This window comes from Equus przewalskii, chromosome 14 (assembly GCF_037783145.1).
Source record: "Equus przewalskii isolate Varuska chromosome 14, EquPr2, whole genome shotgun sequence".
Classification (NCBI taxonomy): domain Eukaryota; kingdom Metazoa; phylum Chordata; class Mammalia; order Perissodactyla; family Equidae; genus Equus; species Equus przewalskii.
Genome location: NC_091844.1, coordinates 7,083,477 through 7,210,282, shown reverse-complemented (window position 1 = coordinate 7,210,282; position 126,806 = coordinate 7,083,477). Strand labels below are relative to the sequence as shown.

The 126,806-nt window shown below is 41.0% G+C and overlaps 1 protein-coding gene across 1 annotated transcript; it reads left to right on the top strand.

Moving 5' to 3' along the window:
- The first annotated feature begins 30,029 nt into the window (after positions 1–30,029).
- On the top strand, positions 30,030–86,236 carry SLC9A4 (solute carrier family 9 member A4). Its single transcript, XM_070573385.1, has 12 exons — positions 30,030–30,880; positions 34,451–34,914; positions 55,122–55,381; positions 56,573–56,790; positions 59,670–59,872; positions 60,454–60,540; positions 65,070–65,140; positions 68,573–68,734; positions 74,578–74,674; positions 79,396–79,527; positions 80,288–80,375; positions 84,508–86,236. The coding sequence occupies exons 1-12, from the start codon at positions 30,625–30,627 to the stop codon at positions 84,861–84,863; spliced, it is 2,394 nt and encodes a 797-aa protein (XP_070429486.1). The 5' UTR covers positions 30,030–30,624; the 3' UTR covers positions 84,864–86,236.
- Positions 86,237–126,806: the final 40,570 nt, after the last annotated feature.

Sequence of the window (126,806 nt, the reverse complement as noted above, 5' to 3'; positions counted from 1 at the left end):
TAACTGATCTATGCAGAGGTCCAGGGTTTTGTTCTTAGCTTAACAAAAACTCAAACTGAGTCTCAGGTTGTACATACACAAAAAAAGCAACTATCTAGGTCTAACATTTACAGAATACCCTCTTTCCAGGTTCAGAGGTACACTGAAGATGACAAATTAGCATTTAGGACAAAGGTTTATTTACATTTCTTGTATGTAAATCAATCAAAACAGTGGACAACCAAAATGAATTTTCTGTGTATGTACGAGACTGATGGTAATTGAACGATTGAACTCGGTGGAATACAATGAGAGAAGAGGATTATTTTCCCACCACACTTTCTAAAGCAGGTGGCTATATGTTCTGCTTCCTGGTTTATACCTGTTGTCCAAGTATAATTTCTCACTCTGAGAATGTGTCCTGGTTTGGATGATGGTAGGATAGAGAACGCCTTACTGACCCTGGATGATATCTCAGGTAGATTTCACAGCTTTCCTGGTCTCTTCTGAGATTTTTTTTTTTTCCTGTGAGGAAGATTGTTGCTGAGCTAACATCTGTTGCCAATCTTCCTATTTTTGCTTGAGGAAGATTATCGCTGAGCTAACATCTGTGCCAACCTTCCTCTGTTTTATGTGGGATGCTGCCACAGCGTGGCTTGAGGAGCAGTGCTAGGTCCCACACCTGGGATCCGGACCTGCAAACCCCGGGCCACTGAAGCAGAGCATGTGAACTTTACCACTATGCCACCAGGCTGGCCCCTCTTCTGAGTTTTAAATCCCTATAATTTACTCCCTATTATTATTTCCGGATTGCAGTTCCAGGTGAGATGGAATAAGCACATGCCAGCCTATCTCTCCCACTCATTGCAGCTATAAAACCTGAATAAAATGCATTGAAAATCAGTTTGAGGATTTCTGGAAAGTAAATCAAAGCAGGAAGACTGAAGAAAACAAGAATTCAAAGTTCCATGATTTTATTTTCTTCCAATATCCCTTGGCTTAGACTCAGCGCAGTTTGAAACCAAGATGTGGACATTAGCGATGACAGAAAGAGTTCCATAAGAAGCCCTCTTGTTCTGCCTTGAAGACTGGAAAAGGAGTTTCTAATACTTCTGTATTTTTTCCTTTCCATGTTCTTTTACTTCCCAGTCCCTATGCAATCCTCTAATGGCGTCAGAGGCACCAACAAAAGTAGAGGCAACAGGGACACTCAAGAGCCTATATCTCAGCAGAAGGGCAATTGTCCACTTTGATACAAGGAGCTGTGGTCCCAAGAGGGTGTGGCAAACCTCTGTTGCTTTTTGTGGTCTCTCCGTCCTCTTACTCTTGGGTGGTGGAAATGGCAGTAGTTGGAGGAAGAGCACTGCAGAGGCGGGCATATAAAGTGCCAACGCTCTGGCCAGGGAACTGCAAAGAGGAGGCTAAGAGGCCTATAGAACCAGAAAGTACCATGGAGATTGCAGACAGAGAGGAGCTCAGGAGAGTGAACCCATAAAGTCACTTACAAACTCCTGGGCTCATCCCCAAGCTGCACATGCATGAATGTGACCCTAAAGAATGCCGTAACCTTTGAGAATGGAACTATAGGGTAGATCCTTTCCTGAGTTCCAGACGGGCCACTGAAAGGTGTCTGTGAGATCCAGAGTTACATAACATAATATTTTGAGTGTTCAGGATACAATCCATTGAAAGCAAAAAAGTATAATATTTTCTGATAGAATTTTCAAAGTAGGTGGATGTCGTACATAAGTCAATTACAACATACAGAAGGGAGGGTGGGGGAACTTTATTGTGGTAAGGTATCTACATACTCTTGAAGTGGTAAAATATGGATTCTAAGTAGAAAGTGAAAACATAAGTATATTTTAATCCTTTGGGCAACCACTAAACAAACAAATGAAAAGCAAATATTTTTAAAACATGAAAGATAAAATGGAATAATAAAAATGTTTAAATAACCCAAAAGAAGAAAGAAAAAGGAAAACAGAGGAACAAAAACCTGAGGAAATAAACAGAAATCAAATAATAAAATGGTAGACATGACTCCAAACATATCAATAATTATAGTAAGTGTAAAATGTGTAAACATAGTAGTTAAAAGACCAAGATTATCAGAACACATTTTAAAAAAATGACCCAACTATATTACTTTTACAATAAACACATTTTAAATATAATTATTTAAGTAGGTAGAAAATAAAGGTTAGATATAAATATACCACGTGAACTTTGTAATTAGAGGAAAGTTGGAGTGTCTTTTTAACATCAGCTTAAGTAGACTTCAGAACAAAGAAAATTACCAGGGATAAAGGTGATATCACATAATGACAAAGGATAAATTTGCCAAGAAATATAACAGTCTTAAATGTGTATGCACCTAACAACAGAACTTCAAAATACAAGAGGCAAAAACTGACAAAACTAAGAGAAGAAATAGACAAATCCACACCCATAGTTGGAGACTTTAAGGTTCTCTCAGGTATCGACAAAACTACTCAACAGAAATTCAACAAGGGTATACAAGGACTGAGTAATAACACTTAGCTGATATTTTCTGGATCTATTTGAGAATTACAGCAGAACACCCAACAACAGCAGAATACACATTCTTTTGATCTCACATAGAACATTTTCCAAGACAGACCATATTCTAGGTCATAAAACAAACATTAACAAAAACAAAAGAATTATATAAGGTATGTTCTCTATTTGTAATGAATTCAGACTAGAAATTAGTAAGAGAAAGATGAGAGGAAAAATCTCAAAACACTTGGAAATTAAACAGCACATTTCTGAATAATCCCCGAGTAAAAGAGGACATCTCAGTGCACATTAAATAATATTTCCAACTGAATGACAATAAAAATGCAACATATCAAAGTTTTCAGGATGAGTCTAAAGCTGTGCTCAGGGGGAAATTTATAGTGTTAAATGCTTATATCAGAAAAGAAAAATATCTCAAATTAATAATCTAAACTTCCACTTTAGCAAGCAGAAGACAGGAAATAATAATGATAAGAGCACACACTGATTATATTGAATACAGGAAAACAATACAGAAAATTAACCACACTAAAAGCTGGTTCTTTGAAAAGATCAATCAAATTAATAAACCGCATGCAAGACTCACCAAGAAGAAAAGAGAAAAGACACAAATTACCAATATCAGGAGTGAAATAAATGATAGCAGTACAGACGCTACACATCTTAAAAGGATAGTAAGGGAATACTATGGATAACCATGTGGACACATATTTGGCAACCTAAACGAAATGGACAAATTCTCAAAAAAACACATAAGCTATAAAGACACCCCAAGGTGAAAGATATAACCTGAATTTCACATAACTATTCAATAAATTGAATTCGTAGTTTAAAATTTCCAAAAAAGAAATTTCCAGACCCAGATGTTTTCACTGCTTAATTCCACCAAACATTTAAAGAAAAAAAATACAAATTGTACACAATTTCTTCCAGAAAATAGAAGATGAGGGAACATTTCTAGTTATTTTTTGTGACCATAATTTTCCTAATACCAAAACCAAAGTGTTAGAAAGAAAACCAATATTCTTCATGAACATTGACACAAAAATATTCAAGAAAATATTAGCAAATTGAATTCAGCAATATATAAACATAACAATACACCATAACCAAGTGGAGTTTACCCTAGGTCTGCGAGGCTGGTTTAATGTTCAAAAATCTTTCAATGTAATCCTCCATATTAACATCCTAAGAAAAACCTCAACGTCCTATCTGCTGATTCCAAAAAGCATCTGACAAAATTCACCATCCATTCATCATAAAAACTTTCAACAAACTAGGAATAGAAGAGGACCTTTTCACCATGATAAAGAGCTCTACCAGAAACCACAGCTAAAATCATACTTGATGGGGGGAGACTGTGTGCTGTCCCCATAAGATTGGGCACAAAGCGAGGATGTTTACTCTCACAATCCTGTTCAAGCTGATGCCGAAAGTCGTCACCAGTGCAATACTGCAGGAAAAGACATAAAATGCAAGCAGTTTGGAAGGGAAGAAATACAACTGTCCTTATTCCTGACACATGATTTTCTATGTAGGAAATCCAAGAAAGCTACAGAAAACAAATTCCTAGGACTAATAAGAGAGTTTAGTAAGATCGCAAGATACAAGACTAGCATGCAAAAATCAAATATATTTCTATCTCTAGCAATAAACAATTGAAAACCAAAAATTGAACAGCGTTACCATTTACATAGTTCCCCCAGAAAAGAATTGCTTAGGCATAAATCAACAGAACATGTGGATGTTCTGTACGCTGAAAACTACAAAATACTTATGAAAGAAATCAGAGAACAATTAAATAGAGAGGCATAGCATGTTCATTGACATAAAGATTCAATATATTCTCAAATAAACACTTCTCTTCAAATTAATTTAGAAGTTTAACATGATTTCAAACAATATCCAAGCAGAACTTTTTGTAGATACAGGCAAACTGATTCTAAATTTATATAAAGAGGCAAATGACCTAGAATAACCAAAACAATTTGAAAAAGAAAATAAAGTTGGTGGAGTTACATTATTCAATTTTATGAATCAGTATAAAACTACAGCATTCAAGACAGTGTGCTATTGGCAAAGTGATAGATTAATGGAAAAGAGTCAAGATTGCAAAAGTACACCCACTCAAATATGGCCTGTTGATTCTTGATAAAGTTTCGAAGGTAATTCAGTGAAGAAAGGATAGAATTTGAAACAAATGGTATCAGATAATTGGACAAATGTGCAATAAGATGAACTTCAGGCCTTTTACAAACATTAACTCAAAATGGACCATAGATCTAAATGTAAAACCTAAACCTATGAAACTTTTAGAAGAAAATATGACCTGAGATTAGGTAAAGAGTTCTCAGATATGACATCAAAAGCATGATCTCTAAGAAAAAGACTGATAAATCAGATTTCAACAAAATTAAAAACTTTTGTTCTGAGAAAAATACTATTAAAAGAATGAGAAAACAAGCTTTAAACTGGTAGAAAACATCTGAAAATCACATATCTAACAAATGACTTGTATCTAGAATATATAAAGATCGCTCTAAATTCAATAACAAAAAGCAAACTACCCAATTCACAACGGAGCGAGAAACTTGAGTAGACAATTCACTGAAAAGGATATACAGATGGCAAGTAAACATATGAAAAGATGTTTAATGTCATTATCTGTTAGGAAAATGCAAATTAAAATGACACACTAAAATGGCCAAAAAAAAAAAAAAGAAAGGAAATCTGACAATACCAAATGCAGGTGATATGTGGAGCAGCTGGAGCTCTCATGTACTCCTGGAGGGAATGCAAAATGGTACAGCCACCCTACAAAACAGTTTAACGCGTTCCTATAAAGTGAAATATCTACTTACTATAAATCCCAGAAATTCCATGCTGAGATATCTGCTCCTGAGAGATAAAATCTCATGTTTACACACAAAAACCCCACACATGAATGTTTATAGCGGCTCTGTCCATAATCATCGATATCTGAAAACTCGATGACCTTCAACTAGTATGTATCAGTTTGTGTCCAATCAGGAGACCAGTAATTTTAAAATGGAAATGTTAATATATAGAATTATTTGGCTATAAGAGAGTGACTATAAAGATGTAAATAGAACTCCAGAATATCTTAGGGTTGAAAAAGAGTGGGAAGACCAACTTGGAGGGGGTCCCCTCCCCAAGCCTGGGGCTCACCCATTGTTAGAGAAGATCTGGTGCCGCCCACTGAACCGCAAAGTCCTCCTGGTTGCCTGGGCCAGAGCTCGTGCACAGGTGCTGGAGAGCAGCCGGCAGACCGCAGGACGTGACAAATCACGGCTGGCGGATGGACTTGGAGCACCAATCAGGGCATGGCTGTGGGCGTGAGATCTGGAGTGCGCGGTGTCCACATTGTGGGAGCTTCGGGGGACAAAGCTTTGGTATGCAGGTGAGCTGCAGCTGATGTGAGGGTACACAGGGGCATGTGGAGTGCCACCATAGGCACGAGGCTTGGAATACACAGTGTCCATGTCAGGAGGTTGCGGGAGGGTGGTCCCCTGGCTCAGGCCAGGACTGAGAAGTCGCTGAGGGACGGCTTCCTCTGGGTGCACGGCTTGAACAGGGCACAAACAGATGTCTCACACACACACATGTGCTGCTGACTGACGGTGCAACACAAGCAAGAAAAACACAAAACAGCAGCTGGAACCAGGAAGGCTCTCCTGCAACGCCCCTCCAACTCCTTAAACTGACGGAGCCCAACGCTGTGCTCACTGTGAGGGATAAACGCTTCAGAACTCCAGTCCACTCTGCGGAGCAGATCCTGAGGGGTGCATTTGGGGCTGAGACGTAATGAAGCGATAACTGGCACAGGCCAAATAAATCAATAAACAGTTGTATATGCAAAAAATTAAATACTTCTCAACCATAAAAATGAATTCGCTACTGAGACACACAGCTTGGATAAATCTCAAAGCATTATGTTGAGTGAAATAACTAATCTCAAAAGGTTACATTTTTCCATTTGTATGACATTTTCAAAAGAGCAAATCTGTGGCAGGGGAGAGATCTGTGGTGTCCAGGGGTTGGGGTGGAGGAGGGTGTGACAAAGGGACACCCAAAGGGAGAGCACGAGAAAGTAACTGGATTGTCTTGGTGATTATGTGAACCTATATATGTGTTAAAATTCATACAGTGGTAAACCAGAAAGACCAATTTTATACATGAATTTTAAAATAAGGTTTTCAAAAGTCTAGTCCAATCTAATATCAAAACTTGAATCTCGAATCCAGTTCAGGCTTCCCCCCTTACCCTGGCTCAGGCCCCGCCTGTGATGGTGTAGACCAGCGATGGGACGGGGAGTGTGGGCTGCGTCTCTCTCCTTGTTCGCTTCCTCCTGTCTGCTTCCGCCTTTTCTTCATTGGCTTTAGAGGGAGGAGGGCCTGAGGAGGAGGAAAATCCTTCTAACTCAGATGGTGCTCTTTGAAATTCTCTCTTTGGGGTGGAATGCCCTTTTTTCTACCTGAAGCCAAACGGCTGCCTCCTTCTGCCTGAGGCATTCTGGTGGGTGGCCTGGACCACCTCCTCTCCCCTCGCCCCACCAGAACCTCCACTGTTCATGGTGTGCCTGATGCAGGCGACACCTTCTCTGGATCCCCTGCGTCTCCTGCCCCATGCAGTGAAGCCCCTGATGGGCAATTCTCTCAGTGTGATTCACCCGGCTCGCGGGGAAACAGATGGCCACTTTCCCCACCATCGCGACCATTGTTTCTCCTCTCTCCTTGCTTTCCCATTGCAGTCGTTCCAGCTGATCTCCCACTGTCAACGATATTCTGCTGAGGGTCAGGCACCAGTCTGATCTTTGAATCCCAAAGGAAGTATGTCAAAAATGTCAAACTCTCCCCCCAACTTTTTTACTCTTCTATATCCCAACCCCATGGATGCTGTGGGAAAGATAAATCTTCAGCTCTGTAAATGTTCAGCCAGGGGGTGAAGTGTCACTCTTCTAGCTGGCAGACAAGCCCCCTCTCTACGAGCTCTTCTCTTGGAGCTCTCTCACTGGTGATGGGGCTCAAACGCCTCTCACGCAGGTGGCTAGGGCTTGTGCTGTGGCACTTTGGCTGTCCTTGGCAGGTCCTGCAGGGGTTTTGTCTAACACCTCTGTTTGGAGTGAGAAGACACTTGTCACTCACAGTCCTTAAATTTATGACCTCTGCCAAGATTCAGAGTCAACTGGAAGAGCTCCATTTAACGTCTCGTACCCACCCCCTTAAGTTTTTGTGCCCTCTTAAAAGCAAACTACGTAAAAGCAAGTTTCTGACCAGAATTTTGCATATTTAAATACCACATAGTGGCTAATCTTACCTTTCTAATCTGCTCATTTCATGTCTAGGAGTTTTTCCCAATCCTCTACAACTCTAAGTGGATTATTGAAAGGTTGAACTTACTGGGATATTCGCAGGAAATGGCTTCATTTTTCTCCACTATTAACTCATCACATTCTCTAGGGTCTCCTTCACTTCCCCTGCTCAGATCCCACAGGAAGATGTTTACAAATCTCTACTCAACTCTGTGTGGAGGATCATTTACACAAGTGTGCCTGAGTCTAATTAGAGCTAACTGCAGAGCTATAGTAGAGACGATGCCATGTGTTCACCAAGATCATTTCATCTTTCTGAACACACAGGATGGCCACTTTTCCCAGCCTCCTTTGTAATTCGTTGGGGACATGTGGCAATGTTTTTCTAGAAGATGAGTGGCCGTGATATGTGATTTCTAGACTGAAGCAATTAAGTGCAGATATAACATTTCCACACTCTCTCCCCCTGCCGTTATGACCTTGGAGGCCACATGCTTGAGGTGGCATTGACATATCATGAAGAAGGGCTTCCCAACCCACACCGAAGTGTAACGTGAATGAGAAATAAACTTGCTATGTTGAGCCACTGAAATTCCAGGATTATTTGTTACCACAGCAGAGTCTAAACTCTCCTGACTAGTATAAGACAGAAGACTTTTCTGTTCTCCTTACCATCTCACAGTACTCTCCTTAGGGTTTTGTTATCTGAATCTGTCATGTTTTCAGAGTTAAAGGAAATTATGTTGAAACAGTTCTCCTTTGGTGGGCAGAGTCCTGATTTCCCTCCATTTTCTTCCGTCTTGTTTTCCCTCAAAGCTTTCTCCCCTTTACCTTCTTATTCTGGACTAGGTGCCTGTGACAGAGTAGTTCAGTCAATAATTGTTGAAGTGAACTGAGCTCTGGGGCTCTACTTTATGAACTGCCACGTAAGTGAAGATCCTGATGAAGAAAACATCCAACTTACCCCTAGACTTGCACACAAGGTATTTACAACTTATTCCAACAGGAGCTCTTCCCAACACTTTTCCAAGTCTTTCTTTTTATCTCTTCTTAAAATTAACTAAATATCTCTTTTCTTTTGTTAGGTAAGTAGAATATAGACATTTCTCAAAGGGAGTAGAATACACTAGAATCACCTCATTTAACGTATTTCTCTGTAAAATGGGATCCAGTATGAGTGTGTTAATGTGGGTACTCCATTGCAAGCAGGCTTAATTCGTGTGAAAAGATCACATACATCCATTTCACATCCCCAGTCTCCCTTTCCCACTACACGTATGCACGCGCACACACACACACACACACACACGGGCATGCACATGGACACTGAACTCAATGAAATGGAGTTGGCTGCCCCAGAAGAAGCACATGCATCATATCTTGTGGCCAATTTCCGTAGATGCTTAGCTTTCTATTGATCACAGAAGTCGGTTGCTTTCTCTGCACAAGATTCCTGTCAGAGTTGACAAAATAGCCCCATTCTTGGTACTCCACTAGTGTTGATCCTCCAAGTTTATATCACTGTTCCACATAAAATTGCACTAACAATCCATGACTCTGTTTAAGGAATTTACAAGCCTTGTGTGTTCTTAGTTCTTGAGCCAAATGCAACATTGGTTAGGACACACCCCTGAGTGGGGAGAAGGCAGAGACAATGTCTGGGCCTCTGAATTTCACCTCTGCCCCTGCTTTCTTGTGTCTCAGAAGCCCTTTTTTTCTCACAGAGAACATTCTGACTCTGATTAAAATCTCTCTTACCTGAGTGGTTCTAATAATGACTTTGGGCTAAGAATCAAGTGCACAGACTCATTTCCCTGAAATAAGACATGATGCCAAATGGATTAAAGACTTGAACGTAAGACCTGAAACCATACAACTCCTAGAAGAAAACACAGAGGGTAAGCTCCTTGACATCCGTCATGGCGATGATTTTTTGGATTTGACACCAAAGAGAAAAGGCAACAAAAGCAAAAATAAACAAGCGGGACCAGATCAAACTAAAAGCTTCTGCACAACAAAAGAAACCATCAACAAAATGAAAAGGCAGCTTATGAAATGGGAGAAAATATTTGCAAATCATATATCTGCTAGGGGGTTAATATCCAAAATATATAAAGAATTCATACAATTAAATAACAACAACAACAACAAAAACCCATATGATGAAAAAATGGGCAGAGGATCTGAATAGACATTTTTCCACAGAAGACAGACAGATGGCCAACAGATATATGACAAGGTGGTCAGCTAATCATCAGGGAAATGCAAATCAAAACCACAATAAGATAGCTCCTCACACCTGTTAGAATGGCTATTGTCAAAAAGGTAAGAAATAACAAGTGTTGGCAGGGACGTAGAGCAAAGAGAAACCTTGGGCACTGTTGGTGGGAATGTAAATTAATGCATCACTATGTAAAACAGTGTGGAGGTTCTTCAAAAAATTAAAGATAAATCTACCATAGGATCCAGCAAGTCTGCTTCTGGGTATTTATCTGAAGGAAATGAAAACACTAACTCAAAAAGATACCTGCACTCCCGTGTTTGTTGCAGCATTATTTACAATAGCCAAGACATGGAAAGATCCTAAGTGCACATCAATGGATGAATGGATAGATGTGGTGGTATATATACATGCCTATATGTATATATGTATATATACACACACACAGTGGAATATCATTCAACCATAAAAAGAAAGAAATCTTGCCATTTGCGACAACATGGACGGATCTTGAGGGCACTATGCTAAGTGAAATGTCAGACAGAGAAAGATAATACTGTATGATCTCACTTATATGTGGAATCTAAAATAAAAACAACAGAAAAAACCATGAACTCCTAGATACAGAGAACAGATTGGTGGTTGCCAGAGGTGGGTGGAGGGGAGCGGGAGAAATTGGTGAAGAGGGTTGAAAGGTACAAACTTCCAGTTATAAAAATAAATAATTCCTGTGGATGTAATGTACAGTATGGTGACTATAATTAATAACACTGTATTGTATATTAGAAAGTTGCTAAGAGAGTAAATCTGAAAAATTCTCACTACAAGAAAATAATTGTAACTCTGTGTGGTGATGGATGCTAACTAGACTTATGATAATCATTTCACAATATATACAAATATTGATACCTGAAAATAATATGATTTTATACATCAATTATATCTCAATAAAACAAAAATAAATTTAAAAAAAGAAAAAAAGAGACGTAATCCCATCCTGTTGCTTCGATTATCAAAAAGCTACCTCACCGTAAGAGGCTCTCTCTTATACTTGAGCTGAGCATTTGATAAATACCACAGAAACATATCCTGCCTTCTAACTCACAAGACCTTGTTATCCTCCCACTTCCAGCCTCGCAAATTTCTGGAACCACACATGTGCTACCCTGGGCTTCCAGGTCCGTTGTTTACATTGTTTTTTCTCTTCTGGAATCTGCTCTCATCTCTCTGTCATGGCGGAGAAGAAGTCAACTCCTCGACAAAGGAAGCATTGCCTCCTGGGCTGTGGAATTTCAGGCCAGCAGGCCATGATGTAGCGGGCCCAGCATGGCATCAGCCCACACTGAAGAGGTGGGATTTTTATCCGGGCCCCACTCTCTGAAGCCCCGGGAGTGGAACACCAGCTGTGGAGGTCTGGAAACGACTCTCCTTCGAGGCATCCTGGCAGATGGGGTAGCTGCAGGAATGCTTGCGGCCTCTGCTTCAACTGCCACGGGGCTCTCCCATCCTGCTAAAGCATTCTGGGGTGAGGGGTCAGTTTAGAGATTTATTGCAGGAAGACCTTTGGAGAATCTGTCCAGTGCTTCATCAAAAATCCTCCTTTTGCTAAAGGCTGACAGTCTTGACTATTATATTATGAAGGCACAAAAGTCTGTCTGGTAACAAAGCAACAGATCTCAAACATCAAGAGCCCCCTGAGAAAGCCTCCTAGAACAGGGATATTGACAAATCAACTCCTCTGTATGAATAGAGTACCTAAGAAAACTCGGGCTCTGCCATTTGAGATGACAAAAAACAAGTTCTTCTACTGGTAACAACTGGCTTCATCACAGGAAGTCAAGAGCTAGGCAATGGCAAAACTCTCCCTAAGATTTCTGCCATATACTGAATTGTGCCCCCTCAAAATTTGTATATTGAAGCTCTTCCCTCCAATGTGACTATATCTGGAGACAGGGTCTTTAGGAGGTAATTAAGGTAAATGAAGTCACGAGGTGGGGCGGTGATCTGATAGCATGAGTGTCCTTATAAGAAGAGACACTAGAGGTCTCACTCTTTCTCATGTGTGTGCACAGAAGAAAGGCCATATGAGGACACAGTGACAGGCAGAAGAGAGCTCTCCCCAGAAACTTACTCAGCCGGCACCTTGATCTTGGACTTCCCAGCCTCCAGGAATGTGAAAAAATAAATTTCTGTTGTTTAAGTCACCTGTTCTATGGTATTTCGTTATGGCAGCCCAAGCTGACTACCAGAGTTTCCAAACTCACCCGTGCATCAGGTGTTGGGGACACGGTGAAGCAGGCAGACGACTTGAAGGGGAGTGAATTTATCTGTATTGAGTTACAGAAAATGGGAGTTGGCAGTGGTTTACTGGGAGGCAGGTGGGTTCCTTGAGAAGAAATTGTGGGAAAGTTCTCAATTCTGCCTTCTCCACACCCTTCTGTGTCCTTGAAGCCCGATTAGAGGAGAAGGTTGGAAATCTCCTCTGGCCCCCGATATCTCCCCACATCCCACTAGCCTGTGTCTGTTGCTTCTATCTAACCAAACTGCCCAAATATCTACCAGCGATTCTTCTGGGCTAACAGAAGCAGGCTTTTCCCAATGGCAGCACATGTTATCCCCCTACCGTAGTGAGAATCAGTGTTCCTCGAAATCCAATGTTAAAATCACCCTAATGACATAGGAATTTTGTAGAGGAAAGAAAGAAAAAGAGGAGTAATTTCAGAAAGAGGACAGGGAAAACAAACCCACTAGGCCTTCCTAGAACAGGGGATGGCGGTGGGTGGGAGGAGGGGGTGACAGTTCCTGGAATGGAGGGAAAGAGGAGGGAAGCTACAGTTGCTGGCTCTACCATGTTCATCTGGGTTCAGGTAGCCTTGTGACTCCTTTTCTGAACAGTGTTGACTGGCTAATGTGGGTAGGTAGAGTAAGTGATCCATTTTATTTTTACCACCTCACTCTCTTACTTCAACTGGTTAGTTCACTGAGTTAGGGTACATTGTGGACAAGGCATTGCGTAGGCATTATGGTGACTACAAAGGGATTCTGCCTATATAGAGATTATAATCTCTTTGAGATAAAATGAATATCACACTCATCTAGCATCTACTACGTTCTAAGCATTTTCCTCTCTGTTACATGTTATGTCATTTAATCTTCAAACTATCTTTAGGCATCATCATCATTATCATTATCACAGATAAGGCAGCTGAGGCTTGGAGGTGTTTAAGACATGCCCAAGGTCACACAGCTTCAAGTTTCCCCCTCCACAAAATCCCTGTCCCCCTAGGGAAGCTGTCACATCAGAACTGTAAGACCATGATGTTAACCATGCCCCGGTGTGAAGACCTGTTCCATTCCACAGCTCGCAGACATGCGTACCACACGCACCCACTCCACCAGGTGCCTATCCTCTTCTCTTCGTATCAGGGAATCTCCCAGAGTTGATCACACCCTTTAGCAGCCCCTTCTGTTTCTCTCTGAGCGGCAGAAGGTTGACTTTGGGGAGCGAGCACAGAGCTCAATTTTTCTGTCCTGAAAGCAGGGTCAAAGCTCTTGACTTCACTCCAGCCCGGGATGCAGGCTTTCAATTTAGGCGTATGATGTGCCAGCACTCCATCCAAGGCCATTCAGCTTAATTGCTAGCTATGGGCTTGGAAAGCAAAGCATGTTTCTGGACAGCACTGACCAGTTCTCTATCACTGTTTTCTTCTTCTTCCTAAAAAAAGAATAGAAATTTGAGCCCCAACAAAGTAACAAGAACTCAGGAGCAAGCAACAGATTCTTCAGTGCCAGAAATGCTGCACAAATACTTTCTGGTAAAGTCGATTACTTCTACACGCTGCAGGAAGGAAGAAAAGATGTGCTGATCATTTCGTTTAAAACTGTTCTTGGAGAGAGATGACCTTCTAACTCATCAGGCACAGAATATGCTGTCAGTTTTGCTTTTGTTTCTTTTGGAGCTTCTCTAGAACAAAAATTACCTTTGGGAAAACTGAGAGTTAAAAAGGGAAGAAAACCAAACCCTCAAAACTCTGCCTCCAGCTGTGCAAGGCTGAAGCCCTGGGTGATGGGAGATCCGCCTGCTGGGTGTACCACCCCTAGTCAGTCTCCTGAGGGTAGACTGGATATGGTCACTTAAATTATAAGGGACCCGCAGGGGAGATGGCTTCAGGTCATTCTTTCCCCACCACTGGACTCTGAGGAGACAGGTTTCCAAGAGCAGATGACAAGGATCTCAGGGATTCCTGGGACCTGGCACCAAAAGGGGTCAGAGCAGGCCAGGTTTCTACTGCCAATACAATTATCTGGATAATTAGACCAAAAGCTTCAGATAATTCTGTAGCTTGCCGCTGACCTAAAGTTCCAGAATAATTCTTTTAATTCTCTGCTTTCCAAGTGAAAGCTGTTTTTTGTACCCTTCACCTTTCCAATCTCTTTTCCTAGGTACAACTATAGACAGGGCAGTGTCCAGCACCCTGTGGTGCCCTGAGGCCTCGTCAATCAATCTTTCCCAAAGAATTAAGTTAACCAGTGACTACCATTTGGGTCTTTTTACAATGTACACTCATCAGGAAGTATTTATTTCAACTGTGAGGATCTAACTAAAAGGCTCCTTCTTATCAGTTGCCCTGACCTCCCTGAATGTCTGCATAGTCTTGGTTCCAATCAGGGAAAACTGCACAACACAAAACCTGTTCTTGGCACGTCACATGCTCTTCCCAAGACAACATCTTTTCCTTCCCGTTATCCCCAGGGCATATGACAGCAAAGTCTTCATGTTTGTTGAATGAAGAAAGATTTTCCTCCTCACCATTCCATCTTCTCCCTCTTTTCTTAAACAAACTCTTACTCAGTGCTTCATATGTGCCAGGCATTGTTCTAAGCATTTTATGAATATTAACTCTTTTAGTACTCAGAACACTTTCATGTTTATTATTTTCTTTACATGACAGGTGAGGAAACCAAGGCACAGGAAGGTTAGGTAACTTTTCAAAGCTCACACAGCCAGTAAGCAGTTGAGCTGGGATCTCAGGTCATCTGACTCTAGACCCTATGTTCTTCACCACCCCATGGGATAGCTTCACTAAGAAGCATTCACAAGACACAGCTTTTCCAGCAAGGCTTCTGAGCATCGTCTGCCTTAATTTTGATCCTTAGAAGGAAATGAGTTTGCTGTGAAACTTTAGAGGAAGAATTTAATTTTTCCTTATTGAGAAAATCAGATTGTGGGACAACTGTGGCTGGTGGGAAAAACTTTTCATTTCAACATGGATTTCAACATCTATCAATCTAGTGCAGCCCCTTTGCGCCAGGCACTGTGCTGGGCAATGCCAACTCAAAGGTGAGCATGGCAGCCCCTGCTTGATGAGCTCACTGTCTGGTGGGAGGAGACGGGTTAAGTCCCAAGAGAAATGCTCTTCCAGAGTGGAAGGAGGTGAGATGCTTTTGCCCTGAGTCTAAAGGTCCAGAATGTATTAATCAGATTAAGGGCAGTGACGGGTGATAGAATTGGGCTATTCTAGTTAAAGGGAGCTGCATTTCTAATTATGCAGGTTTGAAAAGAGAGGGTAAGGCTTCTCCCAGGAACTGTAAGTAGTTTTGGACAGGTGGAGCTGAAGATGTAATCAGGGTTAGATCCTGCAGGCCACTTAGATCATGCCGAGGAACGAACTGATCAGAGAGGCACTTTTCTCCCAGACCCAGTTTATGTGCCATCCCATCTTCCTTCCCCCAGGAGTTGTTTGGCTGTATCTGCATGGGCCTCCATCACTCGCTCTGGTTGCCATAACCTTGCTTGTTCGACTGATCCCACATCAAATTGTTCTTCCTGGGAAGACGCCCCTGAGCCAGTGCATGAGTAGCTGTTAGAACACTAGCTTCTCACCCAGTAGATGGATGGTAGTCTTGGAAAGTTGATCGCTTAGTGCTTCTCCGTGTGCTTTGAGGGCGGCTTTCATAACCAGTGATGAGCAGCTGCCTGTTGTTTTATGCAAGGACCTGTAGCTCATGCTCCAGTTTAGGCCCTATGGGGGGCTTCCAGATTGAAGCTGTTCGTTTCCCCACCTCTGGCATGTGAGAGTGATGGTAGACTAAGACATTGGGCAGCTTCTCTGCTGTCTTCTGCTCCAGAGTATCAGTGGCTCCTGCAGGCTCAAGCCTTCGGTGGTCTCAGCTTGGCTGGACCCAAGGAGGCTATGGCTCCTCCTCCTACTTCCAGGCCAATATGAGAATGTGCAGTACAAGCTGTGTAATATAATCTGGCTTCGCTGCAAGTACTCTGTAAACACATCCAGAAGGATAAAGAGTTAATGCCCTATGGGACAAATATGGACTAATAGGAGATAGGAGATAGAAAGGACGCTCCAGACAAATTCTTTCTCTTTTTCCCCATCTCCCATACACTTTTCTAGAGCGTGGTGATTCCACATTGCCTTCTGGAAGACATCCCATGTGACCAAGGAATGAATCGTGTTTGTGAGGCTATGGCTGCTGAGTAATAACAAATGCATCTCCTACCTGTCTCACTTCCTAGTTTTCTGAACAGCTTTATTTACATATAATTCGTATACTAAATGCACCCATTTAAAGTGTACAATTCAATGGATTTTAGTATACTTACAGAGTTGTGGAACTATCACCACGAATTTAGAATGTTACATCAGTCCAAAAAAACCTCATAACCATGAATGGCGACTCTCCATTCTCCCTGCCCCCATTTCCTTCTCACCCCAGCCCTGAGCAACAACTAATCTGCTTTCTCTCTACAGATCTGCCTATCTCAGACATGTCATATAAACAGAGTCTTATGATACGTGGTCTTTTGTGACTGGCTTCTTTCACTTATCCTTTTTTCAAGGCCATCCATGTTGTAGCATATAGCAGCACTTCATTCCATTGTATAAATACTCCACATCTTATTTATCCATTTAATAACTGATGCATTTGAGTTGTTTTCACTTTTTAGCTATTGTGAATGATGCTGCTAAATATATCCACGTATAAGTTTTTGAGTGGATATATGTTTTCATTTCTCTTGGGTATATATCTATGAGTGAAATCGTTGGATCATATGGTAAATCTATGTTCAATATTTGGAGAAACAGCCAAACTTCATCATTTTAGATTTCCAGTAGCATGTTACATTCCCACCACCACATTCTTGCCAGCATTGGCAGTATTGGTTATTACCTGTCTTTTTTTTAGCCATTCTAACATTCTAGTGAGTGTGAAGTATATCATTGTGGTTGTGATTTGTATCATTCTTATGACTAATGATGTTGAGACTCTTTTCATGTGCTTATTGGCCATTTGTATATCTTTTTTGGAGAAATGTCTTTTCAGATTCTTTGCCCATTTTTTAATTGTGTTATTTATCTGTTTATTATTGAGCTGTAATTATTGAGCTGTAAGCGTTCTTTATATATACAGGGTAAAAGTCCCTTATCTGCGTGTGGTTTGCAAGTGTTTTTTCCCATTCTATGAGTTGTCTTTTTCACTTGCTTGATAGTACAGTTTGGAGTACCAAGTTTTTTATTTTGATGAAGTCCAGTTATCTATTTTTTTCTTTTGTTGGTTGTGGGTTTTGGTGTATACATAAGAAAGTTTTGCCTAACCCAAGATTATCAAAATTTACTCCTTTTTTTTCTATGAATTTTAAGGTTTAGCTCTTACATTTAGTCCATGATTCAGTTTGAATTAATTTTTGTGTATGGTATAAGGGAGGAGTACATCTTTGCTCTTTTGCATGTGGGCATTCAGATTTTCCAGCACCGTTTGTTGAAAAATTTGCTTACCCATTTAATTAATTTTCTTGGAACATTTGTCAGAAATCAATTGACAATAAACGTAAAGCTTTATTTTTGCTTCTCAGTTCTGTTCTATTTATCTATATGTCCATTCTGATGCCAGTACCACCATATTTTGATTACTGTAGCTTTGTAGTAAGTTTTGAAATTGAGAAGTGTGAGTCTTCCAACTTCGTTCTTCTTGTTTCAAGATTTTTCTTTGTCTCTTCTGAGCATATAGCATATGAATTTCAGGACCAGCTTGTCAATTTCTAAAAAGAAGAAAGAAACACTGAGGATTTCGGTAGGGATTGTGTTGGATCTATAGGTAATTGAGGGCATATTGCCATCTTAACAATATTTAGTCTTTTGATCCATTAGCAGGATATCTTTCCATTTATTTAGATCTTCTTTAACTGCTTTCAACATTTTGTTTTTCAGAATACAAATTTTACAGTTCTTCTGTTAAATTTATTCCTAAGAAGTTTATTTTTTGATACTATTGTAAACGGCATTGTTTTCTTAATTTCATTTTGTTTTGTTCATTGTTACTGAAATATACAATTTGTGCTCATATGTTGATGTCATATCCTGCAGATTTGCTGAACTTGTTTATTAGATCTAATAGTATTTTAGTCCATTTTTAAGGATTTTCTATGTAAAAAATTATGTCATACGTAAATGGAGATAGTTTTGCTTTTCCCCTTCCAATCTGGATGTCTTTTGTTTCTTTTTCTTGCCCATTGTTCTGGCTAGAACCTCTAGTGGAATGTTGAATAGAAGTGGCGAGAGTGGACATACTTGTCTTGCTCCTGATCTTATGGGGAACCCATTTAGTCTTCATTCACCATTGTGTATGATGTTGGCTGTGGATTTTTTATAGATGCCCTTTATCGTGTTGAGGAAGCTCCCCTACATTCCTAGTCTGCTAAGCGTTCTTAAAATGGAGGGGTGGGGGCCAGTCTGGTGGCCTGGTGGTTAAGTTTTCACACTCCGCTTTGGCAACCTGGGGTTTGTAGGTTCAGATCCTGGGCACGGACCTATGCACTGCTCATTAAGCCATGCTGTAGCAGCATCCCACATACAAAATAGAGGAATATTGGCACAGATGTTAGCTCAGGGCCAATCTTCCATACAAAAAAATAAAAAGCAGTATTAGATTTTTTCAAATGCCTTTTCTCAGTCTATTGAAAATGGTCATGTGGTTTTGTCCCTTATTCTATTGATATGATATATTAAATGACATTTGGATATTAAATCAACCTTGCATTCTTGGAATAAATCCCACTTTGTATACATAAGTTTGTAATATACCCTTTATGAATTGTCCCTTTTATTTATTTATTTATTTACTTATTTACTTATATTTTGAGGAAGTTTGGCCCTGAGTTAACATCCTCAGCCAGTCCTCCTCTTTTTGCTGAGGAAGGTTGGCCCTGAGCTAACATCTGTGCCCATCTTCCTCTATTTTATATGTGGCATGCCTCCACAGCATGGCTTGATAAGTGGTGGGTAGGTTCGTGCCCGGGATCTGAACTGGTGAATCCCGGGCCCCCGAAGTGTAGTGCAAGAACCTAACCGCTACGCCGCTAGGATGGACCCCTTGTCCCTTTTAATTTTATAAAATGTCCCTCTTTATCTCTAGTAACATTTTTTATCTTAATATCTATTTTCCCTATTATTTGTATACCCGCTCCAGCTCTCTTACCATACTGCTCATGTGGTATATCTTTTTCCATCCTTCTACTTTCAATCTACTTGTATCTTTGAATCTAAAAGTTCGTCTTCTGTAGACAGAATATAGTCTCTTATTTGTTGTTGTTAAAAACTGGACATTTTAAGTGAAATCGTGTAGCAATTGTTGACACTGATTCTCCTGCTTCCCCTATCTCCAGTTCTTATTGTTGTTTGTTTATTAGTTTAGCAACTTGGCTGGGCTAGTTCAGTGAAATCCCTTTCCCTATGGAGACTTTAATATTAACACTCAGCCAGAATAGCCTTGGGCATGCTCACCATCCTCCTGACCTCTTCCTCTCTCACCCCGGATGACAACGGTTTTAAAGGCTCTCTGACTCTCACTGATCTCCCTCTTAGGCTTCTAGCTGGTCTGTGGTCTCTATTGCTATCACACCCAGCTGTTAACCTTCAATAACTGCTAGCTGAATGATCCATTGTTTTCAACATGCTGTGGGTCATAAATTGCTCCACAGTCTGATCCAATTAAAGTCAGGCCCTTTTGCAGTGGCAATCTTTAAGGCCAGTCTTTGATACTTGTCTGACCCCATGATGGCTCTTCTTAGCTCTTTCTTTCCCTAAGTCTTCTGTTAAATTTTTAACTGGTCTCCCTTTCAAGAGTTGATATCAGGGAGCCACCAGCTCTTCTTACTTGCTCGCCACCTAAATCTCCATTGTTTCTGATAGTGCCCTTAGGCTTGAACTTCCCTACATTCTGTTCTAAATAAAGTCAGCTCCCTTAGAGATACCTATGGTGTTCTCGGTTCTATGGGCTGCCTCCCTGCTTTAACAGAACCTTTATCCCACTACTCTGGAAAGGGATACAGGGACATCAGTCTACTTCTCTTCAATCAATAGAATAAAGGACAAAACCACATGACCATTTCGGTAGACTGAGAAGCATTTGAGAAAATCTAACACCCTTTCATTTTGGAATGACACCCCTGCTTTGTGAATGGGGTACTGGACAGGGGCAGTAGCTCCTAGTCTTCTTGGCTTGTCTCCCCTGATATGGAAACTCAGCCCTATGAGTAAGCTGGGATGAGAGTGGTTGGAGCCCAGTGTTCTTGGCCTGCCATATTTGGGGTAGAACTTCAGGCCTATGAGTGGGTCTTTATAGAAGAAGGGATCTCTCAGTCACACTTGCCTGCAATAGAGCTTGTGCAACACCTTGCTGGGGCTGGAGGGTAGGGGTATTGATGACAAAAACTGACAGCCTGACTTTTCTCAGTAGAAACTGCTGACCTAGACTGAGAGATGGAGTAAGAAGGGCCCCCATCCTCTTGGCTGTGCCCACCCAGAGTAGAGTTTTCCTCACTCTACTGGGAAGTCAGTGGAGGAAACATGTCCTGTTATAGACTCTTACAGGTTTTACCAGTGTGTAGAAGATTGTCTTCAATTGCTTTAGGCTCTTAGGACAATTTCCAGAATGGCCATTTTTATTTTTAATAATTGTTACCAGCTGTGGTTGTTTCATTAGCGAGAGGGTCTGTAGAGCTCCTCGTGCTGTCATTCTGGAAGTGTTTCTCCCTCACTTCCCTTTTTCTCTCATTCTTGCTGCCTTTGGTTTGCATCACTCATGTAAGTTTTGTCTCATATTATTTTCTAGAGAAGCTGGATTAAGAAAGCCTTTTAGAAAGAACATTCTGGCAGCTGTGTGAAAGTACCATTGCATTCGTAGAAGTGATGCCGAGAATTGACAGGGTTGACAGCAAAACCTTACCCTGGAAGACAAGTCGGTAGGCTGTTTCAGAATTCAAGTTTTTCTCCTACTACCCTCCTTATATTGGCATCACTTCTCTGACAGCACTTGTGCTATCAGAATGCACTACCAGCTATCAGTTGATTGCAAGGGTAAACGTGTTATAATATATTCACAAAGATTTGGAATTTTAGAGCATGAAAGGGATACCTGGTATGGACGGCATCTTCATTTTATAGATTAAAAAATCAAGTCTTAAATGGGTAAAGTGACTTTCCCAAAGCCAATCAGATAATCAATGCCTGAGAACAGAGATTTTCTGATTATTAGTTTTGGTCTTTCTGTAGAGCACAATGGGACTCTCTCTCTGCTGTTTCTTTTTAGAGGAAAAGTAAATAGAGAACTAAAATATCTGTTACAAAGAAGTTTTCCATTACGAGACTACTCATGTAATCTCTTCTGAAAAAAAAATTGACCCAATATGATGACCTCTTTGTGGTCCACCTGTAGTCTCATTTTAGTGATGGGATCTGATCTATTTTACAGTCAAACTATGAAGGAAAGAGAAAAAAAATCCATATGTGAGTTTTTAATTCTATTTTCTTACTAAAAAGTAGCTTCTAGATGGTAGCCTTTCTCAATATTTCCAACCTCAATTTCCCAATGATCTCTGCTAAGTGTCGGGTAAGGGGAGGGTAGGCATCATCTACACTCACTAATATGAACTAAGAGAAAAAACACGAATCATCCTGCAGTTTGATATGGAAGATGTGTTGAGATAGTCTATGAATTATGAGTAATAATTCTCATTTTCTACTGAGCACTGTCATTGCAAAAAAAGTTTTTACCCTCCCATAGAGTAGGAAATGTGATTAAAAATAATAACAACTAAAATTTATTGAGTGCAAATTATATGCCAGATACCTTACTTTCTTTACCTAATTTAATGCTCTTGGCCACTGGATGAGGTAGATATTGTTACCCTCCTCTTTTTCAGATAAGAACACTTCGAAAGATTAGTAATTTGGTTAAGGTCACCTGGCCAGAAGTAGAAGTAGATCCATGGAATCCGTTTCAAAATTCTTCCATGAACTCTGTGATACTGCTCCTTTGAACAAGTAAATCATAAAAACAAAATTCTTTAAAATAAAAAATTTGGATGGGCCACGGAATTTTTGAAAACTGCATCTTTAGATGTATTTCATGGAACTTGTTCTGCTCCTAGTTTTGTTTTCTGTGTCAAATTTTTGGAAAGCTGGAACTTCATTCTTTCTTTGAATCCCTGCTCGTAGGGCCCAGTAATGTGCTGTGCTGCTTCCTCCTCCTTTTTCTTCTTCCTCATTTGTAGAGACCGTGTGACACAATTTGCCAGGACGCTCCAGGTTTACACCTATGGTCTGGTATAATTATTCTTGTTTGTTTGATTAAATTTTTATTGAGGTAACATTGTTTTATAACATTATATAAATTTCAGGTGTACGTCATTATATTTTGACTTCTGTGTAGACCACACTGTGTTCACCCCACAAAGTCTAGTTGCCATCCATCACTGTACAAATGTTCCCTTTTACCCCTTTGACTCTCCCTCCTTTCCCTCTGGAAATCACCAATCTATTTTCTGTGTTTATGTGTTTGCTTGTTGCTATCGTTTTATCTTCCACATATAAGTGAAATCATATGGTATTTGGCTTTCTCCATCTGACTAATTTCACTTAGCATAATGCTCTCGGAGTCCATCTTTGTTGTTGCAAATGGCAAGATTTCATCTTTTTTATGGCTGAGTAGTGTTCCCTTGTGTGTGTGTATATATATATGTATATCTTCGTTATCCATTCATCTGTTGATGGGCACTTAAGTTGTTTTCAAGTCTTGGCTAGTGTGAAAAATGCTGCAATAAACATAGGGGTGCATATATCTTTTTGAATTAGTGTTTTCCTGTTCTTTGGATAAATACCCAGAAGTGGAATAGCTAGACCATATGGTAGTTCTATTCTTAATTTTTTGAGGAATCTCAATACTGTTTTCCATAGTGGCTGCACCAGTTTGCATTCCTATGGGCAGTGTTTGAGAGTTCTCTCCTCTCCATATGTTCTCCAACACTTGTTATTTCTTGTCTTTTTAACAATAGCGATTCTGACGAGTGTGAGGTGATATCTCAAAGTAGTTTTTATTTGCATTTCTCTAATAATTAGTGATGTTGAACATTTTTTCATGTTCCCGTTGGCCATCTGTATATCTTTTTTGGAAAAATATCTATCCAGATCCTCTGCCTATTTTTCAATCAGGTTGTGTTTTTTGTTGTTGTTGAGTTGTATGATTTCTTTATGTATTTTGAATATTAACCACTTTTTGGGTATATGATTTGCAAATATCTTCTCCCAGTAGGTAGGTTGTCTTTTGGTTTTGTTGATGGTTTCCTTTGCTGTGCGGAAGCTTTTTAGTTTGATGCAGTCCCATTTGTTTGTTTTTTCCTTTCTTTCCCTTGCCTGAGAAGACACGATATTCAAAAAAGATACTGCTAAAGCCAATGTCAAAGAGCATACTGCCTATATTTTCTTCTAGGAGTTTTACGGTTTTCGGTCTTACATTCAAGTCTTTAATCCATTTTGAGTTAATTTTTGTGTATGGTGTAAAATAACGTCTACTTTCATTCTTTTGCATGTTGCTGTCCAGTTTTCCCAACACAATGTATTGAAGAGAATTTCATTTCTCCATTGTATGTTCTTGGCTCCTTTGTTGAATATTAGCTATCCATAGACATCTGGGTTTATTTCTGGGCTCTTGATTCTTTTCCATTGATCTGTGTATCTGTTTTTGTGCCAATACCATGCTGTTTTGCTTACTATAGTTTTGTAGCATATTTTGAAATCAGAGAGTGTAATAACTCCAACTTTGTTCTTTTTTCTCAGCATTGCTTTGGCTTTTCGGGGTCTTTGTTATTCCATATTAATTTCTGGGATTCTTTCTTCTATTTCTGTGAAAAATGTCACTGGGACTTTGATAAGGATTGCATTGAGTCTGTAGATTCCTTTGGGAAGTATGGACATTTTAACTATGTTAATTCTTCTAATCCATGAGCATGGAATATCTTTTTATTTCTTTGTGTCTTCTTCAACTTCTTTCAGCAATGTTTTATAGTTTTCAGTGTACAGGTCCTTCACCCCGTTTGTTAAATTTGTCCCTAGGTATTTTATTCTTTTTGTTATGTTTGTAAATGGCATTGTACTCTTGTTTTTTCTTTCATTTTTTTTCATTTTTAGTGTGTAGAAACACCGCTGATTTTTGTACATTGATTTGGTACCCTGCAACTTCACTTATTGATTATTTCCAATAGTTTTTTGGTGGATTCGTTAGGGTTTTCTATATATAAAATCATATCATTTGCAAATAGTGACAATTTTACTTCTTCCTTTCCAATTTGGATCCCTTTTATTTCTTTTTCTTGACTAATAGCTCTGGCTAGGACTTCCAATACTATGTTAAATGGGAGTGGTAGAAGTGGGCATCTTTATTTTATTTCTGTTCTTAGAGTGATAGCTTTCAGCTTTTCACTGTTGATTATGATGTTAGCTGTAGGTTTTCATATATGGCCTTTAATATGTTGCTGTATTTTCCTTCTACAGTCATTTTATTCAGAGATTTTATCATAAATTGATGCTGTATCTTGTCAAATGCTTTCTCTGCATGTATTGAGATGATCATGTGATTTTTATTCTTCATTTTGTTAATGTGGTATATCATGTTGATTGATTTGCAGATATTGAACCATCCTTGCATCCCTGGAATAAATCCCACTTGATCATGGAATACTATCCTTTTAATGTATTGCTGTATTTGATTTGCTAACATTTTGTTGAGGATTTTTCCGTTTATGTTCTTCAGTGACAGTGGCCTATGATTTTCCTTTTTTGTCTTGTCCTTGTCTGGTTTTGGTATCAGAGTAATGTTGGCCTTGCAGAATGTGTTAGGAAGTGTCCCTTCCTCTTCAATTTTTTGGGAAAGTTTGGGGATAGGTATTAAATCTTCTTTGAATGTTTGGTAGAGTTCATTGAGGAAGTGATCTGGTCCTGCACTCTTGTTTTTTGGGAGGTTTTTGATTAGTGTTTCAATCTCCTCACTAGTGATCAGTATATTCAGATTCTCTATTTCTTATTGATTCAGTTTTGGAAGGTTGTAAAATGCTGACTTTATTTCTTCTAGATTATCAAATTTGTTGGCATATAGCTTTTCATAGTAGTCTCTTGTAATCCTTTGTATTTCTTAGGTGTCCGTTTTAATTTCTCCCTTTCATTTTTGATTTTATTTATTTGAGCCTTCTCTCTTTTTCTTAGTGAGTCTAGCTAAAGGTTTGTCAACTTTGTTTATATTTTCGAAGAACCAGCCCTTAGTTTTGCTGATCTTTTCTACCGTCTTTTTAGTCTCTATTTCATTTATTTTTGTTCTAATTTTTATTATATCTTTTCTTCTACTGATTTTCGGATTTGCTCTTTTTTTTCTAGTTTCTTTAGGTGTAACGTTAGATTGTTTCTTTAAGATTTTTCTTGTTTTTTGAGGTAGGCTTGTATTTCTATAAAACTTGCCTCTTAGTACCACTTTTGCTGTATCCCATAGATTTGGGTATGTGGTATTTTCATTTTGAGTTGTCTCCAGGTATTTTTTTATTTTACCTTTGATTTTACCTTTTATTTCTTCATTGACTCAATAATTGTTCAGCAGCATTTTGCTTAATCTTCACATATTTGTGACTTTTCCAGTTTTATTCTTTTTTTTTAGTGAGGAAGATTTGCCCCAAACTAACATCTGTTGCCAGTCTTCCTCTCTTTTTTTTCTTGAGCAATATTAGCCCTGGGCTAACATCCATGCCAGTCTTCCTCTATTTTGTATGTGTGATGCCCCCACAACATGGCTGATGAATGGAGTATGTCCATGATTGTGATCTGAACCTGTGAATCTGGGCCACCAAAGTGGAGTGCGTGGAACTTTAACCACTCAGCCAAAGGGCCAGCCCCTCCAGTTTTATTCTTGTAGTTGATATCTAGTTTCATACTGTTGTGGTCAGAAAAGATGTTTGCTATTATTTCAATATTTTTGAATTTATTGAGACTTGTTTTGTGACCTAATATGTGATATAACCTGGAGAATGTTGTATGTGCATTCAAAAAGTATGTGTATTCTGCAGCTTTTGGGTGGAATGTTCTGTATATATCTGTTAAATCCATCTAATGTCTAATGTATCATTTAAGGCCAATGATTTCTTATCGATCTTCTATCTGGATGATCTATCCATTGATGTAAGTGGAATGTTAAAGTCCCCTATTATTATTGTGTTATTGTCAATTTCTCCTTTTCTGTCTGTTCATATTTATTTTATGTATTTAGATGCTCTTATGTTGGGTGCATAGTTATTTACAAGTGTTATATCCTTTTTTAGCTTTTCCCATTTATCATGATGCAATGCCCTTCTTTGTCTTTTGTTTCAGTTTTTGTTTTAAAGTCCATTTTGTCTGATATAAGTATTGCTACCTCAGCTTTCTTGTCATTTTCATTTGCATGGAATATATTTTCCATCCTTTGACTTTCAGTTTGTGAACGTCTTTAGGTATGAAGTGTTTCTCCTCTAGGCAGCATATACATGGTATATGGGTCCTATTTTTTTAATCCATTTAGCCACCCTATGTCTTTTGATTAACTATTTAGTCCATTTACATTTAAAGTAACTATCAAAAAGTATACACTTATTGCCATTTGTTACCTTTTTTCTGGATATTTTTGTAGTTCTCTGTCCCTTTCTTTTTCTCTGGCTCTCTTGCCTTGTGATTTGATGGCTTTCTTTAATGTTACGTTTGGGTTCCTTTCTCTTTACTTTTTGCGTATTTATTATAGGTTTTTGGTTTGTTATTATATATGAAGTTCATGTATAATAACCTATGTAAATAGCAGTCTGTATTAAGTTGATGGTCTCTTAAGTTCAACCTCTTCCTAAAAGCCTTACACTTTTACTTTCCCCCACCATGTTTTAGGTTTTTGATATCATATTTTACCTCTTTTATTTTTGTGTATCCCTTAACTTCTTATCGTAGATATAGGTGATTTCAGTACTTTTGTCTTTTGACCTTCATACTAACTTTATAGGTGGTTGATCCACAACCTTTACTGTATATTTGCCTTTACCAGTGATAGTTTTTCTTTGATAATTTTCTTATTCCTGTTTGTGGCCTTTTCTTTTCCTCTTAAATAAGACCCTTTAACATTTCTTGTAAGACCAATTTAATGGTGATGAACTCTTATAGTTTTTGCTTGTCTGGAAGACTCTTTACCTCTCCTTCCATTCTGAATGATAACCTTGACAGGTAGAGTATTCTTGGCTGTATTTTTTTTCCCTTCAGTACTTTGAATATATTGTGGCACTTCCTTCTTGCTTGTAAGGTTTATGCTGAGAAGTCAGTTGATAGGCTCATGGAGTTTCCTTTGTATGTTGCTTTTCTCTTGTACCTTTTAGGATTCTCTCCTTGTCTTTAATTCTTGACACTAATTATAATGAGTCCTGGTGTGGACCTCTTTGGGTTTGTCTTGTTTGGTGCTCTCTGTGAGTCCTGTACCTAGATTTCTGTTTCCTTCCCCAAGTTAGGGAAGTTTTCAGCTATTATTTCCTCAAATAAGTTCTCTGCCTCTTTATCTCTCTCCTCTCCTTCTCTGACACCTATAATGTGAATGTTAGCATATGTGATGTTGTCCCAGAGATCCCCTAGAGTCCTCGTTCTTTTTAATTCTTTTCTCTTTTTTCTGTTCAGCTTGAGTGATTTTGCCCAGATTGCTTATCCATTCTTCTCTGTCACCTACTCTGCTGTATATTCCCTCTACTGAATTTTTCATTCCCATTATTGTATTTTTCAGCTATGATTTTTTTTTTATATTTTCTAATTCTTTGTTGAAGTTCTCATTGTGTTATCTATTCTTCTCCCCAGTTCAGTGAGCATCCTAATGGCCATTAGTTTATACTCTTTATCAGGTATATTGTTTATCTCTGTTTCATTTAGTACTTTTTCTGAGGATTTGTCCTGTTCTTTTATTTGGAACATATTCCTTTGTGTCCTCATTTTGCCTACTTCTCTGTGCTTATTTTTATGTATTAGGTAGATCAGCTATGTTTCCTGATCTTGGAAATGTGGCTTTATCTAGGAGATGTCCTATGAGGACCAGCAGTGTGCTCCCTCTTGTCACCCATGTCAAATGCTCCAGGGGTGTCCCTTGTGTGGGCTGCAAGTACCTTTCTATTGTGGCAGGGTACTATTGCTTCAGGCATGCAGGTAGGCGTGGCTGGCCACTAGGCCAGCTAGTCATGGGACCCAGCCACATGTGGCTGCTACAGGCACATTATTGGGTGGGGCAAGACCCTGGCAGAGCTGGCTGCAAAATCTGGTAGTGCACAACTACTGCAGTTTTTCTGGTAAGTGAGTCAGGCCCCCATTGTGGCTGGTTGGTAGGCCTGGGGGTGCACAACTGCTGCAGGCCCCCCGTGTGGCTGGCTACATGGCCCTACAGTACTTGGCTGCCTTGGATGCATTGGTGGGCAGGGCAGGCTTCTGCTGAGGCTAGCTACAGGCACACAGCTGTGGCAAGCTTGCTTTGGGGTGGGGCAGGCCTCTGGTGTAGACTGGCTATGTGGTCCTGCAGTGCTCAGCTGCCTCACTTTTACTGATGGGTGGGGCAGGCCCCAAGCACAGCAGTGCAGCAGTGTGCAACCATTTCAGGCATCAATGGGCAGGGGAGATCCTGTGTAGCTGTTTGTGAGCCTAGTGGTACAAGTTTCCTGCAGGCTTCCTGGTGGCTGGGGCTGGTCCTTGGGGCAGGCTGGCTGTACGCAATTGCCTTGGGTGCTCTAGTAGGTGCAGCAGACCTGTGTGCTAACAGGCTAGAAGAAGAATTCTAATGACACCTGCCAGGGTCTGTGGCAGCACAGCTCAATTAGGTCACAAGAATGGCTGCTGCCAGAGTCCCAGTCTGTCGCTGATGGGCCCAGCTGCCTCTTGCCTCTCTGGAATGAGCTCTGAGCTTAGCAAGTCTCTTTTACCAATGGACTATGCACTTTTCTATCTCATGTTTTTGTGCTGGTTTTCAGGTTGAGTGAGTCTGTGATGGGCCCTTTAAGAGAAGGTTTTCCTTTTCCTAAAGTTGTATAGTTTTCCTGGGCATATTCCCTGTTGGTTTTGAAAGTCAAGTATTTTGGAATCTTGTCGTTCTTGCGCTGAATCCAAGGGCTGGGTGCCTAGTGTGGGGCTCAAATCTCCTGCTTCTCTGGGAAAAGCTCTGTTCCTTTGACGTTGCTCCCAACTGTGAAGCGTCATGGCTAGGGTGTGGTGTTTTCCTCAGTAGGGCTGCATCTCAGCCTCTTCCACCCCTCTCTGTGTTGTCCTTGTTGTGGAGGTTCTTTTTATCCAGTTTCCAGCTTTCTCAGAGGAATTTGTTCCACAGGTATCGATATAGGTTTTTCGTATCTCGGGGAGGAGATGAATTCAGGATCCTCCTGCTGAGGCTCTTCCTACTGCTGCCATCTTCCAAACTCTGGCATAGTTATTAATAGCTCGTCTTTACTCAGAAGTGCCCTGATTGGGTTGATAATTAAGTAGTCACTTTAATTGTTCATCATTAAACGTGCCAAGGTGTTGTGTTGCAGCTGCCCACTAGGTGTCAGAAGTGGAACCTCCGGAGAACACTCAGGGAAAGCATTTCATCACAAAAGCCAAATCAGAGGAAATAATTAAGTGTAGCTCAAGAGCTACCTGCAGCCTTGACCATTCCAAACAAGCGAGCGAGCACAGGGAGGAGAGGAGGAGCAGGTGCGGGACAAGTAGCTCCTTCCCAGGATCCAGTAGAGAGGGAAGGATTCCCTTCCTGGTTAGAAGGACTCCACTGATATCTGGAAGGAGCACCGTGGAGTCCTTTTCAATTGTCACTCACGAGATGAAACCAGTGTGCAGCGAAGCGAAGAAACGGCTTTGAATGAAGAGAGATTTTCCCCTTCATAAACTGCTCATCACATCATGAGTGGATGATGGTCACACAGGTAGATCCCCGGGCTTTGACGAGTCTATTCAATGATTGATTGTATTTGAGCCAGAGGCTGAGCTGCCTGAACACAAATCCTCTAATTATGATTTGAAAGCATCTATACTCGGAACTCAGTGGCACACTTGGACTCTTCTTGGAAGGACCCACGGACTGTACGTATGCTACCTTTGACCCAGGTGGACGCCGCCGCTCTCTAGAAACCCTGCTCACTTCAGATGTGTGGCGTACAGTGGCACACAGGGTAGGACGAGCCCACAGCATGGGTTTTCAGGTGTTTGTGGCTTTCGGTCCTTGGAATTTGTTGCTATTGCTGGTAGCCCTGGAGTGTTCTGAAGCATCTTCTGATCTGAACGAATCCACAAATTCCACCACCCGGCATGAACCTAATGTTCAGTTTGCTGCTGCCAGCTCAGAGCCGGATGAGAACATACCTGTTTTTGTACTGGATTATGACTATGTGCAAATTCCTTATGAGGTCACCCTCTGGATACTTCTAGCATCTCTTGCAAAAATAGGTAAGTCCCCAAACACCTGGTTGTGGGAGTAGTTTCCCACATGAGACAGTGTACGTGAAAATGCCTTATGAACAGTGAGCTAAGAGGATTTTAACTGTTACCGCTATTATATCAAAAATTCTTTTCCCTTGAGTCAAGGGAAAGTCATAACTGCTTTTTAGAAAGCCATTTAGTGCTTCAGGGTTGTGCTTTGAAATTTAAGAGCATGCTTCCGGGTCCTGAGTTGTTTTGATTTCTTCTCATTTCAGGGTGGCAACCATGTGACATTATTTGGCATGGAAAGATCTCAAGTTCTATGCTTTAAAAATAGAGAGTAAGACAGGTAGACCTCAGAATGAGGCCCACTGGAGATTTCAGGACCTATATAATGATTCTTCTGTGGTATATTCTTCCTTAATTCTTGGCCATGTAACCATGGGCTTCATCAATGATTCCCATTGTTTATTCTTTAAAAGTGGTGTGCGCTCCCTGCAAATTGACAGAAAGCGAGGACCAAGACAACCACAGATGACTCTTATATCACTCTGTGATGGGATCTGGGGGCATATGAGTTGATATCTGTCAGTAAAATACTGGTTTACACCTGATCCAAATGGACCCAGTGGAGCACCTCTGGTTTCCTTTGTGAAATAAAGTAAATTCAAGTTAATGGTTTAAGTTCTAAGCAGAGTTCTTTGGCCCAAAAACCAAAGTGATGGTTTACACTCTGTGACCATTTAATCCTTAACTCCACTCCCTTGCCTCCTTAAAACCAGCTTATACCAAAGTGGAAAACTGATATGATTATCTTGATCATTAAGCATAACATCTCCTTTACCTCAGTAATGAGCTTTGTTAATTAAGTAGATAAATTGCCTTATTGAGATAGACTCTGTGAAACATTTTGATGCTTATTTACATTTTTCCTCTAGAACTGGTGTGAATATGGGTTGAGCCATGAGATCTGGCGGTTAACTCCTCGGCATCAGGACTGTGGACTCTGTCTATTCATCTAACTCCCTTCCCATGGATGTTGGGGTTACTGCTGTGTTCATTAGGTGCTCCTTCGTAACTGCTGTTCATTTTGAGCTAGTAAAGTGTGAAGATTGAATGGAAATTGTTACTTTGAAGAACGCTTGTGTGATTTGTCAAATGATTAAATTGCACAAAGCATCTCACATTATTTCTAAAAAGTGCTCAAGTACAAATGGCTTTCTAAAGAGAGAATATTCTCAGTCCAGAGCTAGGGGTCTAACACCTTTCATGCAACCACATGGACTCTGAGAATGTGCCTGTTGAAGGGCATGGAGCCTCTTCGTGCTACCGCTGGGTGGCACAACCTGGCTTAAGGCAGGTGCATGTTGGATCCACTTCAGGAAACTCTAGTCCTGGAAGCAGGACCAAACTGGGGAGACACAGGGCCTGAGAAAATTACAAATTAGAAAGTTCAGTGTGGTTAAGATAGCACTAACTGAAGAGGAAGAAGAAGAAGGAAGGAGGAGGGGGAAGAGGAGAAAGGTGTTGTTAGGAGATGGAAAGAGCAGGACTCTAGAAGGAGACCTTAAACCAGTCTTGAGGCCAGTGGGCTAGGTGTGTGGTTTGGAATAATGTCCCTTGGTACTAATGATGCTCCGTTGTATTCACCTGCCTGCTGATGTGAATGGAGAAGTTCAAAGCTGTGACCAGGAAAACTGACCTGTTATTTGGATGGCTGAATCTAAAAATTCCTAAGGAGACATTCAATGGCTCTCCATGGCCTGTGGGAGAAAGCCTATATTCCTTAGCCCTGAATGCAAGACCCCCTGTTATTTGGCTCAAAATCACCTTCCAACTCTTCTTCCAATACTCTTCCCAATTGAAAACTTGCTCCAGGCAGGTGGACCTCCTCAGTGATTGTCAAATATCTGTCTGGGCCATCCTCTCTCTCTTCTTTTTCTCTTAGAGTTCTCCCCACCTAAAATGTCTTCCATTGTGTCATCCAACTATGTCAGTCCTACTCATTCTCCAACAACCTGTTCAACTTCTGTTTCCCATGTAAAAACTTCTCTCATGAACATTTAACCATTCACTCACTCATTTATTAACTTACATATTCTTTCAGCAAATAGACCAGCTATTAGGATAAGACACCTTGCTAAGTGCTTTGGAGATTTAAAGATGTATATCATTCCGCCCATGTTTGAGGGGTTTAGAGATTAGTATGGGAGATAAGTCATGCACAAAAACATGGTAGAAAGGGATCATTGTTGTTAGACAATTACAGATAAAATGTTATAACAATTCGGAGAAAGACATATTATTTCCTTGGGAAGTGGTTGCGAAAAATCTTAACCTCAAAGATTGAGCTGGGCCAAATTAGGTTGAAGGAAAGGATAATCTAGGCAGCAATAATAGTATATGAAGACATAAAAAAGGGACCTGCAGAATGAAAAAGCTGTGGTTGACTGTAATGTGTGATTGCGGGATGTATAAAGATAGTGCAGGGTGTATGAAATATTGACTAGGAGAGAGCCCCAGGGTGACCCTCTGTGCTCTGATTTCTTATAGTATTTGTTGGTGTGTTCAATATGCACTATTACATAATTATACATTATATTGTTTTTGTCTTCTAACTTGTTACTGTTTTATTTCTAAGATTTTATCAGCAGTTGAAATTGTGGAAAATGTTTGGTCCTCCACCTCACAATACTTCCAGTGGGTGGTCTTGGCACAGGGATACTTGACAAGTACCCTCAGTGTAGGATCTTTGAGATGCTCTGTGAGCCTTCAGAGTCTTAGGTGGGGAATGAGACAAGCAGATGCATGCGGTGTAGAAAAGTCATCTGGCAGCAGGATGTGGAAAGGACTGCGGGACTGAGGGTGAGGTAGGAGATCAGGAAGACAGTGCAGTAATTAGGATGGGAAATGCGGAGACCCTAAATAAAGGCAATGGCTGTAGAAATGGAGAGGAGGGGATGGCCTTTAGGGGCAGCTAATGAGAGACATAAGTGATGAAACAGGAAGCTGATTGCAAGAAGGGGTGAAAGTGATGGAGTAGGGGGTTCATGAGAATGCATCTTGATTTCCCTCTCAAGAGCCTAACTAGATGGCAATGTTGTTGGCTAAATAAGGGAAATGAAATAAAGGGCTCTTAATTCTTCTCTATTTGTTTGGTGGAGAGGAAAATGAGATAAGGTAAGTTTGGAACAAGCTGAGCTTTAAGTGACCGTGATCTACTGTGTGAGCTTTAAAGGTGGGTTTTGCTTGAGTCAGAAGAGTTCCACCCTCTTCTCTCTTCTTCCGTCACGTGCCTCTCGGATCCCTGAAAGATGAGAAAGCAGGAAGGAGGATGCGGGAGGGGACAGCTGGCTGAGAACCATTCTGTAACCTGCACTGGACCTGGCATGTTAAACACTTTATCTTGTTTCAGGCCCCCACAGCACCCCCAGTTTCTGCTGCAGATGGGTCCTGAGGCTCAGAGATGCCAGCCAGCTTGCCCAAGGTCCCATCCACTTAGCTTTGAAAGATCTCGTGTACACCCATCTCCTGGTGTCTTAGTGGACAGCTGTTTTATCTGTGAACATCTAAATGTGGATCTCTGCTTTTTCCCAGGCTTCCATCTTTACCGCAGACTGCCAGGCCTCATGCCAGAAAGCTGCCTCCTCATCATCGTTGGAGCTCTGGTGGGTGCCATCATCTTTGGCACCGATCACAAATCACCTCCAGTCATGGATTCAAGCATCTACTTCTTATATCTCCTTCCACCCATCGTCCTGGAGAGTGGTTACTTTATGCCCACTCGGCCCTTCTTTGAGAATATCGGCTCCATCCTGTGGTGGGCAGGCCTGGGGGCCCTGATCAACGCCTTCGGCATTGGCCTCTCCCTCTACCTCATCTGCCAGATCAAGGCCTTTGGCCTCAGCGATGTCAACCTGCTTCAGAACCTGCTGTTTGGCAGCCTGATCTCAGCCGTGGACCCAGTGGCTGTGCTGGCTGTGTTCGAGGAGGCGCGTGTGAATGAACCGCTCTACATGATGATCTTCGGGGAGGCCCTTCTCAATGATGGCATTAGCGTGGTGAGATGTCAATGACACGTCCCCAGGGGGATGAGGGATCTGGGGTGTGGCTGGGGATAGGAGTCTGTCCTCAGCGCCAATGGAGAAGGCTGAGCAGGACTGGACCTAGCAGAACAGAGCTCGGCTTTGGTCACTGTCATGCAGTCCAAGTTCTGGTGACTTCCCTTAGGACCCGCATCGTGTGCATAATTGCTCACTAACACTGCTTGTCGTTCACTAGCCAACTAGCTTTAGAGGAGAAAAAGAAGAGAGAACGTATAATTCTTTAGTTAAAATTCAGTTTTTCAGTTAACAAGCAGAAGCTGTTGCTAAAGGGTCTTCTGTGTGTTCACACTAGGACAAGCAGTACTTATGTTTTTATTTCTCTCATTCACTGGACCTCACTCTCATTCCCTTTATATGCTTTTTGCCCCCCCCCCCAAAAATGATGCATTAGACAATGAAGTTAAATAAAAGATAAGGGTAGGAAGAGAGGTGACAGGATTTGCAAAATGTGTTATCCTGGGTATCAGTCTCAACTGCGTGGCTCACACAGGAAATGTGAAAGAGGCATTCTTGCTTAGGAATCCTTCTGGAGAGAAGCCAAGGAGGGGTAACGAGCTAGATCAACACGTAGCATTAAAGGCCCCGGAATGTCTTTGGCTGAGTGTGCTGGAATATTCCCAAGTAGTCATCTCATTGCTCAGTTTCATTGCATTACCACAAACATTCACCAGGTGTTAGTCCATGAGACTTTTAGATATACTTTGACATACTTTTCTTATTTTAAAATTGATATCACATCACATAAGTAATACTAGAATGCGTTTTCAGTGTCAAAGACTCAAACAGTACAAAATTATACAGCATAAAAATGCAAAGCCTCTGCCTGTCCCGCCCTCACTCTGCAGGAGGCACCCCTTTAATCCGTTCGGGGTTCTCCCTCCTCGTGTGTTTTACATGCATGGACTTATATATGAGCATAGATGTGGATGTGTAGTACATCACATCAGTTGGATGGGATTATATTACATGCATCGCTTAGATGGAACGAGTCTTGGAATTCTTTCTAGACCTTTTCAATTGTTGTGTAGTATTTCACACATTACATTTACAGTGATTTATTTCACCATTTCTTTATGGATGGATATTCAGGTTATTGTCAATTTTTCCCTCTTAAAAACAATGTCATAGTGGAAATTCTTGTTTCTGCATGCATCTCTTTTTGGATTTGTGAATATTTTTATAGGATATATTCATGGAAATGAAATTTCCAGGTTAAAAAGTAGGTACATTTAAAAAGTTGAGGGGCCAGCCCAAAGGCGTAGTGGTTAAGTTCATGAGCTCCACTTCGGTGACCTGGGGTTCTCGGGTTTGGATCTCGGGCGTGGACTTACACACCACTCATCAAGCCATGCTGTGGCGGTGTTCTTCATAGAAAACAGAGGAAGATTGGCACAGATGTTAACTCAGGGCTAATTTCCGCAAGCACAAAGAGGAAACTTGGCAACAAATGTTAGCTCAGGGCCAATCTTCCTCACCAAAAAATAAACAAATAAATAAAAGTAAAAATTTGAAAGCTGCTTCTGTTTTAATCACCTCCTTTTCATCCAATTGGTGAAGGATGGATCCCACCATAGGATTACGGACTGACACCTGACATTAGACAGATGCTATCAATAACAGTTTATTAATCACATACACTCACAGCCTGGGAGAGGAGGACACCCTAGCCATGCAAGCCACATGGGGGCTGCCTTCAGGAACAGAGTGAACAACCAGGGGTGTGGGAGGCAGGCTTTGAAGTATCAAGAGGACGGGGTGCCTCCTGGTTCCCATAGGATTATGTAATTGGCTTGTTTGACTAATTCCAGGGGCTGGCTGGGGACTGACACACAAGACTCAGGAAACTGTGCCTGCTCCCATGGATAAGGAGGATTATTTGGCTAGGGGACTTGATCCGTGGAGTCAGACTGAGGAGGGGAACTTGCAGTTTAGGCCGTTCAAGACCCTCCCAGTTTTACCAAATGTTAAGGTAGAACATAATATTGGACCTTAATTTTAGTCCTTATACGACAGCTGCCAAGATTTTCCAGAAAGTCTTTATGGGCTTGCATTTCCATAGACAATGTATTGAGTGCATTTTTCCTTGTATTGTCAACAAGGGACATTATTTTCTTAATATTTTCCAATCTAATGAGCAAAAAAGGATTATTCTTTTTTTTTTAATTTGCATGATGATAGTAAGCATCTTTCCAATGATTCTGGATCATCAGTGTTTCTCATGCTGTAAATTGAAAGTTCATATCCTTTAAGGGTTGCTAGATTTAAAAAAAGTACAGGATACCCAGGTAATTTCAATTTCATATAAACAATGAATAATTTTATTATAAAAGTACGTCCCAATTATTATACACAAATATTTTGTCTTTGGGACCACATGTTGTTTTATTTTTAATTGATTTATAGAAACTCAATAAATTATCTAAACTTTTGAATATTACGTAAAAACCAAATATTTCCTTCCATCCTGTCACTTAAATCTTTTTAGATTCTAGTGTCTTTTATCCTATACAAGTTTTAAACTTTTATGACATCGACCCTACTAGCATACTCTTTTATTGCCTCTGGATTTCATATTTTGTTTTCGGAGATTGTGCCCAAGCAAAGAACGTGCAAACATTATGTTTTTTATTTTTCCCCCTTTTACAGTTAATTATTTAATTCGTCTGGCACATAAATATTTTATCATGAGGACTTTACACAAAACTAGATAATACAGAGGGAAAAAGACTCTTGAAAAGTGAGCTAAGACATCCGGGGTGTGTTCACCAAGTGAACGAGGCCCCTACGTAAAGTCAGAAGTCAATCTCTTTACCCCTAATGAGAATGTCTAACTGATGAGCAAGATACTAGAGTCATCAGGCCTGCACCTACTTTCTTTCTGGACAAGCTTCACAAAAAGCCAAGTTGTCAGGAAGTTGCCAGGGGAGCCTGGACTCCAGACTGCCATGGGGTCAGACATTTAATTTCTCAGAGTGTGGCCCTCAAGCTCGTGCTTCAGAATTACCCTGATGGGCTTGATGAGTATTCAGATGTCCAGACCCCATCCCAGACCCACGGACCCCGACTCGCTGAATTGGAGCCTGGGAATCTGTATTTTACAAGCCTCTCAGATGATTGCTGATGTTTGAGGACTACTGGTTTATTGCCTTTAGGTTGAGAGAAGCCGATGTACCTTGGTCTAAATGATGATATGTCTAGAACAAGGAACGCACACCTCTCCTCAGACTAGGTTAGATTAGGTCCAAGGGGATTAGATCAGGAAGCAAAACTTACGGTTTTGTTACAATGGAGTAAGTGTCCTTGGCTGGACACCTATTCCATCTCCGAAGGCAGTGCCTCTGAGCCATGATGCGTTCATTTCACAGTTCCTCTCCCCGACGTACTCTTATTTCACTTCCATCCGAGTTCTTTGGGTTTGTTTGCTTATTGTCCTCCCCACTGTTGGCAATGCCGTTGAGAGTGCTTATCTGTGATAACGTCAGGGCCACCTCCTGGCAGCCCATTCTGCGGTAATTATTCATCCTTTCTCTCACAAGTTATTAGAGAAGTCTAGAAGTGACTTTCTAAATACCAACTCTTTAGTTTTCACAGGACACATCCTTTCTTCATTGGGAACTCTATAATACAATCCGCAAAAGTTCTTTCCAAGAAATAGTCTTTTTCAATTACCAACGAAAGCATTGACTCTGTTGCCTCTTTGATGCTGCCCCTGAACTTGAGACTCTGATCTCACCCTGAATTTTGCCTAGATTTTACATCTAAAGCCAAACAAAGCTGGGTTTCTGGTTGGGGTTTCTTTGCTAGCAACATTTGTTTGACTTTCCCAAAGTTTAATTGCTTCCACTTGGACATTTTTTAAAATGATAATTTCACAATAAAATTACAATATTCAAGTGTCCAGAGTATCTGCTGAGGAAACTGCCGTGACCTCCAGTGGGCGAAGTTGCTGTTGCGTTGGCTCCAAGGGGGTTGCCCACACGTCACTCCCGGGTCACTGTGTGGTCACCCACAGCACAGTGAGTATTAAGTGTGTGCTGGGGCACTTCTGCGTCCCTATGTGAAACCGGAGAAGCTCCAGGGCCGGAATTAGAAAGAAGTTTGCAAGCAACTGGTATTTAATGCAGTCCAGTTGTATTTTGAGCCAAAGGCCTTGAACTCACCCTTTCATTGAGGAGGGAGCCTTCTCAAGGGCAGCAGTCACAAGCAGGCTCTTTCAGCAGAGAGTCTGAGTCATCTAGAAAGTGATCTGTGGTTAGTGGCTTACACATGACAACTCTACAGATCTTTAACCACCAAAGAGCTGCCTTCTCGCTGAAGAGAGGAGCTGCTCCAGAACTGTTGTAGGATCAATGAACCCCATCCTCCAGGTCTCTTGAGCCACTGATTTCTCCCTCTTGCTGACTATTTTAGGATATGACTCTTATCACCAGAACATACCCTTAAGGGTAGGCACAGGGAGCAGAGAGAAAAACCCAAGTAGCTTGATAGCTAGTATCCCCCGCTGAATCTCATGACCAAAATCACAGCAAGAAGAAAGGCGCTGCTACTATATCCAGGCGCTGTACTGGCTCACTTTTACATTTATTATTTTATTAAATCTTTAGATTTTACTGTGAGGCATGAATTAATACCCACGTTTCACAGATGAGGAAAATAAGGCAAAGGAAGTTAAAATAAACTGAGTGAGGACATACTGCCTGGCCAGTGACAGACTGGACATGGGTGTTCAGGTCTGTCTCATTCCAATCTCTTTCCTTTTCTTCCCACCTTTTGAATTTTCCACTCATGGAGCTGGGAGGGACAGGAGAGAGCCCATGTGTCACCAATAAGGAGACTGGGCTCACGTCTAGTTAGTAGTGAAGCCAGTGCTCTTGCTCCAAATCAGAATTGGCTTGATTCGCTTAGTCCGATGTGTGGCTCCAGGAAAGAATCTGATTGTCTTTGTGCCTCATTCCTGTCAAATTGGGATGACGATATTGCTTAGCTCCTAGAGTTGCTGGAAAATTCATATTAAGCTCTTAGTACAGTGAGTGCCCAGCATATAGTGAGCACTCAATGAACGCTGGCTGTTATCTTTCTATTGCACCAACTTATGAACATGGCACGGTGGTTGGCTGGCTCTTGGGAGGCAGTTGGTTTTAAATGTGGCACTGCCTCATTTATTGTCAGCAGTTTGTCCTTCCATTATATTCTTCCTTGGTTTTCCTGGATCAGCTTGTTGAATGAGCAACCGGGTGATGCCACCATGGTTTCTATCACCTCCCAACTCTCCCCATCACCCTCCTCCTCCCACTCATCTGAGAAGTTGGAAAGGCCAGGACCGCCCAGGGCTGAGATGTGAATGCAGGCAGTCTGGCTCCAGAGCATCTCTGTTTCTAACTGCTGCCCCGTGCTGTCTCTTCACAACCTCTCCCTCTCGCCCTCCCACTTTCTTTTCCTCTGGTTCTCTCCTTCCCTGAGTGATCTCTTCATTTGGCATCTTGCTGACACTGTAGTCCACTCTCCAGGAATACTAGAATGAGAGTGGTAGAGAGGGGCAAACTAAAATTTCTGAGCACAGACCTCGGGCCAATCACATTGAAGGGTGCTTTATATAATTTTCCTTATTTGAGCCTCATAACAGCCTAATGTGGTGGGGACTGTTGTCCCCATTTTGTGAGAGCACAGTATGTAGTGGTTAAAAGCAGCGACTCCCCCCTCACCAGATCAAGAGGTCTGGGGTCACATCTCTGTACTGGCCGTTCTTGGTCCTTGGAGCCTCTCAAGTGAGTTACCAGGTCTCTGTGTGCTTAAGTTTCCTCATTGTTATTTTTATTATAAAGACACAGACTGTCAGAGAAGTAATTTATTTATTAAATATAATTTCTTCTATGTGGCTCAATATCCAAAAGACATCGTGGAAAGTGGCCCTGCCACTGCTTTTCCCAGCCAGCGGTCAATAGCAACAGTTTCTTAGCAGAGACCTTTCATTCAATTTCCCCCTCTCTTTATTACGCATTCTTGTTGCTGGCATTAGATCCTAAATTTCCTGATGCCTTATGCCAGAATTCCTTTGCCCTCTTCTCATCTCATCTTTTCATCCTTTTATCAGCCTAACTTTGCTAATTAGTTGCCTGTTGATCCTCGTGATTTCTCTCCTAGCAGCTCTGCCATCATCACGGGACCCATCATGAACGTTACAGGAGGTGCCGGTAAATGACTGTAATGCAGGAATGAGTGGCGCGCAGAGAGTGAATAAATGGATGAGGGAGGGAGTGATGGGGACCGTGAGAGGCTGTGCAGAGGCTGTGTTTGCCCTAGGGCTGACCTGCAGCTCCAGATACTCTCTGGTGACCACAGCCCTCCTCCCTAGAATGACACTCCATTTGAATTTAGATTTGTCAGGGAAGCTGGGAGCAAACCGAGGTGTTCTTCCTCCAACAAACTGCCACCACTGACTTCAGAATTGCTCCCTGAGCTGCAGTGCTAGAATGGGATGAAATCACCAGCAGGCATCGGGGCAGAGAAGGGTCCCAGTGTCCTTCCTTCCCACACCTTCACAGAGCCCCTGTCCACCCTGGTGCTGTCCTGGGCCCTGGGCACGTGCAGATGAACTGTGTGCCTCAAGCCCATCAGGCGATCACTCAGTGGCAGAGGGGCAGTCACAGACCCCGCTGGTTGTGAGGATGAGGTGGCGAGCTCAAACCAAGCAAGCGCCGTAGGGAGCAGCTTGCCAGAGGAAGCTGCATTTGATCTGGAAAAGATTAAAGAAAACCTTTCATTTGGCGGTGAATTTTTCTTCATGATTCTCTCTGGTTTATATTTTCTTGCCTTAAAGGAGTCCTAGCTCCAGCAACGTCCCATTCAAGAGGCCGTAACATGTGGCCAAGAGCGTGGACAGCAAGGCCATATGCCTTAGTTCAAGTCCTGGCTTCACTACTTGCAGACTGTGGGACTTTGTGGGAGTTAGTTAACTCCTCTGGGCCTCAGTTTCTTTTCTGTAAAATGGAGACCAGGTTGTGTGAGGGTGAAAGTGAGTTGATACACCTGAGCATTTAAAACGGTGCCTGGCTCCAAGTGAGTACAGAGTGTTTGATGTTTGCAATATTATGATTTACAATAAGAAATATATATTTGGTCTTCATCCCCATTCAGGGCATAGAGTTCATAAAACCCTTAGAATGTCCTAAGTGACGAGAGTGATAAAAGTGTCCTCTGCTATGTTAATGAGGTGACTTTTGGAAAGCCCCTAGGTTACCTAAGGGGGGCTGGCTGCAGTGGAGCCAACCATGAGATCAGAGGGTTGGAACTTTCAGTCCCCCCAAGACCTCTTGGGAGGAGAGAGGGGCTGGAGGTTGAGTTTAATCAAGAATGGCCCGTAACTTAATCAATCACGCCTGTGTAATGAAGCTTTTGTAAAAGCACAAAATGCCTGGCTTTGGAGAGCTTCCATGTCGGTGAACAGGTGAAGATGCAGGTAGAATGGCGCCTGGAGACGGCGTGGAAGCTTGCCTATGCATCTCTTCCATCTGACTGTTCCTGAGTTATGTTTTTTTATAGTAAACCAGTAATCTAGTAAATAAATCTTTCTCTGAGTTCTGTGAGCTGCTCTAGCAAATTAATTGAACCCAAGGAAGGGGTCATTGGAACCTCTGTTCTGTAGCCAGTTGATCAGAAGCACAGGTGACAACCTGGACTTATGATTGGCCTCTGAAGTGGCGGGGAGTTTGTAGGATTGAGCCTTTAGCCTGTGGGATGTGACACTGTCTCCAGGTAGATGGTGCCAGAATTGAGTTAATTGCTTGGTGGTGTGGGAAACAAAACACACATGTGGGAATGGGTGTTGGAATCAAAGTGTTATTAATAGAACTTTACCTACACGGGCGCTTCTGAGCCACAGCTCTCTCCTCACATCCTAAGTGGTGATGCATGGTAGTGTTGTCCATCTGTCTGGACTTTGCAGTCTCATCTTTTCCTAGGGAAGGGCTGTGCACAAACTTGAACAGACTCTTTAGTGGGGAGTAGTAGACAACTTTTTCTTGTCCTCTTTGTATCTCTGTTTCCTTTTATTTTATTCAGTTTCCTAGTTTCCTCCTAGGATAGGAGGAGAGAGGCCCCAGATACCTTTACAAGTAGACACTTTTCTCTGGCCAAGAATATATGGAGCTCAGTGTGGAACAACTTACATGTCGTGTGGTCTTGAGCAGTGACTCAATCCTTTTATGCCTCCATTTCCTCAGGAGTAAAATGAGAATGATTAATCTGACCTCAGCGGGTAGTTTTGAGGAGTATGTCCAATAAGACACATGGCTGCCTGGCACCTAGGGGGTGATGAGCAAACGTCCCCCTGCCTTCCCATATTCAAGAGGAGGTTCCACACAAGACAGGCCACCTGGTTGATGTCTCTCGGCATAGAAATGGGGAAAAGGCCTAAACCTCTCAGACAGGACCATGCAACATTCATTGGTTGGCTTCAGGTGCCTGGGGAGTGAACTTCACCCTCCTGCAGGGGCTCAGAAAGTACACCTGAGCTGTGAGAGGTCTCCCTCGGGGCTGCTTCTGACCCCCGTCGGGGAGGGCAGGTGGCCGGGGCCCACCCAGCACAGGACCCAGGCATTTCCTTCAGACACGCACTCTCCTCACAATATTAGAGGTTTGCCTGGTGAGCTTCTCTTCAGCCCACAGATGCTATTGGCAGTGAGATAGGGTGCTGGCTGTGGGGGCCTATTCTGTGTGTGTGCGTGTGTTTGTGTGCATGTGTGTGAGGTAACACACACAAATAGATTGGGACCACACTTGGACCAGGTTGGGGAAGCGGGAGGAGATGGGAGAAATGAGGAGCAGAGGGCACTCTGTCTGGGTCCCAGCAAACAAGGACGTTGGAGGGCTCAGGGTTCACCAACACAGAGGGGCAAATCTGATTCCTAAACTTCCCCAACTGAACGACACCTTTAACTCCTGTGTGTCTGGGGTCTATGCTGCAGACTCTCTTAACCAGCAGCTTGACATACGTGCTCCTTAGGCGCGTGCTACTAATTCAGAGACATGCTGAAACAATGCAGGGTCAGAGAGGAACCCTTCAACCATTATTTCATTGGAATTCCTCAAATTTTATTCACAAACACTTGTTTGGTTCATTTTCTTCTGGTTAAAGAAACAGAATGATTGAAGTTTGAATTGTACAAATTGCGTTTCAACCCGCCTACGCCATGAGCCCCTTATGGGGGGTTGGAACTCGCTCCAGTTCACAAGGGCAGGAAAAAAGAGTAAAGTCTCCCTGGGCATCAAGTTGTCCTTCCTCCGTCAGGAGGTGAGGTTGAGAAGCTATGGAAATGAATTTGGAAGAGAAACACTTAGGGAGAAAAGCAAACTCTTTAAATCTTTAGGAGATCATCAGAATGAGCACAGAAAAGCATGTGGAAGCGGTTCTTTCAAGGTCATAACAACCACGCCCTGTGCACCAGCTGTGCTGAGCCGGGCATGCAGAAGCAAGCAAGCATTGTCCCTGCCTTTGAGGAGCCGCAGCCATGAACACTTGACTTATTTCTTTCCATTTGTAAATTATTGTTACCCCAAACCACAGACCTACCTATTCTTCTGTATTTTCTTATGGTCCTTTCAAGCCATAGAAATTTCCTAGGAGATTACATAATACGTTATGTAGAAATCTACATTATCTAGAAATCACTGACTTGGGAGAAAAGCCTAGAACTCCAGACACAGCCAAGAGAGTCTCCTGGTTCAGTGGTTTTCAACAGATGCCCCACCCCCAACCATACGTCTGTGTGCATTGTCAAGAGTGTGTTGGGTTGTGGTGTGGAAAAAATATGCTCAGTATCATGTGAAAAGTCCCATGAGCTGGCTGTTTGGAAGGAGGCTGTAGACAATGATTATGTAAAATGAACGGTATCCAGCAGAGCCTGTTGCGCAGGCCCACGCAGTAACTTTACATCCAGGTGATAGGTCAGAGAGGAACCGCTGATTCAGGCTCCAGGCTGTGGTGATCCACACTTCACTCCTGACCGCCCAGGGTCGGCTTTGGTCATCAGTGAGCGTTAGACGAACAGCATGGGAGAAAACTGAGAGATCCTGAAATCCAGCTTCTTTATTTTACAAATAAAGCTCAGTCCTGTTTGATTGAGCCAGAGTTCCCCTGAGTCTGAATAATTCATTTATCCATCCTTCATTCGTTCATTCATTCACAGCAGTTACTTGCTGTCAGAAACTGCTCTTTCCTCTGTGCCAGAGTGACCTTCTCAGAAGCAGCAAATCACTGGGCCGGGCTTCAGTGAACTTAATTCTACTGGTCACAACGATGTGTGGTTTTAGAGTTCAAAAAGTTTTGAGGTTAAACAGCCTTCAAATTACTTTTCCTGTCATAGAGATGTAGTAACACTAGATAGTGAAAAATAGTCCTCTGGGCATTTGCTCCAGGTTGGTGTGGGAAGTGAGAGAAGGGAGAGCTTGCTGGGCTGGGCCAGTTTCTTGGAAGATATCTTGGGTGAGGAACAGGTATTGGTGAGGTGGGTGGTTACTATTAGCTTAGTTTCGAACTGCTGAGTTTGAGATACCTACAGGCTGTTGAAAAGAATTTTTCTATAATTTTAGAAACAAGAGTCTGGAGCCTGGGGGAGAGATCGAAGGGAAATGCATGTTTGGGAGCCATTGGTGGGTAGGTGGTCATTGCATCTATGACATATGGCAGTCCTCCACCCTACCATTCTTCCAGCTGAGAAGAATTTTCAAATTTTTTAAACTGAAAAGCAGTTCCTTAAAGAAACGTGTTTGCTGCACCCTAAGTCAATAAAATCCTGCCGCTCACACTTCTCTTCTGTTTATTAAATTTTCTGACGACTGTGCACGTCATCTTCCTGGTCTCTGTTCTCTGAGGTTATAAGCAACGAATGTGCAGGGATCTGAAGCCTAGGAGAGCTGGCGAATCCCGTGCTTCATCTCCTGTCCTGGGGCACAGACCTTCTTTTACCTTCCTTTAAGAGTGGAGTAAAGGCTTCTTCCCCTCTGTCTTTTACATCGTTTGCAGTGCCTGCTGGGTAATTTCTGGTTTTCTTGGTTGATTTCCTTTAACAGTCAGAGCAAGTGGTTGTTAAGGACCTGCTCTAGGACAGAGGCTAATGTGTCAAGGCCCCTTCAAACAAGATGGAAAATTAACTGGATTCGTTATTTAATTTCCTGTGTAAGCTTGATGACTGTGGTTCTTTCTGATATTCTCCGTTCCTTTCCACCATCTGACATCAGTAAAGATCATTTTTACTGTAGTGTGCTGTGACTCTGAACTTTTAATCCTTTTTACACATATGTAGAGTCAGTAATCGGTTAGGCGTTTTGTTTGTAAAGAAGTGAGTTTATGGCAAGCTCAAGTAAAGAGAATTGATTTCCCTGGCAACGAGTCACTGTCCTTAGCTGCTTTCCAAAAGTCATCTTCTTAACATAAACTCCGTTGTGGTAGAAAGGGACTTGTTATGAAAATCAAGACAGCCATTTCACCTTTATGACTCTGAAGCAATTTCAGGAACTGAGGACAAGAGACCAATTATTATAACAAAAGATGCTCCCGTTGCTCTTATAGCTCAAAAAATTCCAAGGGTCTTGGGAGCTGTGAGCCAGGAATCATGGACAAAGGCCAAATACATATGAGGAATATATTTTTGGCCATCTGGATGACCAAACAAATATTTCTTATAAATCACAATATTGCAAGGAGTGATCACCTTCAAACTCACACTATGAGGCTATCTTTACCCTGATACCAAAACCAGGCAAAGGTAATGCCAGGAAAGAAAACTACAGACCAATATCCTTCATGAATATAGACCAAAAATACTTAAAGAAAATATTAGCAAATCAAATTCAGCATTATATGACAAGGATAATAAGTCATGACCACAGGTACATCCCAGAAATGCACATTTCTTTAACATTGAGAAAAACCTATCAATGTAATTCACAATGTGAATAGAATAAATGATTTTATCAATAGATGCAGAAAACCATTTGACGAAATTCAATACCCATTTATGATAGAACATCTGGCAAAGTAGAAAGAGTAAGTAATTTCTTCAACATGATAAAGAATATTTATGAAAAACCTATAGCTAACATTATATGTAAGGCTATCCACTCTCAATATTTTATTTATTAGGCAAGGGGAAAAACGCATAAAAACAAGATCACTAAGGAAATAGTGCATATGTCTCTATTTGTGGATGACCTGGTGGTTTATCTAGAAAATCTTCAGGAATAAAACAAGTACTAGAATTCATCAATTTAGCAAGGTCACAGGATATAAAGTTAATGAACAAAAATTAATAGCACTTTAGTATTGTAGTGGCAAAAAACTTTAAATACTAGTGGCAAAAGAAAAATTTTAAATTCCATTATAAGTACTTTCAAAACAACAATACTTAGAAATAAGTTCAACAAAGCTGTGCAAAAGGTTTTCACTGAATATTATAGAACATTGTTGACAGGAATTAGAAGACCTAAATAATATCACGTTTGTTAATGGAAGACAGTTTTATTAAGAGGTCAGTTTTCTCCCAGTTGATCTATAGATTCAAAAAAATACCTATCAAAATCCCAAGAGACTTTTATTTTTTTTTTAGAAATCGACAAGCTGATCCTAAAATCTGTATGGAAGTTCAAATGACATAGAATACACAAAGCAATTTTTAAAAAGAAGACCAAAGATAGAAGACATTTGAAAACTTGCTATAATGCCATGTTAATTACAATAAAGCAATAAAATCACAATATTGATTAAACAGTAGATATGACATCATGGAGGAGAATAGAAAGTCCAGAAACAGACTTACACATATATGGTCAATTGATTTTTGGCAAAGGAACCAGGGCAACTCAATAGAAAAGGAAGGCATGGTGCTGAAATAACTGATATCCATGTGGAAAATATGAAAATTACCCCTTACCTCAAACCAAATTCAAAATTAGCATAAAATGTATCATAGACTAAATGTAAAAGCTAAAATTATAAATCTCATGGGAAAAAAATCTTTATGACCTTGGGGAAAGCAAAGGACAAAAAAAAGCACAAAGAACAGAAGGAAAAAAATAATAAATTGGATTTTATCAAAAGAAAACATTTTGCTTTCAGAATACACTATTAAGTAAAGAAAAAAGCAAGCCACAGAATGGAATAAAGTATTCACTATGCATATATCTCACAAAAGACTTACATCCGGGATATGTAAAGAATTTTATTACTCAATAATAAGAATATGAACAACTCAAAAATGGTTAAAAGACTTGAGCAGCTACATCATAAAAGATGATATACAAGTCATCAATAGGTACATGAAAATATGCTCAACATCTTTAGTAATCAGGGAAACAAAAATTAAAATCACCATAAGATCCCACTGTACACCCTTTAGAGTGGCTAGAATTAAAAATTCTGACAATATCAAGTGTTGACAAGGATATGGGATAACTGGAAATCTCATACATTTCTAATGGGAACAGAAAATGATCCAATGACTTTGAAAACAATTTGGCAGTCACTATCGACTGAATGGTTGTGTCCCCCCCCTAAATTCATGTGTTGAAACCTAATCTCCAATGTGATGGTAGTTGGAGATGGGGCTTTTGGGAGATAATTAGGTCATGAGAGCAGAGCCCTCATGAACGGGATTAGTGCCCTTATAAAAGAGGCCCCAGAGAGCTCCCTTGCCCCTTCTGCATGTGAGGACCCAACCAGAAGACAGCTGTCCTAGAACTTAGGAAGTGGGCTATCATTAGACACTGAATCTGCCAGTGCCTTCATTTTGGACTTGCCACACTCTAGAACTATGAGAAAATGAATTTCCGTTGTTTATAAGCCACTCAGTCTATGATGTTCTATAGCAGTCCCAATGGACTGAGACAGCAGTTTCTTAAAATTTTAACACGTATTTACCATACTACCTAGCCATCCCACTCCTAGATATATACCCAAGAGAAATGAAAACATAAGTCTATGCAAAAGACTTGTACCTGAGTGTTGATAGCAACAATAGCATTGCTTTAAACACTTTTTAAATACAGCATTAAATACTTTGTTATTTAGTGTATATAAAACACAAATTAATGTATGGTGGCAATAATAGATCAGTGGTTTCCTAGGGTCAGGGTTAGAGGAAGGGATGGACTTTAAAGGAGGAATGAAGAACATTTCTGGGTTCACGGCATTGTTCTAGATCTTGACGGTGATGGTGATTTTATGGTGTATACGATGGTTAGAATTCATTCATTTTAGATATAGTTTATTATATGTAAATTATTCCTCAATAAGTTGAGAAAGAAAAAAATGTCAGCACATTTGAAATCAACACTCCACCTGTGCTAAGCCTTGGCTGGTGGGCTGTCTTTAGTCATTACTGTGTGTGTTGAAAGGGCTCTACAAACTTTTTCAGTGGTACCTGTTAAAGGATTGCCAGTATTACGGTCTTAGGAGGCTAGATGAGCTTGGTAAACGTAACAGAAAAGGACCATTTCCTGAGACCCCCTTCTCTGAACCAGTTTTTTACACCATTTCTGACATCAAATGTGTGGGTGCTTTCCCCAACACCAACCAATTCACCAACTGTCGGGACACCAACTGGGTGTCCTAAAGTTTAATTCAGTTTGGACAGTACCCAGAATTAGCACAGACCCCACAGGTTAATGTGCAGTCCCACAAGACTGCCCCAACATTAGACACCAGTCACAAGTCTGAGCCACCCCTACTTCTCACTAATTGGCTGTAAAGTTGGGAACACCCACAACCTCTGCCTCAGGTTTGATAATTTGTTAGAACGACTCACAGAACTTAGGAGAATAGTTAACTTTCTATTACTGGTTTATCACAGAGGATGCAGCTCAGGAACAGCCAAATGAAAGAGATGCACAGGGCAAGAGATGGGGAAGGGGTGCAGAGCTTCCACGACCTCTCCAGGGGCACAACCCTTCCTGCACCAACCTGGAAGCTTTCCGAACCCTGTCATTTAGGAGTTTTATGGAGACTCCCTTACACAGGCTTGATGGATTAATTTATTGGCCATCGGTTATTGAACTCGATCGCTAGCCCCTCTCCTCTTCCTGGACGTCAGGGTGTGGAGCTGAAGGTTATGACCCCCTAATCACATGGTTGGTCCTCTCGTAACCAGCCCCCAGACTGAAGTTATCTAAGGTCCACAAGAGTCACCTCATTAGTATACACTCAGGCATGGTTGAAAAGGGCTCATTATGAATAACAAAACATGCTCCTCTCATCTCTATCACTCAGGAAATTACAAGGTTTTTAGGAACTCTGTGCCAGGAACCAGGGACAAAGACAAAATACATATTTCTTATTATATCACTATGTCGCCCCTCCACATGAATGAAGAGGGTGGATCTGATCTTGTTTTCTGTTAGTACTGTGGACATGTTTGAGATTTAGCAGTGGCTGAATTTCTCCCTCTGTTATGTGAAAAACACACACACATTTTGTGATTTGAAACAAGTCCAAAGAAAATCTTTTACAACTATAATGATATCCAGAACCTGGTAATTTGAAAGATAAGAATTGTTTTTCATATAGTCAAATGGATTGTGTCTGTAAATGTAGTCTTCTTAATTGTATGTGCTCCTTTAACTTCTAGACCTGCCATGGCATCTTCCTGGCAGGGTACAGTGGTGTGCGGGGACGAGGCTGGCCTGACTGACTTTCCTAGGCCCTTGGAACAGACTGGGTAGCTACTTATAATCTGGAGAGATAGGCAAAAGAGTTTGAGATTGTGGCAACAACATGCAAATCTTTGAGTCTCAATCATATTTTGAGTTTCCTCTAGATTTGAGAGTCAAACAGACTCGCAGGTCTCACTTCCATGTGCTCAAACCTATCTTTTCTGGCTCTTGTGGAAGTGTCTGGCTCCTGATGTTGGCTTCACTCCTGGGAATGTGAGTACAGCTCCAAAGGTGTGACACCCAGGGCTTCTGAGACCCATCTATGGGTTACTCTGAGCTTAAGCAGAAGGTGAAATTCGACTAAACAAACCCACCAGTCAGGACACAACCACTAAGTTTCTTTTGATTCATTTTGAAACCATTTTTAAATTTTTCGCAATTTTCTTTCAAACACTCAGCCAAGATTTTTCTTAAAACATGACTTCACTTTGCTTAAATAAAATAGGCCAGTACTGTAACATATAGGCCAGTTTTATAACATATGATTGATACACAAACAGACAGATAGATATTGTCCAGGCTGTCCATGTATCAGACAGCCAGAGGGCATTAGATGAGTACAAGTTTTTTAGGGAAAACTCCTGTAAGAGAAAATGGGGAGTGAGCTCCGAGAGAGGGGAGAGCCCTCAGACCCAGGTGCAGATGATCCCCGGTAGAGAGGGAGGTGGAGAGAAACTGGGTGGGACTGTCTCACTACATTGCTAAGAAAGTTTACCAACCTATCAGGAGTCTTCAGGTTAAGAACACCCATCAGAGGAGTTCTACACTTCCCAGGAATGGGCCTGCCTTAGTGTCCCTGCCACGCTAGGTTGTGAGCTGAGAACAGCAGGTGGGAATCCAAGATGCAGCAGCTAGTGGCCAGTTGCATTCCCTGTGGTTGGATATTTGAGGGGCCCTGACCGCCACAGATAGAGAGGTAGATGATAGATGCCAGATAGGTAGGTAGGTAGGTAGATAGATAGATAGATGCATAGATACATAGATAGATAAATGGCCAGATAGATAGATAAGCAGAATTAGAAAGGAGATATATATATATATATATAATATTTATAGTAACTTTCTCTGGGAGGAATTGTGGGACATTTGTGGGGGTTTTCTGTTGTACTTTTATGTTTTCTAAAGTTTCTGTACTTCAGCGTGTGTATTCTTTAAAAGCTCTGGATTGAGATTTAAGCAACTCTCTTTAAGGTAACCCCTTTCCTATCTCAGAAATTTACAACGCTTATGATGTGTACGTGTGTGTCCTTGCTTGGGCCAATTTGCACCAAGCTTTCTGATTCTTCTTCACTGTCTCCAGCTTCTTCTTCTTCCCCCCAGAAAATTCACTAGAAACATCCCTTTGGGGGGAAGAAGCAAGCCTGTTTATAATCTTCTGTCCACATCCCCTTTCTAACCATGCTTGCTGGCTCTTGCCTACTAATTATATTAAAAAGTGGGAACTAATCCAGGGGCTGAAAATACGTGTCCTAGGCTCTCTAACAAAACATAAAGGATCCATCTGAGGAACAAACCACAGATTAGGATCTTAAGAAACTCAAAATGAAGCTGTGCCCTAAGAGATGTATACCCAAAATCTACTAGTGTGTAATACAAGTTCATTCCATTGTAAGATTATTTTGGTTACAGAAGCTGTACTGGATTGAATAATGTCCCCCAAAATTCCTGTCCACCTGGAACTTCAGGACGTGATCTTATTTGGAAATATTTATTGCAGATATAGTTGAGATGAGCTCACGCTAGATTAAGGTGGGCCCTAAATCCAATGACAGGTATCCTTCTAAGAAGCCAATGAGAAGACACAGAGGAGATACACACAAGCAAGACTATATGAAGACAACAGCAGAGACTGGTGATGCAGCTGCAAGCCAAGGAATGCCAAGAATTGCCAACGACCACCAGAAACCAAGAAGAAGCAAGGAAGGCCCCCTCACCCCCACCCCCGAGCCCTTTCAGAGGAAGCATGGCCCTGTCAACATCTTGATTCCAGATGTCTATTCTCCAGAACAGTGAGAAAATAAATTTCTGTTGAATTAAGCCACCCAGTTCATGGTACTTTTTTGCAGCAGCCCGATGAATCTCATACAGAAGGCAATGTGACAAAGCTTCATCGGGGAGGTGCCCGTGGACCAGGAACCTCTGAGCAGACAGGCCATTGTGTGACCTCCTCATGTCCCCTCTCTTCCATCAACACAGTCCATTAGTGATAAAGCATCCTAGATGAGGACTGGTGACACCCGAGCTGCTTTCAGGAATGACCCTCTCTGCCAACTCACATTCCAAAGCCAAAAGCTGTGCAGCACTGGATCAGATTTTTGATCTCCACACATAAATGGATAGCAAAAAGTGCATGAACAGTTTACATGGGGACTCTGGGGCACGAAGAGCAAAGATGCTCATCCTCACAGAACAGCTGCTTCTATCTGTTGCCTCACTCAACCAAATATGAGGCACTCCTTAGGAAAGAGTCCAAATGAGTTGAAGTGGGGCTTTGTTTTAAGTGCACCCTGACTGTTGATGATTGTGAACATAACAAGAAACCAGCCTCGGCTCCATTTGCAGGTGGTCATTCGTTGCCAACCTCTCTGTGGGAAAACAACCACCTTTCGTCATAACAATGCTGTCACAGGGAGTCTGCAGAGGCCATGCACAAAGCTGACCTGGAGGGGCCAGGGCTGGAAAGAGGGCAGGGGAAGGAATGGCTAAAGCTGTCCACAGATTGCAGACCACGACCGAGGGGTCAGCATGTGCGCAAAGCGACAAGCAGTTCTGGTAAGCCCTGAGGGCGAAGCCACAGCCAGAATGGCACCCTGTCAGGGCACCCTGAAGAACAGAGGTGCCACGGAGTGTCTCAGTAAGGAAGGACAAACTGGGAATGGAGAGGTCAGAGTGGAGCAGGTGGCTCAGGCCTGGGGAAGTCTGGCGGGTTGCAGAGTGGGAGATAGCAGAGAGTGCGAGAGTGAGCTGGGGAATCAGTGGGGTAGAGCCCTCAGTACTCTGGAGGGTCCGCCACATTGCTGCGGTTCTGCAGGACACGGAGTATAAACATTGACACTACTTCCTGGAATTTTAGCTTCTGTCCGTGCTCTGATTTTTTCATTTGGCCTTGTGTGTGCTGTGGTTTAGCAAGACTCTTCAGGGCCGATATTCTCAAATGTCTTCATTTTCTGCAAAGATCTTACTTTGCCTGTTGCATGTGTCTCACTAACTGTGTAGAAGCTGCCGCTTTTCAAAAGTTCGGTCTAAGTTCTGGGCTGCCAAGTGACATGGGATAGTGATAAATAGATTGCCGCAACTTCAATACAAATGTGGAAATAAGGAGAGAAATAGGAGGAAAACTGGGAGTGTGTGTCCTACGGGCTGGAGTTACTTGGGGGACTCGACGTGATGACGTATATAAAAAATGTAGCAGGCAGGGTCCTGTCAGGAAAGAGAACCCACGCGGTAGGTTAAACAGAGAAATTTTAATATCAAAATTATTAGGTGTAATAAAGGAACAGTTATAAGATGAAAGGAAACTATTGCACGCTAGGGCTGAGGGATGGCCCCCAAAGCAGGAAAACTTGGCAGGGCTTCAGCTCTCACTGGAGAAGGTGCGATTGGGCCGTTGGACAGCCCAGAGAAGCAGGCCGGTTTGGCCAGACTGGAGCGGGTCTGGAGTTGCTGGGCAAACAACAGACCGCCCTCTGGAGGGCAGACAGGGAGCAGGACTCAGCCGTCAGGGGCACCAGGCCTGCAGGGGGAGCCTGGGCTCAGGAAGGGGCAGAGGACCTTCAGAGCGCGTGCCACAGGGGTAGGGGAAAGGAGGGAGCTTATAGACAGGGGGCTGCTCAGGGGTACCCCTGGCCACACGCATGCTACGCGAGGGCCCTGCTGGGGCATTTTTTTCCCCAAATCAAGAGGTCTGCGGACAGGTTATCAGCAGGCCAAAGCTGCGACGTTGCACAGGGAGCACTTTTAGGGCTCCTGGTCTAGGCATAATGCACCGGAAGTGGTCCTACCCACGTGGCTGGCTCTCTCGCCCCTCCCATCGGAAGTGGCAGGAGGCCTCTTCCTCCTACAATGTCCCCTCAGCTCCCTCTACTGGGAGAGCTTAGCAGGGTGCTCCCTGTAAAGGAGAAATACTTAAAGCGAATCTGATGTTTGTTATAGAGCCTCTACTGAACTGAGTATTCAGAGCTGAGAGGAAATAAATTGGTAATGACTCAGGGAGCTTAGCAAAGAGACTGCCATGTAGTAGGTGTTCAGTGGTTGAAAGATGTCAGTGTGACTTCTTATTCAGTGAAACATTTAAATTATTTGGAACACATTTAAAAGTTGGGCAGCTGCGTTGATATTTGTTGTCATGTAATTTATTGTTGTGTTATTTAACTAGACGCAAAGTTAAGAATCTATGTGTAAAATATTTCTCTTTTCTAATTCATGTTCCTTTTCTTTTTTTTCGTTTTCTTTTTGTCTAGGTCTTATATAATATCTTAATTGCCTTCACAAAGATGCATAAATTTGAAGACATAGAACCTGTTGACATTTTGGCTGGATGTGCCCGATTTGTTATTGTGGGGGTTGGGGGAGTATTTTTCGGCATCATTTTTGGATTCATTTCTGCGTTTATCACACGTTTCACTCAGAACATCTCTGCAATTGAACCACTCATCGTCTTCATGTTCAGCTATTTGTCTTACTTGGTTGCTGAGACGCTCTATCTCTCTGGCATCCTAGCGTGAGTACAAACCAAGGACCGACTCTCATAGCAATGAAAGAGACTTTAGGACTGCCTCTTGTGGACCAGCATCTGGAAAAGGCTTGACTTCTGATGCTAATTCTCAAAGGTGTTGTAGGATTCAGGTTTTTTAAACTTTTGTAAAATCTGATTCAGGTCCTTTGCCAAACAAATGTTCTCTCCCACATTTGCATTTGCTCTCTTCTCGTGATTTGCCTGAGGAGAGCATAGCAATTATGCTCAGAAAAACTGATGCAGAGCAGAGCTGGGAGAAATTCAGAGTTAAAGTCTTAGTTCAGCAGATTTTTTTTCCTTGAAAAATTCATTATTTTAAACTTAAAGGGAAGCATTCCTGAGTTCTGCCTCTTGTTATTTCCCTCAAGTCATCAGAGCTCCAGGACTGGTCAGTATGGAATAACACTAGCGAGACGGGATAAGACTAGAAATCCAGATTTCTTTGTCCTAATGTAAATATTTTGAAATGTTTGTCCTTGTGTAGATCTCGGAACGAGGCTCTTCAACTCGGCTTAATATATCTGGTCATGTTCTTTTCTTTATGACATTATCCTCATACTCAGCTATGTGGGCAGAAACATTTAATTGTATTGTATAGAAATATCTCTTTTAGTTAAATATAATAGTGTAAAATCTGGGCATTCATCATTTTCCCACCTTAAAAGTAAGCAGAACTACTAAGACAAGGCAAATTCCTATCTTTCCCCCCTAGACTTGCTAAGTAGCTCTAGAACAGAAACATTTTGAATGAAAAATTCCTCATTAAATTATTGTAAGAATATTGCAATATGAGGGACCTTGCAGAATTACTCTTCCTAGGTAACTGCATTGGATTTATTTTGGTTTGAGGCAGACTGAAGTAGAGAGTGAGAGGTGGGACTGACAAAGCTCTTGATGAGGGAGGGCAAGATAGAAACAGTTCTGCTTTGGATTTGTACAACGTTGATGCCTTTTTGTTGTGGGAAAGCCAGGCCACGCCCACCTTCCCCACCAACCTCAACTTGTGCAGACCCTTGGACAGGAGAAGAGGAAGAAAGAAAATGTGTGGGGAATCTGCAGCCAGAGAGGGGAAGGGAGAAGGTGTTGTCTCTGGATAAAAGCAGGATTCGTGTATGAAGGATTTTTCATGGAGGGGCAACATCTTGCGGCTTCCCTCAGACTCTGCTTCTTTTTCAGAATCACAGCCTGCGCGGTGACAATGAAGAAGTACGTAGAGGAAAACGTGTCCCAGACATCCTACACCACCATCAAGTATTTCATGAAGATGCTGAGCAGTGTCAGCGAGACCCTGATCTTCATCTTCATGGGCGTGTCCACCGTTGGGAAGAACCACGAGTGGAACTGGGCCTTCATCTGCTTTACCCTGGTCTTCTGCCAGGTCTGGAGAGCCATCAGTAAGAGACAGCAGAGCCCCGAAAAATCTCTTGCCTGCTTCTTTTTTTTTTTTTTTATTTTTCTGATTCTCCCCTGCAGTGTAAAAGCATAAGCACGCAGTGAGGTGATGCTAACTGGTTCTGCTGGTTAGGGGAGTGTAGACACCTTCCAGTGGCCGGGAATGTTTTCTGTATAATTCCTTCAATCAGTTCAAAGCAATTAGTGGCTGATAAGGTTCTGCTTTGAAGCAAGGCTGGAGCAAGGAGTATTTTTTTTTAATTGAATACAGCGCTTTCACATCTACACATTTAAATATAACTCAGTAAATTTATCCCCTGCTCTTCACTTCTTTGCCAATTTGTACCCTCTTGCATCTTAAATCAGATAATAGATTATAAACTGAGGGCATTGACACTTTTGTTACAGGAAAAGTGAGATCTCACAAGTTGTATTCTGTGTGCGGAAAGTACTGCTAGAAAACAGCGCCCTAAATAATACAGGTGGTTTTAGTTGAGGATTGAGTGTGATGTACAGAAAACCAAGGACCAGGAAGTGAACCTTTATTTTTAAAAAGTGCTTCGTAATAAGTAGTGAAAGCAACTCTATAATGTAATTGGTGTCATCCCTACAAAATGTGCCTAATTTAAAAAATGAGATGACTAATGGCTGCTGATGTATCTTGTACATTTATGTTTCTGGAGCCAGAAAAAAACATTAAGCACTGAACTACAATATATGTGCTGCCTTTTGATTAGAAGCAATTATATTTTTAAATGATTTTGATCAATATTTGAAGCATTTCTTAAATGACTTTGATCAATATTTTCAAGCCAATTACTCAGAGAGAAATTAGGAGAAATGGCTGAGACTTATCTTGAACATATTAATTCTAAATTAGTTTTGGATGGGTTTTAGGATCTAGGAAAGAATAACAAGTATGCAGAAACATTAAAATATTCATAAAACTGACTCTGAATATATGTGCCTGTTGGGTGGCCAGGGGAGAAAATAATTAAGGAAATTGTGATAAATTTATAATCTCACATCAAATCCTCACACTATTGCTAACTAGCTATTTGGCCTCGGATAGACATTTAACTACTGAAAATCGTCCTCAACCACAAAATGGTGGGCAAATTTCTTAGGTTCCTTTCAGTTCTGAACTATAGGGGTGTTCAGAGGGGTAGAGCTAATGTCAAAAGACAACACTACATATCTTCAGCCCAGCCGACAAGAATAGAAACCATGTAGGAGAGCGTTAATATCGTGGATACCTCCATATCGTCGACCTTGGTGACCATCCAGCCCAACTCCTTCATCTTTTAGCTGAGAACAGTAACCAAGAGAATGGCTGACTTGGCCATATCACACTGAGGCACAGAGCCAGGTGTCAGAATCTATTTCTCCCACTCCCATCCTGTTCTCCTCCCAGCCTGACTCATTGTAGCTAAAAATAATTCAGGAAGGCTCATAACGTATAAGAGCCTGCTTTATGTTATTTATAGATATTAAATTTATTTAGGCCTTGCATCCACCTTCTGAGGCGAATGCTATCGTTACCTCCATTAAGCGGATAAGACTGAGTACGTGGATATATTAAGAAGCTCGCCCAAGATCACACGACTAGTATGTGGAGGAGCCAAACAATGAAACAGTTTCAACCTTACTGTCTGTTGCCCCGTCAACGTGGCTAATGAAAGGGGGCTTGCCCTGAAGCGTCTGTGACTAGGAGTCACGTGAGGATACTGAGAACTTCATTGTTCTTCAGTGAAACCTCTTTAATTGGTCAGAGCTTTAATGAAGGGACCTTTCCCACCAGGAGCACAGCACTGGTGGTGACTAGGTCACGGGGCCACTTGGGGATGAAACTCAGTGAGGTAGAAAACACCTCTACATTTTAGACAAGCTCCTCCACCCTCCGCTTACGGACAGTAAGAGGCACCCCTTTGAACCCTTGCCAACACCCTTTCTTGTTTGCATCAAATCTCCAAAAGAACCAAGCCAACCACAAAAGATTTGCTCACCCTGCAGAGACCACAATCACCGAGTCGGCTCTTCTCATAGTTAAAGTGTACACCTCCTTCGGTTACGGAACATGAGACGATAAAAGTATTTTTATGCCCCATGGAATCCCCTTGCTTGACCTAGTTTTGGAAGGTAGAGTGAAAATTATGGGCATAGATTAGAAAATATCTGCCAGGGTCTGGCTCCGTGGCCGAGTGGTTAAGTTTGCACGCTCTGCTGCGGCGGCCCAGGGTTTGGATCCTGGGCACGGACATGGCACCACTCATCAGGCCGTGTTGAGGCGGCATCCCACATCCCACAACTAGAAGGACCTGCAACTAAGATATACAACTATGTGCGGGGGGTTTAGGGAGATAAAGCAGAAAATAAATATATATCTGCCCTTTCATATATCAAAAAGTATCAAGATTTTATTACTTTAAATACACACACACACATACACACACATGCTAGGAAACTACCAATCTGAAGCACTACTGGCCCACAACTAGTCAAAAGCTGATAAGTCTTGGGGCTGACTCAGTAGTGTAGTGGTTAAGTTTGCACATTGCACTTCAGCAGCCCAGTGTCTGCTGGTTTGGATCCCAGGCGCAGACCTACACACCACTCATCAAGCCATGCTGTGGCGGTGTCCCACATACAAAAAATAGAGGAAGATGGGCATAGATGTTATCTTAGGGCCAATCTTCCTCATCAAAAAAAAAAAAGAGAGATGGTAAGTCTTGTAAGATACTCTGTTCGGGACAGACAATCCTGGGTGTGATGGAATTAGGTGGCCTTGTTTGGAGGGCACATGCACGCGACTTGGGTTCACTAGCACTGTACCTCTACCCATTCATGACCCTCTGCTCTAATATGTATTTCCCTTTTCTAGGCGTATTTGCTCTCTTCTATGTCAGTAACCAGTTTCGGACTTCCCCCTTCTCCATCAAGGACCAGTGCATAATTTTCTACAGTGGTGTTCGAGGAGCCGGAAGTTTTTCACTTGCATTTTTGCTTCCTCTGTCTCTTTTTCCTAGGAAGAAAATGTTTGTCACTGCTACTCTAGTAGTTATTTATTTTACTGTATTTATTCAGGTTAGTAGATTTCTTTCATATTTGAAATAAGTAGTTTCTTACAGGGTTATGTATTAAATTAGCATAAAACCAAAAAAGGGACACTTTATCTGATTTTCAGATGTGCGCTCAATACCCAAATTAAATTACCAAATATTTCTGGATCATATTTATGATCTTCCTTTAACCTCTAAAATATGATGCCTTGTAATCAATAAAATGTATTAATCAAAATATCCCTGGGTAGCAGGTGAATGATACTGTACTGTGTATTGCTGAAAGGATATTCCGGTCAGTACTAGACAGCACAAGTTTTTACTTTAGCTGGAGCCTTCTCTTAGCAAACTAAACAGACTTTATTTTAAAGGATGAAACTAAATTCCTGCTTTAAAATATATGTATAATGCCTATTTCTATTGCAGAATTTAAAAGAATTAAATAAGAACTAAAGTAAACACTGGAGCTTTTATCCAGTGGAAGCTAGTACAAAACAAAAACAGAAAAATTGGAGGTTCTAATAGTTTTGCTAATAGATTTGCTCTCTAAAAGGACAATCTTCACTGCTCCAACTGTATTTTGTTATTTTGTTATTTATGACCTAGGGAATCACAATTGGCCCTCTGGTCAGGTACCTGGACGTTAAAAAGACTAATAAAAAAGAATCCATCAATGAGGAGCTTCATATCCGTGTAAGTTATCTCTTGGTCATAATTAATAAGTTAATAAGATGTCCCCATTTGCCACCTACGGGAGTAATCTAGAGCTTTGATGGGACATGTGTACACGTCACTAGACATAGCCTCTTTCCTCTCCAGCTCTACCAAGAGCAACTGTACTAGTTTTCTAATGCTGCTGCAGGAAATTACCGTAAACTTAAAGGCTTAAAAAAACACGAAGTTATTATCTTGTAGTTCTGGTGGTCAGAAGTTCAAAATGGGTCTCACTGGGCTAAAATCAAGATGTTGCATGGCTACATTTCTGGAGGTCCTGGCGAAGAAGCAGTTTGTTTGTCTCTTCCAGCTTCTAGAGGCTGCTGGCATTCCTTGGCTGGTGGACCCCTTCCATCTTCAAAGCTAGCAATAGCAGGTCAGGGCTTTCTCATGCTGCATCACTCTGATACGGACTCTTCTGCCTTCCTCTTTCACCGTAAAGGCTTTTATGATTATATTGGGCCCATGTGGATAACCTAGGATACTCTATCTTAAGGTCAGCTGACTAGCACCCTTAAGTCCATTTGCTATCTCAATTCTTCTTTGCACATAAACTAACATACTCACGGATTCTGGGGATTAGCACATAGACATCTTTGGGGACCGTTATTCTGTCTATCACAGTCTTCTCTCTGCCTCTCAAGCATTCATGTCTTTTCCACATGCAAAATACATTAACTCTACTCCAACATGCCCAAAGTCTCAATCCCTTGTAGTATCAACTCAAAGAATAAAATCTCGTCTAAATCTATTCAACTCAAAAGTCCCAAATCTCATCATCTCAATCGTCTAAATTAGGGATGGGTGAGGCTCTGGGTATAACCCCTTCTGAGGCTCAGCTCCTCTCTGGTTCTGAACCTGTGACACTCAAGAAACAAGTTGTCTGCTCCCAAAATACACTGGCAGGGCAGTCATAGGATAACAGGTATAGCTATTTCCTTTCAAAAAGGGGGGGAAATGGGAGGAAAAATGGGAGTCATCTATCCCAAGCAAATTTCTAAGTCCACCTGGGAAAGCTCTATTTGGTTTCAAGGCCTGGGAACAGTCTTCTGTGATTTTTTGCTCCACCCTCTGAGTTCTCAACTCCACCCTCTGAGTCATACTTCCTTTCTCATGAAAGGTAGCAAGTGTTTGCAGCCCCTTAATTTCGATCAGCCTGTTTCTTGCCTGTAGAATTTGGGGGGGTCCAACAGCCTTCTTTCGTTTTGTCTTCTCTTTCCCTTTCAGTCCGAGCTGGCAGTGCTTCTGTCAGGGTTCCACGGAAGCAGAACCAGTAGGAGATGTATGCTCAGAGCTTGGTTGAGAGGAATCAGTTTACCAGTGAGGGGCCTGGCTAAGCAATGCAAAATCTGTAGAACAGGACTTCTTGGGCATGAGCTACAGCTGCTGTGCACACATGGAATTTTCTTCTTCTTTTATTTAACTTTATTCACTTTTTATTTTATTTTATTGAGGTCATATTGGCTTTTAAGATTTTGTAAATTTCAGGTGTACTTTGTTTCAGTTTCAGTGTGGATTGCATTGTGCTCACCACAATAGTCTAGTTTTTATCTGTCACCATACACATGTGCCCTTTTACCCCTTTCACCCTCCTCCCACCTCCTTTTCCTCTGGTAACCACTAATCTGTTCTCCTTATCTATGTGTTTATCTTCCATATATGAATGAACTCATACCGTATTTCTTTGTCTGACTTGTTTCACTTAGCATAATACCCTCAAGGTCCATCCATGTTGTCACAAATGGCATGATTTTGTCTTTTTTGTGACTGAGTAGTATTCCATTGTGTATATATATACCATATCTTCTTTATCCATTCATATGTTGGGCACTTGGGTTGCCCCCATGTCTTGGCTATTGTGAACAAGGCTACAGTGAACATAGGGGTGCATAAGTATTTTTGAATTTTTGTTTTCATATTCTTTGGATAAAATAACCAGTAGTGGGATAGCTGGATCATATAGCATTTCTATTTTTAGTTTTTTGAGAAGTATCTGTACTATTTTCCATAGTGGCTAGACCAGTTTGCATTCCCACCAGTAGTGTATGAGGGTTCCGTTTTCTCCACATCCTCTGTAACACTGGTTATTTCTTATGTTGTGAATTATACTCATTCTGACGGGTGTGAGGTGATATCTTATTGTAGTTTTGATTTGCATTTCCCTAGAAATTAGTGATATTGAACATCTTTTCATGTGCCTGTTGGCCATCTGTATATCTTCTTTGGAAAAATGTCTGTTCATATCCTCTGCCTATTTTTTTGATCGGGTTATTCATTCTTTGGTTGTTGAATTTCATGAGTTCTTTAAATATTTTGGAAATTAACCCCTTCTCAGATATATGATTTACAAATATTTTCTCCCATTTGGCAGGTTGTGTTTTCATTTTGTTGATGGTTTCCTTTGCTTTGCAGAAGCTTTTTAATCTGATCTAGTCCCATTTGTTTATTTTTTCTTTTGTTTCCCTTGCCTGAGTAGACATGATATTCAAAAAGACACTGCTCAGACTGATGCCAAATGGTATACTACCTATATTTTCTTCTAAGAGTTTTATGATTTCAGGTGTTATATTCCAGTCTTTAATCCATTTTGAGTTAATTTTTGCGTGTGGTGTAAGATAGTGGTCTACTTCCATTCTTTTGCATGTGGCTGTTCAGTTTTCCCATTATTGGAGACATTTGCTCTCTCCATTGTGTGTTCTTGGCTCCTTTGTCAAAGATTAGTTGTCCATAGACGTGTGGGTTTATATCTGGGCTCTCAGTTCTGTTCCATTGATCAATGGAATTTTCTTCTTCATCAGGGAAGCTTCAGCTCTGCTCTTCAGGCTTTTCAATTGATCAAATCAGGCCCACTCAGATGATCTAGGACCATCTCCCTTACTTAAAAAGAACTGATTATGGATTTTAATCTTACTACAAGATATCTTCACAGCAGAATCTAGATTAGTGTTATCAATAACTGAGGACCAGCCTAGCCAAGTTGATGTTTCAAAAAGCTATCACAGTGACTAATCTTCAGATTTGCCCTACTTGCTTCTAAAATCATTCTTCCAATGGAATGAAAGATTCTCTGCACTTTCTGAACTTTTAATTAGGAAGTCGTAAAGGCTTCTCCTACTTCTGTCTGGTGCTAAAAACATCCAACTCTGGCAAAGATGAAATGAAGCTGAGTATGGTTTCTACCTGTTTGTTTAAGTTCAGCACAGTATTGAAGGAATACCATTCTGTGTGATTCCGGGTGATAAAAATGAGAACTAATGTATGGGCGGTGTAGGGAGAGAGAATTCCTTCAGCTCAGTCAGTGAAGAGCATTCTGATCATCGTCTCTTGTATGGCACGCCCAAAGGTGAAATGGACGTGTGCAAGCAATGACTGGGAACAGTTGGCATAGTTGCTATACAGAAGATTCAAACTTTGAGAGTGTGACTGGCCCAGACAATTTTTAAGTTTCTTTCATACCTGAGAGTTCATAATTCTAATGCTGGGGGAATTGATGAAGTCTTTCAAAATCAGACCTGAATTTCATGGCCCAGGTCACTTGAGGAAATAAAGTAATTTAAATTGTAGGAAACCCAGACCAAAATTTTTCAAGACCATTTGAAAGTACTCAACAGATGAGGTTAGGGAGTGGGTGTTTTAAAAATGAGTAATGCTTTAACCTGATTTAAGGTTTTTGTCTCTATCTTTATCCCCCTGTTCATTATTTTGAGAAATTAGATAATAAACTTAAAACAATAGAACTTAGATATTTCATGCCTTTCTTGTTTATTTTTCTTTGTCTTAAAAAAGTTATAATTGTTGGCAGAAAGCGCATCAATTATTTCAGAATTAATTTAGTATTTTAATCTATTTTGAAAAAAGAATTTAGAACCAGTATAAACTTCAATGATTACAAATTTAATTTGAAGACTAATCATAAATTTTGAAGAGATTGTACTTTTTCCCTAAATTCTTGTAAAGAATTTTGATAAAGCAAATGTTGTACAATTGGCTTGGATAGTGAAATGTAAATACTGAGAGGAAATGATTAGCTAAAAAGTGAGGCATGCGGATAAATTTTGTTGTTACATGTTATTATTATAATAGAATATCTGTGGAATTATATTTTCAGAAACTGTATAAATTGGATATTGACATTTTCTTTTCTTTGCAATGAAATTAAAAGTAACAGTTAATTATTAGGCTATACATCCATGTGATTTTAGTACTGAGCAGTTTCCTAGATCATTCTAGAAAAATATTGTGCAAAGCAAATGGCAGGTACCCTGTTGCCATTGCAAGTTATGTGCATTATTAAGGAACTTATCTACAGAGTCTTTGAATCATGAAACTAAGTTGAATTCCTTTGAAAGGCATTGTAAGTTTCAGTTACATGAACAGAGTGATAGAGAAGAGAATATGCTGCAGGAAATTAAAGGCTCCTTTGTTTTCCAAAGTGTATTAGCTTTCCCCGTGTGTCTTTTAAAGTTAACGTTTCACCAGCTATCATTTTCTCGTGTTTGGTTTGGCAGTTGATGGATCACTTGAAGGCCGGAATTGAAGATGTGTGTGGGCAATGGAGCCACTACCAAGTGAGAGACAAGTAAGGAGGCCGAGGGTTTCACTATCTAGGAGGGATATTGTGGAATGGGAACTTCAAAAGATTACCTTGGAAGCTGAGCACAGAACTAGAAAGAAGCCAGAGGAGGGGGACCAGGAAGATAAAGGGCCTGGGAGCCATGCCATACCAGAAGCAGGTAGGAGTCCTGGGAACACCTAGCCTGGAAAATGGAGAACTGTCTGGTGGAGAAGTCTGTAGACTTGCGCTAAGTTGCTTTAGAGAAAACTAGTACGACTGATAGATGGAAATTAGAGAAGTCAGATTTAAATTTAAAACTAGGACAAGTTTCTCAATGATAAGAGGAGCTCAACCCGGGCATGGCTGGCTTCATGAGGCTGCAAAGGGAGTTTGGTAACTCATCAGGGATCCAGGGGAAGAGATTCCTCCATTGTGGGGGAGGCTGCAGTGGAAGAACTTGAAGGGTTCTTCCCACATAGTGATTCTATAAGAATGCCTAAGTCCCTCTTCTCTACCACATCACTCATTTCAGAACTCATTCTCTTCCTGCATTTAGTCTATAGCCATATATTAATTATGTGGCTCTGAGGAGAGTATCACTGAGGATGAGGAGGATGAGAGTTTTGGAGTTATACACAGCTGTTTGGAGAATTTAGGAGTTAGCAGTAGTTAAGTTAACCAAATGGTAGAAGTTTCCTCTTTAGGGCTTGCCAATGTGTTGATGTTGGTGATGCCAAGAGAGACTAGATCTTAAAAAGTCTGGCTGTTGTGGAGTGGTGCCACCTAAAAGGGAACTGAGAGCTCTTGAGTGGCCTCTTTTTGTGAGGTAGAAAGAAGGATAGTTTTTGCAGTCCTCGTTGCATTAAAGTAGAATTTAAATTATGTGAACATCCACCGATCTGGAACTCAGGCCAGGCATTTTTGAAGTCCGAATCCTATCATTTTCCCAAATGAAAATCATTTAATATTCTTCCATTTAGTGAAATCTATGCCTAATTTTCTAGACACAAAGGCAGATATCAAGAGCAGTGTGACACACTCAGTGCACTCAAGGTCCTCAAGATATAGCAGAAGGGCTCCTGGGGGATGAAAGAACCTGAACAAATAATTAAGACCAATATGGGAGATGCTATAACAGAGGTAAATGCATAAATCTATGATAATACAGAAATGGGAGTGCGTTTTGAAAAGAAATGAGGAGTTCTCCAGGAAAAGAAGAATGGAAAGCATGCGAAGTGTAGCAGTAGCAGTAGTGTATTTTGATACACAAAGGCAAGCAAGAGTATAGCATAATTTAGATACGGTCAGAGAGACTGATGTGGTGAGACAAGAGGTTGGAAAGACAAAGACATTGCTTTTATGATGCACTGCTGAGGAGCTCTATACAGCCATTAATACTGTAAAATTCGATTTGACCTTTAAAACTCATATGAAAGGCTTTTAAATAGAAGAGTGGCATGACCATACTTGGCTTTTGGAAGGCAAACTACAACAGCAATATGGAAACTGGATTAGAAAGAGAGAACGTGGTGAGGTAGAGCAGTAGGAGGATTTTCACATGCATGTAAAATTCTTTTAAAAAACAACTATCATCTTGTAAACATAAAATAAGCTCCAGGTACTATGAAAGCTGTTTCATATATTTTATCTTACGTGATCTCCTTAACAGTCCTGTGTTAGTGCTATTATTCTCATTTTAAAGATGAGGAAACCAACTCCAAGACGTCAGTTCAGCTATTCTGCAGTGGAACCTTGATTTGATTTCAGGACTGACTTTAAAACCTCTTTTGTTTTGAGTGAACCACAGAGCTTTCAGACCAGTAGGGATAAGGGACTAGCAGGAGGGGTACTGAAATATTTCTGAGGCAGACGTGGTGACTGGTGATGGGCACAGGGAGAGGAGGGTGAGGAAAGGGAAAATAAGAACGACTCTCAGAATCCCAGAGAGGGAGCCTAGGGAGACAGCACTGCCTACAGAACGATAGACTATGGAATAATATTTAGCGAATAGTAGACTGGAGAAGAATATTAAGTTAAATAGTAGATTCTCTTTAAGATGTCTCAAACCGATACTCAGCCCCATTTTGGAATTTCGTCTCAAGCTCAGAAGGAAGACCATGGCTAGAGACAAAGGCTGTCAGTGAGTATTTGGTAAGTGAAGCCGTGGGCACGGGTGAGGTAACTACAAGGAAGTGAAGAGGGGATGCTGAATGAGGACAGGACTCTGAGAAGCTTCCACTCTTACGGGGCAGGTAAGGAAGAGGAAGGGCAGGGGAGACTCAGAAGAAGTGGTTAGGGAGGCTGGAAAGGAAGAAAGTGTGAATCAGGATGTGGAGGGCATGGAGGAAGTGACCCAGTGGCACATCAGGAGAAGCCAAGTGGCTTGTAGGGCAAGGACAATGGCAACCAGTGGTGTTGAACAGCACAAGGTCAGGGGGAGCTCAGTGTGAAGAGTGTCAGAGAAGTCCTGATGGTTGGGGAGCCGATTATAGTGGAGTAAGGAATAAATGGGAACATGCCTTCTCATGAAGAAAAGCAGAAAACTAGAAGGCTGAGGGAGTGAGCGAGTTGCATCAAGAGTGGGCCTGGTATGAGCCAAACACAGAGCACAAGGCTCAAGGGATGGCAGCCCGCTAAACCCGGAGGAGACTTGACGATGCATCCGTCCTCCTCACAGACCAGGAAATCAATCACCAGATAATAAGCCAGCAGCCCGGGGAGTTATGTTCCCCTCCAGAAAATAAAGCAGGCTGACAAATTACTCTTTGAATGTAAAACGATTGGAAGTGTTAAAAATTCTACTCCAAACAAACGGCCGACTCTGAAGGCACCAAAGTCATATGTGCAGCTCGGTCTAATGGGTCCGCCAGAGATTTGCTACAACAGTCAGAGGCCACCAGCGGCTAGCCTATTCAGAGTCTCCATCATTCAGACTGTCGGGGTATATGTGGGTCTACCCTCCTTCATTGGCAGGATTTAAAATGATCTATACCATAATGGGCGAAATTACTGTAACTACTGGGCCATTTAAACTTCTTGGATTCTGGTTGAATAGGCCAGTAACACTGTAAGCGCAGCTGCCACTGTCATGAGCTGTTAGAAGGGAACACTTGCTCAAAAGCCTCAACCCCCTCATTCTTCTCTTACAATTGGAGCTGAGCTGGGCTGGGCCTCCCTCGCCTCCCACGTATGCACACTTTTTGCCCTGATTGCAGCTTGTCATTCCTTTTGTTGAGTTGATTTTCAATGTATTCAGGCCAGTAGGCCATTCTTTCTTTATTTTAAAAAATGTCTGAATTCTATGATTTCTTTAAAAAATGTATTCAAAATCTGTGAATTCCAGGCACTGTCCTGATGTTTTTCAGAATAAAGCTAAGTAGTAGTTTAAGCACGATACATACTTACGTAACATGCACAGAGATTAAAGATTTCCAACATGTTGGTTTTCATTTTTAGGTTTAAGAAGTTTGATCACAGATATTTACGGAAAATCCTAATCCGAAAGAACCTGCCAAAATCAAGCATTGTTTCTTTATACAAGAAGCTGGAAATGAAACAAGCCATCGAGATGGTAGAGACTGGGATACTGAGTTCTACAGCCTTTTCTGTACCCCAGCTGTAAGTCATGTCTGCCCTTTGATCTAGACTTTCAGTGTCAGAATTCCAAGGGACACTAACTCATTGTTCCATTTAGAGATACTACTAAGAGTGAAGAGGCAGATATGTGAGGAAGAAGTCATGAGAAAAAGATGATCTAAGTATTGGTATTTTATAGCTTGGGTCATGCTCAACCCATTTCACCTAGTTTCTGAAAATTACTTTATAGCAAAAGTTGCCTGCTATAGTTGTATGACATCTTTCTTTGGGAGGGAGAAGCCAGTGAATTGATAGAATTATAGCATATTTTGCAAGACTTTCTCTTTCTCTTCCTGATTGGAAATCTCTACCCTTTAATCTCCGCTCACTTGATTCTGCTAATCCTACTGCTGCATTTCTCCCATGAGTCGTGCCCCTTCCTCTCTTGCATGAGGAGAGACCGAGTCAGCATCCTGTGCCACTAACTTGGATTTGAGGATGAATGGTGGCAGCTACAGGTGTGGAGGTTGGTGGGCTATATAAAGAGGAAGCTGTGTTTATAATTGTGTCTAAAGCAAAGATCTGTGTGAGACGGTGAGACTTGCCTTGAGTCTGTGGGAGACTAGCTTCGAATAGGAGCAGGGAGGGCACCAGCTTTCAGCGGAACACAGGACCTTAGGGAGTTGACATCGAGGCAGGGTGTAGAGTGGGGTAAGACAGGCGTATAAATCCATCATTACAAGAGGATTCCCTTTGAAGCATAGTGCTTCTGTTGGAGCATCTGGAAACCAACTGTCTCAAGAGCTGGCAAGACATTTCTAAAGCTGCTTTAACTCTCTGACTTTTTATAAGAGCCCCTTTAATGTCACAAGAATTAACTCACTCACCCAAGATGCCTGGTTCTATTCCAAGAAACGGTTTCTGTTTTGGGAAAATTAGTCACAATGTACATTTAGGATAAGGAACACCAGCCCCTCCGTCCTGTCGTCTTCAGCAGGTAAAGACACTTGATCGTGAGCTTCAATTGTGTGCTCATGTTGGAAAAGCAGGCTGAAAGAAGGGCTAAGAATGGACAGCAAGAAAATTGTCACTAATGCCTGAGCGTTATTTCTCATCCCTTACGTGCTAATGAATCAGAAGCCTCATCACTTTCCTTCCACGGCCTGGGAAAAATCTAAAGTCACATCCCTGAGGGCATCTTGGTATAAACAGAAAGCTTTCTGCCTTATTTCTCAGTGAAACTGTTTTTGTGGTTTGTTTGTTTATTTTGGTGCTGCCCATTACATGGCTTTAAGGAAACTTCCGATACTCAAATGGAAATGTGAGAACAAGTATTTATTGGCAATGCCATGCTGAGCCATACCAGAGCCTGAGGCAGAAGGAAAAATCTCTAATATTGATCCTGTCTTTATTCAAAGTGTTGGTATTTTATTTATCATGGGGTTTTTTATTTTCATTGATCTTTATTTTCTAAAATATTGCATTCGAATCCTACTTGACTTGATTACTGAACTTCTTTCGCATGCCCTTAGTGCCTCACTCGCCTCACCTTAGGTCCGACTCTGTTCCTTGCTCACCTGTGATGTGCCAAGGAGCGTGAAAGCAGACATAGTCCCTGCTCATGAAGCTCACACTCCAGCAGGGTCACGACGTTGATAACAAGTCACACAGACGTAATCCTGAAGTCTAGGGAGCTATGAGAGAATCTAAGAGGTGACCTTCCTTTGGTCCCCACGTGTTTGACCTGCTCACCGAAGGATGGAGGCGCTGCAGGAGGGCAGGACAGGTGTAGGCAGTTTAGACCAGGAGGAACTTCCTCAATTGGTTTGCTTACTAGTTGTGTGAGCACTCGGTCTAGGAATGTAGGGGCGCTTATCTCAAATGAGAATCAGTCTGTCGTGCTAAACCACATTTCGAATCTCTATCTTCCATTGCACTAGTCATAAGCGGTTGCCCCAGTTTCTGACTTCAAGGCAATTTTTAAGCCAGCTTTGTTTGGAAAGGGCCTTTCCGTGGAGTCAATTATTTTTTCCAACATTGATTCAAGATTAGTAAGTAAGCCTTATAAGTTAGAGATAATTTTTTTGCCTCCTATAGCCCAAACCGGTTTGTTAACAGAGGTAGGAGAGGAGATTTTTAAACTGATATTTAATGCAAGTTTAGTATTTAAATTGCATTTATTTGATCTCATCAGAAATCTGTAGGACTTCAAGCAAAAAGGAATTCCTCTCCTAAGATCAAAGCAACTGATTTCTTAAAAAACAAACCTTCATACAATAATAGGAAAAAGAAGTGTGTACTCAGCTCGCTTTTTATTTTTCTGTAGGAGATGATAACAACAAAATGCACATAGATTTTTTTCTTTTAGAAGTTTAAGCAATTGTTCGACAAGAGGTTTAGATTGCCAGACTTTGTGACCTGCCGGAGAACACTACCGCCAGAAGTTGTCTATACCAACGCAGACCATGTTCACCCTCTGGCATTCCACGGCTTTTACATACTTCATTTTATTTGACCCTCAGAACAACCCAATGGACTAGGTAGAGTATGTACTTGGATTAGCCTGTTAAATATGAGGCACCTCATTTTGCCAATGAGGAGTAAGCTCTCAGGAATATCAGAAGATAGAGGCTCAAACTGGTTAAAAGTGTTGAAGCTTTAAAAAATATTGGTTAATGTTAAAGAGATATTAAAACATTTATAAATTTATAAGCATAACAAGCTACAAGTATACAAATTCAAAATATTATATTTTAAAACTCCCAAGTAATTTTAACACGTAATTTATTTTAAAAAGCATAAATTAATTTATTGCAGCTTAAGAATTTTTTAATTGATCACATATGGACAGGTGTAAGTTTACATTTATGCGTTCTTACACCGAAGACTCTGGAATGAAGATTCTGATGCCATTTTCACTTCTGTAAGGGAGCATTGTGTTGTGGGGAGCTGGGTCCTCTGCCACTCTTCACTCATTGTAAATGTTGGTCATCTTGGTGACCTTTCTAAAAAGACACAAGGCGGGGCTGGCCCCGTGGCCGAGTGGTTAAGTTCACGCTCTCTGCTACAGGTGGCCCAGTGTTTCATTGGTTCGAATCCTGGGCGCAGACATGGCACTGCTCATCAAGCCACGCTGAGGCAGCGTCCCACATGCCACAACTAGAAGGACCCACAATGAAGAATATACAGCTATGTACCGGGGGGGGCTTTGGGGAGAAAAAGGAAAAAAAATAAAATCTTTAAAAAGACACAAGGCAACCACACACATGGAAGAGCCGTCAGGTACCGTTGTTTGCTCAGTGGGCACATCCTTCGGTCGTCTTAGCATACGTTTCTCATGGCTTTCGTGCATAAAGCTATGAGAAGAGGATGCATTCTTCTAAATGAATTAGGGTGAAATATTAGATCTTTTGGGAATTCATATTATGACGGGGATAGAACATCCTCTAGATTGCATTCCTGTATTGCTGCGTTTAGAATTGAAGCCTCTTTTTACATTATTATAGCATATGATAAAAAAAAGTTAAGAGAAATGTGAGTTTTTTAATCAAATACATTTGAATTCGGATTTTCCTGGTTTGATTTTAATACCCATGAAATTACCAGAGGATTTTGATTTAAGGTGGCAGAGATTTCCTTTATGGATAATGAATGGAAGTTCCAGTGACAAGAGTCTTTCCGTTTATAATTCTACTTTTGTTCTTTTTAAAGCTTCAGTGTATGGTCGTGTATCCTAGTTGTTAGTTTTTAGTCCTCTCTGTGAGCCACTGCCACAGTATGACAACCAACAGACAGGTGGTGTGGTTCTACCATCGGGAAACGAACCCCGGGCTGCAGCGGTGAGAGCTCCAAATCTTAGCCACCAGACTACCAGGGCTGGCTCTATAATTCCACTTTTTTGACCTAGAGATTATTAACACTTAGTTTTACTAAGGAGTGTATCTTTCCTGTGTTCCCGATGTGATTATTTGGGAGGATTTTGCTGACCATGATTTTGCCAATGAAGTGGCATGTAGGGAATTCCAGGTATCATCTTGCCCAAGTGAATAATTCCTCTGTATACTTTTATAGCTGCAGCTTCTTAGTGTGCACCAATGGGAGACAGTGCTTCTGGGATGCTTATATCGCACATCCAGCCAGTAGCCTGAATGGACCTTGATTAAGTGGTCAGTTATAAACGGAGGAGAGTGCCAAGTTATAAGTAGACTTCTATCTCAAGTTTAACTTCGCTGTTTCCTTTACCAATGGTTTTTTTCCTATTTGCTTATTTTATCATAAACACAGAAAATGGAACTATTTGATTAACTGTTGTTTCTGCTTAGCAATAGGTGACTTCCACCGTAAAAAGGAATGTGTTCAGACGGTGGGAATGTGTGGGTGTATGAAAATCAAAATAAATTTTATCTGAAGGACATTTAACAGTTAGGTTGAAATGCCCTGATAATAATGTTTAAATCACCAAGGGTGGTAACTGAATATCAGTAGTGTTGACATTTGAAGCTCTGAGATACTGAAACTCTGATTTTAATGCTTTGTAGAAAGGGCATTAGTCAGTCTACAGATAGCATTGCTAAATAAATCCTGGCATACTGTGATATCCAGTATCCAAGTCCTTAAAAAAAAATCTTTTACCAATCGTACATTGCTTACAAAATGTTCTTGCTATTTATGGCTATACTGCTATTAACGTTTAGGGAAAAATACTTAAAAAGTGACCTGTATTGAAACTAACAACTGCTTATCTCTGATCAATTATCCTAAAATCTTTGCAAGTAGATATTAGCACAGCAGTGTCCTTATGTGTTCAGAAGAGCTGCAGCTAGAAAAGGAAAAATCAGAACTCTGTAAGCGTTTCTATCAAGGTGTTAAGGGAGGTGAAAGTATTAAAAGATGGGTTTAATATTCTTTAGTTTTCTCTTTTCTGTTCTTATGTTCTACAGTAGACATATATTATTCATACACTAAAAAGGTTTTAAAACTGCCACTAGATTGAAATCATTGAAATCAAATATATTTGTCGCCTGAGAATTCTGCACATAGCAATGTCATGACTTTGAAATGCTCAGAGGACAGTTGTGCATTGACTGCTAACCTGGGCGTGACTTGGGTTTGAACCCCTTCCGGGGGGTGGGGGAAGCCGTGGGGAGCTGGCCAGTGCCGAGGCTCTGAGCAGTCAGCTGCTTCTAAAATCTCACAGTGGCTGGTGTCTCAGAGCCGGCTGGCTTTCTCGGTGGACACGGTCTAATTCTCCTTGTAAAATGTGATTCCAGTTTCTTACAGTTATTCTTTAACCAAAGATAAAATCCATAAAAGGACAATTACAAGAAAAATGTAATCCTAAATGTACTCATAAAGTTGTAATACTCTCTTAGATCAATGCTACTCAAAGTGTGGTGTGTGGATGGTGATGTCCATGAGGTCGTTGTCACCTGTCCTTGGTGAGATAAATACAGACCTGACCAAGAGTCAGCCTTGACTGCGTAATCTTATTTGTGCTGCATCTAACAGTAAAACATTTAGTTTGCATTTTATGGTATCTCTTTAAAAACGTATTTTCTAATAATTGATTTTTATTGTATTTTACAAACATATCTGTCTATGACAGATACAGAGGAAAAAAATAACTTGTTTGTCACTACCTTTAATCCCTTTTTAAAAATGAGAATAATTCCCACATAAAAGCTATAGGCAAAGAAACCTTATTTTCAAAATGCAAGTTAAGACATGTGTACTGACATTTCACAGGAACTTACTAAAACAGTAGGAAAGATTATGTAAAAACAGAAGTTTTGAAACTTTGATCTCCCACAAGTACATTGATACTTCGTGGCACTCTTGCCAAGAGGGAAGAATAATGCTTGGCTTCTCTCCAATGACATTTCCAGGGCCCAGAGGATACAAGGAACCAAAAGGCTTTCCCCTGAAGATGTGGAGTCCATGAGGGACCTTCTGACACACAACATGTACCAAGTTCGACAAAGGGTGTGTATAAGCCATCTCACTTGTCCCTATTGCCTGTCCTTGGAATTGGTCCTGCAGGAATCAGTTCTTGGTTACATTATCTTCCCTAAAGCAGCCTTCTTGCTGAACAGTTTCTCTCTGCTTAGTTTGGAGAACAGAAAGATAATTGTTATGTTTCTGCTGCAAAATTGGCACCTGTGGTATAGAAAGAACTGCAAATCCAGTTGCTGGCCCTAGGGGTCAGGCTGCCCTAGCCCTGCAGCCTGGTGCCTTCCAGAACCAGGAGGTATCCCTCTCCCTCCAGAGTTGACAAGTGGTGGGGTTCACCCATTGAACCACAGAAAAAAGATGGCACCAGGACACCAATGATAGTCGAGTTGTCTCAATCTGACTAACTGTAATAGAACTTACAAAATTGACACAGTTTAGATTTGAATATTGAAACTGCAATGCTGAAAGCCTTGGGCATATTCCTTTTCAATTTTGAAAAAGGTGTGGAGTCTATACCAGCACTTGGAAACTGGTCCAAAGTACGTACGTAGTAAGAACATTTCAAGGGGTGGTGGGTGAGTCCTTCTGAAACTTTGATTTAGTCAAATGATATTTAAACTTGTGTCCTTTAATTAGGGGTTTTTGCAAGTTTGAGGATTCAATTGAACATCCCAATTCTTGAGTATGATTATAAGTGAATTCATTGTGAAAGCCTTGGTTTTGGTGACCATGTCATAGATCATAGTCTTGATGGAACCAAAAAATCATCTAGTCAAATCTCCTCATTTTCAAGTAGAAGATGCTGAGGTTGGCGAGTTGTTTATCCAACTTGTTTAAGGTCACAAAACAAATCCAAGTTAAGAACCCAGGTCTTCCAACCGCCTACCCAGTGCTCTTTCCCTGACTCCAGACTTACATGATCCAGTGAAAGTGAATGTGTTCTGGCATCCTGTTTCAGAAAGGCCAGTGAGTAAGGAGGACGTGGCAGTGAAAGGCCCTGCGCCTGCTGCAGGAATGTGGGTCAGCACCAGCCAGCATGCTTAGGCTCGGCGCAACAGCTTTCACATCATTCTGAGTGAAACGGCCTCAGTGAGATGATCACCTTCTGCCTTAGACAAACAGTGAGGAACTTCCTGGTTCAAAGAGTGTCGGCTAGCTCAGTGAGGACCAGAGCGCAAAGGCTGCCTGCTGCTCAGCCTTTCCTCAGTGTTAGGAAGGTTGAATGTGGGGAAAGGTCCAGAAAGGAAGATAGGGCTCCTCGGACTCCAACCCCATCGGCAGTGAGGTTAACTGCCCATTCTCTCTCTTTTTCTGCTTTTACGCGGGTTCCCAGATAGCCACCTTCTTTGTCTTTCACAAGGGTGCCTGTTTAGTCTGTCCTCCAGGTTCCTTCCTTCAAAGCTGTGCAGTAGCCCCCTTTCTTCTTGCCCCCAAATAAGCACATAGGCCTCTTTTAATTTAAGGAGTTTATTGCTGAGCACCATGGAAAGTCACATGGGGAGAACATAAATAATAAACAGATGGCTTTCTAAATAATAAACAGAGATGGCTTTTGCCTCCGTTTTTGTTACTTTGAAAGAGTGAAACTCACCAGTGCCCCTGCTTCCCGTTTTTCCTTTCTCATTGTCTTTTCCACAGGTCATGAGACTCGTCCCCTCCACCACGGGCCTCTTGCTGTCTTGTAGGGAAAACCCCTCCAAAGATGCAACCCAGGACAACTGTCTGTCTGCTTTGTTTCTAGTGGACAATCTACAATTTTAAGGATTGTCACAAAAGGTGACGTCTGTTGTCCTCTAGCCTGGGTGATTGGTCACTAGGCCTCACATGGCGCAGGGCTAGTGGTTGGAGCGTTGCTCACTGTGCACATTTTGGAAGAGGCCGTCTTGGGACTCAGGAGTCGCTTCAGGGCAAGGCTGGGATGAGTGCAGGGTTTGACTCTGGGGGATCCTAATAGATAGTTGTTCTGAAACTGAGCTGGCCCTGCGGGACCTGTTGCAACTGGGAGGGCTCCGGCCACCCCTGTCTGAAGTCTCAACCCTCAACTCATCCAGAACAGAATTGTCACTGGTGGGGAAGTTGGAGGACTAACCTCTGGAGGTCCTCAGTGGGACAACCACAGCAGAAGCTGTCTGGAATGCGGTGAGGATGGAGATTGAGAAACACTCTTTCTAAACTTATAAGTGAAGAACCTGGCCTCAGTCCAGACCCTAAGGATGGGTCAGAGACTGGTGGGCAATCCCTGGGATGGCCTAAATGATCAGATCACTCTCCGAATTTCTACATACTTTCAAAGGAGGAAAACGATTTATTCAACTTCACTTTCCTTCAGCAAATATTTAATGCATGTCTAGAATGCACATCTTTCTCCCATAGAACTCAAGTTTTAGGGGGAAATACAGGCTTTAAACAATCACCGGCTCCTTCATTAAAGGGCAGAAATGGAGGAAGGAGAGGAAAGAAACTTGCATATACATTATATGCACGGGACCTCCCGTCCTCTCTGCAGGTGGGCAGATTAGACAAGCACATGGGTGACATGACGTGTGGCGAAATAGAAGAAAAAATGTCCAGATATTCCTTAAAGTACAGCCTCCCCTCAAGTCAAAGTGTAGGAAATTTCTATCATTAGCATTCCTCTACATAGCTATATATATACACACACATGTAAAATTCCTATCATTAGCATTCTATACATAGCAACATGTTTAAGATGTACATGTGTGTAAACACAAACATGCACACTGAATTAAGTTTTGCATGAATCTAACATTGATAAAAAATTGTAAAAGTTTGTCTTGGTATTCTAGATGCTTAACTTTTAAAGATTTTTCATGATGGTGTCATAATGTCGTTCTTTAATATCTCAATGTACTAAATGCACTTAAGTTGAAGTCCCTTGTTAGTGATGGTGGATAAGAATCTATATTTTAAACTGTCTTCAAAATTCAATTTTTTGCCAAGTTCTTGTCAGACTGGTTAATTCGTCAAGACTGGCTGGTAAAGATCGCCTACAAGGAGGAGTGAAAGTTGGCTTGCTACCTCTTCATTCTTCCCTAGGCCCCCAAACTATGCCATCTGTGTGGAACTGCTTTTAGACAATTGTCTGTTATGTGACGATGAGTTTAGTTAATAGATAATAAAAGCCACAGATCTGCTTAAGTGGATGTACATATACTAAAACACAAACAATAAACTAAAAGCCAGTGAAACCCATGAGGACACGGTTGTCAATGGCTCCTTGTTATAAAGACCCTCTTCTCTTCTGACAGGAGACTTGACTATCTCATATTTCAACCAAGAGAGGGTCTATTATAAATCTGTATATTAAGTACCGATAAAGCTTAGTCTCTTTTCCATTTTTAATAAAAATAAGTGGAAACGTGAGCATTTTCTTTCTCACGTCAGGGATCATCTCGTGGCATCTGTCGGAGTGTGTGCTCCCCACCTGACACCCTGGCCTGAACGATGGGCCTCCTCTCTTGGCGGGTTGTGCCCAGCCCCTTCCTGCACCCATGGTCTCACCTCTCACCGTACTCTAAGTGCTTCCTTCTCCTGTGACAACAAATTCCCAGCTCTGCTTCAGTGGACCCTTCTCTCTCCCTCCCAAGTTGTTTCATAGCTGCGTTTTATCTCATGTGTTCCCTCTTCCTGGAGGGAGCATCCACTCATCCTTCAGGCCTCAGCTCAGGGCAGCGCACCTGTCCCACCCAAGACTGGGTTATGCATCCTGCCTGTGCTCCATGACTCCAGGCAGAAGCCAATGTCTTCTCTCTCACCTGAGCACATAGCGGGATATGCTTATTTGTTTGAGTTCCTAGATAGACTATAAGCCTTTTGGAGACCAGAATCCTAATTTATCCATTTTTTTTATTCCTGTGCCTACCATGGCAACTGGCACACAGAGCATTTGCTCTGTTGCTGAAAATCCTTCTTAAAGCATCCATTAACCGGGACGGGTAGTGCCTACCATTCTGATCCTGTTATCCAATGAGACCTACTGACCCAGAGGAAACTGGGCATTCACTGCAGACCCTTGAGTGAGCAGCAAGGGGGAGAAGTTGAGTGATTTGCAAACATCTGTCTGAGGACCAGTGCTGGTCTATGGTCCAAGACAAGTTTTCACTGGCCTTGGGTAAGGGCAAAGAAGAAATTTTTCATAAAGTTAAATTGATTCAATTTGAAGGACTGTTCTTTCTCTGAGATTATATCCTTCCTACTATTTTGGTTAAAAGACCACTTCCTTTTTGAACTGATGATGGTAATAGTAATTGGTTGATTTTTTTGTATGCATCTTTAATTGGCAAAATTAAAAAATAGCAACCTTACAGAAATTTCCAAAGTAGTTTTGACATTTTCCTGATCTATTAAATCCAAATGCTCAGTAACCACTGGCCTAGCATAAAAGACACGACTGGGAAAGAGAGTGTGTGGGGAGCCATGGAAGTCTGTGGGTACCCTAGGGGAGGACCCTGCCAGGCTCAGAGAGGGAGGGGACAGATGGAGGCCTCTGCTCCACCACCCAGAAGGCACAGGCTCCAACCACAGCTCTATCCTGATAGGGGTGGCCCTGGTCACAGACCTTTCTTCTCAGGGCCGCAGCTTGCTCCTTTGTAATGAGGCAAATGCTCAGATGACCTCCATGGTACTTTCCACCTCCAGCAGTCTTAGTCCATGATATTTCCATGGCCTCCTGAGGCTAAAAGTTGCACTGGAGATGTCCTTACATATTTGATGTTCTGTTCTTTCCGCAGACCCTGTCCTACAACAAATATAACCTCAAACCCCAAACAAGTGAGAAGCAGGCTAAAGAGATTCTGATCCGCCGCCAGAACACCTTGAGGGAGAGTATGCGGAAAGGCCACAGCCTGCCCTGGGGAGAGCCGGTAAGGTGGGGACGGTTGGCTCACCTGACACCTGGGCCCGTCCCTGTACAGGGCCTCCTCAGGTGACTGCCATCAATATTTAAACAAGCAAACAAAACTGCCACCTTGTTGCAAGAGAAATACAAAAGTCTGAGAATGTAGGACACCGGACAACCTGCTTCTCTGGGTCCAGGGCCTTAGGAAGCTGAGGCGTCTGTCCATGGGGTACATGGCAGCAAACTGCCCTCTGGGATGGGTCAGTGACCGGAACACACTCAATGGTCTGTGAGTCTAGACCAGATACCATGGTATCCAGGTACTGAACATTCCGGGGAACCTCCATGGGCCAGTCCCCTGGCTCTGGGAAGCTTACTTCTCTCTCAGGAAGATATGGGGAAGAACTTGTTCTTGCCAAGGCTCCTGGGCTCTGTCTTCACATCACCCGCTGTGCATCTGAACTATTCCATTCGAGGCCATATCCAAGCCATCTTACGGGGACTTCTGGATGGAGGTTGGGGCTGGAGTAGACCCTAACCTCTACCTTGATCTCCATGGGGCCGCGGGAGTAACTTTGAGGGGCTCGTAACGGTCCAGTTTATCATGCGAGGGAGAGGAAACACACACTGAAGGTTGAAGCATTCTGTTTTCTTTAAACGAAAGTAACTGCAAACCAGTAATCCAAACAAGATGCTGAAGTACAAGTCTGTCCTTCACCCCGTTTGCTGTGTGAAGCCCCAAATTGCAGTAGCTAACCCTGCTTATTTCTACTTGTTGCCCACAGGCCGGTGCCAAAAACATCCGCTACCTCTCCTTTCCCTACGGCCATCCTCAGCCAGCAAGCAGACACAGGAGGGTTGCTGAGTTCACAGGTAACCTGCCTGCCTGGCTGCTCTTCCTCTTTTCTGTAAAGGGTCAGATGGTCAATATTTTCATGGGCCAAAAGGCAAAATCAAGAATATTGTATAGCTACTTATATGACAAGAGAAAGGGAAAACAACTTTTTTATTAATCTAACTCAGAACTTTAATTATGGACATTGAAATTTGAATTTCATATAATTTTTACTTGTCAGGAAATATTCTTCTTTTAATCTTTTTTGAGTGATTGAAAAATGTACCAACCATTCTTAGCTCGTGGGCCATACATGGCTACAGCCAAAGGGCTTACAGAATGTAGAAATGTAAAGTGCGCACTTTTTTGAAGTTATATGATTCACCCATAGCTCAAAAACTAGCAAAATTCTTCAAGGTGGTTAAATTTTACTAAGATAATTTAATCAGATTTACTGATTAATGTTTCCCACTTAATATCTAATGCTTAAGGAGAATTCCTAGAACCACTGAAACTGCCTATTCTAATAAAAGCCAAGTTATTATTCTTAAAATGTGTACATAAGATAATTTTCTATTAGAAAAAGGTGATATGTATAATTCATATAATATGCTATGCTATTTTAATTTTCCTAAATTGTTTCTTTTTTAAAGATTGGCACCTGAGCTAACAGCATTGCCAATCTTTTTTTTTCTTCTGCTTTTTCTCCCCAAATCCCCCCGGTATATAGTTGTATATTTTTTAATTTTTAGTTGTGAGTCCTTTTAGTTGTGGCATGTGGGACACCACCTCAACATGGCCTAATGAGCGGTGCCATGTCCTCGCCCAGGATCCGAACCATTGAAACCCTGGGCCACCGAAGCGGAGCGAACGAACTTAACCACTCGGCGACGGGCCGACCTCAAATTTTCCTAAATTTTTAAGACTTAAAATCATCTTGGAAATTCACATAAAGTAAACACATAGAATTTGAGAATTAAATAATTGACTAAATATAATTATTCTTTAAGATCAAACTTTACTTTTTTCTGATTTGAAAACATGCTCGATATAAAATCAATCAATAGAGAAAAGCATACAAAAAAGTAAAAAGCATTTGAAACCCCAGCACCAAGATAGAATCATTAGAGAATATTTTGGGAAGCAGCCTTCTATAATTCTTTCTACCCCATCGTGATCCTTACTCTACTTGTACTTGATACCCAAAAAAACCCAAAAAACAAAAACACAAACATGCAGCATCATATTATATAAAATCATAGTATAGTCATTGTGTCGTAATTATTATAAATTGCCTAGTCAATCGTATAATGTGGACATATTTCCATGTCAATAGATATGAACCTAATGATCATTTTTAATGACTTAATAACAGCCAATTATATAAAAGCACCGTAGCTTATTTAGGTAAATTCTATTAGCAAGTATTTAAGATATTTCCAGTTTTTAGTGCGTATAAGCAATGATATCTCATAAGCACCTTGGATCACTTGTGATTGATCTTTGCACAGATAACCAATTACAGTCTCGTGCTGCATAACAACATTGTGGTCAACGACAGACTACATATACAGCAGTGGTCCCATAAAATTAGTACCATATGGCCTAGGTGTGTAGTAGGCTATACCATCTGGGTTTTGTAAGTACACTCTATGATGTTCGCACAATGATGGAATTACCTAATGATGCATTTCTCACAACATATCTCCATCGTTAAGCAATGCATGACTCTATTCCCTTAATACATTTTCCTGGAAGTAAAATTTTTAGGTTAAAAATTATATATATTTAGGGGCCAGCCCAGTGGCATATTAGTTAAGTTCACATGCTTCGCCTCGGCAGCCCGGGGTTTGCAGGTTCAGATCCTGGGCGTGGACCTACGCACTGCTCATCAAGCCGTGCTGTGGTGGTGTCCCATATAGAAGAACTAGAAGGACTTACAACTATGTACTGGGGCTTTGGGGAGAAAAAAAAAGAGAAAGATTGGCAACAGATGTTAGCTCAGGGCCAATCTTCCTCACCAAAAAAAACGATAATAAAAAAAATTATATATATTTAAATCTACTCTCACATCAGCAGTCTACGGGAAAGGTCATTTCTGAACACTTTTATCATCACTGGGATATTGTCAGACTTTTGAGTAATCTATGATATGACTGGATAAAATTTATATACCATATTTAATTTTCATATGAGTCTCTCTGATTTTTAGTGAGGTTGAACATATTTTCATATTTTTAGAGGCAATTGTATTTCTTTGGGGGAAGTTTTTATTTGTGCCTTTGCCCATCTTTTTTTATTTAGTTATTTGCTTTCTTAAAATGAATTTGAAGAACACGGTATAGCAAGGATATCATCCATCATCTCGTATTTGTTGCCAATGACTTTTCCTCAAGTTTCACATTTATCGTCTAGTTTTTAGACTTATTTGCCATTCAGAAATTTTTATTCTGATTAATCAAATCTGCTCGATCTTCCTTGCAAGTTACCTGCCCAAGCCTCTTCCTAGTACATGGAACCCACTTTCCATAACCAGAGGGTGGTCAGGAAACTGTGGCTCGAATCTGTTCGCTGATGGGGAGCTGACGCTCAGAGGAGCAGTTGGAAACCAGGAGGGGGAGCAGAGGAAAATGAGAGGGAGGAGTGGCTCTTGGGGGCAGAAGTATCCAGGCCGTTGTTTCCTTTGGTGGTGTTCCAGCACCAAAGGACCAAGAGGAATGCTGGTCCCAGGCCAGATCGTAGAGCACAAATTAAAGAGAAGTCATGAAAAAATGGACAAATATACTAACTAATGTGTTCTTTGTTCAAAGCAGTTGATTCTTGCCCCCTGCCCTCCTCAACCTCTAGGCCACGTTGTCAGGAGAACTTGCTCACACTTTGAAAAACATTATTGAACAGGGTATTCTAGGATTTTCTGATGTCCCACATTTTAAACACATCTTGTCAAGTATATACCTGTGTGCATATTAGTTCTACCTGTGGGGTTTTTGTTTTGTTTTTTTAGGAGAGAGGAGAGAGCAGGCAAAAGAAGCCTGCTTTTGGATTTAAATACAACAGTCTTAAAATACCTAAATTCTCAAGAGAATATTTAAAGGAGAATAAATTGATAAGGTTAAAACTTTGAAGAAATGAAAATAAAAGAGATTTTTGAAATATATTCTTTCAAAGATGTGTGCACAGTGAAGCAGGGAAAAGGCAGTGTCCCAAGCAGGGGTCAGATGTTTGGAAGGCCACCTCAGAGGATGCTTTACAGAGATGTCCAGTGGCTTCCTTCCTCTCATGCGGAGCCCTCCGAACCCACACGTGGCAAGGAGACAGTGACAGCCAGGTGAAGGGAAGATCACAGCTGGATAGGCTCTGCCCAAGCTCTACTCCCATCTTCATTGTGTGACACTGAAAGTCACTTCATCTCTTGAAACCTCAGCCTCTTTACCACTGAAATGAGGGTCATAATTTTACTCATTTCAAAGGGTTGTTATGAGGATTAAATGGCATAATAGATGTGAAAGGATTAGCACAGTGACATAGTAAGATCTCAGGAAATGGCCGTCACCATCATTGTCACTGCCATTGTGTGCCACCACAATCTGTTCACCTTCTTACTTCCTTTGAGAGAAGAGCTTCGAGTCAGGGTTGTCTTCCACACATGGCTCTCTCCTGTGACTCCCTCCCATCCCTGTTTCTCCATGATTGGCTATTTCAAGGTCAAAGGGATAAAACTCAGATTTACGGCTTTCTGGTAACCACTGATTAAAAAACAAACTAAGATAAAACCAATCATTTTCATATCACCATACGATGTAACCTTCAGTTTAGCATTGGTCTTTGACTACACAAAGTAGCTTTGTGCCTTATGGCCTAATGCCTATGGCCAATTGATCTCAGTTTGTACAAAAACACTCCCTTACTGACCTGGAAAAGACTAGCTTGATACACAGGTTTCCATGCATTTCTGTTTATTTATAACGTTGCGTGTATAGCTTCTTTTCCACTCCTCTCTTAGGGTAGCCACCTTGAAAGGGGAAAATCATGCTGATCAGAAAGTTGAGTATAAGAGCTAGAAGCTCAAGAATGACTCAGCTTCACTCTGAGTTCTTGCTGTCTGGATATTAAGTCTTAACTCTCTGATCTTAAGTCTTGTTCTTTCCTCCTCTTGTCATATTTTCTTAGACAATGACAGCAGTGACTCAGAACTCCCATCCATCATGTTCAAAGAACACTCTCAAAGAGATTTGCCTCAAGAAAGATACCCAACACAAGAAATAATCCCGATGAAGAGTTTATACAGAGGAAGGAAGCCGACCAACTTCCGTTATCAAAGAAATACAAGCCAAGAAGAGCATGTTGGCCAAGGAAGAAGGGCAGCTTTAAGGCCCAAACCACTGTTTCGTGCAGTAGATGAGGAGTACGAATCTGGAGAGGAGAGTGCGGAAGAGGCATCAGCGATTGGGCCCGGATGGCCACCTGAGCACAGACCCAGCAGGGAGCACCACAAGTCCCACAGTCCTTTGCTTAGAAGAAAATAGCTTTATTGTCCGCAAGATTGTTTCTGTGTTTTTCAGGAGCCTGTCTTCCTATTATTGTCAAAGAAGGATTTTCAGAGTTCTGAAGAAAGCTACCGAGTTTTCCTTTTTTGAAGATATCAGACATGCATCTACACCAGGCCGGGAGATTTTTCGGAGGCCTGAGAGCAACTTGTAGGCTCTGCCGTTCGTAGCTGATGTACTTAGTAGATGAATTCCCTGTGAGGGATAGAACTTAGTCACCCCCAAAATTATTCACTATGAATCACTAAGAGTGTGTGATCCATGTAATTCATTGAGATACAAGCGTGATTTGTCAGTAATTCACCTTGACCATATGCATGTGCGCCTTATAATCAAGTTAGAACTAGGAGAGGCCTTAGAAATCGTCTGGTCCAACCACCTCTGTTTATGGGTAAAAACACTTTGCCCAAGGTCACGTGGTGAGTTGCTGGCTTCACAAGCTAATTGTCCTCCCTCCCAAGTGAATACATTCGATTTGGATTTTGATATGCACTATGTAATAATTGTATTTCTGAGGAGAGGCACCATTTGTCATCACATTGCCATATTTAATCAGTAGCAATGACTGACAGAAGTGATACAGACTATAGGACTAGTCTGTGAACAGATTATTCTAGTAGATTAATCAGCAGTCTATTTTCTAATTGGAATATTTATTTTAAAAATAAATATTAGAAACAAAACAGCCATAACGGGCTTTAACAGCAATGACGCAGACGACAGGTATTCGTGAGATGTGCCGTGTAGGGTATGATATCTTGCTCTAGGGTTTCTTTTCTAGACTATAACAATGTTTATTATTTTTAGACCATTATCTAGTCATTTTTTTAACCAATGTATAGTTGACATACAATATTCTGTTAGTTTCAGGCGTACCTCCTAATGATTCAACATTTATATTCATGACAAAATGCTCACTACGGTATGTCTAGTTACCATCTGTCACCATACAAAGTTACTGCAATGTTATTGACTACGTTCCCTATGCCGTACATTTCATCCGTGTGACATTTATTCTATAACTGGAAGCTCGTACCTCTTAGTCCCCTTCACCTGTTTCACCCAACTCCCCACCCCCTCTCCTCTGGCAACCACCAGTTTGTTCTCTGTATCTAGAGCTAACAACTATTTTCCAATTTAATTTTCCATCCTCAACATCCCCAAACGTGACCTTGAACTTGGACTCCAGCTCATCAATTTTGCTAGATGGCTTTATCTTTCCTCACTCCTTCCCCTCTCTTCCTCTACTGTCTCTTCTGGCCACCTATAGATTAACAAATATTTATTAAGTGCTATTTATTATGCCAAATGGCTAATCTATATTAATCAATTAATCATAATATTCTTTATCATTGCCATTTTTGGTATCTGTAACCATTCCCAACTGATTTAATCCTATTCATCTTTAAAGGCCGTGACCCACTGCACTCTGCTCCCTAGGCCTGCCTTGATCCCCTGGATCAGAAGTGACCAAGTGATCACTCTCCTCCTTGGAGCCCCACACCACTTCAGACGTGTCACAGAACTTCTCTGGGAATTACGCTTATGCATGTGCGTGTGCATCCGATGGTCCGTGGTCAGACAGATGAGGAGGATAGTGTGTTCATTTTAATTTTTATCCCTTCATCAGCTGTATCTTTTATTTCTTGGCTTTATCTTTCTTCTACTTTTTTTTTTTTTTAGCTTTTATCAACTTTTTCTCTCAGTTATTATAGTAACTTGTACCTGGTAGATTGTCTATAAATGTTGAAGTGACACGACAATTTAGAGCTGGCAAGGACATTAGAGATGTTGTCAGATATTCTTATTTTCCAGGTGACAAAAACAAGGTCTGGAGAAGCTACCTGGTGCCCGTTCAGGGTCTGCTTTGCCCTGAAGGGCGTGGGCTTGTCCTGTAGTATAGCCCGTGGATGCCAGTGACTGTCAAAGGACATACGACTTTCCCTGGGTTTGTATTTTTGTGAACGCCATTCACTTAGGTTCCTCCTGCAGTGGAAGAAATGGCTGTCAAAGGAGGCTGCTTGTCTTTCTTCTTCTGAATCTGAAATAGAAGACTGCTTATGAGTTATCAAGAATACTTTGATTTTAGTGAAAATGACACACTACCAGATAATGGTAATCAGCCCAAAGGGATAGAAGCACCTATAAAATCCAGGGATCTCTGGGTTCTCCTTTTTCTTTAAACAAATAAGCAGTCAAAGTAACAGAAAAAACTTTATGCTCCATGAGGGGGAGTCAGTGAGTCATAATCCTTAAACTGTAGATGGAGATACAGAGACAGAGAGGAGTCGTCAGAAATCACCTTTCCAAAGCCATCTGTAAAGCTGATTCTCGAGAAGTGAAGAGCGCCTGTGTCCCTTGCTGGACTCTCCACAGAACAGCAGAAATCCACACTGTGAAAGCCCCTACGCAGAGTAGCCAGCAAGGGCCAAGGATTAGTGCAGTCTGTCTGACTCTCCTGTTTTTCTCTGAGATGCTGGTGCCTTTTCAGAAAAGGGGGGCGGGATTTAGTGAGTACTTCGGAACTTGCCCCTTTAATTAGTAGAAGCCACAATAGAGTCGTTTGCCCCGAGGTCATTTGTTCTTGTAGACACTGCCTCGACCGAGTCTGGGAAGAGGTCCTGGAGCTCCCACCTGAAAGGCGAGGCAGATTGAGGGCCCTCACCACCCGTCCTGGCAGCTCTCATAGACTTGCAGACCTCCTGGAGGAAATGTCCTCTTTGTTTATCATCCAGGATTTTTTCAAAGTGCAGTGTGATCTGATCTTCATTCCATCAGCCACAGCCCGCTTTGGGGATTGGTTGAGAGTGTCATGGATGCTGCCCCAGAATGGTCTTGGGTACCGGTTTCACATGATGAGTTTTTCCAACAGGCACCTAGCAGTGCAGCAGAGAAAGTTTCCTCTTGAGTGTGAGGACGATCTGGTTCTTGTTCCCTACTCACCTTGGGGTGGGGATGGGGTCCCATGAGGGGTGCCCTCCTGGGTCTGGCTGCTGTCCTCTGAGCCATCCACCTTCTCTGCCAGTGGTAGAATTTGCCCTTTTACTTCTTCAACTTTTACAACTTCAAAAAATTGGACACACAACCCACAAAGTCCTAATTTCCCTCTGTAAGCTTTTTGTTTGTTTTGTTTTGTGTTTTACTTTCTCAAAGCTGTTCATATTGCTGGCCTGAATGGTCTTGGGTTTCAGTGAATTCTGATGTTGGTAAAGTAGCACTTCCTTTGATTTGTGCTATACAGAAGCTTTCCACCGTAAAGATTTTCCACACATTTTCTGGTGTTTGGGATATGGGAAATGTTCTTATTTATCCTCCTCAACCCTAACATGATGTCATGGGCACCTCTCCTGTCTTTAATCAACCTGCTAAAAGAGAAGGATTGGCTGTAAAGGGAATCTGCTGTGACAAAATGGAGAAGACATTCTGGAACTTCATTATGCTTCCTTCACGCTCTTCCCTCTCTCATGAAGGCCACATACCCCTGTGTTTCTCTTCTTGGAAAAAGACAAAGGGTCATGGGAAGAAGGGCTGGAATTGCCATCTGAATTAGTGATAGAATCACCATTCCTATCTGTAAGGTGACTACTATGGCAGGTGTGTGGCAGAACTCAGGTCTCTAGCCGAGAGTGTTGGCTTCAGCCTTCATGGAAGCTTCCAGAATACTTCCTCACCTGTTTGGATGCCTGCCACTCAGATCATTTAGGTATTCAAATCCATATGGTCAGTTGAGGGCTCAGGCTCTGAAGTCAGACCACTTCAGCTGTGGGACCTAGGGCAACTTGATGTCTTCCCTAAGCTGAAATTCACCAATTGATAAAATAAGGTAATAATTTTATCTACCTCATATAATGATCATGAGGATTAAATGAGACAATATATGTAAAATTCTTGACTTAGTGCTTGTTTTATAGTAAGAGCTCGATCACTAAAGCTATAATTATTTAAAATACATAAACTCATGAGAGAGGACATACATTGATTTGATTACATGAAGAGGTATAAATAACAGATATCTGAGACTTTTCTGAGAAGCAGTTTGATTGACATAATAGAGGATATTTGGGGGGACTGGGGAGAGGATGTGACAGAAATAGCATTGAAAAACGTGATCATAGTTGCCCTTGGTCATGCCACTATCCAGCATCCGTCAATCAACAGAAAACCCACATAAGGTCTGGATGCCAATTCATGTTTTACAGTCAAAACTTGCTTATTTTTTTGTTCTTACCTCAAAAATTATTGCATTTTCCTACTTTTGGGATAGTTACTCAGGTGTACTATTGTAAGCATGGTTTATTCTCAAATATACAATGAATTCAGAGGCCCTGCCACTGCTTCTCATGATAGGCACCTAGTGAAGAAAGAGAAAATGTCTCTTTGCTGGGGAAATATTCAATGGAGTTTAATTCCTCAGTTTTCAACTTCTTTTCTATACAAGACCTCTCCTCCAAAAAGTGATTATCTTAACTTACGAATATTAGCTAGAGAGATAAGCGTTCAAGAATTTTCAGCACAGGAAAAAAAAATAGTTTCTAGTATGTTTCCTAACTTTCCAAAATTAGGAAAAGTAATTTCTTTTTCTTTTTAGCCAGGAAAGATTTGCCCTGGGCTAACATCTGTTGCCAATCTTCATCTTTTTTCACCCCTCCTGAAAGCACCAGTGCATGGTTGTATATCCTCGTTGTAAATCCTTTGACCGTCGTCTATGTGAGCCACCACCACAGCATGGTAACTGACAGACAGGAGGTGTGGTTCTGCAACCAGGAAGTGAACCTGGGCTGCCGAGGTGATGAGAGCACCAAACTTTAACCACTAGGCCATCAGGGCTGGCTCAGTAAATTTTTTTTTCTTTGAGGGAGATTAGCTCTGAGCTAACATCTGCTACCAATCCTCCTCTGTTTGCTGAGGAAGAGTGACTCTGAGCTAACATCTGTGCCCATCTTCCTCTACTTTATATGTTGGATGCCTACCACAGCATAGCTTGATGACCAATGGGTAGGTCTGCAGCCAGGATTGGAATGAGCAAACCCCAGGCTACCAAGGCGGAGTGTGCAAACTTAACTGCTATGCCACCAGGCTGGCCCGCAGTAAATTTTTTTAATAAATAAAGCCAGTGAATGCATTGGTGTTGTCTAGGGCTTTCGCAAGTATATTTTATCCACAAATAAAACAGGTGGTTTCTTGTAGGTTTTAATTTTTTTCCTGTTTAAACTCTGTCAAATATCTTATTTCTAACTCCTCCTGAGAAAACCCAGCAGTGCAGACAGAGAGCTTCCTTCTAGGACATCAGTCGCTGTTAATTGTTAATTGGGCCATAAGCCAAGGGGAATGAAAGAGATGCCCGCATCAGTGCTAGTGGCTCCTGCAATTAGCAAGTGATGTGTTGTTTCATCTGTGCACAAGATTTGATTTAAAAATTTTTTTCTTTCTGAGACTCTAATGAGCCAGGGGTGCTCAAGTAAGTATGGCGGGTTAATCTAAATTTTCATCGTCCGGCCTTCTGGGAGTCAGAGTTTATTCAACAAAGTAACTGGAACCAGGGCAGTGGCTACTCTGTTTCCAGGCACAGGAATACAGATGTAGAACCGAAGTGGGTGGTCCTGAAAGCAAGGTGTTTTCTCTGTGTTCTAGAATATCAGCCTCGAACAGAACCATAGCAGCCAACATGTAGAAAGTGCTTATTGTATCCCAGGCACTATTCAAAATGCTTTACATACGTCCATGTGGTATCACCATCTGAAAAGAAACAGGTTTAGGGAGATTAAGTAACAGCTCCAAGGTCTCCCTGCTTCCAGAGAAGATCTCGGAAACCAAGTCTGCCTGCTCCATCACCAGCGACCTGAACTCTCTCCCTGAGAAGAGCTGGGAATTTAGTGACCAGAGCCACACGTAGTTCTCTTTCTCACTTGGGAAAGATCCAACGGAAAGAAACAGAGAAGCTTCATCCTGCCAGAAAAGAGCTTTGCTTTAGAAGGGACAAATCAGTACAGATTTTGTATCGTGATTTTGAAAATCTGCTTTTACAAACCTAATGGATGACCTGAAAAGTGAGTGATGAGCAGGATTGATCATTTGTGTCATTAAGATTTGTTTTGAGGACTCAAATAAAATGTTTTGTGTCTGATTTTAAATTGTTTCTTTTGAATATCAGTTATATGTAGTTTCCAAGGAACTTTGTTTTTGGTCCTCAGATACAGTCCCACCCAGACAAGCTCCACGGTCCTGGGCAGCTCTGAAACACTGCACCGTGCTGTCGACTTATGATGGAAATATAAACCAGCAACCCACTGAAAGGATGGAAGGGGGTGGCAGAAGGACTTTGACTATTGAAGCATTCATATAATAATCAGAGAGGAATTTATATTCTTGGTAAGCACTGTACCATTAATTGAAAACATGCAACGTGCTCAGCTTTTTACTAAAGAACTTTACGTATACATTTTTTTAAGAATGTAATTCTCATAAGAGCTGTCTGACTCCAAAGGCATAACTCTATCCACTAAGCTGTAGTCATACCCTTATGGCTGTTGTGAAGAATAGAGTAACCTAAAACGTCAATCTGCCATATGCCACCATCATTTGAATTCTTAAGATCATGTCACTAAATCAAGAATAGTTTAGGTCTTGTTTATACACTGTTGCCACTGACACCAGTTTCCTTTCTGTTAACTTGGTATGGAAGTGCTAATTGAAGCTGACAGTGGCTTTGGCCAAATCATTGATTCAGAAGTCTTTAATTATAGTGAAGTGAGAACTTGAATTATCCTTTAACCGATTTTTTTAATTTAAATATTTTTATTCCTATTGGATTTTATCTTTGAGCTAATGAAAATACTAGACATAGAAGCCAGCTAGAAACTTTTAAAATAAGGGGTTACCTAGAACCATGGCCCTGGACCAGTTTAAAAGGAAGGAAGGCCCTCAATGTTTCATTTATTTTGTTTTCTTACGGGAATTTTTCTAGGTAAGAGAGCGAGTGAAACTCAGTCTCTGGGTTTCGCTGGTGTCCTGTTTCACGGGTGAAGGCTGCCTTTGTTGTGAGTTCTGCTTGTCCTGGACCTGGTTCAGCAGGCAGCCCTATTATCCAACTATGCCATCTTTAAAAGGGGCTGTGTGGATGGGAGGGTCCCCAAAGGTCTAAATGCAGAAGTTAAAAAAAACCGCCAATCAGAAAGAGGAAAGAAGGATAAATGTTCTCTCCTCCAGAAAGGGGATATTCTTAAAACAAGGGGACAAAAGGACAGATCCTCCCTCACCCAAGGGCACACCCAGAGGAAAGGCATACAGAGCAGGGCAGGACAAACCAGCAGTTTTAAGAGCACAGCGTTTAGCAAACAATGGTTGCTGTACTCCACCCACACCCCTGGTGCTGAATTTCAAGTTCTGAATTTAGACAAAACGACTGGAATTTCTGCAGGCTTACTCTACAATACATGGAGCTTTGGGCAGCTCTCTGTTAAAAATATCTGGACAAATATTGCAAGAATGAAAATGAATATTTGTAAGGTAAAATACGTCCATGGCGAATTGGGGTAAACAAATTCTTCCAGTCAGAATGAGCAGGACACAACTGTTTTGGGAGTAACTCACAAGTGGATTAATAGTTTCGTAATGACTTGAGGAGGTGGGAAGAATTTATTGGAGGAGAAAAGGTACAATTGTGATTAAATCATATTAGACCCAGCATGGTATCTAGGGTAGGCTAAGGAAACCATCATATAGAGGAAGATAATTTAAAATTTCGTATATTATTTGTAAGTGTTGGAATATTGCCCAGTGTTCTTTTCAAGACTATAAACTCTTTGAATGCCAGACACAAAGAAAGCCCTGGGGAAATGTTGCTGCACAATACGTCCTAATAAGTCCAAAGATCTAAATATCTCACAGCAATGGTCAAATCTTGGTTTAGCACTCCAGGAGCTTCTGAACTCTCTCTAGGATTACAGCGGGTATCGCTCACCTGGCAGTAGACTCTTTCCCACAGGGCATTACCACCTATCTGGGGATGACTGACAGCCTCCTCCTCCAACAGAGCAACAGAGAAGAATTCAGGATCAGAAGGTTTGGGGTGGAGTAGCAGCTCCATCGCTTAGTGCTTGTGTGATATTGACCAAGCTCTCTGACCTCTCGAGTTGGTTGCACATCACGAAATTGAGGTTAATGACATCTACTCTACCTGCCTCAAGAAGTGGTTGTGATTCTAGAATGAGGTCAACAGTTTAAAAAAACTCTGAAGTGTACAGCCCTGCATCGTCTCGAGCAAGAAGAAAATTTTTGTAGCTATGAAAGAACTTGGGGAGGAAATACAACACAGTGGTATAGAGTTGGAATATAGGAGTAAAACAGAGCTGAATTGGAATCCTGTGCTGTGGCTTTGTGAAACCTTACTTAGGGAACTTGTTTAACCTCTCTGCTGTCAGCAGTGTTTGTCATGTAGTTAACGTACAGTAAAGTTTAGCTATTACTGTAGTCATGGTCTTAGCATAGTTTTGTGGATAAGGAGGTGGGTTCTGGAGTCAGACTGCCTAGACCACGAGAAAGGGTAAATTTTTTTTTTTTTAATTAAAATCTTGACTCTCAAAAATAAAATGAACACTTATCAAAGATTATATTTTGCTTATTAATTAATGAGAGAACCAATACAATGTTTCAAAGGAAAATTCAAAATACCGTACATTTATAGGCAATCAGGAATGCGAAGATGAAATTACAAACAGATGCAAAACAAGCTTTTTACACAGTGGGAAAAGAAATCATTTGTCTCGCCACCTGACAGTATCTGCTTATACAATACGGACAAGAATTACCTGCAATGCTATCAGTTTTCTACAATTTACAGAGTTGTAATGAGCTGAAAGACAGCAAAATAATTCAAAGACAATGAAAATCTCAAACAACAGTGCTTGGAGCAGATTAAGTTGATCTAGAAGTGAGAGAAAATGACCTTTTTTGCACCCTAAAGTTGTGAACTTAAATTCCCATTTGCTAAAAATTCATGAGGAATACCCACTCAGAAAATTCCTCTTTCCCTGACAAAGGGCATCAGCCTCATCCAGATTATTGCCTACTGTACAAATTTGCATCTAGTTAAAATTTGACTCCTTTGTCCTGTGCTTTTCATAGATTTGACACACAAAGGCTCCTTGTAGTATACTGCCCCAGCTGATTCTCACGAGCCTGAGATCAGCCCTGGTCTTTGACTGATCGTCACTGACTGTCAGCAAGTACCTTTAGGATACAGGTCATTTTAGCTGTCTGTTTAAAACCCTTTCTTACCTCATGAATTGTCTTTATATTTTCTCTTAAGCTACTCCTGACTTTTGCAAAGCTGTCCTAAAATTACAAAGTTGTCTCCTTTTCCATTATTCAGACTGTCCATTTCATTTGATGTATTGGAAATAGCTTTGTTTTAAAGGTGTAAGTGATGTGGTATCAAATTACAGCTGTGTAACATCCACAGTATGGGAACTTAGACAAGTTACTGTAACTCTTTGAACCTCATTTATTGATATATAAAATAGGAACAATAATATTGCCACTGCTGTGATAAATCAACAAAGTGCATATAAACCCCAGGCAAAGCATCTATTGGGCCCTAATGAAAAAAAAAATAGTTACCCTTATCCTCTATTTATACAGAAATGTGTGTGTGTGTTTGTGTCTGAGAGAGGAGAAAGGGAAAGAGAGAGACACAAGAAGAAAGGGAGGAAGAGAAACTAAGGTAGTAACAATGTTTACTTTGTGTACCTGGTTCATGGACCTCGGAGCTCTTCCTTGAATGAGATTTCTGTACGTCCCCTTTTGGCCTCTAGGGCTTGGATGTGGCATAGGAAAGGAAGCAAATAATGGACAATTTTCGCCACTCTTCCTAAAGAGAGAGAGCTATTTAATTGTTGACAGCACTGCTGAAACTGAATCAGTATTTTTCAGCTTGTTTTTGATAGCTTTCAAGATAAAAAACAAACAAAATATAAGCTCTTTGGTATAAGATAACACATGATGACACTTAAGTGGGCACTTGGGTTAAAATAAAGACTTTGTAATATCAGAATTGTAATGTATACAAAACTAACAAGAAGATGATAATTAATCCTCACGTATCCATCACCAACTTCAATAAATATTAACTTATTTGTTTCAGCCAACTTTATTTCAGCTATACCTATACCCTGGCACTAATCAACCAGATATTACATCAATTTTTCTATAAATATTTGAATATTTATCACAAAAAATAGTATCAGCAGTATTTTGAAAACCAAGTAAAAAAATTTATTAGCACTTTACATAAAGATTGAGTAGGATTTGATCAGAGTAAAAAAATGTTTAAAGATTAAAATAATAAATCTTATTTGTTTTTTAAGTACATAAGATTTGATACATAAAAATATGTAACCAATGTAAGTTATTAAGCAAAACAGTAAAATTAACATACATGAACCTACAACCCATTTGAAGAAGTAGAACAATCCTGATATCATTGCATGCGTTCTTTCTTTATCCCACTTTCCGTTCTCCACTCTGTCCTGTGGTGACAAATGTTCTAAATCTTATACTTATTTTGCTATGTTTACGGTTTTATCCAAAATGTGTGCATTCCTATAGGATATATTGTGCCATTTTTGTTCATTTTCAAACTTTATAAAACTGATGTTATGCCATAGATAGTCTTCTGAAACTGACATTGTTCACTCCATAATATGCTTGTAAGATTCCTCTATGCTGTTGCATTTAGCTATATTTCATTCATTTTTACTTCTGCATAATATGCCATTGTGAAAATATACTACAGTTTATCCACTATGTATGAAAACTATCTAATATTCCCTAGGAAAATTCCTACAAAATACAATTGCTAAATCACAGAGTATGAGAAGACTAAATTTTAAAAGATGTTGTGAAATAGTTTATCAATTTGCATTATCACAAGAAGTGTGTTAATGTTCTCGTTATTTCATATTTACAGCATTACTTGGTATTATTGGACTTTTTTCCTCTAAAAAAATATTATACCTTTTTGGAGAAAATTATAAAACTTGTTGGAAAGATATTAATGAGGACCCAATTAAAGTGAGAGGACAGCTAAGAAGACTCAACATAATAAATACACTAACTTTTCTAAATGTATCAATGTATTTAATGAAATCTAAATAGAAATCTGATCAATGTACTTAATATGGAATTTGTCAAGATTTAAAAATTTTAAATTTAAGAGAAAATTTTAAAATTTATATGAATGTGCAAAGGGTCAAGAATAGACATGATACTCCCAAAGGAGGAGGAGAAAGAGAAGAAGGAGGGGAAAGGAGAAGGGGGAGGGGGCAGAGGAGATGATGATTTGGGGGACTAGTTAAATCAGATCTCAAGTCTTTTCATAAATCTACGTAATTAAGACAGCATAGCATTGGCAAAGGTGTAGATACACTGAGCGATAGAATAACACCAAAAGACTGCAGAAATGGACTCGCACATATATGGAAAGGTATTATCAATAAGTGATCATGAGACAACTGGCTGTCCATCAGGAAAAAAACTGGATTGCCATCTTTCATCACACATAAAAATCAATTCCTGATGCATTTAATACTTAAACATAGTAATACAGCGGACTGAGTTATTCTCTCACTGAAAATTACTAAAACTGCTGGAGGATACTTTTTTTCATCTTCTGAAAAGCATTGTTAAGCAAGAAAATGCAAAATACTTGGGACACAACCTAAGTGAAAGTCGGATTCCAGACAAGTAAGAAGAACAATGAATCCAGCTCTCATTTGAAAGGTATTTAACAAATCAGGGGAAGCTAACTTACTTTTAACAGCCTTATGGGAGACAAAGTAGAGAAAATAAAGCTCAGGATTCACCCAGTTACAAGTTAATAGATCTTTTCCCCCACAAAACTGGGACTCCATAATTCATTCTTGGTGTATGGATAAACAAGAAATAGACCCATACTGGAGCTGATAACAGGGAGATGAATCGCTGGTCACAGAGACTTTGCATATTCAGATTCCCCATGACAGTTCTCGTAAATTAACAAGGTCTGTGTTAAGTAGTCAATTCATGTTTGTCTGCTCCTGAGATGGGGGTTCATTCTCAATATGCTAAGTCTGATTTCTGAGGCTACAAGGCTAACAACCTGACTGACATTAGTTCATGGCAAATTCATCAGCAAAGCAAAATATTTTCCAGAGCACAATAGTTTAACATGTAATAGTAATTGTAACCAATATTCAAATAGTTGAGGATCCATTCTTGAAGCGTGGGTACATGTCAAAAAACGTTGAGTTCTGACTCTTATTGGAATGGAAAAGTATGCTATTAAAAATTACCACCAGGAAAGGAACCTCTGAGTTCTTACCATGAAACTCATTCATTTACAAAATTATGAAGACTGTCTTACTAGTCAAAGTCCAAAGGTAAACAATAAATGCAATTTCTCTAGTTTAATCAGAAAAAGGAGTTTATTAAAGCATGTTAAAAAGTTTGTGGAGGTTTTTGAGAGGGCTGTCAAATTAGCCTGGAAGTTAAGCTTCCAGGAAAAATTTCTATAACCAGGCATGGAACTAATGCCTAACTAAGAAGTCTCTGTTGCTGCTGCCACTACTGATGCCACTAAGCTCAAAATGTCAGAAATTTGTTCTTACAAAAATTACCTTTCTTTCTAGCCATTTCACTAACCATTCCGCTGCTGAATCAGGCACTTGACTTTGTTAAGCCCCAAAATCCAGACGCTGTGTTACTATTCTCACCCTGGGGAGCCTCCTGTCCAAATTCCTTCCATCTGAAACAGTCTCACTCGAGTATGCCCACTTGTTGGAGCCTGGATTATATTCCCACATCCTAGTAGTCAAAATTGTGTTTTGACCGCTATGTTGGGAGGACAGCATTCATGGGAATTTCCCTGTGCTATGGGGCCTCCAAGAGCAGATGCACAGATAAGATAGACATGCAAAAGATTTATTGGGGGAAACATCTATGAAGGATGAATAGGGAGGAAACAGGTGTAGAGGGGGTGAAACTTCAGACTACAATGCAGGATTTACACCTATGAAAGGAGAGAGGGGAGAAAGGATTGGGTAGAGAGAACCTTAGAGTGCAGCACAGTTCTGACAGTCTTGACCAGGGTAGTTGGGGATCCCTGAGCAAAAGTTGCTCCTTAAAAAAATTCACCATTGGGCAAAATGGCTATTTCAAATACACCTGCTGTGCTCACTCACTGGCTGAGAGGAGCCCAAGGGGAATAAGGCCCCGTGTAAACACCAAGATAGATCCAACGATACAGCAGCCTGAGTCTGTCGATGAGTTGAGCCCTACAGCAAGTTCCCTTAAAAGGATATCTGAGCACACACCTCCGTAACCACCACATATCTCAAACATGGAAATATTTAAAAGATAGTGAACTGCCATAAAAGTGAGAAATGGTACCCACCCTTCCTCTCTGATACTCAACATCAATATAACGCTTTTTCTATAACATGAAGTGGCCACAACAAATTGTTCCCATCAATGTTATCAGTTCTTATATGATCCATTTTTGTCCTTAAATTGAACTTGCATGAAAATTGATGCCAGGAGAGCCAAGGTCATGAGAATAGGAAAAATATATATATATGTATTATATATTTATATACATATATATATTTGCAAGTATAGCAATAGCAGGTGCAAAATATTTGTATTGAGTCTAATAGAGATAAGAGCCAATCTCACTTCTATCCTTGACCCCTGGATCCATGTATTCGGGTTACAATAAACACAGAATCACGTACTGGTGACTAGGTCAGCCTACATATCACATCCTCATAAGACTGTAAACAAATTCATAAGGTGGCTTCTTCCAGGTGGTTTCATAACTGAGTCTTCAATTGACTATTTCATTATCCTACTTCTGCGTGGTGGGGTATATGGTAAAACTAGTGAATTCTGTTGGTTTCAGCATATTGTATTACTTCTTTTGCTATAAAATACATTTCTTTGTCAAAAGGAATGTTTTGTGAAATATTATGACTATAAATAAATAAATCTCATGACTATAAATAACTGGTATGGCTGCCAGAAGGATGTAAAGGGAGGTAAGCAAACTCATATCCAGAATATGTGCCTAGAGAGTGGCAGAGGGAGGAGCTCCATAAATCTGCACTTTCAGAAAATCAATGAAAATACTGGCAAAATCACCAAAAGCAACTTCAGAATTCTGCACATTAACCCAAGGCTTACTACCATCTGAAGATCATTTAATCAAGAGAAACTACAGAACCTCCATGAGAACAACAGATTTTGTGGTGTTTAGTACAGCCTACTCCCATTCTCAGAAAAGCTCCATTACCAGAGTATTCTAATTGTCTGACAGCTCCCTGAAAAAGTCCAATTCATGGGGCTGGTATTTTCTGATGTGACCCAGAGCTTGCTCCATGAGGAACGCTCTACCTTCAGTGTGTTTGTAAAAAACAATCAGCAGCAAATGTTTTATATCATAGCTGCCTAAGACTATGTGATATGTGGGTATGTGATCCCAGTTGCAGCAAACAAGAACTAGCCAAAAATTTTAAAGGGAGATCTGGGAAATGAGACATCCATAGGGGCTTTGAAAAGCGATGAGAGGGGCCGGCCCGGTGGCGCAGCGGTTAAGTTCGCACGTTCCGCTTCTCGGCGGCCCGGAGTTCGCTGGTTCGGATCCCGGGTGCGGACATGGCACTGCTTGGCAGCCATGCTGTGGTAGGCGTCCCACGTATAAACTAGAGGAAGATGGGCACGGATGTTAGCTCAGAGCCAGGCTTCCTCAGCAAAAAGAGGAGGACTGGCAGTAGTTAGCTGAGGGCTAATCATCCTCCAAAAAAAAAAAAAGAAAAGAAAAGCGATGAGATATTACTAAAGATTTACAAGAACTCACACATGTGCAGGATAGAACTGAGAGGGCCTAGCCACCTCTGGCTGACTTTAAATTTCTGCATAAGCAGGAAATAAAAGCTGATGAAGACTCATAAACTGTTTGAGCACTGAAGGCATGAGTCAACAAACACCCAGATCTGCTGGAAGACTTACTGGATTAAGGCATTTAAGGAGATTTCTGACCAATCACCACTAAGCTAATAGAGCTTGCATATAACAAGATTAATTATAAGGAATTGGCTAATGTGATTATGGAGGCTGAGAAGTCCCACAATTTGCCATCTGCCAACTGGAGACCCAAGAAAGCCAGTGGTGTAGTTCCAGTCTCAGCCCAAAAGCCTGAGAACCAGGAGTGCTGACAATGGAAGTCCAGTCCAAGGGTAGGGAGGATGGATGTCTCAGTCCCAGCTTTCAGACATAAAGGGAGAGAGAATTTAACCTTTCTCCCCTTTTTTGTTCTATTTAGGCCATCAATGGATTGCACAATGCCCACTCACCTTGGAGAGCACAATCTGCTTTACTCAGTCAACGAATTCAAATGCTAACGTCCTCCAGAAACACCCTCTCAGACATGCCTGGAAATAATGCTTAGCCAGATATCCAGGCATCCTGTGGTCCAGTCAAGATGATACACAAAATTAATCATAATACTTCTGATGTCAGAAACTGCAAAATAAATTTGTGTTATTTTAAGCCACTCTATTTGTGGTAATTTGTTACTCAGCAGTTGAAAACCAGTACACCCTACATACCACTTCTATTTAATGGTTGGGTGCTGTTTGGCTTGGTGGTTCAGATAAAACTGAATTTATGATGGGCAATTCAGACAGCATGGGCACTTGTGTTCCGCAAGCAAGCACTCTCAAAAGAAATGCAATTACTTACTTAAAAGTTATTTGCATGGCTTAGTTCCAAACCCTTAGGTATTTTTTGCTGTGATTTTTTTACTTGGACTTGCCACAGGCTCTAAAGGGCTTCTGATGTTTCACAATATTTTAAGCCTCATTGAATTTGTGATCACATAATGGGTTTTTTATACCCTTAATTATCTGGAGAGTCTTCCGTCTCTCTGTACCTCACTCAGATTTGGCAGTGTTGTGAATCACTAGGCAAATATATCAATATATCAGAGACATGCTTACAAATAGAGCATGTATTTCCTGCAACATCCAGGGCAAATATGGTGATCAAGCTCTGGCCCGATTGAATAGTTGCAGAGTTACATCTCCAATTAAATGCTCAAGGCTACCAGCTTCCTTATGTTAAGAAAAGGGCAAGTGTAGAAATCTGAGAGCTGATATGGCAATATCTGGGTAGAGGCTCCTCTGACCATCCCTTAATAGCAGAGGCAGTCCCTGTCTTCTTCTCATTGAAGGAATCATCTTTCCCCTGAGTAAAAACAGTTCAATAACTTTACTTGTGATAGTTGCTTCTCAAGGGGATGACAATTTTCTGCCAGACACACTCCATCTCTCCTGAATACCTCTAGGACCATAATTAGATTTAGATGCCAGCACAGCCCAGAAAGAAAAGGACAAGGCCAGATTTGAGAGGAAATAACCTATACAGAGTTTCAGGGCTTTGCTAATTTGTTTTAATAGGAATCTGGAGACCATGATTAGGAGTGAATTCTAAGGGTATTTTATCAAGAAAGATAAAATACGACTAGATCTGGACAAATTATTGATATGAACACATTCACCTAGGACTATGGGTGCTGTAGGAGAGGGCTGTCCCAAGGGAGCACTCAGTATGTGTATTCCTCTACACTGCCAAGCCCAGCCCAGCTGCCAGATAGCTGGGGGAGTAAATACCCAGATCTTACCTCCTCTATCTCCTGTCTACTATTAGTGCCTTTTACTGGCTGAACACAATCAGAAGCCAGAGGGCAAGGCGTACCATTGATACAGCCCATAATGGTCATTTATCCAGGCCGATGAGAAAGGGGGAAAAGGGTAGAGAATATATTTAGAACTTGAAATGCAGTAGGAGAGGGAAGGAATCACCGTTCTTGTAGGGGTAATTAACTGATTATCAAGATACTATATGGCTGATCTTACACTTGGAGGCAGGAAAGAATATGTTTGGTTCCCTGGTGATCCACTGGGGCTTCTCTTGGTGCTTCTCTTACAAACACTTGTGGTAAACGGACAAGTGTAGCAGCCACAGCCTTAAAAGGGCACGGTGAGCAACGGCTCAAAGCCATCAGGGATGTGTGTCTGAACCAGCCCATGAGAAAAGCTACCTGGATGAGCAGAAGAGATAGATGACAATGAGAGGAATCTAGAATGAGTGATACAGCGGGGAGATGAGGGGTACTGGTTATTGTCCCCAGACCAGCTGCAGGGGTGGGGGCCACAGACCGTCCCACCGACTCTTAAGATTCCCTCAGAATCCTAGAGCAGCTGTTCCCAGATAGGGTCAACTTCTTCTACAAGGCCAGTGTGTCCAGGTGGGGCAAAGGGTGGACTCTATTGGATCCTATAGTAAACCACCCAGATTCCCCTTCGGAATTTCAGGACTCATTCTACCAGCTTTCAGGAGTGTTGCCTGTTGGCAGCTGAGTCTTTCCCCAAAATTGCCCTCGGAGGAAGAGAACTACCTTGCCAGTTTTCTCCCCATCCATAGGGCTGGCTGGATCTAGTGACTCATTCATATGGAGACAAAAAGGCCCATCCCTCTTGCTTAATTTAGAACATTTCTGGATTGTTCAACTTTTGAACACCCTCTGAAATTGGCTGAGGCGTTGTTGCAACTACATTGCAATTCAATTACTCTCTGTACCCCAACTTTCCTCACAAGTGTTGCTCCTGACACCACTCGCCGATAAATTTTCTGCACACAAATCATTGTCTTAGAGATTGTTTCCTGGAGAACCTGATCTAAGAAAATGGATCTGGGAAAGTAACAGTGGATTATCAAAGGCTGAATCATATCGTGTCTTAGATGGCAGCTGCTATTCCAGATTTGGTAATATAACCTTTGATATTTGGTATGTACCCATTTAATTAGAAAATGCTTTTCCCCTCTATTCCAATAAGCAGGGAACACCGACAGCAGTGTTTATCTTTTACTTGGAAGGGATAGTGCTATACTTTTGCCATGTTGTTGTAGATTATGACAACTTCAGTTCCGTTTCATAAATTATACCACAGGACTCTGATTATTTTACCATCCCACAGGGCATGCTGGTTCATTACCTTGATGACATGCTGATAAGGCTAGGTGACCAGGAAACAGCGAAGAACACTGATGTCTTGTTAAGATGTACACGTGCAAGAGAATGGGTGATTCATCCAACGGAATTTTTTTTTAATCCTCATCATTTTAATAGTCAATAGCTTCTTGTTGGCTTCACCCAATGAAAAGTTAAGGGTCATCCAAGTCAGTGGGTTTCTAGAGGTCACTAGTCTGAAGCAGGTTATTCTTTCTTATATTCATGAGGGTTATGTCAGGAAATCATGAACTCTTCAAATATTGGTAATTAAGGACTGCTGAATGAAGAACCTATTTAAAAGGTGAAGGCAAAGTTAGGAACATCAGAAAGCGATGGTGAAACACCTTTGGGCTAGCGAAGCTGGGCAGCCTTTCCCACCCCTGGACTGAAGGAACCGGGGTGCAGGGCCCATGCCATCTGCTCCTGCAGTTTCCTTGGGCCCTTAGGCCCTCTCATGCCTGATCCCAGATATGCCAATCTGATAGCTCTGATTGTTGCTTGGCCCCCTCAACTTCTGCTTCAGTCGGGGTCTGACAGAACTCAGCTCACGATAGGCAGTTTGGCAGCATAGTCACTTGATGAACTGTGGTCAGATGCTATAAGTCCCAGCAGCATGTCAACATTTTAAAAAGCCACTTTTAAAATGATGTGTAGTTTTCTGCTGCAGACGGCATGGCCTTGCTCCAGAATTTACGTGTCAATTCTGTGATTTTTCTACACAATCTTGCTGTAAACCCCAAATAGCCTCTTTTACTGCAACAGATCTCTCTGATGCCGTAGAGTTTGCTCCGTCCTCTGGCTCAAGTAGCAGAGCTGCTTGCACCCCTGCCTGGAGCTGCTGCAGAGTCCTTTTCTGATCTGAGTCCCATTCAAAGCTGGTGGCGTTTTGTGTTACTAGATAACTGGATCAGAGAAACATTCTTAGGTGTGGAATATGTTGCCTCTAGAACCCAGAGAGGTTTACAAGACCTTGTGCTTGCTTCTTAGTGATGAGAAATGCAAGACACAGCACCTTGTCCTTTATGTCGGAAGGGGTTGTCTTGGTGCCCAGATATTTGGGGCATAAAGCCTTCACTGATGTGGAAGTTCCCTGAATCTTCATATTGTTTATCTCCCAACTTCTGCGGTGCGCGCATCTTATCAAGGCCTCCAAAACACTCGCTCTTCCTTGCTCATCCAGGCCGGTTAGCGTGCTGTCCTTATGATGATGTATAAAGTCCAGAAGGCCCAGTTATGTGCAGAATATACCATGACAGAGGGATGAAGAGTTAGCACAGCCCTGGGGCAAGACCGTATAGGTTTACTGTTGTCCATTTCATGAGAATGAAAACTATGTCTGGCTCTCCTCCTGGACAGGGATGAAAATAACCGCATTCAACAATGAACAGCTGCGTACTTTACACCTCAGTCCATGTTCTCAGCTCTAGCAGATCAGAGCACATAGAGAGAGCTGTTGCAATTGGGACAACTATCTGTTTAAATTTGCAATAGTCCACTATTGACCTCTAGTATCCATATGCTTTTTGTAGCAACTAGGTTGGCAAATTAAATGGGAATATTATTGGGACAACATCCAACATATCACTTAAATCTTTAAGGGTGGAACCAATATCTGCCATTTGCCAATGGATACAATATTGGGTTTGGGGGGATTTTCTTTTAATTAAGCATTTATTAAGTGCCTACTGCATCCTTTAACATTGGATAAGATTTAAGTTTGTTAAAGACAAAGTTAGAGCAGTAATTACATACTGTTCCACCTCAAACACGATAGCAATTTCAAATATATAGATTCAAGGTAGTTTTTAAAAATTGTCTAATGTGTTTTTTATCATAATTTTTTCTTTTTTATCCAGTTTTATTGAGACATAATTGACATATAATATTACCTTTCTGTGTATGGTCTAAGATAGAGATCCAATTTCATTCTTTTGCATGTGTCTGCCCAATTTCCCAACATCATTTATTGAAGAGATGATCCTTTCCCCACTGTATATTGTTGGCTCCTTTGTCACTCATTAATTGACCGAATATTCATGGATGTTTTTCCGAGTTCTCTATTCCGTTCCATTGATCTATGTCTCTTTTTCTGCCAGTGCCATGTTGTTTTGATTACTATAGCTTTATAATATAGTTTGAAATCAGGAAGTGTGACACCTCCAGCTTGGTTCTCTTTCTCAAGATTACTTTGGCCATTAAGGGTCTTCTACAAATTTTAGGATTGTTTGTTCAATTTCTGTGAAAAAATGTCATTTGAATTTTGATAAGGATTGCACTGAATCTGTGGATTGTTTTGAGTAGTATGGATATTTTAACAACATTAATTCATCCAATCCATGAGCACAGAACATCTTTCTATTTATTTGTGTTTTCTTTAACTTTTCCATCAGTATCTTATAGATTTCAGTGCACAGATCTTTCACCTCTTTGATTAAATTTATTCCTAGGTATTTTATTCTTTTTGATGCAATTGTAAATGGGACCTTTTTTCTTAATTTCTCTCTCTGATAGTTCATTGTTAGTGGGTAGAAACGCAACTGATTTTTGTACATTGATTTTGTATTCTGCAACTTTACTGAATTTGTTTATCAGTTTGAACAGGTTTTTTTGTGGGTTCTTTAGAGTTTTCTATGTATAATGTCATGTCATCTGCAAATAGGGACAGTTTTACTTCTTCCTTTCCAATTTGGCTGCTTTTCATTTCTTTTTTCTTGCTAACAGCTCTGGCTAGGACCCCCAGTACTATGTCGAATAAAAGTGGCAAGAATGGGCATTCCTGTCTTGTTCCTGATCTTAGAGGAAATGCTTCCAGTTTTTCACTGCTGAGAATGATGTTAGCGGTGGGATTCTCATAAATGGCCCTTATTGTATTGAGGTACATTCCCTCTATACCCAGTTTATTGAGAGTTTTTATCACGAATGGATGTTGAATCTTGTCATACTTTTCATGCGTCTACTGAGATGGTTATATGATTTTTATCCTTTATTTTGTTAGTGTGGTGTATCACATTGATTTGTTTGCAGATGTTAAACCATCCCTGCATCTCTGGAATAAATCCTACTTTGTCATGGTGTATGATCCTTTTCTTGTATTGTTGAATTCAGTTTGCTGATATTTTGTTGAGGATTTTTCCACCTATGTTCATCAGGGATATTCTAGGACAACCTAGAAGAAATGGATAATTTCCTAGAAACTTACAACCTACCAAGATTGAATCATGAAGAAATAGAAAATCTGAACAGACTAATTACCAGTCAAGAGATTGAATCAGTGATCAAGAACCTCCCAAGAAATAAAAGTCCAGAACCAGATGGCTTTACTGGTGAATTCTACCAAACATTTAAAGAAGAGTTAGCACCAGTCCTTCTCAAACTCTTGCAAAAAATAGCACAGGAGGGAATACTTCCAAACTCATTTTACAAGGCATTACCCTGATACAAAAACCAGACAAGGCTGATAAATGAAAACACAATTACAATATTGTTTTAAATTTAATATCTTGGCCACAGGGCAGACATTTTAGAGATTTCACTTTGGCTTTTGTAGCTAGGCTAGCTCTCACTCCATGGGCCAAGGAAACAAATGTGCAGTTCTGCCAACCTCCAAATGTGTCCACTTCAATCATACATTTGGAGACTAGGGAAATGAGCACTAGTCTGTGTGGTGTTTGGATCCAGCGGGCCCTCAGCCAGCTGGATCTGGATTAGGAATCACTTTATTACCTTGCTCTTGTACATACCCACTTTAAGAGGTGGGTCATGGTGACCCTTCAGATCTCTGAGTGTTAATGTCAAATCAGACCCTGTTTCCAACAGTCCTTGAAATGTCTGTGTACTCCCCTCTTCCCAGTGGATGGTTCCCTGAGTAAATGACTCGAGATCCCTTTAGGGAAGGACTAGGAAATGCTCCCATATATACTTTCGTTAGTGTGGAAAAATCATTGCTTTGGGGGATCTGGCCCCTCCTTTAGTCTATAGTTTCTGGTTCTGAAATCGGGCTTAGTTCTCAAAACTGGCAAAGAATTGCCACGTTTGTCTGGGTAGCGTGGCAGACAGAGTAATAGCCCCAAAGATGTCCACGTTCTAATGCCCAGGACCTGTGAATATGTTAGCTTACAAGTCAAAAGAGACTTTGTCGGTGTCGCAATCCAATGCACACATCACGATAGATGCGGAGAGGGCTGATGGCCACTCTGGGTTTATTACAACCAGCGTTTCAATATATACATAGCTTACATCTGTTAAACATACACAGGTTTTCTGGATGAAGTAATTAGTGAATGCCAAGAATTCTTAGTGATTTCTCAAGGAGCCCTCCCTCGGCCTCTGTTTTGATATTATCATGTTTTTGCTGTGCTTGCATATTTTTATCTCAGAGCAGGCAAGGCCTCCTAGGCAACGGCTCCTCCTGCTCCTGATATGGATATGGATATCGTGTCTCCATCTGTGCCCCCAGGTGACCGATGCCTGGCTTAGGTTGCCTCCCCCTGGTGGTCTTACCTGTCATTGGCTAACGAGCCTGCTCACCTCCGGGTCACAGTTTGTTGGCAAGCCTTTTCCAGTGATTATTAACCCTTCCTGCATCAGGGGCGGCTACAGACTTTGCAGCTGCGATCAAGTCAAGAATCTTGATGTGGGAAGATGATCCTGGATTATCAGATGGGCCTAATGTAATCACAAAGGTCCTTATAAAGGGAGGCAAGAACTAAGAGTCAGAGAAAGAGATGAGACAATGGAAACAGAGGGTCAAGTCAGAGAGAAATTTAAAGATGCTGTGCTGCTGGCTTTGAAGATGGAAGAAGGGGCCACAAGCCAAAGAATGCAGGTGGCCTCTAGAAGCTAGAAAAGGCAAGGAAACAATTCTCCCTTAGAGCCTCCAGAGAGAACCAGCACTGCTGACACCTTGATTTTGACCCAGTGAGACCCATTAACCCACTTCAGACTTCTGACTTCTAGAATTATAAGAGAATAAATTTGTGTTTGTTTAATCCACTAAATTTGTGGTAATTTGTTACAGCAGCAATAGGAATCTAATACAGGAAGTTTCATCAGACTCCTGAATTATTCATCCTTGATATTTGGTTGTAAATATTGAACAATCTCTTTGTTACTGCCCATCTATCACGCCCCAAAGCAAGACAGATCTCCTCCTAAATACCTTCTCTGTAGCTCTCTGCAGCTCAGACCCATGGCCTGCCTCTCCAATCTTAATGCTTTCATCACAATTGTTTTTCCATCTCACCTCTCCTATTTTGGGAGCCTCCCACCTCATTGCCATCATGGAGTCTCCTATCATTAGTCCTCCCTATAAAGGACAATGACTACTGAGCTCTGCAGTGGGACTAGTGCCCTCTCACCAGTACATTTCTTATTGCTTAGTAAATGGAGTGTCTTCTAGGATGTCCAACAGAGAACAGAGTTGGCTGAGGCTGGGGTTTCGGGCCTTCCATGATACATCCACTCAAACATTCCCAATTCTTTGAGCCTTTTGACCCCTTCTTTTATCATCTACCATGGAAGTTCAGACATTTTTACTTCACTTAACATGGGACATCACTTTCTCCAGGTTTTCAAGAGCTGTCCTACTAGCATATTAGCACCACCTCCCCATGTCTTGCCAGGCTGTTAAATCTTGACTCCCAGGAGAGTGCTCCTGTATTGATAAATTCTCTCCTATCAAACTTTATGCACTATCCCTACCCTTGATGCAGCGCCCGCAGGACCTAGTCCCATGCATACTCTGCCAGCTCCTGCCAGGACAGGTGGTCCAGGTTCTGCAGCTCACGCAGGGTCTAGTCCCTTCCCCCCTTCTTAGGCCTAGCACTTCCCCAGCTAGGCAATGTTGAGTCTTAATAATATTCATTAGTCTGGTGGCCAGAGAGGGAGGCGATAGTGGATCATGAAGGGGGTGCAGGTGGTCTTGTAAAGCAGAGGCCCCAACATCATACTCAACTAAAGGGAGAGTGCTGGCATTTGACAAAATAATGGGCCATCTTGACAGGCCCAGAGAATCTGCCACTCAAGGTTTTCAAGTTCATTACCCCTGAAGTCTCAGGGTCAACTTCTTCCTAATCAGGGCCCTGATCTTGGTACAGCAGAATTACTGGGATTGAGAATTCAACCTTCTGGGGAGCTCTGCTACTTACATTATTAAGTTCTGGGCCTATCCTCATCTTTGTCTGCTTTCCAGCTGCAGGACATAAGAGTGTCTTTGTATGCTTCCAAGGAAGCCCCAGGCTTCATATCTAGTCTTAAATTGATTATTAATCACCCTCAGCATTTCCCCACCTTTTGCTAACACACTAATGGCCTTCAGCAGCAGCCATCTCAGTCCATTTTCCTGATAAGTACCACTTCTCCATGCCCCTCAAACACCTGAGCTATTGCACCAGTCTGTGTATCTCCCTCCACTGGTATACAATCCCCATACAAGACTAGTGACAGTTTTAATAACTGCACAATAGCAGTGTGCTTGGGGCTATATACATTCCACCTGCCACTACATGTGAGGTCCTTACTGCCAGATGATGGATGATACAGCTGCAAACACATTTTGAGTCTGATTCCTGGGACCAATCCTGGCGCCAACTTAGGTCTTAGGTCTGGTTCCCTGGGAAACAGACTCTGAAAAGGAGATTTGCCTGCAGAAATTTTAACAGAGAGTGTTCCTAGGAACACTTGTGAGGGAACAAGAGGGGATAGAGGTTAGGCAGGAGAGGTTTAACTGTGATAGAGTTGCAACAATGGCCTCTACCAAACTCAGGGCATTCTGAAGCTGAGACAGCCCTTCAGAGATGACCTGAACGGAAGCAAGAGGGCCAGGCCTTTTTACCTCCGCTAGTATCATCAATAGATGGGGCTGCCCTGGGAAGGGGTCATAACCTTAGATGAGGCCACTGTCTCAATTAAGGGTATTTCTGGAGAGGAAATCACTGCAAACCTTCAGTAGGCAACAGTCCTGACAGCTGTGCCTCAGTCCTGAAGGGGGTTCTGACTGGTGCACCACAGCACCCACTACCTCCGTAAATCCATGCACGGTCTGAACAGACAAGTGAAATGGGGACATAGCAGAGTCACCATCCTCGCATGTTCAAAGTTGTGAAAGTGGCACTAATATTTGTGCTTCCCCTAGGAATGTGGTAAGAATACTGGTTGACTATTTTGTGTAGTAGGAGATGCTTCACAGAGTGGCACCCACTTGCTCTCTCATGATGCGATAGCCTCCACTTGCTGAGCTAGGGAGCCAATTGCTGAGTAAGTCTATTTCATTCAGGATCTGGAAAATCAACCACAGATGGATCCAGAGACCTTAGTGGGTGACGGATAGTTGGACTCAGGCCAAAATTTCATGCAGTGTTTTACCCCATCATCTCCTATTTGGACTAATGTTCCACCGCAAAATTTTAGATTTGCGGAAATGAAACTTACTTCAAAGCCTGTGCCCAATAATTCCCTGGACTTTTCTTTTCCTTGGACACAATTAAAAGAAAAATATTTGCAATTTACTTTGGAAAATATTAGGTGGGAAATTTAATGTGTTTGGCATTGATTTATCCCAGGATGCTCAAGGGTACCTGGCCTCCCCTTTATTTAAGGGGCCCTGGGTTTGTGAACTGACTTAAGTCTGAGAATGGTAAGTGGCCATGAATCTACTGTGGTGATTTAAGTCGGAGCTCTGGTTGACAGTCCCAGAGTTTTAAGGGATTAAGAAGAATATCAGGGGGCCAGCCCCTTGGCTGAGTTGTTCAAGTTCTGTGCACTCCACTTTGGTGGCCCAGGGTTTGCAGGTTCACATCCCAGGTGCGGACCTACTCCACTCATCAGCCACACTGTGGAGTCATCCCACATATGAAGTAGAGGAAGACTGGCACGGATGTTAGCTCAGGGCTGATCTTCCTCAAGCAAAAAAAAGAGGAGGATCGGCAGTTAATGTTAGCTCAGGGTGAATCTTCCTCATCACAAAAAAAAAAGAAGAAGAAGAATATTGGAGGTTTCCTAGCTATTTCAGTCCCAGGAACCCAATGATCAGTCAATGACTGCCAAAGATCTCTGAAGAGTAGACCATTCTCATAACCACACCAACACGTCTGATGATGCTAGTGACAGCAACTATTTTGCATGTGGTTATTAAGGACTGCTACTTGGTCTCTGCCTTATCAAGAGTCTATCATCTACTTTGAAATCTGGGAGCCCATCTCAATGGCAGTATCTCCCAAATGCGTCCATGGCCTATGGGAAACAAACATTGAAGTGCTTTGCAAAGATGCTAGTGTTACCCTCATCATGGAGAAGAGAAGAATTTCAGAGTCTTCTTTCATGGACAGAGCTGAATGGGACAAAAAATAACACAGATACTTCCGCTACACTCTTCATGTCTTTGGAATCCTCCCCATAGAGGAAGAATTTGGAATCCTTCATTCAGTATAGACTGCTATTGAATTCATCTGACGTCTGAATTCAGATGTCAGAATGAGCATATAAAGAGCATTTCCAGTTGCTCAAGCAAGTACATTGAGTCTCAAATCTCCAGTAAGTGCTGCTGTATCAAAGTCATCTTGATCTAAAATTGTATTTCTACCTCCCTGGTCTGGAACCCTATGAATTCGTTGCCGTAAATATTTCCCATATTTAATCAATATAAACTAGAAAATATCTTGCAATTATTTTGGAGAGTAAATCTTTTCCTCCTACAATTGGACCCCTGTGCCATGCTAGGACATTATAAGGGCCTGTGGTGATAGAGGTGGCTTTACCTTGCAAAGCAGCTGCCCCAGAGAGGTCATTTAAGAGTCTTCAAACAAGGTGGGCCTTCGTCACGCAGAAGCGAAGGAATCGCTTCTTCTGTCCAGGAGATTCAGTGAAGTTTTTCAGTTTGGAGCGTTTTGAATCATTCAAATATTCCTTAATGTATCTACTCAAATTTTCTGCTTCTCACTCTTTCCCAAGCAAAGCCCATGGTCTCACATAAGAGAACTTGTGAGTTATGAATTGAACTGGTATTTTAATTAAGCAACTCATTTGGTTGTTAAAAACAAGACAACAGGCCCAAAATGGAATCACTTATACTAAGCCCCATGTCACCAAACCCAGAATTAACTTAGTTTCAGCTTCAGCTCTCCTAGAAGTGGAATCTTAAACCAGTCAGTCAGGAATCGCCTGGTCAGCACTAGTGAGGTCATCGGCCTGATACACCAGCCGGCCCCCAAAGGAAAGGACCTTGCAATAATCAACTCGTTCTTTTCCTGGTGTAACTTCCTTGTTCCCGTCTCCTTCTGCCTATGAAAGTCCTCATTTTCTACAGCTCTTGGAGCTCCTTTCTGTCTGCTGGATTGGATGCTGCCAGATTCATGAATCGTTGAATAAAGCCGGTAAAATCTTTAAAATTGGCTCAGTTGAATTTTGTATTTTAACCTGGTCAAAGAGTTCATACAATTTTCAGCTATGTTAGCTCTCTAGGTCTGTAGGCCCAAAACATCCTCTTAGGACACTCAGAGAAGATTTTCTGGCTCCCTGCCTATGCTGTATGCAGAGAATTTCAAGTGGAGCCTGACCTTGCCTTTGTTTACACTCTCCAGCACAGTTGGAAGCAGCAGCCCACCACGGTCCTGAGTTCCTCATGCCCTCCCCACTGTCCTAAGGCGGCATACGCTCTGTCTTCTGAGGCCTTGCCTACCACGACCATGTTATTCAAGGTGGGCACTGATGCTAATTAAAGTAACTCTTCTAGCATGACGTGAAATGGACTACCAGAATCCCATCTCCAAATTCTAATCAGGTTTTGTCTGTTTCAAACAGGCCAGATAAACAACGTCAGCTTCTCATTTCAGTAAGGGCCTGTTCCCTATACCCACTCCTGGTAACATTTACTGAATAGGTTAAGGATCTCAGTTTCAAGCAATAGAATCCACTGTCTAGTTTACAGGGAATTTATTGATTTTTTTTTTTTTTTTGAGAAAGATTAGCCCTGAACTAACTACTGTCAATCCTCCTCTTTTTGCTGAGGAAGACTGGTCCTGAACTAACATCTTGAAAATGTCCATCTTCCTCTACTATATACGTGAGACGCCTACATCAGCATGGCGTTTGCCAAGCAGTTCCATGTCCGCACCTGCACCCAGGATCCCAACCAGCGAACCCCAGACCGCCAAAGTGGAATGTGCACACTTAACTGCTACGCCACCGGGCAGCCCCAGGGAATATATTACTTGATATTCAATAGCTCCTTATATCACTGAGAGAGAAGGAGAAACGGGCTTGGGGGCTGAATGTCCACAAAGAACACCTGAACCCACAACAGAGCTGGCTCCTGCTGCTGCTGCCGCCGTCTTGGACAATAGGCACCGGAGGCCAGGACTCCACTTGCCTGCCACTGCCACTAACATTGATGCCACTTCTGTATCAGGGACTGGACTTTGCAGTCTCTAAAACACAGATGGCTTAACACCACCCTTACTAGCAAATAGGAGTGTCTGCAGAATCAGCTTCCTCCCTTTGCTCTCTTCCAACTGAATCCCACACTAGTGCACCTGATTGGAGGAGCCCAAGGCCACCTGTGTCACAGCTGGAAGGGTTACAGACTGGATGTACTCCAACACAGAAAGGCTTTTCAAAAGATACTGCATATTCTTGGGGCCAGCCTGGTGGTTAAGTTCCCGCACTCCACATCAGCAGCCTGGATTAGCAGGTTCGGATCCCGGGCACAGACCCAGCACGGCTCATCAAGCAACACTGTGGCACCATCCCAAATAAAACAGAGGAAGATGGGCAGCAGATGTTAGGTCAGGGCCAATCTTCCTCACCAGAAAAAAAAAAGATAACGTATCTTCTCAAATATTAAAAAAAGTATCCACCACATCTTTACAACGTGGAAAAAACATTTACAAGATGGTGCTAGTTGTAAAAAAGCAGAGTATGCTATGATCAGTATGCTTAATTTACTTGCTTGCATTTATTGTGTGTTTCTTCTGTCTACAGTGTGAGCTTCAAGAGGCCTACGAGTATCGTGTTCATGGATGTACTGCTAGCCCCTGCTAGGATGGAGTCTACACCACAATAAATATCCAGTAAACAGTTATTGAATGGATTAAGAAATGAATGACTAAATACTGTCTGGCTAGGCTTCTTGAGATATGGCCTGCTGTTGGCACACCAATAGATGCAATCTTTACTGTTAGTTTTTCTAGAGTCTAAAATAGTGCTTGAAACATAGTAGCTACTCAGTCAACATTAATTATTATTTTGAAATAGAACAAATACTATTGTTTTAGTTTTGGGAAAATAACTTGCCTGAGATTACCCAGTTAGTGAAGACACATATGATTTTGGTGTTTAAAATGCAGATTCTGCAATCAGAATACTTCTAGTGAAACTATGGTTTTATTTCCTAACAGCTGGGTGATTCTGAGCAAGTTACTCTACTTCTCTGCACCTCGATTTCCGTATCTGTGAAATGGGGATGGTGTTACTAATACTAGTAATAATGTCTACTTCATAAGATTGTGGTCATTTTTAAAAATTATACTTGAAGGTCTAAAATAATGTTTGTCATATAGTAGATATTCCACTGCTTTTTATTATTTTTACAAATGGCCCGTTCATCCGACCGCCATATATGGAGATGTGGTTCCTGTGGTTGCGGGGTTTCCGTCTGGAAGTCAGGCTCCTGCTTCTCTGGCTGGGTTTTCTTCTCTAGCACTTCTCTAAATCCATGGAATACCCAAGGGTCCATTCACAATTCTGCCACTGAATCATTTGCTGCTTGAGGGCAATCCCAAGCCCTAGTCCTCTTTATTTCTTTAAAGCCTGGTGCAGTACCTACTGCATTTATCCAAATGATATTCATCTTTGCTCCCTTAGATAAGAAGTCACACATACCAAGATTTTACTCCATCGGTGTTGGTTAAATACAAGAATTTTTTGAGTTTTCTGAGAGTGTTTGGTTGGTAAAAGAAGAGGATATGAGCCTGAGTTTCTCTGAAATTTAGATATCTCACGCAAAAGAGAATGAGGAAACCAAGAAATAACAATGATAAATATGACCCAGAGAGCCGTAACAAATCACAGTCAGCAAACGCAGCCGTCCCTCCCTGCAGACTGGTGACAAGGAAGCATGTGGGTTCAGTACAGGGTAGGGAAGTGTTTGCTAAAGGAGGATGGAAAAAAACAAGAATGGTGATTTTGATATTAATGTGACATTTAGAGAACTTGTGCCTCAGTATTTTGCAAATAATCCAATTACACTTTTTGCAGACTATAAATGGAGAGTAGATTGGGACAGAATTTTAGGAAAGCTTCTTCAGACACATATAAGTTACAGTTGTTGGTGCTTATTTTTAAGGTGGTGTCCCAAGTAGGAAACGTAACAAGAATTGCAAAGATCATGGGGAAATAAATGCCAAGAAAAGGTGTTGTTTTGGGGGAGGCAGATACAGACTAGCGTTTGAGTGTGGGCTCTAGAGCCCAACTGCCTGGGTTTTTATATCAGCTTTTACATTGATCATTTTTATGATGCTGTGAAGTGATCTTCATTTTTTCATCTCAAAAGTGGTGATGGGGGACCGGCCACATGGAGAGTGGTTAAGTTCTCGCACTCCGCTTTGGCGGCCCGGGGTTTTGCCGGTTCGGATCCTGGGCGCGGACATGGCACCGCTGGTCAGGCCACCCTGAGGTGGGGTCCCACATGCCACAACTGGAAGGACTCATAACTAAAATATATACAACTATGATCTAGGGGGATTAGGGGAGAAAAAGCAGGATAAAAAAAAGAAGATTGGCAACAGTCGTTAGCTCAGATGCCAATCTTTGAAAAAAAAAAAATGTGGTGATGACGGCCATGGGAGTTGTTGGGAAACTAAAAGATATAGTTCTTGGAAAGCATTTAAGATACTGCTCGTCAATAGTAACCGCTCAACACATGTTAACTGTTATGATTATTTCCGAACAAAATACGAAGCTCTTTTAACTGCCCCTTGGTCTTTCATAATACTGATAACTGGTGTACTGTCGTTTTTCACTCTCTGGTCTAAACTGGAATGCAATTAACTCCTTTGTCGAGGTGAATAATGAAAGGTGAACACTTAGGTCGGGAAGGAGACTTCTGCTGAGCAAACTCTGAAAACCCAGGCTTTTCTTGGCTCCTTACCTTCCACTCATCCCACGTAAAGACGTGTGTGTCACTGAAACACACTTTCTTTTTTCTTTTTTTTTTTTTTTGAGGAAGATTTGCCCTGAGCTAACTACTGCCAATCCTCCTCTTTTTGCTGAGGAAGACTGGCCCTGAGCTAACATCCATGCCCATCTTCCTCTACTTTATACACGGGATGCCTACCACACCACGGCTTTTGCCAGGTGGTGCCATGTCCACACCCGGCATCGAAACCGGCAAACCCGGGGCCGCCAAGCGGAACATTTGAACTTAAACGCTGCGCCACCAGGCCGCCCCCGAAACACATTTTCACACATCCGGTGTTTGAATTCCTAAGTCCACCCTTACAGATCCCACCTTGACCTACTTGATCTTGAATAAGTAGATCAAAAATCAGTAACTATATATGTGTGGGTCTATACCCGGACCCTCTCTTCTGTTGCATTGAATTACTGTCTATCCCCATTGCCAATATCACTGCCTTGATTTCTGTATCTTTATAGTAAATCTTAAAACCCAGAAACATAATTCCTCACGCTTTGTTGTTTTTTCAGTATAGTTATGGCTATTCCTGGCCTTTTGCACTTCCATATAACTTTTAGGATAAGCTGGATAAATATTTATGAATAAATATCCATAGAAAATTCCCACTGGAATCTTGATTAGTATAGCTGCTTTTGGTGGGAAATTTTATCTTAAAAATAATGAGTCTTCCAATTAATAAACGTGGTATATTTCCCCATTTATGTGTTCTTTTTTTTTTTTTTTTTTAAATTCAAACTTTTTTTTTTTTTTTAAGATTTTATTTTTTCCTTTTTCTCCCCAAAGCCCCCCGGTACATAGTTGTGTATTCTTCGTTGTGGGTTCCTCTAGTTGTGGCATGTGGGACGCTGCCTCAGCGTGGTCTGACGAGCAGTGCCATGTCCGCGCCCAGGATTCGAACCGACGAAACACCGGGCCGCCTGCAGCGGAGCGCACGAACTTAACCACTCGGCCACGGGGCCAGCCCCTCCATTTATGTGTTCTTTAATTTAACTTAGTAATATTTCATATCCTTTATATGTAGATGTTTTGCACATCTTTCATTAACTTTAGTACTCAGTATTTTAGTATTTTCGTGCTATGCCAGGTACTTTTATATTACTACAATTTGATTTTATTTTCCAATTATTTGTTGCTTGCATATACAAAGACAGTTGAATTCAAAATTGACCTTGCATCCTGTGGCTTTGATAAATTGACTTATTAGTTCTAGTATTTTGGGTATGTGGACTTAAGATTTTCTATGTACACAATCACATCTTCATATAAAGATAATTTTTCTTCTTTCCATTATTTATAGTTTTTATTCTTTTTTCTTAGCATATTGCACTGTCTAGCACCTCCAATACAATACTGAAAAGATCTGCAGAAAGGAGAAATTGGTCATTAATTAAGCATTAAGCATGAAATTGTGTGTAGGTTTTTTTTATAGACATCTGTTATCAAGTTGAATAAATTCTCTTTAATATCTAGTTTAAGAATTTCATCATGGATGAGTGTTGAATTATCTCAAGTGCTTTTTTGGCATCTAATAAAATAACCATATCAATTTTCTCCTTTATTTTGTTAATTTGGTAAATTGTATTGATTAATTTTAAAATGTTTAAAATTAGTTTTAAACATTGATTTTAAAATTTAAAATTTCAGACCATTGCATTCATGGGATAAACTCCACTTGTTCACGTAGTATCTTTTTTATATATTGCTGGATCCTACTTGCTAATATGTTGTTGAAGACTGATACATGCATGTCCATGAGTTATATTGGTCTGTATATATATAATAATATATATACTAGCTTACTCATATATAGCAGGAAGTATAACAGAGGGATATATTTGTTATTTTATTTATTTATTTTTTTAATTGCAGTATCATTGGATTATAACATTATACAGCTTTCAGATGTACATCATAATATATTTCAAATTCTGTGTAGATTAAATCATGTTCACCACCCAAAAACTAATTATAGTCCGTCCCCTCACATGTGAGCCTAGTCACCCCTTTTGCCCTCCCTCGCTTCCCCTATGGTAACCACTAATCCAATCTCCAATGCTCTGTGTTTGTTTGTTGTTCTTTTTATCTTCTACTTATGAGTGAGATCGTATGGTATTTGACTTTCACCCTCTGACTAATTTCACTCAGCATAATACCCTCAAGGTCCATCCATGTTGTCACAAATAGCCAGATTTCATCATTTCTTATGGCTGAGTAGTAGTCCATCGTGTATAAATACCACATCTTCTTTATCTATTTGTCCCTTGATGGGCACCTAGGTTGCTTCCAAATCTTGGTAATTGTGTATAATGCTGCAATGAACATAGGGGTGCAAGTATCTTTATGCCTTTGCATTTTCAAGTTCTTTGGATAAATGCTCGGCAGTGGGATAGGTGGGTCATATGGTAGATCTATTATTAATTTTCTGAGGATATTCCATACTGCTTTCCATAGCAGCTGCATCAGTTTGCATTCCCACAAGCAGTGTACAAAGGTTCCCTTCTCTCCATATCCTCTCCAACATTTGTTGTTTCCTGTCTTGTTAAGTATAGACATTCTGACCAGAGTGAGGTGATACCTCATTGTAGTTTTGATTTGCATTTCCCTGATAGCTAATGATATATAGTTTGCAAATATCTTCTTCCACTTGTTAGATTGTCTTTTCATTTTGTTGATGGTTTCCTTTGCTGTGCTTTTTAGTTGGATGTAGTCCCATTTGTTCATTTTTTCTTTCATTTCCTTTGCCTGGTCAGACATAGTACTTGAAAATATGCTGCTAAGACTGATGTCAAAGAGTGCACTGCCTATGTTTTCTTCTAGAAGTTTCATGGTTTTAGGTCTTACATTCAAGTCTTTAATCCATTTTGAGTTGATTTTTGTGCATGGTGTAAGATAATGGTCTTCTTTCATTCTTTTGCATGTGGCTGTCCAGTTTTCCCAACACTATTTGTTGAAGAGACTCTCCTTTCTCCATTATATGTGCTTGGCTCCCTTGTTGAATATTAGCTGTCCATAAATGTGTGGATTTACTTCTGGGCTCTCGATTCTGTTACACTGATCTGTGTGTCTGTTTTTATGCCAGTACCATGCTCTTTGGGTTACTATGGCTTTGTAGTATATTTTGAAATCAGGGAGTATGATACCTCCAGCTTTGTTCTTTTTCCTGAGGAGTCCTTTGGCTATTTGGGGTCTTTTGTTGTTCCATATAAATTTTAGGATTTTTTGTTCTATTTCTGTGAAAAGTGTTGTTGGAACTTTGATAGGGATTGCGTTGAATCTATAGATTGCTTTAGGAAGTATGCACATTTTAATGATGTTAATTCTTCCAATCCAAGAGTGTGGAATATCTTTCCATTTCTTTGTGTCTTCTTCTGTTTCTTTCAACAATGTTTTATAGTTTTGGTGAAGAGATCTTTCACCTCTTTGGTTAAGTTTATTCCTAGGTATTTTATTCTTTTTGTTGCAATTGTAAATGGGATTGTATTCTTAATTTCTCTTTCTGCTACTTTGTTGCTAGTGTATAGAAACACAATCAATTTTTGCATGTTGATTTTGTATCCCGTGACTTGACTGTATTTATTTATTGTTTCTAAAAGATTTTTAGTGGATTCTTTAGGGTTTTCTAGATATAAAATCATGTCGTCTGCAAAGAGTGACAGTTTCACTTCTTCTTTTCCAAAGTGGATCCCTTTTATTTCTTTTTCTTGCCTGATTTCTCTGGCTAGGACTTCCAATACTATGTTAAATAAAAGTGGTGGCAGTGGCATCCTTGTCTGCTTCCTGTTCTTAGAGGGATAGCTTTCAGTTTTTCTCCATTGAGAATGATATTTGCTGTGGGTTTGTCATATATGGCCTTTAGTATGTTGAGGTATTTTCCTTCTATACCCATTTTATTTAGAGTGTTTATCATAAATAGATGCTATGTCGTCAAATGCTTTCTTTGCATCTATTGAGATAATCATGTGATTTTTATTTTTCATTTTGTTAATGTGGTCTATCACGTTGATAGATTTGTGGATGTTGAACCATCCCTGCATCCCTGGAATGAAACCCACTTGATCATGATGTATGATCTTTTTAAGGTAGTGTTGTATTCGATTTGCTAGTATTTTGTTGAGGATTTTTGCATCGATATTCATAAGTGATATTGGCCTGTAATTTTCTTTTTTTGCCTTGTCCTTGTCTGGTTTCGGTATCAGGATGATGTTGGCTTCGTAGAAGGAGTTAGGAAGCCTCCCCTCCTCTTCAATTTTTTGGAAGAGTTTGAGAAGGATGGGTATTAAGTCTTCTTTGAATGTTGGTAGAATTCACCAGGGAAGCCATCTAGTCCTGGACTTTTATTTTTGGGGAGGTTTTTGATTGCTGTTTCGATCTCCTTACTGGTGATCGGTCTATTCAAATTTTCTACTTCTTCTTGGTCTGGTTTTGGAAGGTTGTATGTTTCTAAGAATTTATCCATTTCTTGTAGATTATCCAATTTGTTGGTGTATAGCCTTTCATAGTATTCTCTTATTATCTTTTGTATTTCTGAGGTGTCTGTTGTAATCTCACCTCTTTGATTTCTGATTTTATTTATTTGAGCCTGCTCTTTTTTTCTTGGTGAGTCTACCTAAGGGTTTCTTTATTTTGTTTATCTTTTCAAAGAACCAGCTTGTGGTTTCATTAATTTTTCTATTGTTTTTTTAGTCTCTATTTCATTTATTTCTGCTCTGATTTTTATTATTTCCTTCCTTCTGCTGATTTTGGGCTTTTTTTGTTGTTCTTTTTCCAGTACCTTTAGGTGTGCTTTTAGATTGTCTATTTGGGATTTTTCTTCTTTGTTGAGGTGGGCCTGAATTGCTATACACTTCCCTCTTAGAACTGCTTTTGCTGTATCCCACAGATTTTGGCATGTCGTATTTTCATTTTCATTTATCTCCAGGAATTTTTTGATTTCTCCTTTGATTTCTTCATTGACCAAATTGTTGTTCAGTAGCATTTTATTTAATCTCCACATTTTTGTGGCTTTCCTGGTTTTCTTCCTGTAGTTCATTTCTAGTTTTATACCTTTGTGGTCAGAAAAGATGCATGGTATTATTTTGATCTTCTTAAATTTATTGAGACTTGTTTTGTGGCCTAATATGTGATCAATCCTGGAGAATGTTCCATGGGCATTTGAAAAGAATGTGTATTCTTTGGTTTTTGGATAGAATCTTCTGTATATATCTACTAAGTCCATCTGGTCTAATGTGTCCTTTAAGGCTGGTGTTTCCTTATTGACTTTCTGTTTGGATGATCTATCCATTGGTGTAAGTGGAGTGTTAAAGTCCCCTACTATTATTGTGTTACTATTTCTCCTGTTATGTCTGTTAATAATTGCTTTATATATTTAGGCACTCCTATGTTGGGTGCATAGACATTTACAAGTGTTATCTTTTCTTGTTGGATTGTTCCCTTTATCATTATGTAGTGCCCGTCTTTGCCTGTTGTTACAGTTTTTGTTTTAAAGTCTATTTTGAGTGATACAAATATTGCTGCCCCCACTTTCTTTTCTTTGCCATTTGCATGGAATATCTTTTTCAATCCTTTCACTTTCAGTTTCTGAGTATCTTTAGGTCTGAAGCGTGTCTCTTGTATGCAGCATATACATGAGTCTTGTTTTTTTATCCAATTGGCCACCCTATGACATTTGATTAGAAAATTTAGTCCATTGACATTTAAAGTAGCTATTGATAAATATGTATTTATTGCCATTTTGTTACTTTTTTTTTCTGGGTGTTTTAGTAGTTCTTCTCTGTTCCTTTCTTTTTCTCTTGCTCTCTTCCCTTGTGGTTTGATGGCTATTTTAGCAATATGTTTGATTTCTTTTGTCTTACTTTTTTTCTTGCTTATTATTGGTTTTTGATTTGTGGTTACCATCAGGATCCTATTTAATATTCTATATATATAAAAGTCTATCCCGAGTTGATAGACTCTTTAGCTTGAGCTCTTCCTAAAAGCTCTGCTTTTTCACTCCCCTCTTCCCACATTTTATGTTTTTAAAATCATATGTAGTCTCTCGTTTAGTGTGTGTCTAGCCATTACCCTCTTATCATTGAAATAGGTGATTTTAGTACATTTGTCTTTTAAACTTCATATTATCTTCACATGTAGTTGATCTGCTACCTTTACTATATTTTTACATTTACAAGTGATTTTATTGACTGTTTCTTGTTGTTGTTTTGCTTTTTGATAATTTTTTTAAAAATCTCTATTTGTGGTCACTGCTTCAGTGGGATATATTTGTTATCCCAAATGTATTATTCTTTGAGATCAATTTGTGAGCTTTTCCTTCTCTCTCAGCAATACTAGGCTAGATACAATCTATGTCTCAAGGTTTAGTTGAACTATTTCTATCTCTTTCATGAATTTGGTCTCTAATTCTTCTATTCAAAATGAATCATTTCATCCTTTAACTAACTGTTTGATTTTGTTATGCTCTTTCTGTACAATAACATTTCCTATCTGGTACGTCCAGGATGTTTGAATATTTCCTCCACAAGGCTGCGATCCTGTTGAAGGAGAGACCTCTGTTTATAAACATTGCCTTTCTATCACCACACCTGGAACACAGCCAGCATTCAGCACACACTTCTTGAACTGGTTTGTGCCTCGTTTTGAGTATTTTTCATCCTGATGTGCTTGCTCTTCATTGCCTGAATTCACTTTCTTTGCCTGCATGGGTTCCATGATACCCTCTTGCTTTTCTCTATGAATCTGAAATTAAATAATGGTAAGAATGGTGGTGATGATAATGCTAATCATGTAATCTCTACGAAGCCAAAATGGCTTGTCCTGACCCCAGAACTCATCCTACCACAGACTTGGAGTCAAAGTAGCGCATCAGTAAAACAAAGAACTAAAACGCAATTTCGTTCTTTACTTTTCTCTTATGAAAAGGTTAAATATGGAGAACATTCAGAGACAGAGGCCTGAAAACACTTAAACAACCAATTTCATGTCTCTTCCTCTTAGGACCTATCACAGTGTGCTGGTGCCCGAAGTCATCCTTTCCTCCCACTTTCCCAAAAGGTTCCAAATCCTTGCAAGATCTAGATTCTTTTTTTCCTGCTTTCTTTCTTTATGTATCTAATCTTCCTTTTCTTCAACAAGTGATCTTTTTCCTCTTTTAAGATCTCCTCTCTTACTCTTTACACAGTATGCATACTATGCTCTAGGAATCAACCGGATAAGGCTGGTGCAGCTGAGGGAGGCCTGAATGGTATTAGTCAAGGGCAAAATTTTCCCCAACAGGTAGGTGTGGGCAAAGAAACTGTGAAACTCTTGTTTTATTTTAATTTTTTCTCCTTCTCACACTAAAAATTATTGACCACCTATGATAATTACCAAACTCTTAATTTTCACACAAATATAATTCTCATAATAACTATGGGAACTAAGCCAGATAATGACCTTTAGTGGCCCTATGGACTAAAAAAATTATGGTGAACACAAGATTAAACATCAAAATAATACTAATTATAAAATATGTGTAAGGAAATGCAGCAGAATCATGATTCATTTCCTTAATGCAACAATGATCATTTTTCTATTGAAGTATCAAATGTCATACCAACAAGACTAAACTTCTCTTTATTTTGGAGCACTCTTCTTTTCCTGGTGCCCTACGCATGTGACAAGCCTCCCTATTGGTCTATACATCTCTATGAGGTAGGTTTTGTTTCCATTTAACAAATAAATGAACTAAAGATCAGAGCAATTGTTGCCTGCCCAAAATCACAAAGTTGGTAAGTGGCAGAATAAGGATTGGAACGCAGGTATTTTGGTCATCTGAGACTAAGCTCACTGGCGGGTTTTTCTGCTTTCTCTTGTTTTGCTAGAGTTTTGGTTGGTTGGTTGTTTAATTGGTATTATTCCCTTCCATTTCATACTGCCAGTACCTGGAACTCATCTCACCATTGAAGTCAGCTCTGTCTTTGGACATTTCACAAACTCTACTTTTCAGACTGTATTAGCAGGGAATTTTTGCTCCCAGTAGACACTTCCATGTCTACCTGGCCCTTCAGAATTTAGCAAATCCTCTCTGTGAAACCAACTGGCTCTTCTCATTCTTGAGCTTCATTTTAACATGGTCCCTTATATTCATTTCTGGCAAAAGCAAAGATGATAGAGGGGAAAAAAATGAGGACTAAAATGACCAATTAAGTAGCATGGAAGATTGTTCAGCTCTTAGCAAAGGAGCTCTCTAGTTTACTGTCCACACATGTTCCAATCCATCAGTCTCAATAGCTCCCTAGGCAGCTTCTCAACTTGTTTGCAATGTTAACAGAATGACTATGAAAACTGTGATCAAGCACTCAAAGTCAGGAGAAGAGAGTTAGTATTCAAGCAGGTGTCATTTAATATCAGTAAGAGAGAGAAAATGTTTGAAGAAGAATGGAGGATCCCATCAGGTCCAAAGATCTTCAGAGTTAAATGAAAAAATATTATATGTCTTGAAAGCCAAATATACAATCTGATTAACACTCTGTATTATGGTGCAACTTCTTTCCCAAATAATTAGTCTTTACATAATTGATTCTGAGGCTGGGGCTACCTGATTACCTCTTTTGAGTAATGGAGTCATTGACTCAGCCGGCCCAAACAAGGTCAGGTTTAACGTATTATGGTCAGAGACAAGGATCTCTCATGTCCTGCCTGAAGTCTCTGGTCATTAAGAAACTTACCACGTTGAGAAAGCACCCCCTAAAATTGTATAGAAAAGTAATTCCCAACTTGTGTGGAATGCCTAATTGTTTCCTTAATGGATAAATATCTTTCAGTGATGGGAAGACAAAGCTAAATATAGAAAATATTTGTGAAATCTAATCTTTTGTGCTGATAACTTTAAATTAAGGAATCTGTGCATGATTGCTACTTTATGTATTTGTATTGTTTGGGATTTTAAACTGATTGGCCTTGTAATTCTAATACAAAATAAATATTTAAGCAATTGATATCATTCCATAATTTTTAAGTAGACATCTCAGAAAGAGTACAAATAACAATGGAAAGTTTAAGAGAATTTAAATTCCTCAATAATTATAAGTTTGATTCATCAAATGTGGACGAACCTTAAAAGGTTAGGGAAATTAGTGTTTGAATTTGAAATTTGTAACTTTAGTAAATTTATTATTAACTTTTTAACACCAAAGTAAACCTCTGAATTGCTTTTCCATGTACAATACTGCCCTGCAGGGCACCCAAAAGCACATATTTAATGTGAACTAATCTCTTGCCAAACTTTCTGCCTGTTTGACTTTCCAGTTGGCTTTTCTTCAAATCTTCCTAGGAAATGCCTTCAGGCTTGGGGATGGCGGTGTGGGAGTTGAGGACAGAATGACTAGGCGACATCTGAAGACCATGAAGAGTTAACCCGATGGGTAAGTGCTGCCAGGCTGTGAGCTACGACAGAACCAGGGAGCCGTTGGGAGTCAAAGGAAGGTTTTAAAGAGATTTCAGATGACCCCTGACTACAATTTGGAGAACACCAAGTTTGAGCCCAGCTACATACTGTGTACCCTCCCGCCTGAGGGATCCAGATCCCAGCGATTGGTCTTGTTATCTTCCATGATAAGGAATTAAGATCTGGAGTGTGTTTCACTCTGAACACCAGCGTGAGGACTTGTTTCTGAGGTTATCCTCTGTTAGTTAGTGTTGGGGTTTTGTCTTTCCCTAAGGGTAAATTCGCTGGCACAACCGCCCACTCCCTTCTCTACGCGGATGCTTTAGCTGGCAAAAGAACTGAGGTTGAAATTTGAGATTGGCTTTATGGGTGAGGTTCCTGTTTGTTCAAAGCCACCTCCTATCTTTCCCCTCTGAAGCCACCAAAGAAAACTGAAAATCCTGGAGTGACCCTTAATTAACTCAGCTCGGGGAGGAGGCGGGGAGTAGCTAAAATAGAACGCCTTTATTTTCCTGTATGGCAAATATAGCCTGGCTGAAGGGCTTTTACGGATTAATCAGTTTTCCCAGGTTTGATCTATTATCTGGGTAAGTGAAACAATCTTTCCTCTGTTCCTTTCGGGCAAGGAGCCAAATTGTGAGTGCGTGGTTCCTTTAGCTCCAGCAGCTATGGTTCTCGTAACAGCAGCCGTCATCTTCAAATGGCTGTTCCCCTCCCGTTGGGGGAAGGAAGTGGGAAAAGAGCAGGGCTGGTCCCACGAAATGATTTAGGGCTCCAGATCTTGTGCAGCGGTCCAGCCCCTTGTTGCCGGGCAGGCCCCTCCCCTCCTCCAGGTCTCCCCCTATCTCCCTTACTTTATCACAATCCCTTCTTGGGAAAGTTCTGAAGGAGCACCTTACGTTTTGCCGTGTTAGATTTCTCAGAGACCGAGCGTTTGAGCCTCATTTGAGAAAAAGTGAATTTTAGGCATCAAAGTGGTTGAGAGGGGTTTTTAGGGAAAGAGGGCCTTCCCTCTCACTGTCAGGGCGGCCTGCCTAAGAGAAATGGGGTGTGCTCAGACCTGTGCACCAACCCAAACCAACACAAACATCCGTCTGAACCAGAGCTTTAGCTGAGTTTGAACTGACTTAAGTCACCACTTTAAACCCAATCTATTGAAATAAAGACTAGAAAGCACTTATGAGTGTCTCTTTAAGCTTAGTTGAA

Bases quoted from the DNA above. Each gene is read 5' to 3' on its own strand.
- SLC9A4 (XM_070573385.1), top strand. From the start codon at position 30,625: ATGGGTTTTCAGGTGTTTGTGGCTTTCGGTCCTTGGAATTTGTTGCTA. The intron at 55,382-56,572 runs GTGAGTACAAAC...CTTCTTTTTCAG, and splicing joins TATCTCTCTGGCATCCTAGC to AATCACAGCCTGCGCGGTGA. The intron at 80,376-84,507 runs GTAACCTGCCTG...ATATTTTCTTAG, and splicing joins GAGGGTTGCTGAGTTCACAG to ACAATGACAGCAGTGACTCA.